Below are 144,179 nucleotides of genomic sequence, written 5' to 3'. Positions count from 1 at the left end.
GGATTGGACTAGAAGACCTCGAAGGTCCCTTCCAGCTCTATTCTATTCTAATTCTAATTCCTTCTTCAGCCTGCGACTCAGAGGATCCAGAAAGTTCATCAGACAGTGCAAGAGTAAATACAACATTTGTGTGTTCAATGAGTTAGCGAATATTGAAGACAAAGCTCAACCCTCACGCTCATTCGCCACCTTCATGAGTATATGAAGGAGGAGCAGAAAGACTACAAAGCAGAGCAGCAGATTTGATGTTGTGATAAATAGCATTTAGCTTTTAGACTTATATAAAACATAGTGCTTTTACTGCCCTCTCTAAGCGGTTTACAGAGCCAGCCTATTGCCCCCAACAATCTGGGTTCAATTTACCCACCTCAGAAGGATGGAAGGCTGAGTCAACCTTGAGGGAACAACAACAACAGGTCAAGGCGGTTACCCTATTTCAACTATGTGGAATATACTATACAGTTCATCTGTCTGGAACCCATACCACATCTCGGACATCAACACCCTTGAAAATGTCCAAAGATACTTCACCAAAAGAGCCCTTCACTCCTCCTCCACTTGAAACAGAATACCCTACGAAAGCAGACTATCAATCCTAGGTCTAGAAAGCTTAGAACTACGACGCCTAAAACACGATCTAAGTATTGCCCACAAGATCATATGCTGCAACGTTCTACCTGTCAATGACTATTTCAGCTTCAATCGCAACAACACTAGAGCACACAACAGATTCAAACTCAATATTAACCGCTCCAAACTTGACTGTAAAAAATATGACTTCAGCAACAGAGTTCTCGAAGCGTGGAACTCATTACCTGACTCAGTAGTGTCAACCCCTAACCCCCAACATTTTTCCCTTAGACTCTCCACGATTGACCTCTCCAGGTTCCTTAGAGGTCAGTAAGGGGCGTACATAAGTGCACCAGTGTGCCTTCCGTCCCCTGTCCAATTGTCTCTCCTTATCTCATTTATCTTTTCTTCCTTTCAAATATGTTCACCGATATTTTTATATCTTTTCTTCTATTCTTTTCTTTACTTATATTATTACATATCTGTCTCTTCAATGTGTATTATGTATTGGACAAAATAAATAAATAAATAAATAAAAATAAAATACTATCTTTAATAGTTGGATTAATAAAAGTGCGTGGTCAAAATAGTAAACGATATTAAGCATTATTTTCTACACAGCGAACCACTGGGTGCAAATTCAATCAGTTCTGTGATAGGTGTGATACAAAATCATGAGAATGGTGTTCTGCTTAACAGTAGGGCACTTAAAATCCTACTTGGGAAAAAATTGGTAGCAACCATGCATCTCCTCCACACAAGGGTCAGTTGGTTATTAAGAAGAAAAGTGTCCACAGGAATGTATGAACCAAAGAATTATAAACTTACTTTCTTTACTTCAGAAAAAAGAACATTGTGAATTATTACTATTACTTGACATTTGGCCTGTGACACAGTCAACGAAGTAGTGGAAGTGATATGCCGGTGCCTGGAGGCTGTTGGGGCCTGGATGGGTGTCAACAAACTCAAACTCAATCCAGACAAGAAGGAGTGGCTGTGGGTCTTGCCTCCCAAGGACAATTCTATCTGTCCGTCCATTACCCTGGGGGGGGGGAATTATTGACCCCCTCAGAGAGGGTCCGCAACTTGGGCGTCCTCCTCAATCCACAGCTCACATTAGAGAAACATCTTTCAGCTGTGGTGAAGGGGGCGTTTGCCCAGGTTCGCCTGGTGCACCAGTTGCAGCCCTATTTGGACCAGGAGTCATTGCTCGCAGTCACTCATGCCCTCATCACCTTGAGACTCGACTACTGTAACGCTCTCTACATGGGGCTACCTTTGAAAAGTGTTCGGAAACTTCAGATCGTGCAGAATGCAGCTGCGAGAGCAATTATGGGCTTCTCTAAGTACGCCCATATTACTCCAACACTCCGCAGTCTGCATTGGTTGCCAATCAATTTCCTGTCACAATTCAAAGTGTTGGTTATGACCTATAAAGCCCTTCATGGCACCGGACCAGAATACCTTCAGGACCGCCTTCTGCCGCACGAATCCCAGCGACCGGTTCGGTCCCACAGAGTTGGCCTTCTTCGGGTCCCGTCAACTAAACAATGTCGTCTGGCGGGACCCAGGGGAAGAGCCTTCTCTGTGGTGGCTCCGACCCTCTGGAACCAGCTCCCCCCTGAGATTAGGATTGCCCCCACCCTCCTTGCCTTTCACAAACTCCTTAAAACCCACCTCTGCCGTCAGGCATGGTGGAACTGAAACATCTCCCCCTTGCACATGTTGTTCTGGTGTTTGATTGATTGTGTGCTTGTTTTTATATATTCTGGGGTTGTTTTTATGAATTTTTTAGCTTAAAATTGTAATTGGATTGGTGGGTATTGGATTTGTCACTATGTACTGTTTTGCCATTGTTGTGAGCCGCCCCGAGTCTGCAGAGAGGAGCGGCATATAATCTAATCTAATCTATTTTGTGACTATCACGAAACAAGATAAACTTCAGAATGGGTGGGAAAGCTGAAAAATGTTTCAGCATTCTCATCCCCCCACCCCAGACAAAATTTATATTCAGAGAAACCATGCTTTCTCCATTCCATGGAAAAATGTCTCTCCTCAAAACCGGTCCGTAGTGCCCAAAAGGTTGAAGGCTGCAGAGCTAGAAAACCGTAAGATAAATCAACTCAAAAGACCACGCCCCGCTCCCAAAAAACCCCTAACGGATCAAAATTGAGTTTTATGTATTATGTTATATTATTGTTGGAATGTTTCTTCCTGTGCATGAGGAGATATAGACATAATCAATTCCTTTTAGAGTTTCAAGGTCATCCTTTGTCTAGCACCTGGCTGGAAGAAGTTGGAAGTGTATGGACCTGGTGGCAGAAGATTAGTGGTCCATGTGATTGTGAGTGTTGGACAGGGGGATGAACTTTAAACTGGAAGTAGAAACTCTGGGGTAACCAGATTCGGGTTTCCCTAGATGTACCAAGATGGCTCTAAAAATAAATTGGGACTTTGAAGAAGTCTTTGCCTCGGATCTGATTTAAACTTAGATGTTAATTGAAACCCTGACATCTCACGTGTAAAATCCAAACTTTTTTGTATTGACTTGTTTTGTAGTATGTCCATGCCCTTAACTAATTCATATGTATTTATAGTCTTCTGCTGCCTATGAATGCTTGCTTTAAGATAATGTGCAGTTTTACCGTGTCAAGCTGACAATGCCGGCTCCTTTTGCCGGTGAACAAAGGTTTCATTGTTCTGCCAGTTCTGAAGTCAATGATAAAAATATATATATAAACTAATTTGCATCACAGGAGATTAGAAAATTATCCCTTTATCCTTATTAATATATTTGCCCTTCCTAATTATAAAGATTCAAATCTTTCTTGAGGAACTTCATACAGAAATACTCCTCAGTATAAACTACGCATTAAGCTCACATTTGCATAATGGAACAAAAAAGATAAATTGCTTCTATTTAATAATAGCTAGTTTTAGAAACGTATCTTTCACTAAAACCGGAGTCACCGGGACGAAACATGCTTCCTGAACGTGATGAAGAAACTTCCATTAGGAGTCGTTGTTTAAAACGTACTAGTCCACATGAAGAAACAACCATGCATTCCAGGGTCCAGCCAGCGCCCATTTAGAAAAGGGATTGGAGTAGGGATAAGGCAGCACTTTTGAGTCTAGAGGTGGTGATTGAATGGGCTCCCAAGTTGCAATGAAGTATGTAGATCCACTACTTGAGAACACGCTAGGTGAACGATGTTATGATAAAAATGTAGAAATGACATTGAGGAATGAAGGAATGAAGCATTAAGGGAGGAAAAACAGCAATAAAATGCAAAAAAAAAATGTGGAGTGGGAAAATCAGAATAACCGACTAATTTTGGGACAGGCAGAACATCTGATGTGTTTTCAATATTCTGTTGTTATACTGTAGAACAATAAAATGACATTCTTCAAAACTCTGTCTTACCTGTTTCTTCACTTGGTCTATCTTAAATACAGAATATAGAATAAAAGAGTTGGAAGGGACCTTATAAGTCATCTACTCCAACTCCCCGTCTAAGCAAGACTCCCTATTCCATTTCTGACAAGCTTCCAATGATGAAGCACCCACAACCTCTGAAGGCAACTTCTGTTCCATGGTTTGGTTGTTCTCACTGTCAGTAAATTTATCCTTATTTCTAGGTTATCTGAGTCCTGGGAGGAAACAGGGTTAGAAAAGGCAGGGAGGAGCCTCCGTGGGGCCTCTCTAGGAATCTCCTGGAAGGAAACAGGGTTAGAAAAGGCAGGGAGGAGCCTCCGTGGGGCCTCTCTAGGAATCTTCTGGAAGGAAACAGGGTTAGAAAAGGCAGGGAGGAGCCTCCGTGGGGCCTCTCTAGGAATCTTCTGGGAGGAAACAGGGCTGGAAAAGACAGGAAGAAGCCTCCTTGGGGCCTCTCTAGGAATCTCCTGGGAGGAAACAGGGCTTCCACCCTCCTTGTGGTTTCCCCAATCGCACACATTGTTTGCTTTTACATTGATTCCTATGGGAAAAATTGCTTCTTCTTACAAACTTTTCTAACTAAGAACCTGGTCACGGAATGAATTAAGTCCGTAAGTAGAGGTACCATTGTACCACCTTTGGGCTGGACTCAGAGAGAGAGTGGAGTAGGGGTGGAATTGAACCTTTGGAAATGTTGGTCGGGAGGGAGTATAAATTTGAGGATTAAACAATGCCTACCTTGTGTGCATTGGCATTTCTGGCCAGTCATTGTAATGGCTGGGATATGGGCTGTGCTAAACAAATTACCTTAATATGTAGAATATGCAGAGTGGAAACACATTTCAGGATTTACAGCACACAACTCGTGTAAGGGCGTAAGCTTATGACAAATGGATATTGCTGTTCTGCCAAGAAAATGGCTTCATAAATATAAAGAGAAAGCAGAGTGTTTACATATAAATCCTCTTCATATTTGGAATTCAAGATGTTGCTTTAAATGACTAATGCATGAATAATTCCTTGCACTTGAGTATCAACTCAGGTACCAACTGAATTTGACAAATAGGCTGAGCTTTTCTCTCGCCCACTTCCCACTAAGTACAAAACAAGGTGGAAAGAAAGTTGATTTGATGCATCTTTGAGTAAAGATGTCGCGTGTGGAAATAACAATGCATTACCGCATGGATTTAATGCAATGCAATTTGCATCTGACAATCAGATAGCATCATTACTTACTTACGCCAAAGATAATGACTGGCCCACAATCTCATTTAATAACCAAGAATAATGCATCAAGAGTGGACAGAGATTACTTTTTCAGGATCTACTTTATATTGTAAATCACCCTGTATTCATCAGATAGTGCTGCAGCACAGGACGGTGCCTAAAGGGTTTTTAAAATTAAACTTTTTAACCCTGCTGTTCTGTTCGAAAAAAGTTCCTAATGTTATGTTCCCGGGTCACCCTGACCCGGACCGAAAACTCTTCATTTGCAGTGCTTATGTTTGGTCTTTTTGAAAGCTTTTTTCACCTGGAAACATGTTTGAACATTTCTGCACACAATGGAATGAAAATTGAACTGAAAAAATTAATCCTTATTGGTTTATTTTGCACATAAATGTGCCTCCCCCCCCCGTTTTTGTGAAAGTTTTTTCAATTTATGGATAGTTTTGCTTGCAAAATCCATTCTATTTTACTAAAGTTGGTGTGGGATTGGTAGCTTGAACATTTCTGCACACAATGATATGAAAATTGAACTGAGAAAATTAATCCTTATTGGTTTATTTTGCTCATAAATGGGCCCCCATGCTTATACTCAAATAGGCTTATACTCGAGTAGGCTTATACTCGAGTATAAAATGATATGGTCTTATATTCAAAAATAAACCAATAAGAATCATTTTTTTTCAGTTCATTTCTATTTTTCTTATGTTTAGGATTGTTCAATTTAGTATATCAAAACTTTTGAGTTTATTGATAATTTTGCCTGCAAAATGCATTCTATTTTACTATTCTATTTTGGTGTGGGATTGGTAGCTTGAACCTTTCTGAACATAATGATATGAAAATTAAACTGAAAAAATGATCCTTATTGGTTTATTTTGCTCATAAATGGGCCCCCATGCTTATACTCAAATAGGCTTATACTCGAGTAGGCTTATACTCGAGTATAAAACAATAAACCAATAAGAGTCATTTTTTTCAGTTCATTTATATTTTTCTTATGTTCAGGATTGTTCAATTTAGTATATCAAACCTTTTGGGGGAAAATTCCTTAGGGATTTGTAGCCTTAAAAAATATAAATTGACACGAAATTCAGAAAGGATGGGGGGAGGGGCTTTTTGATCAAAATAAAAATATAAGTCTCAATTTTTCCAGTTCAATTTTCATATCATTATGTTCATAAATGTTCAAACTAGTTTTCCAGTTGAAAAAGTTTTCAAAAAGATTAAATTCAAGTACCTAAAAAAAATATTTTTGGTCCTGTCATATACGAACAGAAACAGATTTGAAGTTATGATTTTTTTTTGCCCAGAAAACAATTAGCCACCACCCCAAAAATATTTTTTGATGACCAGCATTGTTAAATTGAGTAAATGAATGCCTAAGATTTTAAAGAATATTTCGGATTTGGAGCATAAAAAAATAAAAAGTGAAAATGATTGCAAGCAGCCGAGGGGGGGGGGAGGCCTTATTTCTGATGTTAAAAAACCAGTAAGAATCATTTTTTTCAGTTCCTTTATATTTTTCTTATATTCAGAAATGTTCAAGCTACCAATCCCACACCAACTCCAGTAAAATAGAATGGATTTTGCAAGCAAAACTATCCATAAATTGAAAAAAAATCACAAAAACGGGGGGGGCGGCACATTTATGTGCAAAATAAACCAATAAGGATTATTTTTTTCATTTCAATTTTCATATCATTGTGTGCAGAAATGTTCAGACTACTTTCCAAGTGAAAAAAGTTTTCAAATTGACCAAACATAAGCACTTCAAATGAAGTGTTTTCGGTCCGGGTCGTATGTGACCCGAACATAACATTAGGAACTTTTTTTGCTCAGCAAAAACTAAGCCCCCCACCCCCCAAAAAAAATTCTCATAGAGAGAACCCCTGAAATGATGAAAAGTCATGAAATTTCAAGTTTCAGATATGCAGGGAAAATTTTTTACAGGGACTCAAACTTGGCTTCGGGTCGCATACGACCCGAACAGAACAGCAGAGCAACATTACTTAGAATAAAAGTGGTAAGAATTTATTTTAGTTCCAGGATGAACAACTGAGAATCAGAACTATCTGTATCCAGGAGTATTATTATTATTATTATTATTATTATTATTATTATTATTATTGTTGTTGTTGTTGTTGTTATTATTATTATTATTATTATTATTATTATTATTATTATAGCCCTCGTGGGGCTTCCTAGATTTGCCCACGTTTCTGCAACACTCCGCGGCCTGCACTGGCTGCCGATCGGTTTCCAGTCACAATTCAAAGTGTTGGTAATGTCCTTTAAAGCCCTACATGGCATTGGGCCAGAATACATCTGGAACCGCCTTCTACTGCACGAATCCCAGCGGCTGATAAGGTCCCACAGAGTTGGCCTTCTCTGGGTCCCGTCGACCAAACAATGTCGTTTGGTGGGGCCCAGGGGAAGAGCCTTCTCTGTGGCGGCCCCGGCCCTCTGGAACCAACTCCCCCCAGAGATTAGAACGGTCCCCATCCTCCTTGTCTTTCGCAAATTACTTAAGACCCACCTTTGTCGCCAGGCATGGGCCAGTTAAGTTATCCTTTCCCCCTAGGCTATTACAAGTTATGCATGGTATGTTTGTGTGTATGTTTGGTTTTTTATAATAAGGGTTTTTTAGTTGTTTTTATTAATTGGATTGTTCATGCTGTTTTACCACTGTTGTTAGCTGCCCCGAGTCTGCGGAGAGGGGCGGCATATACAAATCCAATAAATAAATAAATAAACAAACAAACAAACAAACAAATAAATAAATAAATAAATAAATAAATAAACAAATAATAAATAAATAAATAAATAAATAATAATAATTATTATTATTATTATTAATTAGATTTGTATGCCGCCCCTCTCTGTAGACTCGGGGCGGCTCACAGCAATGATAAAAACAATATATAATGACAAATCTAATAGTTAGACTCTAAAATAACAATAATACATTTAAAAAGTCTAAAAAACAAGAAACCCCAATACATAAAAAACATACATACAGTCATATCATGCACAGAAAACTACATAGGCAGGGGGAGATGTTTCAGTTCCTCCACGCTTGACGACAGAGGTGGGTTTTAAGGAGTTTAAGAAAGGCAAGGAGGGTGGGGACAGTTCTAATCTCTGGAGGCAGTTGATTCCAGAGGGTCGGAGCCGCCACAGAGAAGGCTCTTCCTCTGGGTCCCGCCAAACGACATTGTTTAGTTGACGGGACCCGGAGGAGACCAACTCTGTGGGACCTAACCGGTCGCTGGGATTCGTGCGGCAGAAGGCGGTCTTGTAGATAAATTTGTGTACCTGTTGATCAATGTTCACTTTTTGACTGACTTGGATTAGTATTAGCTAAGAGATTACAAACAACCTAAAGATTGCATCAATCAATTTATCAATCAATCAGAATAGAGATGGAAGGGACCTTGGAGGTCTTCTAGTCCAACCCTTGGAGGTGGCTGTCCAGTCCTTTCTTAAAAACAATATTCTGTTGCGAGCAGAAGAGTGGATGACCCTTCTTGTGAAATATTTCTGGACTCTCTCAATTGTATTAATGCCTGATATGCAGTGCGGGTTCTAAACAGGTGAGCTGTATTCAAGGATTGGTCTGGCAAATATTTTGTATGCTCTGGTTAGCAGTTTACTCATATCCAATGACCTAAGTGCCAAAGCCCACTGCAACAACATCGCCAAAAAGGCTTCAAGAGTCGTTAACCTAATCTTACGTAGCTTTATCTCTGGCAATATCACACTACTAACCAAAGCATACAAAACTTTCGCCAGACCAATCCTTGAATACAGCTCATCTGTCTGGAACTTACACCGTATTTCAGACATAAATACATTAGAAAGCATCCAGAGATACTTTATGAGAAGAGCCCACCACTCCTCTAATCGAAACAGAATATGTTACACAACCAGACTTTAAATCCTAGGCCTAGAAAGCTTAGAACTACATTGCCTCAAACACGACCTAAGCATAGCCCGCAAAATCATCTGCTACAATGTCCTTCCTGTCAATGACTACTTCAGCTTCAACCGCAACAATACACGAGCATACAACAGATAGCAAAGTAAACCGCTCCAAACTTGACTGTAGAAAATACAACTTTAACAACTGAGTAGTTAATGCCTGGAACCCACTACCTGACTGTAGTTTTGTCTCTAACCCCCAAAACTTTACCCTTAGACTGTACACTGTTGACCTCACCCGATTCCTAAGAGGTCAGTAAAAGATGTGCATAATTGTACCAGCATGCTTACCATCCTTGTCCCAATGTTTCCCTCTTATTAATACCCATATCATATATATAAGCAGTGTTATATCTATCTATGCTACCAATACGTACTTGACAAATTAAAACAAAAACGATTGCTAAGTCTAGTACTGCTTATTACTAGCTGTTCGAGACCTAGATTATTTATTTATCTATCTATCTATCTATCTATCTATCTATCTATCTATCTATCTATCTATCTATCTATCTATCTATTTATTGTTAGAGTTGAAAGGGACCATGAAGGCCATCGAGTTCAACCCCCTGCCCAAGCAGGAACCCTATAGTACACCAGTCAAGTGGCAGTTCAATCTTCTCTTAAAAATGTCCAGAGTGTTGGAGTTCACAACGTCCGCTGGTAGGTTGTTCCATTGGTTGATCGCTTGGACCGTGAGGAAGCTCCTCCTTATCTCCATGTAGAATCTCTCCTTGGTCAGCTTCCAACCGTTGTTCCTCGTCCGCCCCTCTGGTGCCCTGAAGAATAAAGTGATCCCCTCCTCTCTGTGACATCCCCTCGTATACTTGTAGACTGCTATCATGTCCGCTCTGGCCCTCCTTTTCTCTAGGCTATCCATGCCCAGTTCCCTCAGTCTCTCTTCATAAGTCTTGGTTTCCAATCCCTTAATCATCTTGGTTGCTCTCTTTTGCACCTTCTCCAGAGTTTCAATGTCTCTTTTGAAGTGTGGTGACCAGAACTGAATACAGTAATAGTGTTGTAAACGTTTGAGTGTATGGGTTCATTTGGAACATTCATTTAGGGTCCAGTCAACTATCCAGTGTAGCTGAACCATTTCACAACCCACCAATTGTTAACATTATTATGACTATACTATTTGTTTACCGATAACCATCCTTCAAGCAGGATTGTATGGCATATTTGGAACAATAAATTTAAGTGTTAAAAATGTCCACAAGTCCTTGAATTGGTATGTAGAAATGCAATTTCAGTTGATGGTGGTGTCAGTATAAACTGGCTTTAAATGTGCAAACTAGGTGCCAGATTGCAGAAATGTTAATAACTTCCTGCAATATTGTGTTTATGTTACGATGCCGCTTGCTGTTTGGTGGAAACATCTAAAATGCTTCTGTACCATCTGTTACCAAATGTAAAAAAAACACTTTATCAACATGGGATGCAACTTTCAAGAAAATTAAATTTAATACAACTCCAATATAAAGTATGATTTGCAACTTTTCCTGTTTCTATAATTTTATTGTGTCACACTTTTGAATTACTACATAAATGAAATATTTTTGTCATTTAAATTACTGCCTTACAGGACTGAAATACACACATGTACACCCAAAGAATGCAAGGAATAAAACAAGGGGGGGGGACCTTTGCTAGAGCTGTGAATCAATACAATTCTTGATTGTATAAATGGAGGAATAGAATCAAAATCATGTGAAGTATTACTATAGCTTTATAAATCTTTAGTGCAAGAAAGATGTTGAGACTTTGGAAAAAGTGTAAAGAAGAGCAACTAAAACAATTAAAGGCCTGGAGACAAAAATAATGTGAAAAACATATAACACCTAAAATGTTCCCTTTGTTGAAAGTTGAGTGTTTCATTTTTACCTAAGCACACACACACACAAACAAACACACACAGCCATTTTGAGATGCTTCTCATACCTGTTGCTAGGAAACTGGAATGAAAGACTGTGATTGATTTTATGGGAAGCCAGGTGAAACGCTGGATGCTTCTTTTGATCTCATGAAAGGGTTATATTTACATCTTTAATGATTTCTGATTTGGAGAGCAACCATTACATTGTATTCTACCCTACCTCCGTTTCTTTCCTGCTCATGATCAATAATTTTCTGCCTATTTTTTTCATGGTCGAACTTGATTTTCAGATTTAACGTAGTGTCATCTTCATTCAACCAAGATGTTGGCTTGCTGATGATTGGGCCAGGGGAGAAATTTATTTTTTCCCATTACCTGTTCTGTAGATGTGGTTTAGTGGGCATGACAGGGGGAAGGATATTGCAAAATCCCCATTCCCTCCCCACTCCTGGGGGAAGGATATTGCAAAATCCCCATTTTCTCCCCACTCCTGGAGGAAGGATATTGCAAAATCCCCATTCCCTCCTCACTCCTGGGGGAAGGATATTGCAAAATCCCCATTCCCTCCTCACTCCTGGGGGAAGGATATTGCAAAATCCCCATTTTCTCCCCACTCCTGGGGGAAGGATATTGCAAAATCCCCATTCCCTCCCCACTCCTGGGGGAAGGATATTGCAAAATCCCCATTTTCTCCCCACTCCTGGAGGAAGGATATTGCAAAATCCCCATTCCCTCCCCACTCCTGGGGGAAGGATATTGCAAAATCCCCATTCCCTCCTCACTCCTGGGGGAAGGATATTGCAAAATCCCCATTCCCTCCTCACTCCTGGGGGAAGGATATTGCAAAATCCCCATTCCCTCCTCACTCCTGGGGGAAGGATATTGCAAAATCCCCATTCCCTCCCCATTTCTGGGGGAAGGATATTGCAAAATCCCCATTCCCTCCTCACTCCTGGGGGAAGGATATTGCAAAATCCCCATTCCCTCCCCATTTCTGGGGGAAGGATATTGCAAAATCCCCATTTTCTCCCCCCACTCCTGGAGGAAGGATACTGCAAAATCCCCATCCCCTCCCCACTTCTGGGGGAAGGATCTTGCAAAATGTCCATTCCCACCCCACTCTGGGGCCAGCCAGAGGTGTTTTTTGCTGATTCTCCGAAGTACTCAAAATGTACACTACTGGTTCTCCAGAACCTGTCAAAATCTGCTAAATTTCACCCCTGGATTGGGCACCTAATATCAAGATATCTCTTGATATTGACAGATACTGTAGGAAGAGACCTGTGTTAGTCTGTTGAAGCCAAAAATTGGAAGGATCTGAGTGACACAAGCTGTTCCTCACAAACATTTATGCCTTTGAATAAAAGAGTTAACACCTGAAAAGGTGCTAACACATTCCTTCTAATTTAATACTGACAGGTGCCAAAAAACCCAAACATACCTCTACTCAGCTGATTACTTCGACAAATATTGGCACATTTCTGTTTTTATTTGGAAACCTTTCATACAGTGCCACTGAGTAACCCAAAAGGAAGTACCAGCAATTTATTGTGTACACAATTACTTGTGTAAATTGTTGGCTAGGCTGGTTTCAGGTTGTTATTATTATTAATGTCACCCGGGGCAAGGTATCTTTGAATCTTACATCTGATCTTCAAGCTTACAAGAGTAATTAGCTTCTTATTTCACCGCTGTGGGTTGATGCTGCTGTCAGCAGTAGTAAGAGTGATAGAAATAATATTATTTAAAAAAAAATAACTATCACACAATACATCTCTATTTTCATGCTCCGGATAACGTTCCCCCTTGAGAATGAGGATTTTGGCTCTCGTATCTTCTTGAACCAGGTACCGTATTTTTCGGAGTATAAGATGCACCGGAGTATAAGAAGCACCTACATTTTTGGGGAGGAAAATAGGGGAAAGAATTTGCTTACCAGATACAGTATTCATCTGGCTAGCATCCTTAGTCTGGTCAGTTTCAGCACATTATTTTTTAAAAAAATACTGCCGCTGGAGTCAGTTTAAAGTAATGTTTATTCTCCGCATAGCAGGAACAGAGTTGCTATACGAGTTGTAACCCAGGCGCGAACTACAACGGTATCGGTTTTCCGGCTTTTTATACATTACTTCCCACTCAAAATAACTGACGCGTATTTGAATTTCCCGGGCATTTTAAACCAATCACCATTCAACAATCTATGACTCAACTATTTACATCATGCTAATGAATATTCAACAATTTTATCCCCTGGTTACAGCTTTAAAAAAAACCTTATTTGGAGAGAGTAACAACGAAACAGCTTGCAAGCCAGTAAGAGCTGGGAGCCTGGTTAGGGCTGGAAAGAAAAATTATGAGCAAGTAAAGCAATGAAAGAAAACTGCAGACTTAGGGGCTTGGAAAACATTCTTAGCGGGGAATAACAATAAAAGACCTTGCAAGCTGGTAAGAGCTGGGAACATTGTTAGCACCTGGTTAGGGCTGGAAAGAAACTTACTTGGAACAAGTTAGAGTAATGAAAAAGTCTGCAAAGACTTAGGGCTTGGAAAACATTCTTAGCAGAGAGTAACAACGAGAGGTTGCAAGAGGTAAGAGCACCTGGTTAGGGCTGGAAAGAAACTTACTTGGAACAAGTTAGAGTAATGAAAAAGTCTGCAAAGACTTAGAGCTTGGAAAACATTCTTTGGCAGACAGTAACAATGAAAGAACTTGCAAGATAAGAGCTGGGAAGATTGTTAGGATCTAGTTAAGGCTGGTGATTTGCATCCTTTTAGAGAGATGGGGTATAAATCCTTCCCTATCCCCACCATAAATATCTCCGGGACCGTCTTCTGCCACACGAATCCCAGCGACCAGTTAGGTCCCACAGAGTCGGTCTTCCCTGGGTCCCGTCAACTAAACAATGTCGTTTGGCGGGACCCAGGGGGAAGAGTCTTCTCTGTGGCGGTCCCGACCCTCTGGAACCAACTCCCCCCAGATATCAGAGTTGCCCCCACCCTCCTTGCCTTTCGTAAGCTCCTTAAAACCCACTTCTGTCATCAGGCTTGGGGGAACTGAGATATTCCCTTCCCCCTAGGCTTATAAAATTTATGCATGGTATGTCTGTATGTATGATTGGTTTCTTAAATTGGGGTTTTTTACATTACTTTTAATATTAGATTTGTTCATATTGTCTTTTTACTGTTGTTAGCCACCCCGAGTCTACGGAGAAGGGCGGCATACAAATCTAATAAATAGATAGATAGATAGATAGATAGATAGATAGATAGATAGATAGATAGATAGATAGATAGATAGATAGATAAGCAAGCAAGCAAGCAAGCAAGCAAGCAAGCAAGCAAGCAAGCAAGCAAGCAAGCAAGCAAGCAAGCAAGCAAGCAAGCAAGCAAGCAAGCAAGCAAGCAAGCAAGCAAGCAAGCAAGCTTCTTGGCTGAGAAGCAAAATCTCTTCAAAGATAAACAAGAAAGTCCAGTTTCTTCCTGAAAAAGTACCTTTGGGTTCCTGAATGTAGTAAGAACCCAATCATTACTTGAATGGAAATGTTCATATCTGATATGAAAAAGGAAGGGCCAAGGTTTCATTTGGCTTTTTTATACTTTATTTCCAACCAAATCTTAGTTTCTCTTCATCTAGCATCTTGTCTGAACTGGCTTTCCAAACCTTGGTACATTTGCCTAACTCACTTATCAGCAAATGTGTCTGACCACCTACATTTCTGACATGACCACACTTGACAAAAGCTGCAATGCCGACAGCAACAAATAAAACCAGAGGCAAATCTTATTTTCACTTCCTAAATTAATTTTATTGCTTTCCTCGGCTTAACCTGTCAAAACCTGTCTTAGCGCCTTGACAGATATTCAGCAATTACACTTAAAAACCGCATGTGGTAACTGTAGAAGAGATCTAAAATATTTCCCTAACACAGAGACACTGCCAAGCAACTAGATTATAAATATTGTTCTTTCATGCAATCTACGTGTGTATATAATTCAAGCAGGACTTTTATTTCATTTGTTGGCTGTGTTGCTCTTTGGAAAGTACTGTATCTGTTATAAATTAATTTCATTACTTGGTTAGAAAAGATTGTTAAACTTCAGGAATATTGTCAAAAGTCTGTAAAAAAGAAGAGACGGTGAGTTGGAATCCTGTCTTAAGAGATGAAGGTTGGCTGGCTGACTTTGGGCTAATCATACACTGTCAGCCCACCCCAAAAGGTTGTTTATTTTGGGGGGAAACGGGAGGAGAATTATGGATGTAAAAGGAATAAACGGATTTTAAAAACTTCTAAAATCTAACTTACTGTGTAACACATTAATAGGAAAAGTTGGAACTTGGTTTTTATTCAAACTTTAGAGTGCCTTGTCAAAGAATTATTGTCATATTTATAAAACCGTCAATTAGGTTAATTCAGGTGGAGAGATAATTAAAGAGATTGGGCAGAGGGCCACAAAAATACAAAATAGATTATAATACTGTATGCACATTTGGAAATAATGATTATGATTTTAGGTTTGACGAGCTCACCACCACCACCAAAGATAACCATTTTTCATCCAAACTAGCCTAAATCAATTAAGTCCCCAAATGATTCTGTATCTCACAGAGGCTGCCTCAAATAAATCAATCTTTTTCAATTACCATTAATTTGCAAAGACTACTGAGCCAAAAAAGTCTGTTTACCAATTGATTTGTTTTGGGGGGGAACTCTGTGTTAAAATGTGTCACAATTCACATTTTGCTTGTTACTTATACGTAAATGCTCTCTGACTCTGCCTTCCCTCCTCCTCTTCCTCTTTCCCGTCCTCCTCCTCATCTTCTTTCCCTTCCTGCTCCTTCCTTCTTCTTCTTCTCCACCTCCTCTCCTCTCCCTCCTTATTCATCTTCCTCCTCCTCCTCCTCCTCTCCTTCTCCTTCTTCCTTTTCTCCTCCTCCTCTTCTTTCCCTTCCTCCTCCTTCCTTCTTCTCCTCCACCTCCTCTCCCTCCTTATTCATCTTCTTCTTCCTCCTCCTCCTCTTCTCCTCCTCCTCCTCCTTCTTCTTCCTTTCCTCCTCCTCCTCCTCCTCCTCTTCTTTCCCTTCCTCCTCCTTCCTTCTTCTTATCCACCTCCTCTCCCTACTTATTCATCTTCTTCTTTCTCCTCCCCCTCCTTCTCCTTCTTCCTTTCCTCTTCCTCCTCTTCTTTCCCTTCCTCCTCCTTCCTTCTTCTTCTCCATCTCCTCCTTATTCATCTTCTTCTTCTTCCTCCTCCTCTTCTCCTTCTCCTTCTTCTTCCTCCTCCTCCTCCTCCTCTTCTTCTCCTTCTTCTCCCCTTCCTCCTCCTCCTCCTCCTCGCCCTTTTCTTAAGCAGAAAAGTTTGCTGGTTGAAAAAAAATCCTATTGGTAAGGGGAAGAAATGCAGAAAAAATTACAGTGTAGATCTAGAAGTGTGGAAGAATAAACGAAAAGACATTTTATGGAAAGTAATACCTGCCTACTTATTTCTGCCACGGCTTGTATCTCAGAATTTTAGAAAATGTCATTCAGTGACATCTTTTGAAGGTGAACAGACTTTTTAATAACACTCTAATGACAAAGGTTATTTGAGGGGAAAGAGAGACTATTTAATTTGGAGAAAATCCTGATAAGTAGATATCAGATTAAATTTTTTAAAAAGCTGAAATAAGAAAGAACTTTCAAACTTGTGCAGAAGTTGTTGATACATTAATGGCTTGCCACACTATCTACAGAAGGCCTGATGTTTATGGGAACTTGGGAGGGGTGATTTTCGTGAGGGAGTAGATGCAGCCACAAACCGTTCTTTCGAGTGGTTCAAGGCCATCCTATGTCCACCACCTGGGCGGAAGTAGAAGGAGGACTTGCCATGCTGCACAATCTGAGTGGGCAACGTGACAGGTTTGTGGATGGGGGGAACTTTCAACTGGGTGGGGAACTCAAATTCAGGTTTCCTAGTGTGGGTGCCAGGATGACTCTGGCAATAAATTGGAACTTTGAGGAGCACTTTGACTTGGACTCTGATTTAATTTGGATGCTACCGTACCTGGAACCTTGACAAGAATGCTATAGAGAATGCAAAAGTCTATGGAGATTCTCAGTCATCCAGGTCATGGTTGTCTTAAAGGTGCTTTTTTCAAGAGGCAACTGGACTTTTGGGTTGAAGGCAAACAGCCCCCCCCCCCAGTGGGACGACCTCTAGGGAGGCACAGGATGCCATAATTGCCACATCAAAATGAAGCAACGGAGAGAATTTTCTCAATGAGACGACCTCGATTGTATTGAGATCTCTCCTTTTATTGTATTTTACTTTTCCTGACATGTGGTACAGAATAACCAATTCGCGAACGCCAAATACATTAAGCCATCCCACAACTACCATTCACTCATGCGCTGTATAAGGCAACCTCCTCGTGACGTCCCTATAGATAATTAATGGAAGCTCCATTCTTTGCCTTTTCCTGGATTGTGTGTTTACTGGTGATTAGCAAAGGAATGAGAGTAAGGCATATACTGTATTTCCTTATATGGAAGTTAGCTATAGGTTTTCTTCATGCTGTATATCAAGTTAATTATTTTCCACCTGGTCATGGATCCTTTTTTTATTATTTATTATTTATTTATTCTTTGTCCAATATACAATACATATGAAAGGGAATAGACATTAAGTGATATATAAAAGATAGGAAGTGAAGAGGAAGAGAAGTAGGTGGGAAGGGAAGAATATATATGATAAAATGGAAAGGAAAGACAATTGGACAGGGGACGAAAGGCACATCAGTGCACTTATGTACGCCCCTTACTGGCCTCTTAGGAACCTGGAGAGGTCAATCGAGGAGAGTCTGAGGGAGAAATGTTGGGGGTTGGGGGTTGACACTATTGAGTCAGGTAATGAGTTCCACGCTTCGACAACTCGATTGTTAAAGTCATATTTTTTACAGTCAAGTTTGGAGCGATTAACATTGAGTTTGAAGCTGTTGCATGCTCTTGTGTTGTTGCGGTTGAAGCTGAAGTAGTCGTTGACCGGAAGGACATTACAGCGAATGATTTTGTGGGCAATACTTAAATCTTGTTTTAGGCGCCGCAGTTCTAAGCTTTCAAGATCCAGGATAGTTAGTCTGTTTTCGTAGGGTATTCTGTTTCGGGTGGAGGAGTGGAGGGCTCTTCTGGTGAAGTATCTTTGGACGTTTTCGAGAGTGTTGATGTCTGAGATGTGGTGAGGGTTCCAGACAGATGAGCTATATTCGAGGATGGGCCTGGCATAGGTTTTGGAGGCTGCAGCTTGCTTACTCAGCCTGGACTCTTGCTCCCTTTTCATAGAGGAAGAATAAGGTTAATACAGCACCCATTAGGCTAAAACATCACTCTTCAGCAATATTCCATCCCAAAGTTCGGGAAAACAGTGTTTCCCAACCTTGGCAACTTGAAGATATTTAGACTTCAACTCCCAGAATTCCCCAGCCAGTGAACACTGGCTGGGGAATTCTGGGAGTTGAAGTCCAGATATCTTCAAGTTGCCAAGGTTGGGAAACACTGGTCTAAAAAACCCAAAACCATAAAAACCACTCATTCCAATTCAAACAACTAACTCACAATACATTTGTCACCAGGGGACTAGAGTCTAGTGGCCCCAATCCTTGCAGCATAGATGAGTCTTGAGACTTTTTTTTATTATTATTATTATTTATTAGATTTGTATGCCGCCCCTCTCCGAAGACTCGGGGCGGCTAACAACAATGAAAAGACAATGTAAATAAATCTAATATTAAAAATAATCTAAAAAAAACCAATTTAAAGAACCACTCATACATACAAGCATACCTTGTATAAATTCTATAAGCCTAGGGGGAAGTGAAATTTCAATTCCCCCATGCCTGATGACAGAGGTGGGTTTTAAGGAGTTTGCGGAAGGCGAGGAGGGTAGGGGCAGTGCGAATCTCTGGAGGAGCTGATTCCAGAGAACTGGGGCCACCCCAGAGAAGACTCTTCCCCTAGGCCCCACAAAGCAATATTGTCTAGCTGACGGGACCTGGAGAAGGCCGACTCTGACCTGACCAGTCGCTGGGATACGTGAGGCAGAAGACGGTCCCGTAAGTAACCTGGCCCAATGCCATGTAGGGCTTTATAAGTCATTACCAACACTTTGAATTGTGTCCGGAAACCAACCGGCAGCCTCTTGAAAAAGTACCTTTGGGATGATAGAGAATTATTATTATTATTATTATTATTATTATTATTATTATTATTATTATTACTATTATTATTTATTAGATTTGTACGCCGCCCCTCTCTGTAGACTCGGGGCGGCTCACAACAGTGATAAAAACAATATATAATGACAAATCTAGTAGTTAGAATCTAAAATAACAATAGTGTACATTTAAAAGGTCTAAAAAACAAGGAACTCCAATATATAAAAACATACATACAGTCATATCATGCACAAAAACTACATAGGCAGGGGGAGATGTCTCAGTTCCCCCACGCTTGACGACAGAGGTGGGTCTTAAGGAGTTTACGAAAGGCAAGGAGGGTGAGGGCAGTTCTAATCTCTGGAGGGAGCTGATTCCAGAGGGTCGGAGCCGCCACAGAGAAGGCTCTTCCCCTGGGACCCGCCAAACGACATTGTTTAGTCAACGGGACCCGGAGAAGACCAACTCTGTGGGGCCTAACCGGTCGCTGGGATTCGTGCGGCAGAAGGCGGTCTCGTAGATAGATAGAATGCTGGCTTTTGTGATATTGGGCATGTTCTTTGCTTCATCTGGTATTTTTGGAATTTTTTAAAAAGAAAAAAAATCCTATGCATCATTATTATAATAGGCACAATCCCTTATTCTACTTAATATCAAAATTATTAACATAAATGACCCACTGCATGCAGTGTTCCCTCTAATTTTTTGGGGTGGGTGGGCGGAAAAGTATAGTGTCTGAGCGGCAGTCCCTTCGGGACTGGGCGGCACAGAAATATTAATTAATTAAATAAATAAACAAACAAACAAACAAACAAACAAACAAACAAACAAATAAAAAACCCACCCTGTTTTGCCTCAGAGAATTTCAAAATAAAATACTGTACTGTGTGTCTATAACAGTGAGCTCATAACAGGGCAACTCTATCAATATCAAAATGCCACTTAAATAGTTGAGCTAGTTTCAAACTAGATTTTGATTTTCTTTCTCTCTTCCTTACTCCCATTCTTTTTCTTTCTCTTTTCCTTCCTCTCTTTTTTCTATCTGTTTCTCTCTCTTCCTCTCTTCCTCTCTCTCTCCTTCCCTCTCACTCTTTCCCTCTCGGCTTCTGGGCAGGTTTGCAAAACTCTGAGTTGATGATGATTTTTAAGTGAGCGATTGCTCACTGCTCAGCTTAGAGGGAACTATGACTGCGTGCTAATTCTCTCTGCTCCGACTCATTGAGGCACACATTTCTATTAATATGCATTTGACATGTTTAATTAAAAATAAGACCTAAATAAGTAGAAGGATGGTTGTACACCCTGATGCCCTCCCAGTTTCAGCTTCTCCAATTTCCATTAAAAAAAAAAAATCAAAGAAAAAAAATCAGGTGAAAGATCTTTGCGATTTTACTCAAAATATGGGAGAGGCAGAAGCAGTACGAGCTTGGTATAATTCTGCTTATTAATTAGAAAACTGGAAAAACAATGCTTTTGAGAACAAACTTAAAAAAAGAAATTTATGAGTGACGTTTGCACATATGTATATATGTGTTAGGTATATAATATATAATTTCCCAATTTGTTTTAAAAAAAAACCCTGTTTATCTGCCCCAGTAAATAAAAATTGTAATTAAAGTTCTTTTTTAAAGAAATATTAGATTATCTTCGGGTTTGGAAAGATATAAGAAAATTTTGAGCTTTGGCTATATTTGTAAATACAGAGGCAAATAATTGATCCGTATATTGCAGATGTTTGAGGACAGATTCAATGCACCTCCCTTAGCCAGAGAAACTTAATTAGGAATTAGGAATAAATATCAAAGTAAAGTTCTCCGTACATGGAGATTCAGCAGTTCAAATACCGCAACAGTCAAAGAAACACCATAATTTTTTTTTTTTAAAAAAACATCCCCTAATGTCTCATAGGAAAATGGTGGAACACAGACTAAATAATATATCGGAGGCCTGATTGCCTGAGACTTGCGCAAAAAGGTTTTTCAAAAGCTGCAATTTGCAAAGCACAGTGGGAGTGAAGCAATCTCTCCTCAAAGTACTGAAGTGATGGTGTCTTTTTGGAAGGTCACCTATGGCTTCGAAAGGGGTTCTCGGCACGCCACCAGAGCAGAGCAAGGGAGCTCAGAGGGCTAATGCTTCGCTCACGGCTTATGCAACTGAATAAAAGTATCCAACTCCTTCCATTGACTTATTCGATTCATAGCTCTGTTTTTAACAGATTATTAATAGAGTTGGAAGGGACCTTTGTAGGACATCTAGTCCAGTGATGGGCTACCAAAGTTTTTACTACCACACTGTGGGCCTGGCTTATGCATTTTGTTTCAACATCTTTCAGTGCAAATTGGGGGCTCTGGGGTGGAGCCCCAAATTTTGCTACCGGAACTGCCTTACTGACCGCTCCCGTAGGAGACCATCACTGATCTAGTCCAACCCTCCCAGCCAAGCAGGTGACTCTACCTCATCACCTTATCACCTCGAGGTTCGATTACTGCAACACTCTCTACATGGGGCGACCTTTGAAAAGTGTTCGGAAACTTCAGATCGTGCAGAACGCAGCCGCGAGAGCCATCGTGGGGCTTCCCAGATTCGCCCACGTATCTACAACACTCCGTGGCCTGCACTGGCTGCCGATCAGTTTCCAGTCACAATTCAAAGTGTTGGTCATGACCTTTAAAGCCCTACATGGCATTGGACCAGAGTACCTCCGGAACCGCCTGCTACCGCATGAATCCCAGCGGCCGATAAGGTCCCACAGAGTTGGCCTTCTCCGGGTCCCGTCGATTAAACAATGTCGTCTGGCGGGCCCCAGGGGAAGAGCCTTCTCTGTGGCGGCCCCGGCCCTCTGGAATCAACTCCCCCCGGAGATTAGAACTGCTTCCACCCTCCTTGTCTTCCGCAAACTACTTAAGACCCACCTATACCACCAGGCATGGGGGATTTGAGACATCTTTCCCCCAGGCTTATTATAATTTATGTTTGGTACGTATGTGCTGTTTGGTTTTTAAATTATGATAGGGTTTTTAGTTTTTTAATATTAGATTTGTGCCATTATAATATACTTTTTATCATTGTTGTGAGCCGCCCCAAGTCTTCGGAGAGGGGCGGCATACAAATCTAATAAATTATTATTATTATTATTATTATTATTATTATTATTATTATTATTATTATTATTATCATCACACCAGTGGTTCTCAACCTTGGGGTCAGGACCCCTTTGGGAGTTGAACAACCGTTTCACAGGCATCGCCTAAGACCCTGGGAAAAGACAAATTTCCCCTGGTGTTAGAAATTAAAGCTTCTATTCTGGCGCCTTGGCACATATTCTTACTATCAAAAATGTCATCAAAAAAGCTCAACAAAGAATGTTTTTTTCTGCGTCATCTCAGGAAATTCAAAACTGGCCAAGGAACTGCTGATACAATTCCACAGAGTAATTATTGACTCTGTCATCTGCACCTCTATGTGTGGTTTGATTCTGCAACCCAAGAAGACTGACACAGACTTCAGGGGATAATCAGAACTGCAGAAAATTTTTTATTTATTTATTTATTCATTCATTCATTCATTCATTCATTCATTCATTTATTTTTATTTATTTATTTATTTTGTCCAATACACAATGAGAGTTTTAGTGGGTATATACATATATATACACATAGTAAAATACATTATGAAGGTTATAGAGGAGATACTCATAGTAAAATATATCTAAGAAAGAATAGAAGAGAAGATATAGGAATAGAACATATCAATGAAAGAATAGAAGAAGTGATATAGGAATAGAAGGAGATATAGGAGAGCAATAGGACAGGGGACGGAAGGCACTCTAATGTTTTTAAAGAATTTCAATAAAAATATTAAAATAAAAATAAATATTTTTTTTTTTTAAAAAAATTAAAAATTATTCGGTGATTCTGATAGCTTTCTCCACTTATTTTCTGCCTGCACGATTCTCTTACACGCTCTTCAAAGCTCCAAGACAGGCGCCGTTCCGCCAGGATCCGCCAGGGGCACCCGCGCTCAAGGAACAACCCCCCCCCCGCCCGCCGGAAGTGGAGACACTCTAGTTTCCGGGCGGAAGTCGGAAAAAGGATAAGGCGGCGCGCTCACGCGCAGGCTAGCGTCGAGCGCCTTGGACTTCCGGCTGCCCGAGCGAGGCCGAAGGGGGCAGGGTCTCCTCCCTCACCTTCCCCGCCTTTTTTTTTTTTATAAAAAATATAAATAACTTGCGGAGGAGGAGAGGAAACGCTTTCGGGATTGACCCTCTCCGGCCGCCGTGCCTCGGTTTCCCTGCGCGGGGAGGGAGGGGGAGCGGGAGGCGGCGGCGGCGCCATGGCTGACGCGGCGGTGGCCGCGACCCTCTCTGAGTCCGGCTGGTAAGTTTCCTGAGGCCGGGAAGATCTCCGTGCCCGGCTGGGGAGGTTGTTTATTCTCCAGCCGGCCGGTGTCGTGGCTCGGTGACCGCCAAGGCCGCTGCCTACGGGAGGGGGGGGGGTTGGCGCGAGCGGGAGGTCGGCGAAGCTAAGCAGGGTCGGCCCTGGCCCGTCCTTGGAAGGGCGACCACCCTGAAAGGCCGCCGCCTTCCTTGGCTGAGGATGAAAAGTCTGTTGTGTGTTTTTATGCAGACGCGCACAAAGGGTTGTGGTGCTGGGCCGTTTCTGGTTTCTCCCAGACTTGCATTCACACCCCCCCCCCCCAAAAAAAAAAAAAGCCTTGGAAGAGCCAAGATGCCATCAGTTGCATCCTGGGGATGGGAGACCACGGGGAGATGCCTTGGGGCAGGATTTATAAAAAAGGAGAAAAGGATTCTGGGAAGAAGGCAAGGCGGGAAAGTAAAACATAGTGGCAGAGCCAAATAGGTGTTAATGTGGGCCACACCCTTTCCAGTTGTGTTGCATTGTAATGTAATATAGTATAATATAATATGTATAATGTAGCCCAATGGGTGCTGATGGGGGTCGTACACTTTCCAGTTGTGTTGCATTTTAATGTATGATTAATGTGATATAATATGTATAACATAGCCAAATGCGTGTTAACGTGGGTCACACCCTTTCCACTCACCTTGCATTTTAATGTATTATAAAATAATATAATATATAATATGTATAATATAATATAGCCAAAAATGAGTGTTAACGTGAGTCATACACTTTCAAGTTGTGTTAATGTATAAATAATGTAATATAACAGTGCCAAAGTGCATATTAATGTGTGTTGCACCCTTTCAGGTTGCGTTGTGTTTTATATAACACAATAACTGAGCCAAAGGCATGTCGATGTGTGTGGCACTCTTTCCGTTTGTGTTGTGTTTCCAGTTTCAGAGCCTGGCGGTGCGCGTTTTTGACAAGGTTTTAAACATTAGCCTCCTTTTCCAAACGGCTTTTGATTTACGGGTGGAGATTTGCAATAATGGAGCCAATGGTGCACTCAGGCCTGCATCCAACTTCTGGGACTCAACAGATCGCTGAAAGCATTCGGCACGTACTTAAATGGCTACATAAACCGAAAGCTTTCAACCAAATGCATCTTTTCCTGAGATGGCAAGGAAGGGAGTGGCCCTCGTAGGAAAAAGAGACAGGACTTTCAACGATGGAGAAAACTGGGATGGGAGACCACGGGGAGATGCCGGAAGGCAGGATGGGATAACCAAATATAATACTAGAACCAAATGCAGGTTAATGTAGGTTGCACGCTTTCTAGTTGTGCTGTCTTTCATTTAATATATTAGAGTTATTGTCAAGTAGCCTATGCACTGATTATGTATGTGTTTATTTGTATGTGCGTATACAGTGTTTATTTATTTATTTATTAGATTTGTATGCCGCCCCTCTCCGCAGACTCGGGGCAGCTAACAACAGTAAAAGGACAACGTAAACAAATCTAATATTAAAAAATCTAAAAAACCTAATTTAAGAGATCAGTCATACATACAGTCATACCATACATAAATTTTATAAGCCTAGGGGAAGGGAATATCTCAATTCCCCCATGCCTGACGACAGAGGTGGGTTTTAAGGAGCTTACGAAAGGCAAGGAGGGTGGGGGCAAGTCTGATATCCTGGGGAAGCTGGTTCCATAGGGTCGGGGCCGCCACAGAGAAGGCTCTTCTCCTGGGTCCCGCCAAACGACATTGTTTAGTCGACGGGACCCGGAGAAGGCCGTCTCTGTGGGACGTAACTGGTCGCGTTCTGAGACCGCCTGCGAAAGTTGAATTTCCGCGAAGTAGAGATGCGGAAGTAAATACACTATTTTGGGCTATGAACAGTGTCACAAGCCTTCCCTTAACACTTTAAACCCCTAAATTACCATTTCCCATTCCCTTAAGAACCATTTAGATTATTACTCACCATGTTTATTTATTAAAGTTTATTAAAAAAAAATATTTATTAAAGGCGTATGAAAGTGTGGCGATGACATATGACATCATCAGGCAGGAAAAACCGTGATATAAGGGAAAAAGCCGCAAAGTATTTTTTAATTAATATATTTGAAAAACCGTGGTATAGGCTTTTCACGAAGTTCGAACCCGTGAAAATCGAGGGAACACTGTATATGTGTGTGTGTGTATATGTGTATACACATATACATATACACATACATGTATGCACACATATATACACACACAATCAGTGCATCAGTTGCTTGACAATAACCAGAATAAACCTCTGCTTGTGTGTGTGTGTGTGTGACCTCTGCTTGTGTGTGTGTGTGATATACAATAGACATCTCTTTCTTGATACCTGAAATCTCTCGCTTTTAATTTAATAAGTGCCAGAAGTAATGCTCACACTAATTATTTTATAAGCCGTTAAAAGTCAAAACTTTTCACAAAATTTAACTCTGGTGTACATCACTTGGAGAGGCCTTACTTTGAAGCCTGGTGTACATTTTTTTAAATAAAAAAAAAATAGATATATTGTTCTTTCAGGTTCTCCGATGAACTTGAAATCTTCACAATGGTTTTTATTTTCGTTGTCATCAGCGCTGCCAATATCGGTTTTTATTGGCTTTGGGGAAATTTTAAGTGTTAAATTTTGCAGGTTTCATTTCATTTTTCCCACTTTTTGGGCAGAGGTGGCCAAACCCTTCCTCATACACACAGTGAATCTGTTCAGTTTCGCTGAGTAGCTATAAAGGGGTGATACGTCAAAAAAAGCTGTGTAGCTTTTCTGGTTTAAACACCTTCCTCAGAAACAAAGACATAAGTGATTAGATTAGACATTAACAGAGTTAGAAGGGACTTTTAGGTCATCTAGTCCAACATCCCCTACCCAAGCAGGACACCTTACACCAGAGGTCTTCAAACTTGGCCACTTGAAGACTTGTGGACTTGAACTCCTAGAATTCTCCAGCTAGCATAGCTAGCTGGAGAATTCTGGGAATTGAAGTCCACAAGTCTTCAAGTGGCCAAGTTTGGGGATCCCTGTCTTACACCATTTCTGACAGATGGCAGTCCAATCTCTTCTCGATGAAGCTTACAGTGATGACACATAGAAGATTGGCGGCAGAAAAAGACCTCATGGTCCATCTAGTCTGCCCTTATACTATTTCCTATATTTTATCTTAGGATGGATATATGTTTATCCCAGGCATATTTAAATTCAGTTACTGTGGATTTATCTACCACGTCTGCTGGAAGTTTGTTCCAAGGATCTACTACTCTTTCAGTAAAATAATATTTTCTCATGTTGCTTCTGATCTTTCCCCCAACTAACCTCAGATTGTGTCCCCTTGTTCTTGTGTGTTCACTTTCTTATTAAAAACACTTCCCTCCTAAACCTTATTTAACCCTTGAACATATTTAAATGTTTCAGTCATGTCCCCCCTTTTCCTTCTGTCCTCCAGACTATACAGATTGAGTTCATGAAGTCTTTCCTGATATGTTTTATACTTAAGACCTTCCACCATTCTTGTAGCCCGTCTTTGGACCCGTTCAATTCTGTCAATATCTTTTTGTAGGTGAGGTCTCCAGAACTGGACACGGTATTCCAAATGTGGTTTCACCAGCGCTCTATATAGCGGGATCACAATCTCCCTCTTCCTGCTTGTTATAGATACTACAACCTCCGAAGGCAACTTCTGTTCCATTGGTTGATTGCTATTACTGTTGGAAAATTTATCCTATTCTCAGGTTGAATCTCTCCTTGATCAGTTTCCATCCGTTATTCCTTGTCTGGTCTTTAGGTTCTTTGGAAAATAGCTTGACCCCCGCCTCTCTGTGGCAGCCCCTCAAATATTGGAACACTGCTATCATGCCTCCCCTGGTCATTCTCTTCCCTTGACTAGCCATGTCCAGTTCCTCAAACCGTTCTTCGTATGTTTTAGCTTCCAGTCCTCCAATCATCTTGGATGCTTCTCTCTTCACTTTTTCCTAGAGTCTCAACATCTTTTTTTATAGTGTGGTGACAAAAACTGGATTCCATATCTAGCTGTGATCTTACTAAAGTTTTATAGAGTAGTACTAGTAGCTCACTTGATAATCAGTAGATATTATTATCTTCCATTTAGATCTTATATTTTATGCAGAACTTTAAAACCAGCAATGTAACTCCCATTTCATGTCATTAAATGTATACATATTATCCATAAATGGCTCAGAAATAGAAGAATAAATCAAATTTTTGTTTAAATAATATATAGCTCTTAATACTGAAACATAAACTAGTTTTTAAATATCTTCTTGGATTAAGAAGATTACTTTTTGAAAAAAATATTTATTCCACTGCTTCCATCTTTGCTGCATATAGTTCTTGTTATTTCCATATCCTTGCAATTTATATTCTATTAGGCATGACATAACTTTTAAGTGAATATAGATTTAAACTGCTTCTGCATATCGCCACAATATGTTATTTAGACAACATATGGCTGGATTTAATGCTCACCTGTTGACAATTCTGATTAGATGTATTTTAATTAGCTTTGTTTTTGATGTGGTCTTGTTGTAGATTACTTTGATGAGGAGCCACTGTTTGAAATAACTTTTGTGTGAAATCGTTGTAATTTCAGTCCTGAGTTCATGCTGACTCCAATCCTTTCTTGTAGGAAAGGCTCCAGATGTGCTTGTTAGATAGAGTTAATAAGGAGATTAGCCTCTAGGTCAGGGGTCCCCAAACTTTTTACACAGGGGGCCAGTTTACTGTCCCTCAGACTGTTGGAGGGCCGGACTATAAAAAAACCCTATGAACAAATCCCTGTGCACACTGCACAAATCTTATTTAAAGTAAAAAACAAAATGGGAACAAATACAATATTTAAAATAAAGAAGTAATTAAATAATTAACTAATAAAGTAATTTATACTTCTTTATTAACAAGTAAATTTAAACTTAAACCAACAAACTCCCTCCATTTCCTCTTCCTTCCTTCCCTCCTTCCTTTCCATTTCTCTCTTCCCTCCCTCTTTTCTTCCTTCTCTCTCATTTATTTAATTTTCCTCTCCCTCGTTTTCTCTCCATCATTTTCTCTCCATCATTTTCTCATTTTTCTCTTTTCTCTCTCTCACTCTTTCCATCTATCCCCCTTTCTCTCTTCCTCTCTATCTCTCTATCTCTCCCTCTTTCTCTCTCTCTTTCTTTCTCTGTCCCTCTCTCTCTTTCTCTCACTCATTCTCTTTCTCCCTTTTTGTATCTCTCACTCTTTCTCTCTCTTCCTCTCTCTCTATCTCGCTCCTATCCTCCCCGCCCCTTGCCTCTGTACCGCCTCCTCGCTCAGCAGCAGACCACGGTGAGTTGACAGGAGATTCGGGAGCTTATTATATCTATTGATAAAATCTCATGGGCTGCTGCGGGCCGGATAAATAGCCTCAGTGGGCCGCATCCGGCCCCCGGGCCGTAGTTTGGGGACCGCTGCTCTAGGTAGTAGTAGTTAAGAATACTAACAGCTGGCTGATGGCAGACTGTAAATCCCTTCCATTCCCTAGCAGTTACTTAGAACTGAAGAAGCTTCTTGGCTGAGAAGCAAAACACCTTAATGGGAAAAAAATCACAAAGCCCCAGTGGCCTTTAAAATGGAAGCACCTATGGGACAACCATGACCTGGATGAATATTGAATAATAACCTCGATAGATGTTATGTAAAACCATCTTTCATAGCAATGGATTAAAATGTAATTCATTTGATCAGGGATATATATCAGGGATATATATACGAGTCAAAAAGAGGGCTGTGAAAATATTGACTGACCCCTCGCATCCTGGACATAAACTGTTTCAACTCCTACCCTCAAAACGTCACTAGAGAGCACTGCACACCAAGACACAAGAACAGTTTTTCCCCAAACGCCATCACTCTGCTAAACAAATAATTCCCTCAACACTGTCAAACTATTTACTAAGTCTGCACTACTATTACTACTAATTTTTTCTCATCATTCCTATCAACCCATCTCCTTCCACTTATTACTGTATCCTTACGATTTATATTAATATTGGGGTCATTCTTTGTCAAGTGGACCAGGTGTCCCCACTCAACCACTTTCAGTTTCAATCAAACTTTGCACATATATTCCTTATAGTATAAAACTGAAGTGTGGAAACTTTTAGCCCTAAAATTTTGCACACCTCAGTTTTATACTATAAGGAATATATGTGCAAAGTTTGATTGAAATTGAAGGTGGTCAAGTGGGGAAGATTCTGAAAATTGGTCCACTTGACAAAGAATGACCCATTGATTGTTTTCTGATGGCTTATTTGACCTCTATGACAATCATTAAGTGTTGCACCTCAGGATTCTTGACACACATATCTTTTCTTTTATGTACACTGAGAGCAGTGCACCAAAGACAAATTCCTTGTGTGTCCAATCACACTTGGCCAATAAAGAATTCTATTCTGTATATACTAATGGGTGAGAATGAAGATGGAGTCGGTTTTAAGGGTTCTGCCACATTTGATTAGGACAGTGATGGTGAACTTATGGCACGCAGGCCACAGGTGGCACGCAGAGCCCTCTCTGCAGCCCTGCCAGCTGTTGCCCTAGCAGAGCTCCACTGCACAAGCACGGCCTTTGGGTTTTTTACTATGCATGGGGTGGGGGAGCATGCGGGGATGTGTGAGCGTATGCACGGGAGGTGGGGGTATTTTGGGGGTTCGCGTGTGTGCACATACTCGACTTTGGGCCTGGAAGACCTCCTGTACAAATCTGGAAGCCAAAAATGGGCAAAAGGGGCAGGACACACGTACATCAGTGGGTGTGCATGCACATGCTCAAAGGAGCTCATGCGCAGGGGGAGGATATTACATTATGTGTGTGGGCACACATTTTACTCCTTTTTTTCAGTAGTCTTTTAAGGATGCCTCCATTTTTTCTGAAGATATGAATCTGACCATAGATATAAATATTTTGTGATTTTCTTTTTGACGATGCAGTAAAGTGAACTCTACTGCTATTAATTTATTTTTTAAAGGTCTGATTTAAAACTTCTGAATATTTTTTTAAACATGCCACCTAGTTATTTGATAAAAAGAAGCCAGATATAAAAATTGGGGCAAGGGGAGGCTGGTAATAACTATGGAGTTAGGCACTTCAGTATAGAAGTGCCTAACAGTATAGGTTGCAATTCCTTGGATGATCATTAGGTGGCAGCAGAGTGATACCAACATACTAACTTTTTGCTGCCATCTGTTGATAGCTTAATATTTTTCAGCTCCCAAAATAGTCTTTTGTAGTATTTTTTTTAAAAGAAAAGTCAATTGCAGCTAATTAATATGCCATTGTTTTCCTTGCATTTATAATTTAGCTTGACAGAAGAATCATTAAGATATTGAACCCTTGAACATTGCCATTAGACTTATTGCTTTCCTGTAGAAAATGATTTTTGTTCCTTTTAAGTGCCCTTCACAGATACCCTCCTAATAGTGAATGCCAAGTAAAAACAGCAAACTGTAATGTAATTAAATTTCTCTCCCCCTCCCTTCCTCTTTGTCTTAAATGATATAGTGATGATTAAACTTTTCTTTGATTGTTTCCATTGTCCTTTTTAATTTTATGGAGTTCTCCCTCTTTCAACCTTCTTACCTTATTCTTAACAAGGAAAAGAGCTGAGCTTGTCTTAATTTCTCCCATACTTGACAGCATTTGGTTCTTATATTAGAAGTAACCAAACCCGCTTGGCCTTAGCTCAAATTTGGTAACTCGTGCCAAATCTTTTTCCTATGTAATCATCTCTTTGTGGTGTTGGCTAATATAATTTCTAGTTTCCTGTTAGGAGCACTTGGATAAGTCCTCCTAACAGGCATTTTCATGTTTATAGTTTTTCTGACAGTATGTTTGCAAGTATCGCCAAAAAAGCCTCTAGAGTTGTTAACCTGATCCTACTCAGCTTCTGCTCAGGCAATCCCACTCTACTCACAAGAGCCTACAAAACTTTTGCCAGACCCATCTTAGACTACTGCTCATCTGTCTGGAACCCATACCACATCTCAGACATCAACACCCTTGAAAATGTCCAAAGATATTTCACCAGAAGAGCCCTTCACTCCTCCACTCGAAACAGAATATCCTACGAAAATAGACTTACAATCCTGGGCCTAGAAAGCCTAGAACTATGGCATCTAAAACATGATTTGAGTATTGCCCACAAGATCATATGCTGCGTCCTACCAGTCAATGACTACTTCAGCTTCAACCGCAACAACACAAGAGCACGCAACAGATTCAAACTTAGTACGAACCACTCCAAACTTGACTGTAAAAAATTTGATTTCAACAATCGAGTTATCGAAGCGTGGAACTCATTACCGGACTCAATTGTGTCAACCCCTAACCCCCAACATTTCTCCCTTAGACTCTCCACGATTGACCTCTCCAGATTCCTAAGAGGCCAGTAAGGGGCGTACATAAGTGCACTGGTGTGCCTTTCGTCCCCAGTCCAATTGTCTCTCCTTTCTTTCACCTATCATATATATTCTCTTCCTGTCATAAATCCTCTCCTCTAAGCCCACTTTCACCCTTTTTATATTATCACATGTCTATCTTTCTTCCTATGTACTTGTGTATTGGACAAATGAATAAATAAAAATAAATAAAATAAAAGTAGATGCTTTTTTAGGAGATCACACAACTGACTACTCCCTTAGCATTTAAACGGTTACAGCTTAAATTATAGGTCATGCAATATGCTATTTATATGCCTGGAACCTTAATTTGAAGCTTCTTATATTTTCCCAGTACTGCTTGTCCTCATCAAAGGTTAAACAAATTGGCAAATGTCATTATTCCTATTGGAGCTATTACTGTTTTTCAGCTTTTACTAACATACTTGTATGTTATACAAACATATTTATGAAGTGCCACTTGTGTTAACAATAGCTCAGCATTGTTGGCCATTAATAATTGTATAAATCTTAACAGTAGTAGTGGCTTTACATTTAACAGCCTGGATGAATTGCTGCCTAAATTTACACCAGCCTGTTTCTGATTTAAAGCTGTATCTCATCTCTCATCTGCTCTAAACTTAAGTCAGTAAATTTAAATCAAATTGAAATTGAAACTTGTATGAGAGCAGAGAAAGCAGCCAGTGGTTAAAAACAAAGCATTTATTCTTGGATCTCACAAAGAAGCCACTTTGATGTAGTTGTTAAACTGGGGACTTAGAAACAAAGAGACCCTGAGTTCTACTCCTACCTTAGACATGAAAGCCATCTGGGTGACTTTGGGTCAGGCACCAGAGGATGGTGAGTTCTAGCTAGTCCTACCTTAAACATGAAAGCCATCTGGGTGACTTTGGGCCAATTACTAGGAGATGGTGAATTCTAGCCCTAATTTAGGCATGAAAGCCAGCTGGGTGACACTAGGAAACGGTGAGTTCTAGTCTCATCTCAAGCATGAAAACCAACTGGGTGTCTTTGTGCTAGTTACTCTCTCTCAGGTTAGGAAATTACAGTGGTACCTCTACCTAAGAACGCCTCTACTTACCAACTTTTTTAGATAAGAACCAGGTGTTCATTTTCTACTTACAACCCGAGCCTCTGAAACTATAACCGGAAAGGACAGGGAGAAGCCTCCGTAGGGCCTCTCTAGGAATCTCCTGGGAGGGAACAGGGCCAGAAAAGGCAGGGAGAAGCCTCTGTGGGGCCTCTCTAGGAATCTCCTGGGAGGAAACGGGGCCGGAAAAGACGGGGAGAAGCCTCTGTGGGGCCTCTATAGCAGAGGTCCCCAACCTTTTTTGCACCAGGGACCGGCTTTAAGCTAGACCAGTTTTCCATGGCCCGGTGGGGGGGGGAGAGATAGCTGTCAGCGGCGCCGTAAAAGGGGCGATCAAGAGAGGAATGGGTGAATGAATGGACGGAGGGTGGGAAGGAAGGAAGGAAAGAGGGAAGGGACAGGAACAGAAGAAGGGTGCAAAGGAAGCAAGGAAAGGTGTGAAAGGGGAGAGTAAGAGAGGAAGGAGTGAAAGAAGGGAATGAGGGAGGAAAGAAGGGAGGAAAAGGAAAGCAAGAAATGGAGGGAGGAAAGGAAGGAAGGAAAGAAAGAAAGAAAGAAGGGGGGAAGGGACAGGAACAGAGGAAGGAAGCAAGGAAACTTATGAAAGGGGAGAGTAAGGGAAGAAGGTAGGAAGGAGAAAGAAAAGAAGAAATAGAGGAAGGGAAGGTAAAAGAGAGAAAGAAAAAGCAAGAAAGAATGCAAGAAAGAGAAAGAAAGAAAGAAAGGCAACTTCAAAGAAAGGCTCACTGAGCATCTCTCACTCTCACTCTCTTTCTATCCCTCTTTCTTTCTTTCTCTTCCTTTCTCTCTCTCCTCTTCCTTTATCTCCTCTCTCTCTCCCTCTCTCTTTCTCTCCCCCCTCTCTCCCCTTTCCCTCTCTCTTTCTCTCTCTCCCTCTCTTGCTATCTCTCCCCCCTTTCCCTCTCTCTTTCTCTCTCTCCCTCTCTTGCTATCTCTCCCCCCTCTCCCTCTCTCTTTCTCCCTCTCCCTCTCTTTCTCTCTCTCTCCCCCTCTTTCTCTCTCTTCTTCTCACTTTCTCTCTCTTGTTTTCTTTCTGTCTCTTTTGCTTTCTCTCTCTCTCACTCTTTCTTGTTTTCTTTCTCACGCTCTTTCTCTCTCTTGTTCTCTCTCTTGCTATCTCTTTCTCCCCCCCTTTCTCTCACTCTCTTTCTCACTTTCTCTCTATCTTGCTGTCTGTTGCTATCACTCACTCTCGTTCTCCGTTCTTCTCAGCGGTGACGCGCGCACGCCCTGCCCGCCTCACCTTTGCGAGAGCACTTTCGCCCCGGGCTCTCAGCAAGGGGGTTTGCAGGAGAGGTGGGGCCGGCGAAGGTGATATTCAATGTTGGGGGCGCACAGGCGGTTGCACGCGCTCCCTATCTCCCTGCTAGCCCACTCGGAATATTCAAAATAAGAAAAGCCTTCGCCGGCAAAGGTTTTTCTTATTTTGAATACTCCGAGTGGGCTAGCAGGGAGATAGGGAGCGCGTGCAACCGCCCGTGCGCCCCCGACATTGAAGACCTCCGCTGAGAAAAGCCTTTGCCGGCATTTCCTCTCGGCGTCAAGGAGGCGCAGCGGCGGGCGGAGAGAGGGAAGGGGGGGGCAGCGGCGTCCCTCCTGGCCTTGGCGGGCCGCCCGACCCTCCCCACCTCCTGCAAACGCGGCGGGCGGCGGGGGGAGAGCGAGGAGCCGGTTCCGGAGGGCGCGAGGCTTGGCTGGCTGGCGGGGGGAGCGCCGCTGGTGGTGCGGAAAGGCCGAGGGGGCCCTGGTGCCGCGGACCGGCTGAAAACCCCCAACGGCCCGGTGCCGGTCCGTGGACCGGCGGTTGGGGACCTCTGCTCTATAGGAATCTTCTGGGAGGAAACAGGGCCAGAAAAGGCAGGGAGAAGCCTCCCTAGGGCCTCTCTAGGAATCTTCTGGGAGGAAACAGGGTCGGAAAAGACGGGGAGAAGCCTCTGTGGGGCCTCTATAGGAATCTTCTGGGAGGAAACAGGGTCGTAAAAGACGGGGAGAAGCCTCTGTGGGGCCTCTCTAAAAATCTCCTTGGTAGAAACAGGGCCGGAAAAGACAGGGAGAAGCCTCTGTGGGGCCTCTAGGAATTTTCTGGGAGGAAATAGGGCCGGAAAAGGCAGAGAGAAGCCTCCGTAGGGCCTCTCTAGGAATCTTCTGGGAGGAAACAGGGTCGGAAAAGACGGGGAGAAGCCTCTGTGGGGCCTCTCTAGGAATCTCCTGGGAGGAAACAGGGCCTCCACCCTCCCTGTGGTTTCCCCAATTGCACACATTATTTGCTTTTACATTGATTCCTATGGGAAAAATTGCTTCTTCTTAAAAGCTTTTCTACTTAAGAACCTGGTCACAGAACAAATTAAGTTCATAAGTATAGGTACCACTGTATTTTCCATTTTCATTCAGGCTTTGAGGTAACTTCATTTTCTGCCTTCCTGTTAATGATTGACATTCCCTGCGCCACGTGAGAAATCTACTGTTAACTTTGGTCTAAATTTATGGTTCATTCACCTGCTTTCTCCTTTCTGTGGTTAATTGCCAATAACTGGTTGTAGGGCATAATTTGAGTGAAATGGAACAAATTGATCCAGTTTAAAACTTTGGATGGAAAGCCACTTCTGAAGCTATGCACAATTAAAAACTCTTTAGTTTTATCCTGTTTCAGGAATTGATGGTTGTTTTAAACCTTTTATTTATTTATTTGATTTGATTTGATTTGTATGCCGCCCCTCTCCGAAGACTCGGGGCGGCTAACAACAATAAAAAAGACAATGTAAACAAATCTAATATTAAAAATAATCTAAAAAAACCCCAATTTAAAGAACCAATCATACATACAAGCATGCCATGTATAAATTCTATAAGCCTAGGGGGAAGGGAAATTTCAGTTCCCCCATGCCTGACGACAGAGGTGGGTTTTAAGGAGCTTGCGAAAGGCAAGGAGGGTGGGGGCAACTCTGATATCTGGGGGGAGCTGGTTCCAGAGGGTTGGGGCTGCCACAGAGAAGGCTCTTCTCCTGGGTCCCGCCAAACGACATTGTTTAGTCGACGGGATCCGGAGAAGACTCACTCTGTGGGACCTAACTGGTCGCTGGGATTCGTGCGGCAGAAGGTGGTCCCAGAGATAATCTGGTCTGGTGCCATGAAGGGCTTTATAGATCATAACCAACACTTTGAATTGTGACCGGAAGTTGATCGGCAACCGATGCAACCAAACCTTTAGGTCTGCGTCTCGCTCCATAAGAATGGTGGTTTATTCTGAAAGGTTTACAGCAATAATCTGCCATGCTTTTATATCCTGACTTCTCAAATATTGGTCCACCTAAAATCAGCTGCATACATAAAGAGTCCCTCTGGAAGGGATTCTGCAAGGTAGATTGGACTTAGCATCACTTGATTTCAGCTATACCTAAGGGGACGGAAATTCATCCTCACTAGCAACTTAACCTGTGCATCATTCACATACATTAGAACATAAGAGGAACCATGCTGAATCAGGCCAATCGAGTCCAGCATTCTGTGTCACACAGTGGCCCACCAATTGTCCATGGGGATCTTGAGCAGAAAGAGAAGGCAAGACCCTCCCTTTCCTTTGAATCCCAACAAATGGTCCTCAAGGGAATCCTGCCTGCCTCAACCAACATAGAGGCGGCACTTGGACATCCGTTTCAATAACCACCGATACACTTGGCATCCATGAATCTGTCTCATCCTGCCTTCAAGCTATCCAGGCTGACAGCTGTCATGACCTCTTCTGGAAGTGAATTCCATCAACCAATGACACTCTGGGTAAAGAAATATTTCCCTTGATTTGTCCTCACTTTCTTACCTGTGAGCTTTAGGGAGGGCCCCCTCATCCTGGTATTGTGTGATAGAGAAAATAATTTTTTCTCCATCCGCCTTTTCTATCCCATGCATGATTTTATACACTTCGATCAAGTCACCCCTCAAACGCCGTCTTTCAAGGCTGAAGAGACCAAGGCGTTGCAACCTGGTTTCATAAGGAAGGTGCTCCATTTCCTTCATCATACATGTACACTTTTATCCACAAGCTATGCCCAATAATATTGGTTTGGTCATTCATTCTCTCAGCTTAATGTACCTCACCTTTATGAACATAAAATTGCATATATTCAACACTCAACCATCTACACATTCACCCATTCACGTTTTAAGCTCCTGTGTATCTAAATAAGGTCAGAAGTAATTGAAAAAAAAATCCAAATATTGTTTTATTATTTTTTATTATTATTATTATTATTATTTATTAGATTTGTATGCCGCCCCTCTCCGCAGACTTTATGCTGTATCAATTAGCCTTTGCAGAACTCTATATTTTCTGCACCCTTAAAAGTGACTATTTTGAGTGGTGGGGTGGCCTAGAGGTAGAGCTCTTGCCTCAAAATCAGGAGGCTGTGAGTTGGATCCTAGATAGAGGCAGATATTTCTCTCTCTGGGCACAACGGCAATATATCTGCTGAAAATAACTCCACACTGGCGACAGGGAAGGGCAGCCGGCCAGTAAACACTCAGCTCCATTCAGTAACCCAGACTCCATCCCGCAAGGGATTATGGGGCCGTTAAAAGAAGATGATTAAAAATGACTATTTTCCTGTTAGCTGCAAGTCATCCTTGTATCGGCTCGTATGTGCACCTTCACCGCCATGGTTTTTCCTTTCTTGAACTGTAGCCATTATATGTACTATAACCATTCTGCCTCACATGTGCCAGCGACTGATTAGGTCACACAGAGTCGGCCTACTCCAGTTCCTGTCAGCCAAACAATGGCAGCTTGCAGGGCCACGGGGGAGAGCCTTCTCTGTTGTGGCCCCAGTCCTCTGGAACCAACTCCCCCCAGAGATTCGTACTGTCCCCATTCTCCTTGCCTTTCGAAAAGTGCTTAAAATACATCTACGTCGACAGGCCTGAGTGTTGATTGTGTGTTGTTTTACTTGGATAAGCTTTTCTTAGCGTTGCTATTATGTATTGGGGTATTTTTAAATTTTGTATTATGTTTTTATTGTTGTAAGCCGCCTTGAGTCGGCGAGGAGAAGGGCAGCCTATAAATCCAATAAATAAATAAATATTTTTTAAAAAGATCCATAATTTCAAAAGGTAATATTTACTAAAGCTGTAAAAACTGTATATACACAATTAGTTCTCTTTAAAAAATGGGTGTTTCAGTATTTATTGTTTTTGTATTACTGTTGTGAGCCGCCCCGAGTCTTCGGAGAGGGGTGGCATACAAATCTAATAAATAGTAATAATAATAATAATAATAATTTATAAGATACTGGTATGGAACCGAGAGATGTGTTAAAAAGAGGCACTTTGGGAAGTATTAACAACTTTAGAAATGGAAAATGAGGCTGTATCAGACAATTCCTGCTCTCCATTGTCTATTGAACGATTATTACCTAATGTACATTTCTGATTAAAACAGCATTTTGCAATTACTGGATTGTTTTCGGTCTGAATTTCTAATAAACTTAACTGAAGTTCTGGTTTTTCCCACGCTTTAAATAGGTACCTATCAGACGAAGGGATTGAGGCGTGCACAAGCTCACCTGAAAAAGTCAACCTCAATGATATTATCCTGATTGCACTTAATGTAGGTACAATTTGCGAACTTTTAAATTTTATACTTAACTTGGGTCCTGTGGTCATTTGTTAGTTGGGTTTTTAAATGCACTAAACGTGCTCTAAAAGTGAACATGGCTATTTTACATGGTTATTTTACTTTTCCAAATATTTATTAGTCTTCTGTTTTGTGCTGTTTCGATTTACATCTGGTCAGTCATGTATTTTATAATTAATAGCAATAGCATTTAGACTTATAGTGCTTTTGCAGCCCTCTCTAAGCGGTTTACAGAATCAACCTCTTGCCCCCAACAATCTGGGTCCCCATTTTACCCACCTTGGAAGGATGGAAGGTTGAATCGCCTTGAGCCGGTGGTGAGATTTGAACTGCTGAATTACAGATAGCAGTTAGCTGAAGTAGCCTGCAGTGCTGCACTCTAACCACTGCACCACCCCGCCTCTCTTAAATATAAAATTATATTAAGAGAAGAGGTATTTCTTAAAGAGGGAGGGAGGGAGGGGAGGGAAGGAGGGAAGGAAGGAAATAAATCAGAATAGAGCTTAAAAGGGACCTTGGAGGTCTTCTGGTCTAACCCTTTGCTCAAGCAGGAGACCCTATATCCGTGATGGTGAACCTATGCCATGACTGCCACAGCTGGCACGAGCCGCCACCCAGCTTAGCTTCAACGCGCATTGGTCCACACCTCCTGCCAGCCAGCTGGTTTTCGCGATGCGTGGGAGGGCAGGGCGCCTGCCCCATGGCCTATTTTTGGTCCCAGGAGGAAGCAGGAAGGTCAAAATGGGGCGCAGGGGGACACATGCACGGAGGGGCGGGAGAGCATGTGGGATGTGCACATGTGTATGAGAGGCGGGAGCCTGATGGGGTCATGTGCGCATGTGAAGGGAGGGGCTGCACTGCATTATGGGTCCTGGCACACATGTGCTGTTGCATATGCACATGCTCGCTTTTGGCACATGATGACAAAAAGATTAACCATCACTGCCCTTTTCAGACAAGTGACTGTTTAGTCCAGTGATGGCGAACCTATAGCACAGGTGGCCATATATGCCGGCACTCGAGCTGTTGCCATAGCTCAGCTTCATCTCACTGATTTTCAGCTCACACAGAGGCTCTGAGAGGGCATTTTCAGCCTTCAGAGGGCCTTCAGGGGCGTTTTTGTCCTCCCCAGGCTCCCAGGAAGCCTCTGGAACTTGGTGAGGGTTAAAAACAGGCCTACCAGGCCCACCAGAAGCTGGGAAATGGGCCATTTCTGGCCTCCAGAGGGCGGGGGAAGCCATTTTCGCATTGAATTATGGGTGTGAGCACTCGCGCATCCACAATAGCACACACACATGTGCTTTCGGCACCCGAGGGAAAAAAGGTTTGCCATCTTTGGTTTAGTCTCTTAAAAACCACCTGGAAGTTAGGAAGGAAAGAAGGAAACAAACATGGTCCAAATCTGTTTAGAATTTCTTTGGACGTCCATTTTGAAATTTTGCTTGGTCTTTGGAAAGGATAAAGGTCTAAGTATATGTCTGTGTACTTCATTTTCCTCCTGTGTTTAGTAGGATACAAATAATGGTCTGTTAGATTAACATAAGAACATAAGAAGAGCCCTGCTGAATCAGGCCAAAGCCCATCGGGTCCAGCATTCTATGTCACACAGTGGCCCACCAATTGTACATGGGGATCTTGAGCAGAAAGAGAAGGCAAAACCCTCCCTTTCCCTTGACTCCCAACAAATGGGACTCAAGGGAATCCTGCCTGCCTCAACCAACATACAGGCGGCTCATGAACATCCATGAGATTGCAAGGTGGTTTCTAGATTAGAGATTATAATTTGCCTAGAATGTCAATAATACAGTGGTACCTCTACTTACAAACTTAATTTGTTCCGTGACCAGGTTCTTAAGTAGAAAAGTTTGTAAGAAGAAGCAATTTTCCCTATAGGAATCAATGTAAAAGCAAATACCGTGTGCAATTGGGGAAACCACAGGGAGAGTGGAGGCCCTGTTTCTTCCCAGGAGATTCCTAGAGAGGCCTCAGGGAGGCTTCTCCCCGCCTTTTCTGGTCCTATTTCCTCCTGGGAGATTCCTAGAGAGGCCCCACGGGGGCTTCTCCCCACATTTTCTGGCCCTGTTTCCTCCCAGGAGATTCATAGAGAGGCTCCACGGAGGCTACTCCCCACATTTTCTGGCCCTGTTTCCTCCCAGGAGATTCCTAGAGAGGCTCCACGGAGGCTTCTTCCCACATTTTCTGACCCTGTTTCCTCCCAGGAGATTCCTAGAGAGGCCCCACGGAGGCTTCTCCCTGCCTTTTCTGGTTACAGTTTCGGAGGCTTGGTTTTGTGAGTGGAAAATGGTTCTTGAGAAGAGGCAAAAAAATCTTGAACACTCGGTTCTTGTCTAGAAAAGTTCCTAAGTAGAGGTGTTTGTAGGTACAAGTACCACTGTATTAGGATAAAACTGATTACACTTTAGTTTTGCCTAAATTGCTCACGTTAGTAGGGTGGGTGCCTATAGAATGAGGGCAGCGAAGGATAAGGCACACAGTCCCCACTTTCTCTCTACTTATTAAAATGTTTTGTGGAAGCCTTTTATTGCCCCAAACCATAAAAGACAGCGGAAGACAATATCTATCAGACTATTTGATGACAATCTCTCTGGCTGTAAGATTTGATAGTCAGCAGTATAAGAGGAGTCAATGATTTAAAAAAAATAGAATTAGCAAATGAAATGGAAAAGAGAAACGTAGAAACATTTTTGTAAAATCTCTGAATTTAAGAGAAACAGAACATATGTAATAGGGCATTGTAAAGATCTTCTGGAGTGAATTTTATTGAGACACGCATAGGAGTGAAAGTGGTGGTTTAATTATAATTAAATCCATTCTTACACTGAAGTGGCAGACGAATGAATATTCGTTTAGAAGCACGAGTGGTTTGATTGCTTACAAAGAATATAGGAATTACAAGGATAATAAGTTCAGAATATGAAGCAAACCATTCTTTGATAGTGTCAGGAGTGGGGGAAAATAGACTACGAAAGCAAAAAGAAGAAGCTTATTGTTTTAAACAAATGAAAATAAAAGCCTAGCCCAAAGTTGTATTATTGCAAGGAGAGAAAATGTAAACTATTTCAGGGACCGCCTTCTGCTGCACGAATCCCAGCGACCAGTTAGGTCCCACAGAGTGGGTCTTCTCCGGGTCCCGTCAACTAAACAATGTCGCTTGGCGGGACCCAGGGGAAGAGCCTTCTCTGTGGCAGCCCCAGCCCTCTGGAACCAACTCCCCCCAGAGATTAGAATTGCCCCCACCCTCCTCGCCTTTCGTAACCTGCTTAAAACCCACCTCTGCCGCCAGGCATGGGGGAATTGAGATACTCTTTCCTCCTAGGCCTTTACAATTTTATGCATAGTATATCTGTATGTATGTTTGGTTTTTATAATAATGGGTTTTTTACTGTTTTTAGTATTGGATTATTATTATATGCTGTTTTATTACTGTTGTTAGCCGCCCCGGGTCTGCGGAGAGGGGCGGCATACAAATCCAATAAGTAAGTAAGTAAGTAAGTAAGTAAGTAAGTAAGTAAGTAAGTAAGTAAGTAAGTAAGTAAGTAAATAAATAAATAAATAAATAAATTAATTAATTCCTATTTGGAAAAAAAAGTGATGATAGATTTCAAAACAGGATGATATAAAAGCTGACGGAACACCTTAAAATAAACTGATGGTAGATATGAAACAAATAAAATGTTAAAAAGTTGTGATATATATGTAGTGACTTACCAAGCACATATAAATTATAATAAAAGTAACCAAAATATCTTTAAAATCCCCAGCACATGTCACAACCTTTGAGCACCCTTCATGTTTGGAAATTGAAAGTTGAAAAATTTGACACGCCCTAATTAATTGTGTATGTAGTAAAAACTAAAGTTTTCTTGGTAAAAGAACCAGACCCTACTGGATATATTTTCTACTTTCATGTTACTAGCTATTGCACATCCTGAGTATTGTGTTCTCTTGTACTTTCTGAATGTTTTTCTTAAGAAAAAAAATGTTTAGCACTAAAACCTGAAGAATAAAAGTTCTGTAACAAAAAAAAGTTTGCTTTTTAAAAAAGGCATCTATATGCTCAAAATGTTTACAATTTTCTGTCCAGTATGATGTTTACATGGTTGAAAGTGATCTATTAGGAAAAAAATTAATTCATTAAACATTGGCCAAGTTTGAATCCATTTCTCCTTCATTACTGAGTTTTTCAAAACTCTTCATCGTCAACTTTTCAAACTAGAAGAATTTCCTAAATTCTTAAAAAACATGCATCTTATGAAAAATGTGCTCTTAATTGGGCACTGCTTTGCAATAGTACATTTGCAGCTAACGGGATGAGCTGAACCTATTTTTGATGTTGCACTGATTTATATGTCTTTAAAAATAAGGTAATAAACTATGGCCTTCCTGGTTTACAGATTCAAATTTGGTCTGTTAAGTTTAGCTGAAGATTTATTTTCATGTTTTTTTACTATTATTATTATTATTATGCAAGTTCCTTCAATACTTCTTGTTGCCTATTTTTGAAGGGCGCGGAGGAAATATCCATTATTCAAAGCATATTTCCAGCCAGAGACCCTTAAAACCTTCAAAATTGTTTACTGTCTTGTTTTGACAGAAGACAAGGAGAAATGAGGGGGAATATATATTTATTAACTTACTTGTCACTATGTGGAAAATTAAAAGAGGGGAAGAGCGGTATCCTTAGATCCTTTCAACTCCTTTAGCATTATTATTATTATATTCACAAAAAACAGTAATACACAGCAAACAAGATGGATATGCTGGATTATGATTTATGATTTTATTTATTTATTTATTGGATTTGTATGGCACCCCTCTCCAGAGACTCGGGGCGGCTAACAGCGACAATAAAACAGTGTACAATAGTAATTTGGTATTAGAAATGATTAAAAACCCATTAATATAAAAACCAAACATACATACATATATACCATGAATAGAATTGTAAAGGCCTAGGGGGAAAGAGGATCTCAATTCCCCCATGCCTGGCGGCAGAGGTGGGTTTTAAGTTGTTTACGAAAGGCAAGGAGGGTGGGGGCAGTTCTAATCTCTGGGGGGAGTTGGTTCCAGAGGGCCGGGGCCGCCAAGAGAAGGCTCTTCCCCTGGGTCCCGCCAGGCGACATTGCTTAGTTGACGGGACCCGGAGAAGATCCACTCTGTGGGACCTAACTGATTATATGATAATTATTCAATTCAGAATTTCCTGAGATGTTCTGTCCAATAGATTTCCTCCTCATTTTTTTGCTGACTGTCTGCCCTTGTTTTTCCTAAAATGTTCTGCCAGTTTGTCGCAGGATCTGGTTTCCTTTGCAGTGAGTTTGTTTTCTTCTAATGCTGAAATTAGAAGATATTAAAGAAAGATGTTGAGACTCTAGAAAAAGCACAAGATGATTAGGGGACTGGAGGCTAAAACACATGAAGAGCGGTTGCAGGAATTGACCATGACTAGTCCAAAGAAGAGAACGATCAAGGCAGACATAGAAACATAGAAGACTGACGGCAGAAAAAGACCTCATGGTCCATCTAGTCTGCCCTTATACTATTTCCTGTATTTTATCTTGCAATGGATATATGTTTATCCCAGGCATGTTTCAATTCAGTTACTGTGGATTTACCAACCACGTCTGCTGGAAGTTTGTTCCAAGGATCTGCTACTCTTTCAGTAAAATAATATTTTCTCACGTTGCTTTTGATCTTTTCCCCAACTAACTTCAGATGGTGTCCCTTGTTCTTGTGTTCACTTCCCTATTAAAAACACTTCCCTCCTGGACCTTATTTAACCCTTTAACATATTTAAATGTTTCGATCATGTCCCCCCTTTCCCTTCTGTCCTCCAGACTCTACAGATTGAGTTCATGAAGTCTTTCCTGATACGTTTTATACTTAAGACCTTCCACCATTCTTGTAGCCCGTCTTTGGACCCGTTCAATTTTGTCAATATCTTTTTGTAGGTGAGGTCTCCAGAACTGAACACAGTACTCCAAATGTGGTCTCACCAGCGCTCTATATAAAGGGATCACAATCTCCCTCTTCCTGCTTATTATACCTCTAGCTATGCAGCCAAGCATCCTACTTGCTTTCCCTACTGCCTGACTGCACTGCTCACCCATTTTGAGACATGATAGCAGTGCTCCAATATTTGAGGGGCTTCCACAGAGAGGGGGGGATGAGATTATTTCCAAAGCAGCCAAAGGCCAAACAAGGAATAATGGATGGAAACTGATCAAGGGAAAGATTCAACCTGGGGATAAGGAGAAATTTTCTGACAATGAGAACAATCAATCCATGGAATAGAAGTTGCTTCGGAAGTTGTGGGAGCTTCATCTCTGGAAGCTTTCAAAGAGAGAATGGGCGTCTATCTCTCGGAAATGGTGTAGGGCCTCCTGCTTGGGTGTGGGGAGGATGGACTAGATGATCTACAAGGTCCCTTCCAACTCTGTTAATCTGTTAAAATGGCCTGCTTTTACAATCATTGTGACTTATGGCTGTAATAAGTAAGGGGGCAGTGTGGTATGTGGGGAGGGAATGAGTGTGGGCACGTGTGCGCATACTATCACACTCACATACACCCTTTTAGCACGCGAGCCAAAAAAAGATTCTCCATCATTTTACATTTGGAAACTGCAGTTTAATGTTTCCAAATGTAAAATAATGCACTTGGGGAAAAGGAATCCTCAATCTGAGTATTGTATTGGCAGTTCTGTGTTAGCAAAAACTTCAGAAGAAAAGGGGGATTTAGGGGTAGTGATTTCAGACAGTCTCAAAATAGGTGAACAGTGCAGTCAGCGGTAGGGAAAGCAAGTAGGATGCTTCGCTGCATAGCTAGAGGTATAACAAGCAGGAAGAGGGAGATTATGATCCCGCTATATAGAGTGCTGGTGAGACCACATTTGGAATACTGTGTTCAGTTCTGGAGACCTCACCTACAAAAAGATATTGACAAAATTGAATGGGTCCAAACACGGGCTACAAGAATAAATTGGAATCACTCTATAATATGTAAACAGATATATTGCTCTTCGGTCAAGTGGACTATACAAGAAACACCCCCGATTTGGTGGTGGGGTATGTGTGTGTGTCTGGGTGGTGGGCACAATTCACTATGCACTGTTTTATGTCTGTGATATAAAATTTGTTAAAAATTAATTTTAAAAAATTTAAAAAAAAGAAGCAAAAGCAATTTGCTTTTGGTAGGTCCTCTGCTCATCAGGCGCTTACAAAGTTATATTTTAATTTTTGAAGAGGGCCTTAAGTTGTCCCCCAAAAAATGCAGTTTATAAGATGTGGAAAAAAAAATCCTAACTCTACATTCATCACCTTTATTGCAAAGGTTAACGATCCCCTTTCTTCCTGCTTTCTGCCTTTGAAAAGCAATGTTAACCTTTAATATTTCTTTCAACTTTAGACAGACTTGAGAGCCATCGGCAAGAAGTTCCTCCCAAGTGACATCAATGGCGGAAAAGTAGAAAAGGTAAAAAAATAAAAATAATTTTTAAAAATCCTCATTCTGTCTTTAGTAAGCCTGTGCAGAAGTTTTGGGGAAAATGTGCGTGTGTTTTATTGCTTATAAATTCAATTCAATTCAATTTATTAGATTTGTATGCCGCCCCTCTCCGTAGACTCAGGGTGGCTCACAGCAATAACAAAGAACAATATACAGTAACAAATCTAATATTTAAAAGTATCTAAAAAACCCTTATTTAAAAACAATACATACACACAAACATACCATACATAAATTATATAGGCCTGGGGGAGGTAACTCAATTCCCCCATGCCTGACGGCAGAGGTGGGTTTTAAGGAGTTTACAAAAGGCAAGGAGGGTGGGGGCAATCCTAATCTCTGGGGGGAGCTGGTTCCAGAGGGTCGGGGCCACCACAGAGAAGGCTTTTCCCCGGGTCCCATCAGACAACATTGTTTAGTCGACGGGATCCGGAGAAGGCCCACTCTGTGGGACCTAACCGGTCGCTGGGATTCATACGGCAGGAGGCGGTTCCTGAGATAATCTGGTCCGATGCCATGTGGGGCTTTATAGGTCATAACCAACACTTTGAATTGTGACCGGAAACTGATCGGCAACCAATGCAGACTGCAGAGTGTTGGTGTAACATGGGCATATTTAGGGAAGCCCATGATTGCTCTCGCAGCTGCATTCTGCACAAAAAGCACTGCTATTTTTTCTCCGAAGAACCAAAGTTGTAAAAGAGCAAATGTAGGAATTCTCCATAGACTGTAAAACCACGATTCAGCCACAAGATGGCTGTATTTGATTAAACTTGAAGAAAATAGTGTTAAACGTGCTCGGTGACAGTTTTTTCCTCCCTTTTTTATTCTAGAGTTAAAATATAGATCAGACCGGGGTGAAAAGCTATCGGTTTGGAGAACCGGTAGTGGCGGTAGAGTGAGGCTCCGCCCACACCACCCCGATGCCGCCATTTTCTTTTTTTAACCCTCTGCTCATGCGCAGACCTCCTGCGCACGAAGGGTGAAAAGTCACACATGATTGTGGTTCACACGCGAGTGAAGTGTGCATGTGCAAATCACACACTTCCGAACTGGTAGGGAACGTAAGTTCAGACTGGTCAGTCATGATCATCGGGCATTATAAAAGGCAGCTTGATTTTTTTCCCCCCGACATTGTCCTAGTTTATTTATTTCAACACTGTTTTTGTATAGGTTGTATCGATTTAAAGTTAAAACAGCGAAAACACTATTTGTCCCCTCCTCGTTCAATATTGTTGGATGATTTTGGACGTTCTAAGTTAGGAAGATGGGATGTTTTCTACAAACGTCTTTGAAAAAACTCTTAGTTATATGATGGAAATATGGGTACCTGGTGGTGGGGTTTTTTTTGCTTCTTGTTGTTGCTTGCATTATACAAGGCAAGACCTAAGATTTTTTTTTTAGCCTTAAGTATTAAGAGAATTCTCCCTCCCCCCAGAATGTAGAGTCCAGCCCATTTAACACGAAAAAGCTTCTTTAAATATGCCTTAATACGCAGCTGTTTCTATAGGTATACAGTGATACCTCGTCTTACAAACACCTTGTCATACAAACTTTTCGAGATACAAACCCGGGGTTTAAGATTTTTTTGTCTCTTCTTACAAACTATTTTCACCTTATAAACCCACCGCAGCCGCTGGGATGCCCCGCCTCTGGACTTCCATTGCCAGCGAAGCGCCCGTTTTTGCACTGCTGGGATTGCCCTGAGGCTCCCCTCCATGGGAAACCCCACCTCCGGACCTCCGTGTTTTTGTGATGCTGCAGGGGAATCCCAGCAGTGCAACAACGGGCGCTTCACTGGCAACGGAAGTCTGGAGGTGGGGTTTCCCAGCGAGGGGAGCCTCAGTGAAATCGCAGCATCGCAAAAACACCGGTCCGGAGGTGGGGTTTCGAGGACTTCGGTGTTTTTACGATGTTGCAATTTCACTGATGCTCCCTTCGCTGGGAAACCCCACCTCCGGACTTCCGTTGCCAGCGAAGCGCTCGTTTTTGCGATGCTGGGATTCCCCTGCTGGGATTCCCCTGCAGCATCGCAAAAACACAGAAGTCCAGAGGTGGGGTTTCCCATGGAGTGGAGCCTCAGGGGAATCCCAGCAGCACAAAAGCGGGTGCTTCGGCTGGTAAAAAGGGTGAATTTTGGGCTTGCACACATTAATTGCTTTTCCATTGCTTCCTATGGGAAACATTGTTTCGTCTTACAAACTTTTCACCTTAAGAACCTCGTCCCAGAACCAATTAAGTTTGTAAGACAAGGTATCACTGTACAAGGAATCCTTAACTTACAAACACAACTGAGCGTAAGATTACTCTTGTTTAAGCAAGACACGATTCCCAGCGACCGATTAGGTCCCACAGAGTGGGCCTTCTCCGGGTCCCGTCAACTAAACAATGTCGGTTGGCGGGCCCCAGGGGAAGAGCCTTCTCTGTGGCGGCACCGGCCCTCTGGAACCAACTCCCCCCGGAGATTAGAACTGCCCCTACTATTCCTGCCTTCCGTAAACTCCTTAAAACCCACCTTTGCCGTCAGGCATGAGGGAACTGAAACATCTCCCCCTGGGCATGTTTAATTTATACATGGTATGCTTGTGTGTGTGTCTGTTAGTATATGGGGTTTTTTAAATTTTCAAATATTTTAAATTTAGTCGGATTATTTATGATTTGTTTCACTTGTTGTGAGCTGCCCCGAGTCTTCGGAGAGGGGCGGCATACAAATCCAAATAATAAATAAATAAATAAATAAGTGTGTACCGGGACAATCATTAAGTGTAGTACCTTATGATTCTTGACAAACTTATCTTTTCTTTTATGAACACTGAAAGCATATGCATGAAGAAAAATTCCTTGTGTATCCAATTATACATAGCCAATAAAGAATTCTGATTCTGTTCTACAGTAGTCCCTCGCTATACCGCGCTTCATCTACTGCGGCTTCACTTCATCGCGGGTTTCTGAGGAAGTCGATCGGCAGATTTAAACAGCCCGCCAAACTCGATCGGCAGGTTTTTCAAACAAAAAAAAAATCTAAAATTGTAAATACTGTATTTAAATACTGTATCTAAAATAAATACTGTGTGGGAAGGGTTTATAAACACTTAAAACAATGAAAACTTACCAAACAATTACAATATAAATACTTAAATAAGTACTATCAGTCGATAAATTCCCCATCGCGGATTTCACCTATCGCGGCCGGGTCTGGAACGTAACACCAGCGATAGGTGAGGGACTACTGTATTCTATTCCATTCAATTCCATTCCCTTCTTCTACTCTACTCTATTCTATTCATTCTTCAAGGAAACGAAACAAAGAACGAGGGAACGAGTTAAACAAAAGCGTTTTCCGCATGCCTTCCAACATTTTTATGTACTTATCCCCCCCCCCCTTGTCATCACAGCTAGAAGGCCCCTGTGTCCTGCAGATTCAAAAAATCCGCAATGTGGCTGCTCCGAAGGACAATGAAGAATCTTCGGTGGCTCCCAGAATGCTGCGTTTGCAGATGACCGATGGGCACACAAGCTGCACGGCGATTGAATATACTTACATGTCAAAAATAAGGTAAATAAAGCTTGTTTGTGCTTTATGATGACTCTCGCAGCTTTTAACGCATCACATCTTTCCAGTGCTGAAGAGTTATCTCTAAGAAACAATTATTTGTCGGCAATATTTTTTCCCCCCTAGAAGGCAAAAAAAGCTGGGTTCCGAGTTAAGATGAAACATTTTGTAAGATGGCGCAATGGTTAGACTGCATAGCTGCGGGCTGACTCCTCCACTCCAGGAGTTCGATTCTGAGTGGCTCAAGATTTACTTTCCATCCTTCCCAGGTCGCTAAAATGAGGACCCAGATTGTTGGGGGCAAGATGCTGGCTCCTTACACTGCTTAGAGAAGGTTGCAGAGCACTGTGGAGCTGTATATATTGCTATTGCTGTTTCCATGTGGAGTATACTGCCAATGGCAATACAGTGATCCCTCGATTTTTGCAGGGGTTGTGTTCCCAGAGTGCCCGCGAAAGTCGAATTTCCGCGAAGTAGAGATGTGGAAGTAAAAACACCATTTTTGGCTATGGACAGCCAAAAACTACCCCCGCGCACCCTTTTCCAAGGCCGCGCAAGGAGCTGGGCTTGACGTTGGGGGCGGAGAGTGACGAAAGTGCAGAGGCCGGCAAAGATTGTTTTGAATGTCGGCCCCCCCCCGCCCCCCCAGCACCTCCGCCCCCCTCGCCGCTACTCTCCGCCCACCCGATCCGCCCCTCTCACCGCCTTTCTTGGGGCACGGGTCCTCCTGCAGCAGCGCTGGCGGCTACGGCTTCCCGTCCTCATTCGGACGCTAGCCGCTCTGAGCGCTTTGAGAATGCCCGCCCCGCCCCTCTCGCAGTCCCTTAGCTGATAGCGCTTTCGTCCCAGCTGTCAGCGAGTGGGTTGCAGGAGAGGCGGGGCAGGTGTTCTCACAGAGAGAGAGAGCAACAGACAGCGAGATAGAAAGGAGAGAGGGAGAGAGAGGGAGAAAGAGAGAGAGCAAGAGGGGGGGGAGAGTGGAAGGTAGAGAGAGAGAGAAATGATAGAAAAAAGGGAAGAAAAAAAGAGAAATGAGAAAATGATTGAAGCAGAGAATGACAGGAAAGAGAGAAAGAGAGAGAGAAGTGACTCTTGGTGATGACGTATGACGTCATCGGGTGGGAAAAACCGTGGTATAGGAAAAAAAACCGTGGAGTTCTTTTTAATTAATATTTTTTGAAAAACCCTGGTGTAGCCGTTTCGAGAAGTTTGAACCCGCAAAAATCGAGGGATCACTGTAGCACTTAGACCTCTATGCCACTTCACAGCCCTATCTAAGCAGTCTACAGAGCCATCCTATTGCCCTCAACAACCTGGGTCCTCATTTTACCCACTTCGGAAGGATGGATGGCAGAGTCAACCTATTGTATAAGTCTAGCTGCTATTGCTATCTCATTAGTAGGCTGGAATTTGGGCCACAGAAGGAAAACAACATTTATAGACCAGATTTCATTGACCTGTTTGTTCACTGAACTGAAGTTCTTTACTGATGTGCTATCAATTTTAATTATAAAGTCTGTCCAAGGGAAGTAGCATTACTAATATTTCATTTGCTTGCTTTTGAACAAAGGATTTTTCCCACCTTTATTCATAAGCTATTTTTAGGCAAAAGTAGCGACAGTTGCTGCTAGAGGCAAGTTGGTAGTTCTGTAGTTTTACTACCAGTAAAATTACAGTTCACATTATCTCAAGGAGGAGTTTGCACACTTTCCAATTTAATTTTGCCGATGCTCTGAAAATACTATTAACGTATTAAGCGCATAGATGAAATAGTTGTTTAAAAAAGATGGCTCACAAGCTTCCAACTCTATTGGGCTTAAAAGAAAAAATTAAAATATTCCTATTCACTTTACAAAAGAAGTCGGTATATTTCCCCTCCCCTTCGTGGGATACATCAGGGATTGTCATAATCATTTCAAGGACACAAATTGACTGAGCATCACTAGTAATAGCAGAAAAATAGCTTAGCCTACTTTGTCTTCCAAGTTTCTGGCACACATGTGCGCGTGACAATCAGCTGCCTGGCAGAGATGCTCACGTAGTTTAAGAGCACGTAAAAAGAGCAAGTGGAAAAATAGGGACCACTTTGGGAAGGTAACAGCGTTGTGTGCTCCTTTCGTGTAAGAAAAATTCCCCAGACCAAGAGAATAAAAGCTAAAAATCTTTATTAACAACATGATATATAACATAGAAACATATATCGAACATAACATAATTTAAACAAAGATTCCGGCATGATCATACAGTATCATACAGGGACCTAGAGAAGTCACAGGAAGAATACCCTTTAACCTCAGAAGGTAAAGTACCTAACTACAAGAATCATCTTATATAGAATTGTTATGTCTCGTTTACACCCACTTCTTCCTGTCCACTTATTTGTCCATATATGGGGTTGTCTTGCATCCAGTTTCATCATAGTTCCTCGGAACTCTAGATTAATCCATCAAGTTGTTTTTCCTTTATGAATGTTTCTTGGCCTAAAAAATAGGATTTCTTCATCTCTGATACAGGATGTAAACATGTTTTTTGTACTGTTTGCATTTTCTGGCAAAGTCCGCTGTCCAAAAGGTCGGAGGTTTAGTACTCTAATAAGAGTGTTTTGTATCTATCTAGGCCTTAGATGCCTAGATTCTATAGATAATTCTCACATTTGGTGTTGAGTCATGCTGGCCACATGATCATGGAGCCATCTTCAGATAGCACTGGCTCTTTGGCTTAGAAACAGAGATAGAAACATAGAAGTCTGACGGCAGAAAAAGACCTCCTGGTCCATCTAGTCTGCCCTTATACTATTTTCTGTATTTTATCTTAGGATGGATATATGTTTATCCCAGGCATGTTTAAATTCAGTTACTGTGGATTTATCTACCATGTCTGCTGGAAGTTTGTTCCAAGGATCTACTACTCTTTCAGTAAAATAATATTTTCTCATGTTGCTTTCGATCTTTCCCCCAACTAACTTCAGATTGTGTCCCCTTGTTCTTGTGTTCACTTTCCTATTAAAAACACTTCCCTCCTGGACCTTATTTAACCCTTTAATATATGTAAATGTTTCGATCATGCCCCCCCCCCCCTTTTCCTTCTGTCCTCCAGACTGTACAGATTGAGTTCATGAAGTCTTTCCTGATACGTTTTATGCTTAAGACCTTCCACCATTCTTGTAGCCCGTCTTTGGACCCGTTCAATTTTGTCAATATCTTTTTGTAGGTGAGGTCCCCAGAACTGAACACAGTATTCCAAATGTGGTCTCACCAGCATTCTATATAGCGGGATCATAATCTCCCTCTTCCTGCTTCCTGCTATACCTCTAGCTATGCAGCCAAACATCCTACTTGCTTTCCCTACCGCCTGACTGCACTGTTCACCCATTTTGAGACTGTCAGAAATCACTATCCCTAAATCCTTGAGCCCGATACAGTTGAGAAACTATAATAGCAATAGCATTTAGACTTATATACCGCTTCATAGTGCTTTCTAAGCCCTCTCTAAGCGGTTTATAGAGTCAGCTTATTGCCCCCAACAATCCGGGCGCTCATTTTACCCACCTCGGAAGGATGGAAGGCTGAGTCAGCCTTGAGCTGATTGTGAGATTTGAATTGCTGAACTACAGCTAGCAGTGCTGCACTCTAACCATAATCTCCTCTACTTTGTACTGTAGCTTTCTCCCTACATCTATAGAGCCAGGCAGTTTGGGGGTGTATCAAACTGGCATGAAATATTGGGTGTGTTTTCCCTAAAGCGTTTTCACTTGTGTCAGGGGGCACCTGTGGCTCGAGCGTTCTGCCAGTGAAAATGGGCTCCCAAACTCCATTTTTGGCTGCAATGGCCTCCTGCTACCCTCCACCAGTGAAAACGGCACTCTATTTTCCCTGGCGGAGGCACTATGGGCTGGTCCTTCGCTGTTTTCAGAGTGGCTCCGCGGGCCCAGATCAAAGCATCCCGCGTAGAGCAACGTAACTTGAACAAGGCCACCTTGTCCTAACACTTGTATTCTTAATCCTTTCTTCTTTTTCATGTAGTATGAACACACCGCCTGGAACAAAAATTAAGCTGCTGGGAATCGTGGAAGTGAAAAATGGCTTTCTCCTTCTGGATGACAGCAACACGGTGGTTCTTGGAGGTGAAGTGGAGCATCTGATAGAAAAATGGGAGTTGCAAAGGGTGAGGTGACACGGTGCATTTTCCCACCTCTAAGCCAAAAATGTTAAAACTCCAATGGACACATTGAAGGATGATGTGTTATCCGGATATTATTATTATTATTATTATTATTATTATTATTATTATTATTATTATTATTATTATTATTTTCATCATCATCGTCATCATCATCACCATTATTATTATTATTATTATTTTCCGGTCCTGTTTCCTCCCAGGAGATTCCTAGAAAGGCCCCACAGAGGCTTCTCCCCGCCTTTTCCAGCCCTGTTTCCTCCCAAGAGATTCCTAGAGAGGCCCCACAGAGGCTTCTCCCCGCCTTTTCCAGCCCTGTTTCCTCCCAAGAGATTCCTAGAGAGGCCCCACAGAGGCTTCTCCCCGCCGTTTCCGACCCTATTTCCCTCCAGGAGATTCCTAGAGAGGCCCCACAGAGGCTTCTTCCCGCCTTTTCTGACCATATTTCCTCCCAGGAGATTCCTAGAGAGGCCTCACAGAGGCTTCTCCCTGCCTTTTCCGGTTACAGTTTCGGAGGCTCGGGTTTGTAAGTGGAAAATGGTTCTTGAGAAGAGGCAAAAAAATCTTGAACACCCAGTTCTTATCTAGAAAAGTTCCTAAGTAGTGGTGATTGTAGATAGAGGTACCACTGTAGATGAAAATCTCACTTAACAATGGTCCTGCTTGGCAGTAGAAAGTTTTGGCCCAATTATGGTCGCAAGTCAAAGACTAAGCTTTATTGGATAGCCTTGAACTGTCAGATCCTCAATAGAATGGGCAGAATATATTCAATGCTTTTTCATGGTTTAAAGCAGTGGTCCCCAACGTTTTTTCCACCAGGGACCAGTTTCAGCAAGACAATTTTTCTATGGCCCAGTGGGGGCGGAAAGGGGCGTGGTTGGGGGCGGGATTAAGCATGGGGGTGCTGGTCCTCCCCGCCCCTCTTTCCCGCCATCATCCTGTGGCCGGCAGAACCTGCCTCCCAAGCCCTCTTGCCCAGCGGGAGCTAAGCGCTGGAGAGAGGGGGTCAGGCTGGCCCTCCTGCCTCCCCCCAGCCAACAACGCAAAAGCGCCCCGCGGCAGAAGCCAAAAGAGGCTTGAACCTCTCGGTCCTTCCCGCCCCTCTGTCCCATCCATCGTCCTGTGGCCGGCAGAACCTGCCTCCCGAGGCCTCTTGCCCGGCGGGAGGCGAAGCGCTGGAGAGAGGGGGTGGCGGCATGAGGGCCGGCAGCTGCTGACTCCACGGACCGGTGCAACATGCCCCGCGGCCCGGTACTGGTCCGCGGCCCGGTGGTTGGGGACCCCTGGTTTAAAGGACTCGAATGAACACACAAGGTGTTAAATCAGTGAACGAGAAAGGCGGGAATGGTATTTATCTTGAAGAAATGTATTATAACGCATTTGTGCATTAGCCTTGCACTGTTATTTTTCTCCCTAAACTGTTTCCCTTTCTGGTCACAATAAGACAGATTACATTCAATTCTCCTTTTATCAGGCAGCCTACCAAGTTATTTTCTTCGCCAGAAGCAATTGAGCAAATCAGGAAGAAAAGTTGAGCATTGCTCTGTGAACCTGATTTGAAGTAGCCAGAAACTAGGGACAAACTCCAGTTTCAGACACTAGGTTGCTTAAGGAAGTAATAGTTCATCCCCAAAGGATAGCCCTGACATTGTTGGGTTGTTCTTGCTTGCAGGAGAAATCAGATCGTAATTCCATGTGCAGGAACACATGGACTCAAACTTAACCCGGATAAGACGGAGTGGCTGTGGGTTTTGCCTCCCAAGGACAATTCCATCTGTCCGTCCATTACCCTGTGGGGGGGATTATTGACCCCCTCGGAGAGGGTCCGCAACTTGGGCGTCCTCCTCGATCCACAGCTCACATTAGAGAAACATCTTTCAGCTGTGGCGAGGGGGGCGTTTGCCCAGGTTCGCCTGGTGCACCAGTTGCGGCCCTATCTGGACTGGGACTCATTGCTCACAGTCACTCATGCCCTCATCACCTCGAGGTTCGACTACTGTAATGCTCTCTACATGGGGCTACCTTTGAAGAGTGTTCGGAAACTTCAGATCGTGCAGAATGCAGCTGCGAGAGCAGTCATGGGCTTACCTAGGTATGCCCATGTTTCACCATCACTCCGCAGTCTGCATTGGCTGCCGATCAATTTCCGGTCACAATTCAAAGTGTTGGTTATGACCTTTAAAGCCCTTCATGGCACTGGACCAGAATATCTCCGAGACCGCCTCCTGCCGCACGAATCCCAGCGAACGATTAGGTCCCACAGAGTGGGCCTTCTCCGGGTCCCGTCAACTAAACAATGTCGGTTGGCGGGCCCCAGGGGAAGAGCCTTCTCTGTGGCGGCACCGACTCTCTGGAACCAACTCTGTTTTCTGATTATTTATGATTTCTGATTATTTATGATTTGTTCTATCTTGTTGTGAGCCGCCCCGAGTCTTCGGAGAGGGGCGGCATACAAATCTAAATAATAAATAAATAAATAAATAAATAAATAAACACATCCTACTTGTCAACAAAACATAAATTTTAAAAAAGGGGGGAAGGAAGAAGGAGAGGTTCAAAGCGATGTCTGAACTATTGGCTAGTATGCTCTAGCCTCTCCCCACCACCCATCCCCAGAATTACATATTCAACTTCCTGTAGCCTTCCATAGCAAATCTAGATTATGCCTTTGTATTTAGGGTAAAACCGTCTGTCGATCCATCCATCCACCCATCCACCCATCTCTATTCCATCTGTCTATCCATCCATCCATTCATCCATCCATCAATCATTCTATCTACTATTCCATCCACCCACCCACATACCTACCTCCTATCTCTCTCTCTCTCTCTCTCCCCATCCATCATTATCTGTCTGTCTGTCTGTCTATCTACCTTCAGACCTACACCTAGACCTAGACTATCATCTAGATATCATACAGTTATCTACCTGCCTACCTACCTATATTATCTCTCTCTCTCTCTCTCTCTCTCTCTCTCTCTCTCTCTCTCTCTCTCTCTCTCTGTCTGTCTATCTATCTATCTATCTATCTATCTATCTATCTATCTATCTATCTATCTATCTATCTATCTATCTATCTATCATCTATCCTATCTATCTATCTATCTATCTATCTATCTATCTATCTATCTATCTATCTATCTATCCGTCTCTATCTTTCTCATCTATCTCTATCTTCCTATCCAATACCCATCGTCTACCTATTATACATCTACGGTACCTACATCCGTCCGTCTAGATTCTGGGTAGAATCTTCAGAACATCCATAGCCTTCAAGCAGCAAGAAGCTTTTGGGCAACAGCATTAAATGAGTCTACGGAAAGTCTACGGAAAGGGGCGGCATACAAATCTAATAAGTAAATAAAATAAATAAAATATAGTTATAGTTTATTAGATTTGTATGCCGCCCCTCTCCGAAGACTCGGGGCGGCTCAGTAATATACACATTACTCTGTGTTTTCCACCACTTTCCTCCCCTTATCGGTTAATGAAAACTGCTTAATTTTTCAGAGTTTATCAAAGCACAACAGAAGCAACATAGGAACAGAAGGAGGGCCTCCTCCCTTTCTCCCTTTTGGACAGGTATGTTATGCTTTCTGGCCTTGCATATCTTCATTGCCTTCTTCACACTATTGTCTTGGTTTGAAATACCTCTTCGCAATCGTCTTTTGCGAAAAAAGTAAACTTCTCTAGCATTTCAGCAGTTTTGCTTTTGATCTCCTGCCAATGTTAAATCACTGGAATATTTTCTGGAAACCGACATTTAAAAGTGTGTGATATTTGCAAATGCCTTGCTCAATAAATAGCGCAAGAGAATATTTGTAGCCGTAGGTTTATCTCTTGCTTAAGTGTGCTTTTTCGCCGCCAGAGATGCGTATCTCAACTTCAAGTGGACAGCAAGGAATTGGATTGCCGAAAAACCCTGCAGGTGACAAATGTGGTTAAGCCGATGGGCGACAATGACGAATTTGAAAAACAGCGGACGGCTGCTATTGCCGAAGTTGCAAAAAGCAAGGAGGTGAGAATGAATTCTTGTCTCTTTATTTTGAAACTATTATTATTATTATTATTATTATTATTATTATTATTATTATCATCATCATCATTATCATTATTATTATTATTATTAATTGGATTTGTATGCCGCCCCTCTCTGCAGACTTCGGGCGGCTAACAACAATGATAAAAAACAACATGTAACAATCCAATTTAATAAAACAACTAAAAACCCTTATTATAAAAACCAAACATACACACAAACATACCATGCATAACTTGTAATGGCCTAGGGGGAAAGAATATCCTAACTCCCCCATGCCTGGTGACAAAGGTGGGTCTTGAGTAATTTGCGAAAGACAAGGAGGGTGGGGGCCGTTCTAATCTCTGGGGGGAGTTGATTCCAGAGGGCCGGGGCCGCCACAGAGAAGGCTCTTCCCCTGGGGTCCGCCAAACGACATTGTTTGATCGATGGGACCCGGAGAAGGCCAACTCTGTGTGACCTTATCGGCCGCTGGGATTCGTGCGGTAGAAGGTGGTTCCGGATGTATTCTGGCCCAATGCCATGTAGGGCTTTAAAGGTCATTACCAACACTTTGAATTGTGACCGGAAACCGATCGGCAGCCAGTGCAGGCTGCGAAGTGTTGTAGAAACGTGGGCGAATCTAGGAAGCCCCACGATGGCTCTCGCGGCCGCATTCTGCACGATCTGAAGTTTCCGAACACTTTTCAAAGGCAGCCCCATGTAGAGAGCGTTGCAGTAATCGAACCTCGAGGTGATGAGGGCATGAGCGACTGTGAGCAATGATTCCCTGTCCAAATAGGGCCACAACTGGTGCACCAGGCGAACCTGGGCAAACGCCCTCCTTGCCACAGCCGAAAGCTGATGTTTCAATGTCAGCTGTGGATCGAGGAGGACGCCAAAATTGCGGACCCTCTCTGAGGGGGTCAATAGTTCTCCCCCCAGGGTAATGGATGGACAGATGGAATTGTCCTTCTTTGGAGGCAAGACCCACAGCCACTCCGTCTGGTCTGGGTTGAGTTTGAGTTTGTTGACACCCATCTAGGCCCCAACAGCCTCCAGGCAATGGCACATCACTTCCACTGGTTCGTTGACTGGACATGGGATGGAGATGTATAGCTGGGTATCATCGGCGTATTGATGATACCTCACCCCATGCCCTTGGATGATCTCACCCAGCGGTTTCATGTAGATATTAATGCAGGTACAGGTGTTTTCCCGAAAACAAGACCCTGTCTTATATTTTTTTGAACCCTGACATAAGTGCTTGGCCTTATTCCCATGCACTCAAAAGCCCCATTGAGCTTACTATCAGGGGGTGTCTTATTTTGGGGGAAACAGGATAGTCCTCGACTTAACATCAGTTTATTTAGTGACCTTCGAAGTTCGACTCTGGGACTTTGCAATTGTCATTAATTCATGCCAGCTGTTGGACTAGAAGACCTCCAAGGTCCTTTACAACTCTTATTCTGTTATATCAATCAATCAATTCCCCTTTTAGTGTTGAACCTACAGTGGGCCATACAGTTTATGGATTTTAATTGTAGCATAGTTAAGAGCATGCATAATTGACAGACTGGATTTTATTATAGATTCATTATTTTATACCATAATTTTTAATTGTATATTTACTGACCATTTTTTAAATTTGTTCTGGTGTCCGGCCTAAGACTGTAATAATAAATTGATTGATTGATTTGTTATATCAGGAATTATTTCCATTTTCAGTCAGTTTAATGAACCAAGAAGGCAGTCCATGACTTTTTGGCGAATGTGACCTTCTTACAAGCAACCTCAAGGGGGGGGGAATTGAGCTCACTTCACTCATTCAACAGCTGCAGTGATCTGCTTAACGGCAACGAGAAAAGTTGTAAAGTGGATCAAAACCCACCTAACAAAGGTCTCGCTTTAGCAAATCCTGGGCTCAATTGTGCTAGTGCAAAGTTTCAGTTTCGTCAGTGCCGCTGAACTGTCACTAAATGAAACTCTTGTTAAGTTAAGGACTGCATGTACCAGCTGTACTTTTAACTCTTGCAAATCAGGTGGTTGGTAGTCCTGTTTCTCACCCAAAATGTTGAAATGTTGATACTCTTCGACTTAAAAACATTTATTTGGAAGAGATAAATGTAGACTTACAACAGTCCATTTATTTACAACAGTCCATTTAGACTTACAACAGTACATTTACTGGCCATTCAAAGTTTCAACAACATTGAGAAAAGGGACTTTATGACCGTTTTCCTGCTTAACAACCGCTACAGCATCCCCTTAGGCACATGATCAAAATTGAGATGCGTGCATTCGTGTTAGGGTTATTATTATTATTATTATAATTATTATTATTATTACTATTATTATTTATTAGATTTGTATGCCGCCCCTCTCCGCAGACTCGGGGCGGCCCACAGCAGTGATAAAACAGTATACAATGGCAAATCTAATATTAAATCTAAAATAGCAATTTTACATTAAAAATCTAAAAAAAAACCTTATATAAAAAACCTACACCCAAACATTCCATACATAAAACCACATAGGCAAGGGGAGATATCTCAGTTCCCCCATGCCTGATGGCAGAGATGGGTTTTAAGAAGTTTGCGAAAGGCAAGGAGGGGGGGGGGGGAATCCTAATCTCTGGGGGGAGCTGGTTCCAGAGGGTTGGGGCCGCCACAGAGAAGGCTCTTCCCCTGGGTCCCACCAGACGACATTGCTTAGTCGACGGGACCTGGAGAAGGCCAACTCTGTGGGACCTAACCGGTCGCTGGGATTCGTGCGGCAGAAGGCGGTCTCGCAGATATTCTGGTTATGTGATCACTTCTTTTGTTTTTTTAAATTTTTAAAATTTATTTTAAACTTTTATGTTACAAACAACAATAAAACATGGCAAAGTGTCAAAACAATAATTAAACAGTTACATAATAAATCATTTTTGATTCACTGGTCATTGGATTCATAAGAAATTATATAGTTCCGTAGGTCCGTATGAAGTATTCCCTTCCTTATCAGAAATGAATATCCATATATTTCTGGCAAACATACAAAATATAACATATACTTGAACTGTAATCCTACCGTTTGAAGTGAACATATTATTTTTCTTTCCTTCGTCATCTGCTCTTTAAGTTATTTGGAGTTATCCCCAAGGAACCTTTTAACCTTTCTTGTAAATACCATTCTGTCAGAGTGAATGGACGTATCACTACGTCCAACTCTGTGTGTGTAAAGTATATACTCAGAAATCACCTCCCTTTTTTAAAGAATGGGACTGTGAACTTGCTTTTGGATTTTTCTGCTTCTAAGCGTTCTACGTGAAAGAGTTGTTTCATTTGTTCTACCACCATGCCCACCGTAGGGACTGCAGGTTCCAGCCATTATTTTAGTAAACATTTTTTTACTAACTAACCATAGACTATGCAGTACTTTTGGTTTACTCGAGGAAACAATGAAATAAAAGTAATTTAGAAGAAAGGTTATTTTCTTTGAGCCAAATCTTTTAAATAATTTCTTCTATTTGTTGCCAGAATTTTATGCTATATGGACATTCCCATAATCTAATGTGTGGTTATGAATTAGTTGGTTGACTGGTTTTAATTATATATGGGATTTTTAGTAGTAATTTTAATTATTAGATTTGTTGTCATGCTGTACCTTTTGTATCCTCTGAGCCGCCCCAAGTCTTCGGAGAAGGGGACATACAAATCTAAAGTGTGCAATAGGGTTGATATTCCTGGAGGCGTCGGCAATATGGTAAATGATTTAGCTTTACTAGATAAATGGTCAAAGCAATGGAAACTGCAGTTTAATGTTTCCAAATGTAAAATAATGCACTTGGGGAAAAGGAATCCTCAATCTGACTATTGTATTGGCAGTTCTGTGTTAGCAAATACTTCAAAAGAAAAGGATTTAGGCGTAGTGATTTCTGACAGTCTCAAAATGGGTGAACAGTGCAGTCAGGCAGTAGGGAAAGCAAGTAGGATGCTTGGCTGCATAGCTAGAGGTATAACAAGCAGGAAGAGGGAGATTATGATCCCGCTATATAGAATGCTGGTGAGACCACATTTGGAATACTGTGTTCAGTTCTGGAGACCTCACCTACAAAAAGATATTGACAAAATTGAACGGGTCCAAAGACGGGCTACAAGAATGGTGGAAGGTCTTAAGTATAAAACGTATCAGGAAAGACTTAATGAACTCAATCTGTCTAGTCTGGAGGACAGAAGGAAAAGGGGGGACATGATCGAAACATTTAAATATATTAAAGGGTTAAATAAGGTCCAGGAGGGAAGTGTTTTTAATAGGAAAGTGAACACAAGAACAAGGGGACACAATCTGAGGTTAGTTGGGGGAAAGATCAAAAGCAACATGAGAAAATATTATTTTACTGAAAGAGTAGTAGATCCTTGGAACAAACTTCCAGCAGACGTGGTAGATAAATCCACAGTAACTGAATTTAAACATGCCTGGGATAAACATATATCCATCCTAAGATAAAATACAGAAAATAGTATAAGGGCAGACTAGATGGACCATGGGGTCTTTTTCTGCCGTCAGACTTCTATGTTTCTATGTTTCTATGTTTCTAATAAATAATAATAATAATAATAATAATAATAATAATAATAATCGACATCGCAATCCCAGGGGACAGCAGAATTGAGGAGAAGCAGCTAGAGAAATTAGTAAAATACGAAGATCTAAAAATCGAGCTACAACGACTCTGGCATAAGCCAGTGAAAGTGGTCCCAGTGGTACTTGGCACGCTGGGCGCAGGGCCAAAGGATCTGAGCGGACATTTGAAAACCATCGGAATGGACAAAATCTCCATCTATCAATTGCAAAAGGCCGCTTTACTGGGATCAGCAAACATAATTTTCCATTACATCACACAGTCTTAGGTGCTTGGGAAGCGCCCAACTGGTGATGAAATGCGAAATCCAGCATAGTGATCTTGTTTGCTGAGTTGTATTGAAATAATAATAATAATAATAATAATAATAATAATAATAATAATAATAATAATAATAATAATATATTAGATTTGTATGCCGCCCCTCTTCGAAGACTCGGGGCGGCTCACAACAATAATAAAACAATATTACAATTAAATCAATCTAATATTAAAAACATATAAAACCCATCATTTAATATAATAATAATAATAATTATTAGTATTATTAATTAATAATAATTATTATTATTATTATTAATCAATCAGTGTGGGGTATACCACACTTTGGGCATGCTGTTAATCTGTCCAGTCTACTTGTTATTGGGAGATTGAATGCATATATAGCTCTATGTATAATTTTGAATTGGTGATCGCTTCTTAGGACCTTCTGACAACAGGGTGGTGGTAGGGAGCCAGATTTCCCTTAATCACCGTGTTAATGGCATTTATTTACTTAATTGTGGCAAGAAAAGTCTTAAAATTGGGCAGAATTCATCTAACACCCACTGCCTCACTTAGAAATGGAAATTTGGGATTCAATTTGTGGTCGTAAGTCGAGGAATGCCTGTGTTCAGCTTGTGCTTCTCAAGTCACTTCAGAAGTCCATGGCCGTGGTGTTGCTAAAGCCTGATTCTTCTTCCTTAAAGACCAAGACTTTTGGAGGCGGTGGGAGTAACACTAGAAGCAACCTCAGTTTGAATGCAGGAGGCAGTCGGAGCAGAGACGTATTCCAGAAGGAGAAGACAAAGCCCGAAGGAAAAAATGAAGGTGTCTATCGTGAACTGGTAAGATACATGTCTCTAAACACAATAATCGAATGGAATGGAATTAGGGTAGAATTAAATTAGAGTGGAGTAGAGTAGAGTATTGGAATAGAACATAAGAACATAAAAAGAGCCATGCTGAATCAGGCCAAAGCCCATCGAGTCCAGCATTCTGTGTCACACAGTGGCCCACCAATTGTCCATGGGGATCTTGAGCAGAAAGAGAAAGCAAGACCCTCCCTTTCCCCTGACCCCCAACCAATGGTACCCAAGGGAATCCTGCCTGCCTCAACCTACATAGAGGTGGCACATAGACATCCGTTTCAATAACCACCGATGCACTTGGCATCCATGAATCTGTCTAATCCTGCCTTGAAGCTATCAAAGCTGACAGCTGTCACAATCTCTTCTGGAAGAGAATTGCATAAACCAAGGACCCTCTGGGTGAAGAAATATTTCCCTTTTTTTGTCCTCGCTTTCTTACCTATGAGCTTTAGGGAGGGCCCCCTCGTCCTAGTATTGTGTGATAGAGAAAATGATTTTTCTCTATCCACCTTTTCTATCCCATGCATGATTATATACACTTCGATCAAGTCACCCCTTAAACGCCGTCTTTCAAGGCTGAAGGGACCTGAAGAGAATGAAGAATAAGAGTAGAGTAGACTAACTGGATTGAAGAATAGAATAGAATTAAAATACGGTAGAGTGGAGTAGAGTAATTAGAATGGAAAATATAATAGAACAGGTTATATCTGCCAAACAAAACTCTGCATTGGCGAGAGGTAGGATACCCAGCCAGTAAACATTTAGCTCCTTTCAGCTGCCAGACTCCGCCTTGTAAATGATTATGGGGTCGTTAAAAGAAGAAGGTGATGATAGAATTCTACACACACACACCCAACCCCAACCTCTCACAACAGAGTCTTACAGAAAGCAGCTATTCAGTAATACAGTGTTCCCTCAATTTTTGCGGGTTCGAACTTTGCGAAAAGTCTATACCACGGTTTTTCAAAAATATTAATTAAAAAATACTTTGCAGTTTTTTCCCCTATACCACGTTTTTCCCGCCCGATGACGTCATATGTCATCGCCAAACTTTCGTCCGCCTTTAATAAATATTTTTTTTAATAAACTTTAATAAATAAACACGGTGAGTAATAATCTAAATGGTTGCTAAGGGAATGGGAAATGGTAATTTAGGGGTTTAAAGTGTTAAGGGAAGGCTTGGGATACTGTTCATAGCCAAAAATAGTGCATTTACTTCCGCATCTCTACTTCACGGAAATTCAACTTTCGCGGGCGGTTTCGGAACGCATCCCCTGCGAAAATTGAGGGAACACTGTATTCAGGAAAAGAAAATCAATCATGTTAGGGCTCTGTCCATAAGGGTTGGGTTGGCAATATATTGGCTGCAGCTGTTGCAGGCTGCCACAAGAGGGAGCGAGAGTTCATAGCTTATTTCTCTGAGTCACCCTCTCTGTTTCTCTTTGTCTGGCTACTCACTGTTAGATTTGCTCTGCAATTCTCTGCATGCTCTGTATTGTAGTCATGTATCATAGCTAAAATGTGTTCAGGCTTGATATCTTTGATGATTATGACAAGGACAACTGGTAAGAAAGACCATACACTTGGTAATGATTGTTATTCTGACTTAGATGTTATTTTTATTATTCTGACTTTAGACTGTTTATAGGAATATGTTATTTCTCAAAGTAAATTCTAATTCAAGTTAGTGTGTGGCTGAGTAGTTTATTTTATTTATTTATTTATTTATTTATTTATTTATTTATTTATTCATTTTTATGCCGCCCTTCTCCTTAGACTCAGGGTGGCTTACAACATGTTAGCAATAGCACTTTTTAGCAGAGCCAGCCTATGGCCCCCACCATCCGGGCCCTCATTTGACCCACCTCGGAAGGATGGAAGGCTGAGTGAACCTTGAGCCGGTGATGAGATTTGAACCGCTGACCTGCAGATTTACAGTCAGCTTCAGTGGCCTGCAGTACAGCACTCTACCTGCTGCGCCACCCCGGCTCTTATTTCTTAGTTATTCACAACCAATCTCAATCTAAACGTTTCTGTTTGTGCACAACCTTGGTAAACAGGGATTACTCTGCTAATACATTAACAAATCACACCGAACAACAGTTTAAAAAAAAAATTCTATATTTGCGTTTTTAAAAGTAAGGGTTTTCTTTGTTTCCATCTTCAAATTGAGTTTTTTTCCACTCATTTGTCTGGCAGGTTGATGAAAAGGCTCTCAAACACATAACAGAGATGGGCTTTAGCAAGGAAGCTGCCCGGCAGGCACTCATGGATAATAGCAACAACCTTGAAGCTTCATTAAATTTCCTCCTCAACAGCAATAAACAAGCCACCACTCAAGGACCAGCCCCTAGAGGTATAATTTCATTTATTAGACAGAAAAAGGGTTTTGTAGCATCTGATTTTTTGGGTGGGTGGGTGGGGGAGTACAGATTTATTGACCTATGGTACAAATTTATTTACACCTTGACTTACTACGCAGTATTTTACACTTAAATTGATGGTTGATCAGAATTCAGACACTTGGCAACTGACTGTACTTATAGAATAGAATAGAATTTTATTGGCCAAGTATCAGGAAAGACTTAATGAACTCAATCTGTATAGTCTGGAGGACAGAAGGAAAAGGGGGGACATGACTGAAACATTTAAATATGTCAAAGGGTTAAATAAGGTCCAGGAGGGAAGTGTTTTTAATAGGAAAGTGAACACAAGAACAAGGGGACACAATCTGAGGTCAAGTTGGGGGAAAGATCAAAACCAACGTGAGAAAATATTATTTCATTGAAAGAGTAGTAGATCCTTGGAACAAACTTCCAGCAGACGTGGTTGGTAAATCCACAGTAACTGAATTTAAACATGCCTGGGATAAACATATATCCATTTAAAGATAAAATACAGGAAATAGTATAAGGGCAGACTAGATGGACCATGAGGTCTTTTTCTGCCGTCAGTCTTCTATGTTTCTATGTTTCTAAGTGTGATTGGACACACAAGGAATTTGTCTTGGTGCATATGCTCTCAGCGTACATAAAATAAAATATACATTTGTCAAGAATCATGTGGTACAACACTTAATGATTGTCATAGGGGTCAAATAAGCAATGAAGAAGCAATATTAATAAAAATCTTAGGATATAAGCAACAAGTTACAGCCATACAGTCAACATGGGAGGAAATGGGTGATAGGAATGATAAGAAAAACTAGAAGAACAGAAGTGCAGATTTAGTAGAAAGTCTGACAGTGTTGAGGGAATTATTTGTTTAGTAGAGTGATGGCGTTCGGGAAAAAAACTGTTCTTGTGTCTAGTTGTCTTGGTGTGTAGTGCTCTGTAGTGACGTTTTGAGGGTAGGAGTTGAAACAGTTTGTGTCCAGGATGTGAGGGGTCAGTAAATATTTTCCCCGCCCTCTTTTTGACTCGTGCAGTTGCAGTGCTTCAGAGGTCGCATGATCTACTTCTGCAGCCTCCTGAACAAGTCAGGTCAATGGGGGAGTCAGGTTTGCATCACAGCCACGTTACTAACTGGACGGCTGCAGCAATTCACTTAACAATTGTGGACTTTGTACAACGGGGCAAAACTCAATTAGGCAAAGTTTCACTTTAACAACAGAAAATTTTGGGCCTGATTGTGGTCATAAGTTGAGAACTACTGATATGCACTCATTCATTTTGCATGTACAGTGCTACCTCGTCTTACGAACTTAACTGGTTCCGGGACGAGGTTTGTAAGGTGAAAAGTTTGTAAGACGAAACAATGTTTCCCATAGGAATCAATGGAAAAGAGATTATTGCGTGCAAGCCCAAAACTCACTCCTTTTGCCAGCCGAAGCGCCCTTTTTTGCGCTGCTGGGATTCCCCTGAGGATCCCTTCCATGGGAAACCCTTCCGTGTTTTTGCGATGCTGCAGGGGAATCCCAGCAGCGCAAAAACGGGTGCTTCGCTGGCAAACCCCACCTCCAGACTTCTGTTGCCAGCGAAGCGCCCATTTTTCCGCTGCTGGGATTCCCCTGCAGCATCGCAAAAACACGGAAGTCCGGAGGTGGTGTTTCCCATGGAGGGGAGCCTCAGGGAAATCCCAGCAGCGCAAAAACGGGCGCATTGCTGGCAACAGAAGTCTGGAGGTGGGGCATCCCAGTGGCGGCAGCTTGGGTTTATAAGGTGAAAATAGTTTGGAAGAAGAGGCAAAAAAATCTTAAATCCCGGGTTTGTATCTCGAAGAGTTTGTATGACGAGGGGTTTGTAAGATGAGGTATCACTGTATTAAACTTGGATGCCAGTGGTTCTCAACCTTTCTAATGCCATGGCCCCTTAATATTTATTTTATTTTATTTTATTTTATTTTATTTTATTTTATTTATTTATTTATTTATTTATTTATTTATTTATTATTTAGATTTGTATGCCGCTCCTCTCCGCAGACTCGGGACACACATGTTGTGGTGACCCCCAACCATAAGTCTAGCGCCAATTCTCCCAACAGAGGGGAAAGATTAAAGATTAAAGGGGCTCTGTACTGTGTTCCGAGGTGTACTTTAATGGCATGGGTCTTGACTGTATTTCTTAAGGAAATGTAAAATAAATGATTTTTAAATGCTTTACAACATAGACTCGGTTTCTTTCCCCTGTCTAACTAGGCTATCTGGCTTATCTTTAGGAAAAGGAAAGGGGAGAGGCCGAATAAGACCTGAAGATGAGGAAGAACTTGGAAACGCCAGGCCATCTGCGCCAAGCACTTTGTTTGACTTTCTCGAGTCAAAAATGGGTACTCTCACAGTGGAAGGTAGGTGGGAAGATCAGGAGATGCCTGGTTTCATCTTTCATGAAACTCTGCTTATACAAATGTGAGTTGTTGCTCCTGAGAAAAGGTCTTTAAATAACACCGCTCTTCCGACCCAGCTCCCCAAACACGACAAACCCTCTGAAGTTAAGTCGAATATTCCTTTATTAGGAATGCCAGCAAAAGTTTCTCTCTCAACACAGGCTGACAGGTCTGGCTGGCGGGAAGATAAATAACTGTCTGCCACATCTATTCATCTCCGCCTCCTGCCTTTTATCCTCAGAGCTAGGGTGGGGCTGCTTTCATCCCCGTGGAAAGGCCCACAGATTTCCAGTGCTCTCCTCTCCTCTGCCTTTTGTGCATCTCTGTGTCAGGCACTGGACCCAGCTGTTCTTTCTCTTCCACATCAGCCACCTCCAGACCTGGGGGCTGTTGGCTCTTCAACTAAGAGCATAAGAACCTAAGAAGAGCCATGCTGAATCAGGCCAAAGCCCGTCAAGTCCAGCATTCTGTGTCACACAGTGGCCCACCAATTGTCCATGGGGATCTTGAGCAGAAAGAGAAGGCATGAACCCCCCCTTTCCCTTGACCCCCAACAAATGGTACCCGAGGGAATCCTGCCTGCCTCAACCAACATAGAGGTGACACAGAGACATCCGTTTCAATAACCACCTATGATACACTTGGCATCCATGAATCTGTCTAATCCTGCCTTGAAGCTATCCAGGCTGACAGCTGTCACGACCTCTTCTGGAAGTGAATTGCATAAACCCACGACCCTCTGGGTGAAGAAATATTTCCCTTGATTGGTCCTCACTTTCTTACCTATGAGCTTTAGGGAGGGCCCCCTCATTCTAGTATCTGAGGGCTGACGGATGGCACAGGCTTCACCTCTGTCGTTATCTCCACCAGCTCCATTCCCTCTTCCCGCGCAGAGCGTTCAGGTTGCCTTTATGCTGACCCTGATTCCATTTTGCCTCCTCCTCTGACTCGGCTGCTGGTGGGGGTGGTGGCCGATAGGCTTTGTAGTTGGGCAGATATTTAACCATGCAACAGAGTAGCACAGTGACCTGGAGGTGGAGATCTCGCCTCACAGTCAGGAGGCTGTGAGTTCGGTCCTAAGTAGTGACAGATACTTTTCTCTTTGGGTGCAATGATAATAATAATAATAATAAATAATAATAATTTATTAGATTTGTATGCCGCCTCTCTCTGAAGACTCGGGGCGGCTCACAACAATGATAAAAACAATATTATAGTGAAACAAATCTAATATTAAAAAGAAATATATAAAACCCTATCATATTAAAACCAGACAACACATACATACCAAACATAAAATATAAAGAGCCTGTCTCAAATCCCCCATGCCTGGCGGTATAGGTGGGTCTTGAGTAGTGAATGAGTTCATGTCTGTTGCAAACTCCACATAGGTGTCAGGAAGGGCTTTTGGCCAGTAAAGGCTGGAGCTCCCTTCAGTCGGGCCGACATTGCAAGAGGTTACAAGGTCGTTGAAAGAAAATAATAATAATCACACAACAAAAACCATTTGCAATCCATGGGGAGGAGAAGAAGGGGAGGAACCAACAAATGCAGAAATGTTTCTTCCTTTGTTGCTGGAGAAAGCGACTGCCTGTTTTTCCAAGCATCTGCCTTGAACCATCAAAGTGTTTCCCTATCTACCAATTGGAAAGAATGCTGAAAAGTAACAGTTTAAAGAACCCTTGATATATCAAAACCAGTAAGGAAAGATGGCTCTGGATAAATATTAGGAAAGGCGAACTTCCCAAGTCATTGTTAACTAGGGCAAAAATGATCTGTATACAATTGTATCTTTTCTGCACAAAAAGTGAGTTAAGGTGTGTTAAAAAGAACAGTGCTACAAGAGCACGCAAAAGTGTTACCAAAGAGCAAACCACAGATTAGCAGCTGATGATACCAACACTGGTCAAAGCTGTGAATTACACTCCACCCATTAAGCCAGGAGTGTCAAACTCAAGGCCCCCGGTCTGAATCCAGCCCAAGGGATGCTTAGATCTTGGTCCCCAGGGCCATCCGGGAAACAACAAAGGACCGGCCCGCGGTGCCTTTGCCAATGAAAAAAGAGCTTGGGAAGGGTGTGTCCAGGTCCTGTTTTCGCTGGTAGAGGGCTACAGGAGGCTATCATGCCTGAAAATGGGGCTCAGAAGTCCAGATGGGACACACACGCCTCCCAAGCTCCGTTTTTACTGGCAGAAGGCTATCAAAACAAACTAAAAATAGCAATAGTATTTATATACCGCTTCACAGTGTTTTTACTGCCCTCTCTAAGCGGTTTACAAGAATCAGCCTCTTGCCCCCAACAAACTGAGATACTCTTTCCCCCTAGGCCTTTACAATTTATGCATGGTATGTTTGGTATGATTCGTTTTAAAATAAGGGTTTTTCAGTTGTTGTAGTATTGGATTTACATGCTGTTTTTATTATTGTTGTTAGCCGCCCCGTGTCTACGGAGAGGGGTGGCATACAAATCAAATCAATCAATCAATCAATCTGGGTCCTGATTTTACCCACCTTGGAAAGATGGAAGGCTGAGTCAACCTTCAGCCGGTGGTAAGATTTGAACTGCTGAACTACAGCTAGCAATTAGCTGAAGTATTTATTTATTTTATATATTTATTAAATTTGTATGCCGCCCCTCTCCGTAGACTCGGGGCGGCTCACAGCAGTGACAGAAACAATGCACAATACAAATCTAATAATACGAAGTTAAAAACCCTGCAGTGAAGTAGCCAAAGACAAAGAAAAAGAAGGGAAGATGGAAAAGAGAGCAAGGAAGGAAAATAAGGAATGGGAGGAAGGAAGGAAGGAAGAAAAATAAGGAATGGGAGGAAGGAAGGAAGGAAGAAAAATAAGGAATGGGAGGAAGGAAGGAAAATAAGGAATGGGAGGAAGGAAGGAAGGAAAATAAGGAATGGGAGGGAGGGAGGAAGAAAGGAAGGAAGGAAAATAAGGAATGGGAGGAAGGAAGGAAAATAAGGAATGGGAGGAAGGAAGGAAGGAAAATAAGGAATGGGAGGAAGGAAGGAAGAAAGGAAGGAAGGAAGAAAAGAAGTAAGGAAGGAAGGAAAATAAGGAATGGGAGGAAGGAAGGAAAATAAGGAATGGGAGGAAGGAAGGAAGAAAGGAAGGAAGGAAGAAAAGGAGGAAGGAAGGAAGGAAGGAAAATAAGGAATGGGAGGAAGGAAGGAAGGAAAATAAGGAATGGGAGGAAGGAAGGAAGGAAGGAAAATAAGGAATGGGAGGAAGGAGGGAAGAAAGGAAGGAAGGAAAATAAGGAATGGAAGGAAGGAAGTTAGAATGAAAGTGAGGGAGGGTCTTAGGGAAGTCCTGCCTTAACATTTGGCCACTATAGTTGCCCTTTGAAATGAGTGATGTCGACCTGACCGTGCCCCGCCCCCCCAACCCCTCAAGGTCAAACACAAACCTGATACAGCCTCAACGAAATCGAGTTTGACTGCCCTGGCTTAAACTCTGCCAGAAATTTTTGAAGCATTAGAAAACTTATGCAGCCCCTAGGAGTTTGTCACAAAATGCCTTCTAAATGGGCATTGCATCTTGGGCTAATTCTTCTAGAAGGTGATACACAGTTTATTTTTAGAACAAGATAACATATTTCCCCTATTTTTCTTTCCATTATTCCTTTCCTAATGATCCATTAGCTGAAAATTTTCCGAAGACCAAATTTTTGCTGGACAGTTGTAACAAAATGAAGTTTGACATTTTAAAGCAAGACATCTTATTTTTATTTTTATTTTTTTTCCTACATAGCCCAGACAGTCCACTGGCTATTATGGCAAAAAGTGGAAGAAAATGGCTTGGAAAATGCTTTAGCATTTTGCCTTAATTGCAAGACAGGAAAGCTTTTCTCTTCCATTAGGTGGTTTGGAGTTGACAAGCCTTCTTTTCCTTTTAAACTGTCATTCAATCATTTTATTCATTTCATTGCCTGTGAATTTTGTGACCTTGAAATAATCATGCCAAACCAATTTTTCTCCCTTTAAAGGAAGCCTTAGAAATTCACTAGGAGGGATACATTAGGCAGAAATGATTAACACAATTGAAATTTATTTAATGGATGGCAGCTTTCAAAATCCAGAGTTATTGTCAGTCAAATTATCTGACGTAATAGAGCATCGGAATTGCACCAACATAATCGCAACAAATGCTTCTTTCTCTCTTCATTTTGTTCATAGGAAGGGTTATTATTAGAAATGTTAAAATACATTTCCTACTCAATTCATTTATTTCGCTTCTTTCATTTTTATTGACTTCTTATGTTAACTTCTGCTAACTCTCCTCTTTGAATAAAAATTAAGTTAATTGCTACCTTGGTAATTTGGCCACACAAAGAAAATCTGTTGGGAAGATTTGAATATGCCCAGCTAGCAAAAACAGATCTTCAAATCTACATTCTTCCATTTCTCTTTTATGTAATAAAAGTTATTTTTTCCCCTTTTCCCAAATGAAAAAAAAAGTAGCCTTTTGGTTTTCCCACATGATTGGAGGAGAGATTTATGACACCTCCCATTTTTTTGGAATAGCAATAGCACTTAGATTTATATACTACTTCACAGTGCTTTACAGCCCTCTCTCAGTGGTTTACAGGGTCAGTCAAACTGGTGGCAGTGGGCAGAGTTAGCCCGAAATATTGCACTGTAACCACTGCAACACCATGTACTTTGATTCTTTAGTGCCCCTGCATTCTAATAGACAGGTGTGGGAATGCTGTAGATATATATCCTGATTTCAGGAAGTTAGTGATGCTAGCTATCCTTGTGACAAATTGAGTTGGGTTGACTAGCTGTTGAGTTGGGTTGACTAGCTGTTTTTAAACTGCAACATGGGTATATCGTGTGTCCCTTGTATTAAAGGAGATATTTGAAGAGGGCTGCTATTCTGTCCTCAGTTTATTAATTTAAACCTACACCCTTAATGGTTCTGGACAAAGTAGAAAAGTACAATGCAATGTCAGTCAAAGCATGTCTATGACCTATAAAGCCCTTCATGGCATCGGACCAGAATATCTCCGGGACCGTCTTCTGCCGCACGAATCCCAGCGACCAGTTAGGTCCCACAGAGTTGGCCTTCTCCGGGTCCCGTCGACTAAACAATGTCGTTTGGCGGGACCCAGGGGAAGAACCTTCTCTGTGGCGGCCCCCACCCTCCTTGCCTTTCGTAAGCTACTTAAAACCCACCTCTGTCGTCAGGCATGGGGGAACTGAGATATTCCCTTCCCCCTAGGCTTATAAAATTTATGCATGGCATGTCTGTATGTATGATTGGTTTCTTAAATTGGGGTTTTTACGTTACTTTTAATATTAGATTTGTTCATATTGTCTTTTTACTGTTGTTAGCCGCCCCGAGTCTACGGAGAGGGGCAGCATACAAATCAAATAAATAAATAAACAAACAAACAAACAAACAAACAAATGTGGGATATAAAACTGGAATCTTAATAGTGGTTTCATGAAGTCAGGATAAGTACTGTATCTATTTTCGATTGCCCCTATCAAATTGTAATGAAGTCAGGAGTTAACTTTAAATTAAGTGGTGCATTTTCCACAATATGTTCCTCCATCCATGAAGGAAACCAAATTGAAGTCGGGCACGTTAATAACGTGTTTTGATATATAGAATAATAAAGTTGGAAGAAACCCCGGAGGTCTTTCTATTCCAACCCCCTGCTCGAGCAGGAGGTCCTATGCCATTTCAGACAAATGGTTACTCAGTCTCTTTTTGAAAGCCTTGAGTGATGGAGCACCTTACAACTTCTGAAGATAAGCTTTTTCATTGGTTGGTTGCTCTCACAGTTGGGATATTTCTCCTTAGTGCTAGATTTCTTCTCTTGGGTTAATTTCCTTCTATTTTTTCTCATCTTGCCTTCTGGTGCTTTGGAAAAAGAGTTTGACCCCCCCCATCTTTGTAGGAGCCCCTCAAACATTGGAGCACTGCTTTAATCCTTCTTTTCATTAAGACTAGATAAGCTCAATTCCTGTAATCGTTCTTCATACGTTTTAGTTTCCAGCTGCCTCCAATCATTCTTGTTGCTCTACTTTGCACTCTTTACTAAGTCTCAACATCTTTTTTATGTCATGGTAAGCAGAACTAGTTGCAGTATTCCATGTGTGGTCTTACTAAGGCTTTGCAAAGCAGTACTAGAGCTTCACATGGGGTCTTGACTCAATCCCTCTATTTAATGCAGCCTGGGATTGGTGCAGCCTGTTTATGACCTGTAGGAATGACTCATTGACGAACTAATGGTATAAGACTAAGCGATCCCAAAATAACTTCGGTCACAGTTGTAGGAAGCGTTATAATCCTGGTGAGCATCTTGAACCTAGTAAAGCACTCTTAATCGGTGATGTTTAAAAAGTATTCAGGGAGGCTCATTCAATATGAATGAGATGGGCGGCATACAAATTTGGTAGGTAGGTAGGTAGGTAGGTAGATAGATAGATAGATAGATACTGTAGGTAGGTAGGTAGGTAGGTAGATAGATACTGTAGGTAGGTAGGTAGGTAGGTAGGTGGGTAGGTAGGTAGATAGATGATAGATAGATAGATAGATAGATAGATAGATAGATAGATAGATAGATACTGTAGGTAGGTAGGTAGGTAGATAGATAGATAGATAGATAGATAGATAGATACTGTAGGTAGGTAGGTAGGTAGGTGGGTAGATAGATAGATAGATGATAGATAGATAGATAGATAGATAGATAGATAGATAGATGATAGATAGATAGATAGATAGATAGATTAGATAGATAGATGATAGATAGACATGATAGATAGATAGATAGATAGATAGATAAAAAGATAGATAGATAGATAAAAAGATAGATAGATAGATAGATAGATAAAAAGATAGATAGATAGATAGATAGATAGATACTGTAGGTAGGTTAGGTAGGTAGGTACGTACGTACGTACATACATACATACATACATACATACATACATACATACATACATACATACATACATTCTGGATATCCAGACCACATTTAGTGATCTCCCCACAAATAATATAGTAGTCCAGTCCAGAATAGATAGATCTTCTTAATCCTGAAGTTCAGCCTCAGGAATTAGCAGCACTTCTATTGTTTCGAATTGTATTTTGACTTGCAATTCCACTAGCCTGGACACTGGTGCTTGTTTAACCTCTTGGCTACAGAAAATAATGAGAGGGATAGGTAATAGCTAATTATGAGGATGATATGTCTCAGATATTAAATATTCCTCCAAGAAAAGGTTACACAGCTGTGCCATATATCTTTGGATACTTTTAAATCAACCAACTCAGGAATTTATGTTCAGAGCTAATTTTATTGTGCTCCATTTCACTTTATTATTAGTTTTACATTTGTTTATTTGGTCCCTTTGGATTTTGGCAGATTCTTATCTGGTGGATATTACTTGGAAAGAAATCTGCTCACTCTTAACTTCCCCGAAGGCACATGCTAGCTAGAACCAATTCTCCCAGTCCATTGTATGGTTCACCTGCACGATTAACCACTTTACTGTGTGAAAAACAAAGTATGACGAGTCTGCGTTTCTTCTCTAACCCTGCTAAGATTAGAGGGACAAATTGGCAGAAAAACATTTTTTTCTTGGAAAAGGTAGAAGAAAAATAGAAGGGAGGGAATTGAGGTGAAGTTACTGATTATGGGTTGAGAGAGAAGAACTAGGAAGATAGAAAAAGATTTGGACAGTTTCAGAAAGCTGAACTAGAAAATAACGAGAGAAGAAAAGAGAATGGAGTTGGAGGCAAAGTGGTCTATAGATGAGGGGGGGGGGAAAGAAAGTGTTTAATGCAGACTTATGGTGGAGTGGTGAGAACATCCAGTAGGGAATGAAGAACAGGAAGAAGCATGAAAAGACATACACATTTAAATGTACCTGTCATGGTGCAGACCTGGTATCTTCTGTTCTAGCCCATGATTTATCCCAGTTCAGAGACAATTCTTCCTTGTGTTCATATTGAACAGGTTCCTAACTCCCTGGGTGTGTGGAAAACAGGGAAAGCAGGAAATTATCAGGGAAATCAGCGGTTCGGGAGATATCAGGGAATTTGTGAAATAAATAAATAAATAAATCAGGAAAAAACAAATTATTAAAATGTTTAAAAGTCAGGGAAAATCATGTAAAAAAAATGGATCACGCTGCCTGGCAGAGTCAAGTCAAAATGAGCATAACTGTGGCAACAACTTGCTTCCTCAGCTACTGATATTTCTCCACGGCTTAGCCGTTTGGTAGGACGTCATCTACGACCGTGCCTTAACTAGATCGCAAGTTACAGGGAATTGTCAGGGAAATATCGGGGAATTTTGAAATGCTTTCCTCCTGGACATTCTGAAGATAATATTGCAAAAACTTGGGTTTATAAGTTTCAAAATTATAATGTACATATAATTATATGCATACCATGCATATTTTTGTAAGGGGGTGAGAATATATTGGAAGTGTTCTAAGGGTGCGCGCAGGGATGGAGTGCTACTGTTTAGGCTGGTTCTCCTGAACTGGTAGTAAAAAATGCTACCAGTTCGGGTGAAGAGGTATTTCCAATGATCAGCTGGGTGGCAATCAGCTGTGACACGTGATTTATATTAGGTAGAATCATCGGATTTCCTGCTTCCTAGCTAATCTAAATCATGTGGCACAACTGATTGATTGATTGATTGGACTTGTATAATAATAATAATAATAATAATAATAATAATAATAATAATTATAATTATAATTATAATTATAATTATAATTATAATTATTATTTATTAGATTTGTATGCCGCCCCTCTCCGCGCACTTGGGGCGGCTCACAACATATCAATGACCAAACAGAATGCAATAATACAGCTAAATCCAATTAATATAAATAGTTAATTTAAAACATTATTAATAAGCTAAACATTAAAATCATTCATACAATTACAACCGTAAACATACAATGGCCAGAGGCTGGGATCTAATGCCCCCAAGCCTGGTGGCATACATAAGTTTTCAGGTTCTTATGAAAGGCAAGGAGGATGGGGATTCCCCACCTCCTCTACTTACCTTTGCAGACTTACCTTTGCTGTTCTACTTACCTTTGCAGACTCAAGGCTTCAAAATGACTCACAGAACCAGTAACAGACGTCAGAGGGTTTCACCACTGGGTGCGGGGCATAGAAAATGTTGGGATCCCTGCTATTGAACAATGGCAGTACAGTGGTACCTCTACTTAAGAACTTAATTCATTCCCTGACCAGGTTCTTAAGTGGAAAAGTTTGTAAGAAGAAGCAATTTTTCCCATAGGAATCAATGTAAAAGCAAATAATGCATGCAAACCCATTAGGAAAGAAATAAAAGCTCGGAATTTGGGTGGGAGAAGGAGGAAGAAGAAGAGGAGGTCTCTCTGAGCTTGGTTATTTTCTTGCAGATGTTTCATTAGCCACATTGTGTAATATTATTAGCATTGATGATGTTAACTAATTTTGAAATGAAAGGCGAAGGGAGCAGTTCTTTTCTCTGGGCTCTGGCAGAGGTTTATTCCCTCTCCAAACGCCCAGAGAAAGGAAATTGCTTTGTTCACTCTGGACTGCCAAAGCCTCCTTAAACGCCACCGAAAGGCTCCTTTGGCAGCCCAGAAAAGCCCGAGATGGCCGGGATTAAAGGGGGAATGGCAGGAAACTGGCCGGGCTTTTGTGCCACTCTCAAATTTCCTGGGAAATTTTTCTGGGCTCAGGTTCTCTATTAGAAAATGGTTGTTAATAAGAGGCAAAAAAATCTTGAACACCCGGTTCTTATTTAGAAAAGTTCTTAAGTAGAGATACCACTGTATTTTGAAACCTTGCCCTCTGCTTGTGAAATAAATGTCAAAAATTCGTTGTGTCAGAAGTTGCGTCTTCTTTTGCAGAACCAAAGCCACGGGTGGCATTGCAGCATCATGGACACCAGAGGGTGCCCAACGTTGAGCAGAACGGCGTAAAGCTACACAACCATCCAAGATACCAGTCTCGAAACGAACCCCGGCAGCCAAGGAACGAGAAGCCGCCACGCTTTCAAAGAGATAGTCAGAACTCAAGACACAACACGGACGGAAGCGGATTGCCGAGAACCAGGCCTTCCGAAAGGCAGAATTCCCTGGGCCCCGATCAGTGGACTGAAGAGAAAAATAAGTGTGATAGGCTTTACCCTCGGAAGGATTATGGATACCCTACGGCTGGTCATTCAGGGGACCTTCCTTTCAAGAGGAGGGAGCCCCCCGTGCAAAACAGGCCGGGGAAAATGGGGTCACTCATGGAAATGAAAGAGAACTCTGCGGGCCCCGAGCCAAGCGACAACAACAACCCGAAACAAGGAAGTCAGATACATCACCCCAACAATTTCTGTGATAGGAAAGCGTTGATCCTAGCGAATGATTCTTTTACCGGCTTGAAAAACGAGCAGCCGTTCGGTATGGCGGTAGACTACCCGAACCCAGTTAGAACTGATCCCTTTTGTTCTGCGCCGAATGGCGATTTGGAACATTTCCCAAAAGGGAGACGGGTTGGACCTATTAAAATGCCTCCCCAAAATATGGCCATGCCCTTTGATGTCAAAATGTACTATGATTCCGGTCCCAAAAAGCGATCTGGACCCATCAAGCCGGAAAAAACGTTGGAGCCACCAGGAGAATACGAGAAAAGTTGGAAACCGGGGGACGAGTGTTTCGCTCTTTATTGGGAGGATAATAAGGTAGGTTTTTGTTCTGAGCCAAATCTAATGTCGTTGAGGTTTCGTTTGAAGTGGCTGTCATTTTTTTGTAAGGTTATTGTTGGCTTGACTCGGTTACCTAGGCTATTAAATCTTCGACAATACCGAGCAGAGAATTTTAACAGAGTGTGGATGTGTGATAAAGCCAAGACACAGACTAAGTTAAATAAGTATTATTTATATATAAACAAAATATAAACAATCCAGAATAAGCACGAAGCAAATACAGAATAATACGCACTGAGCAATTATAAGATTAGCACAAAGCAAAATACAATATAGATAATAAGCACAAAGCTAATACAAGAAGATACACATGAAGCTTAAACACAATATAGATAAAAGCACAAAGCTTATACAAGCACGAAGCTTAAACACAACTCCCCCATCTCTCAGGCGAAAGTAAAGGAAGTGACTGAACAAAATAATGAGCTTTTATAGCTTCAATGAGGAAGTGACGAAATAGCCTTGAATATTAACTCTTCAAGTACAAGTTAACTCTTTGAGTGCACATTAACCCTTTAAGTACAGGTTTGGTACAGTTTACAATATGCAGTTTACAATGGCAATCCCTAACAACCATGTACCCTGTACTAACAGTTATAAAATTGAACTGGAGGAAAAGGGAACCCTGGAAATGTGAGAAGGTCACAAAAGGGGCTTATGTGACCCTGGGATACTGCAAATATCACAAGTACATGCCAGTTGCCGAGCGTTTGAGTTTTTGATCACGTAACCATGGATCACATGACTTCAACGGTCGTATGTGTGAAAACTGGTCGCTTTTTTCAGTGCCGTTGGAACCTCAAAACGGTCACTGAGCAGATGCTTGCAAGTTGAAAGGACTATCTGCACAGAATTTTATTTTATTTTTTAAGTCAGTGCGATCTATTTACAGGCTAAAGTTTGAAACATAGCTGTGTGCCTAAAGGCTCTTTAGATTGCCGGTCAAGTGATCTGCCATCCACAGATGTTTGATTGAAGTCACAGATATAAAAAATAAGCTTGTATATCAGGGGTGTCAAACTGGATTTCTTTGAGGGCTGGATCAGAATTATAATTCTCCGCCATGGACTGGCTTGGGGAGAGGGGGATGAGACGGAAATCTCCTGCAGCACCCTGCCAGTCAAAATGGGGTGTGGAGGCCAGATGAGTCCACCTACACCCCATTTTTGGCTTGGAGGGACTCCTGCACTACCCTGCCAGCCAAAATGGGGTGTGCAAGAACTTCCCTCTGCCTCATTTTTGGCTTGACAGCCTCCTGCACTACCCTGCTGGCCAAAACAGAGTGTGGAGGATCTCATGAGCCCTGTTTTTACTGGCAGAGTGTTGCAGGAGACCATCCAAATTGGATGGTTCTCCCCAGTGCCCCATTGTGGCTGCCAGAGGCATTATGGGCTGGTCCTTTGGTATTTCCAGGATGACCCATGGACCAGATTTAAGCAACCTTGTTGTATATCATTTTTTGTAAGTTATAATATAATATATCAGGGAAAAGGGACAGGACAATAGCTTTGTAGTAAAACCCGTCTTATCCTCTTCTGCCCTTTAAAAACAAATCAGTTTGTTGAGCCGAGGTGACGCAGTGGTTAGAGTGCAGTACTGCAGGCTACTTCAGCTGACTGCTAGCTGCAGTTTGGCGGTTCAAATCTCACCAGGCTCAAAGTTGATTCAGCCTTCCATCTTTCCCAGGTCAGTAAAATGAGGACCCAGATTGTTGGGGGCAATAGGCTGATTCTGTAAACCGCTTACAGAGGGCTGTAAAAGCACTGTGAAGCAATATATAAGTGCTATTGTGGAATCCAGCATATGTAGAAGCATTTTTCTGAGCCGCAGTATTGATAGCTGCAGACAATCTTTCTTAAAAGAGGTGGGGTTCCGGGGATGACAAATTGATTAGTGATTGTTGTGATTCAGTCTGAGGCTCCTCAGGGAACGGCTAGAACTCTGCCGGCTCCATGCTCAGAGGGGGAGAACGAGGAACAGGAGGAGGAGGAGGACCAGGCAGACGGGGAAGAGGAATGTCAGGACGAGGAGGAGGGAGAACTGACTGAGACCCCCAGGGGGGAGCTCTCCCCAGCGAGTAGCCTGGAGTCATTAGATGAGAACGCACAAGCCATCATAGATATGAGGCAGAGAAGGGCAGCACAAAGAAGGGGACAATTAGCCAGGTATTTCCATCCCTAATAGGCAACAGCTGGGTTTGGGTGTGGTTCTCCTCAGAAAGGTTGAAAAGGCAGGCCCACCCTTCCTGTATTGTGGAGAGTTATCTTTTGGGAGTCCTGTGACCTTGCTTCGATCCTTGGTGTCTCTGATTCTGGCTTGTGGCCTCGAAGGCTGAAAACTTGGGGGAGGTGTGGGTTTTATTATCTACAGTGGTGTGTGTGCCAGCAAGAAGCCTGTTGTATTGTCTGGCCGTTGTGACTCTTCTGTGAAGCTTCATAGCATTCCAGTTTGTAAGAACAGTTTTTGTTATCTGTGTTTGTTTTCAAAGATATAAAATGACTTTGCTTTTTACCAGCGTGTCTGGCTACTCTTTTTAGTTGGTGTTGACGTCTGGGGGAACCCAGACAGAACAGTGATTGTCACTTCTCAGGACTTTATGGCACCCGGTATTCTTAAGAGAGTGAGATGAAACCTTAAGCAAGATAGAAACATAGAAACATAGAAGACTGACGGCAGAAAAAGACCTCATGGTCCATCTAGTCTGCCCTTATACTATTTCCTTTATTTTATCTTACAGTGGATATACAGTATGTTTTAGTTCATCTTTTAAAAAAATAAACAAGCCGTGATTCCTGGAACAGATTTCATGACTTCTAAGAAAGTGATTTGATACTAAAACAGATCAGAATTTATGTCAGCGACAGCTGCAATAGCAAAGGACCTGTAAACTTATTAAAGGTCTTGGTTCTCTCATGCTGGAACCTACGTTTCTTTAATTTTTTGACAAAGGGCAGGTTGAGCTTAAAAAACAAGGCTAAGAATCATGCTAAGGCATATGCAACAAAGATATACAGTGGTACCTCTACTTACAAACTTAATTCATGCCATGACTAGGTTCTTAAGTAGAAATGTTTGTAAGAAGAAGCAATTTTCCCCATAGGAATCAATGTAAAAGCAAATAATATGTGTGATTGGGGAAACCACAGGGAGAGTGGAGGCCGTTTCCTCTCAGGAGATTCCTAGAGAGGCTGAATGGAGGCTTCTCCCCACTTTTTCCGGCCCTGTTTCCTCACAGAAGATTCCTAGAGAGGCTCCATGGAAGCTTCTCCCTGCTTTTTCCAGCCTTGTTTCCTCCCAGGAGATTCCTAGAGAGGCCCCACAGAGGCTTCTCTCTGCCTTTTCCGGCCTAGTTTCCTCCCAGGAGATTCCTAGAGAGGCCTCACAGAGGCTTCTCCCTGCCTTTTCAGGCCCTGTTTCCTCCCAGGAGATTCCTAGAAAGGCCCTACGGAGGCTTCTCCCTGCCTTTTCCGAGTGCAGTTTCGGAGGCTCGAGTTTGTAAGTGGAAAAGGGTTCTTGAGAAGAGGCAAAAAGTTCTCGAACACCTGATTCTTATCTAGAAAGGTTCGTAAGTAGAGGCATTCTTAGGTAGAGGTACCACTGTATAACTGTGATGGCGAACCTATGGTACGCATGCCAGAAGTGGCACGCAGAGCTATCTTGCCGGGCACACAAACTGTCGCCCGTTGCTCTTCCGGGTTCTGGCGCATCAGCCAGCTGGTGTTCACGTGCATGAAAGCACTGGAAACGAGAAGAGCAGTCACCCAATGTGCAGGTGCGCACCTGGAACATGATATTCCAGTTACTGGAGCATGCAATGTGCATTGTCCAGCTAGTCTTCATGCCTGCATATGTGCCAGAAACCGGAAGACCAGGTGAAAATTGGAATTTTTTTTGGCACATGCACAAAACAGCTGATCTTCATGTGTGCATATGTGCCAGAAACCAAAAGAGCAGGTGGCTGATGTGCATGCGCATACTCGAAACTGGAATATCATATTCCTTTGCGCATATTCCTGGCTGCTCTTGCAGTTTACGGCTCATGCATGTGTACCAACCAGCTGTTCTTGGTGCGTGCATGCGTGCCATAAGTCAGAAGACCAGGTGGGCGATGCACACACGCGAGCCTCCCACCAAAGATCATCAGCGCTGCGAAGGTTCGCCAATCCTGCTATACAATGATACCTCGTCTTACAAACCCCTCATCATACAAACTTTTCGAGATGCAAATTCGGGGTTTAAGATTTTTTTGCCTCTTTTTACAAACTATTTTCACCTTACAAACCCACCGCCGCCGCTGGGATGCCCCGCCTCTGGACTTCCGTTGCCAGCGAAGCGCCCGTTTTTGCACTGCTGGGATTGCCCTGAGGCTCCCCTCCATGGGAAACCCCACCTCCGGACCTCCGTGTTTTTGTGATGCTGCAGGGGAATCCCAGCAGCGCAAAAACGGGTGCTTTGCTGGCAACTGAAGTCCAGAGGTGGGGTTTCCCAGCGAGGGGAGCCTCAGTGAAATCGCAGCATCGCAAAAACACAGAAGTCCGGAGGTGGGGTTTCGAGGACTTTGGTGTTTTTGCGATGCTGCGATTTCACTGATGCTCCCTTCGCTCGGAAACCCCACCTCCGGGCTTCCATTGCCAGTGAAGCACTCATTTTTGCGATGCTGGGAAACACAGAAATGCAGAGGTGGGGTTTCCCATGGAGGAGAGCCTCAGGGGAATCCCAGCAGCGGAAAAATGTGCGCTTCAGCTGGCAAAAGGGGTGAATTTTGGGCTTGCAGGCATTAATCGCTTTTCCATTGTTTCCTATGGGAAACATTGTTTCGTCTTACAAACTTTTCACCTTAAGAACCTCGTCCCAGAACCAATTAAGTTTGTAAGACAAGGTATCACTGTATAACAAAACTATGTAACAAAGCAACAAAGATGATTAGGTGACTGGAGGACAAAACATATGAAGAATGGTTGAAGGAATTGGGTATGTCTAGTTTGATGAAAAGAAGGGGTGACATGATAGCAGTGTTATTATTTCAGTTGTGTTTTCTGCATGCTTAGAAGCACACATTATTGTTCTTCTTGGGAAAGTTTTTAAGCTTAAGTTTTATTAGATTTGTATGCCGCCCCTCTCCGAAGACTCGGGGTGGCTCACAACAACAGCAATACAATATACAAAGTACAAATCCAATATAAGTTAAAAACAATTTTAAACCCATAAATATTAAAAAAATGATCATTACTGCACAATCATACCATTCTCATATATTACAGTCAGAAAAAAGATGGTGCTGGGGGGGACAAGACTGTTATTCCTTCCAGGCCTGGCGACATAGATAGGTCTTCAACATCTTGCGGAAGGCGGGAAGAGTAGAGGCAATTTGAATCTCCGGGTGGAGTTGATTCCAGAGGGCCGGAGCCGCCACAGAGAAGGCTCTTCCCCTGGTTCCTGCCAAACGGCATTGTTTAGTCAAGGGGACCCGGAGAAGGTCAACTCTGTGGGACCTAATTGGCCGCTGGGATTCGAGCGGCAGAAGACGGTCCCGGAGGTATTCTGGTCCGATGCCATGTAGGGCTTTATAGGTCATTACCAGCACTTTGAATTGTGACCGGAAACTGATCGGCAACCAATGCAGACTGCGGAGTGTTGGCGAAACGTGGGCAGATCTTGGAAGCCCCACGATAGCTCTCGCGGCTGCATTCTGCACGATCTGAAGTTTCCGAACACTTTTCAAAGTGAGATGCCTCGAGAACTGAAGAAGCTTCTTGGATGAGAAGCGAAACCTCTTCATAGAAAAAGCCAAGTTTTCAAGTTGTCTCTTGAAAATGCACCTTTGGGACAACCGCGAGTGAGAATCTCCGTAGCCAAGTAATCTTCGACTTACAACAGTTCATTTTAGTGACTGTTGAAACACCACTGAAAAAAGTTGAGTTAGTGGTTAGAGTCCAGCACTGCAGGCTACTTCAGCTGATGGCTAGGTGTAGTTCAGCAGTTCAAATCTCTCCGCCGGCTCAAGGTTGACTCAGCCTTCCGAGGTGCGTGAAATGGGGGCAATATGCTGATTCTATAAACTGCTTGGAGAGGACTGTAAAGGGCTGTGAAGCGGTATATAAGTCTAAATGCTATTGCTATTGCTATTTTTTTGCGCTTAATGACTGTCGTAGGGTCATCCCAGCATCCCTTGATCAGAATTCAGATACTTAGCTTAATGTAGGAGTCTCACCAAATCCATAGTGCAATATCAATCAATATCAACTTTATTTGATTAGTCAATCGACCGTATCAAAGCGAGGAAAAGGACCACATCGGTCGTCATAAAACTGTGACTGGTTAAAATACAATAAAATTGGCTAAAATAGAGGGAATTTGAATAAATAATAAGTTAAAATGCAGTATAATATGCTAAAATTGAGTAGTAAAACATGAGAATATAACTCGTGCAAAGGATTATATTAAACAAATCTAAGATACTGATATAAAATATTCTTAAGTGAGTTCATCTCCTTTGCATGCCACCCCAATATGTTCTATAAAACATATTCTCATCTGAACAGCCCTGACTATAAACTTAGCGGTTCTAGAAACTACATATATATTTGTACCCTGAAGAAAATATGATAATTGTTTATTACAGTCCCAGTGTATGATTTTGTCAAGTATGGGCTGTAAATACTGAGGTTTCCAAATGTAAAATAATGCACTTGGGGAAAAGGAATCCTCAATCTGAGTATTGTATTGGCAGTTCTGTGTTAGCAAATACTTCAAAAGAAAAGGCTTTAGGGGTAGTGATTTCTGACAGTCTCAAAATGGGTGAACAGTGCAGTCAGGCGGTAGGGAAAGCAAGTAGGATGCTTGGCTGCATAGCTAGAGGTATAACAAGCAGGAAGAGGGAGATTGTGATCCCCTTATATAGAGCGCTGGTGAGACCACATTTGGAGTACTGTGTTCAGTTCTGGAGACCTCACCTACAAAAAGATATGGATAAAATTGAACGGGTCCAAAGACGGGCTACAAGAATGGTGGAAGGTCTTAAGCATAAAACGTATCAGGAAAGACTTAATGAACTCAATCTGTATAGTCTGGAGCAGTGATTTTCAACCTTTTTTGAGCCGTGGCACATTTTTTACATTTACAAAACCTTGGGGCACATTGAGGGGGGGGGGGGGGGGGCTAAAAAAAGTTTGGACAAAAATTATCTCTTCCTTTCGCTCTATTTCTCCCTCCCTCTTTCTCGCCCTTCCTCTTTTTTTCTCTCTCTCTCTCTCCATTCCTCTTTCTTTCTCTCTTCCTTCTTTCCTCTTTTTTGCTCTATTTCTCTCTCCCTCCCTACCTCCCTCTATGTCTTTCTCTCTCCCACCTTCCCTCCCTCTCTTTCTCTCTCTCTCTTTCTTGCTCTCTCTTGCTTTCTTTCTCTCTTATTCTCTTTCTCTCTCTCTTGCTTTCTCTCTCTTGCTTTCTTTCTCTTATTCTCTTTCTCTCTCTTTCTTTCTTTCTTGCTCTCTCTTGCTTTCTTTCTCTCTTATTCTCTCTCTCTCTCTTGCTTTCTCTCTTGCTTTCTTTCTCTGTCTTTCTCTCTTGTTTTCTTTCTCTCTCTTGCTTTCTTTCTCTGTCTTTCTTTCTCTCTTGTTTTCTTTCTCTCTCTTGCTTGCTTTCTCTCTCTCTCTTTCTCTCTCTTTTTTTCTTTCTTTCTTTCTCTCTCTCTTGTTTTATTTCTCTGAGCTTCGCGGCACACCTGACCATGTCTCGCGGCACACTAGTGTGCCACGGCACACTGGTTGAAAAACACTGGTCTGGAGGACAGAAGGAAAAGGGGGGACATGATCGAAACATTTAAATATGTTAAAGGGTTAAATAAGGTCCAGGAGGGAAGTGTTTTTAATAGGAAAGTATACACAAGAACAAGGGGACACAATCTGAAGTTAGTTGGGGGAAAGATCAAGAGCAACATGAGAAAATATTATTTTACTGAAAGAGTAGTAGATCCTTGGAACAAACTTCCAGCAGACGTGGTAGATAAATCCACAGTAACTGAATTTAAACATGCCTGGGATAAACATATATCCATCCTAAGATAAAATACAGAAAATAGTATAAGGGCAGACTCGATGGGCCATGAGGTCTTTTTCTGCCGTCAGACTTCTATGTTTCTATGTTTCTTACTGAGGAGTATAGTTTACAATTGAGTAGCACATGTGCAATGTCTTCTATTTCTGGTGCACCGCAAATGCATGTTCTCTCAAAATATGGTACTTGGTGGAATCGTCCATATTTGACCATAGAATCCATAGTGAAGCATGCGATAAGGGAACAACTTTCTGGAAACTGTGCAAAGTCCTTTGTAACCTTGTACTGTGTTACAGGTGGTCCTTGTCTTTCGACCACAATCGAGGCCAAAATGTATGTTGTTAAGTGCGACGTTTCTTAAATGGGCTTTGACCCATTTTGCAACCTGTCTTGCCTCCATTGTGTTTTTTTGGGGGTATAATTTTTTTATTGTTTTTCACACCTTACAGAGATTCCAATTTACATACCTGAAATTAAAATATAATACAATACAATATCAAATGCCAATTTCTTAGTCAAACTAAGCAATTTTTTCTATTTATTTATTTATTTATTTATTTATTTATTTATTTATTTATCTATTTATCTATCTATCTATCTATCTATCTATCTATCTATCTATCTATCTATCTATCTATCTATCTATCTATCTATCTATCTATCTATCTATCTATCTATCTATCTATCTATCTAATCTATCAATCTATCTATCTATCTATCTATCTATCTATCTATCTATCTATCTATCTATCTATCTATCTATCTATCTATCTATCTATCTATCTATCTATCTATCTATCTATCTAATTTATTGGATTTGTATGCCGCCCCTCTCCAGAGACTCGGGGCGGCTAACAGCGACAATAAAACAGTGTACAATAGTAATTTGGTATTGATGATTAAAAATCAATTAATATAAAAACCAAACATACATACATACATACATACATACATACATACATACCATGCATAGAATTGTAAAGGCCTAGGGGGAAAGAGGATCTCAATTCCCCCATGCCTGGCGGCAGAGGTGGGTTTTAAGTTGTTTACGAAAGGCAAGGAGGGTGGGGGCAGTTCTAATCTCTGGGGGGAGTTGGTTCCAGAGGGCTGGGGCCGCCACAGAGAAGGCTCTTCCCCTGGGTCCCGCCAGGCGACATTGCTTAGTTGACGGGACCCGGAGAAGATCCACTCTGTGAGACCTAACTGGTCGCTGGGATTCATGCAGCAGAAGGCGGTCCCTGAGGTAATCTGGTCCGGTGCCATGAAGGGCTTTATAGGTGATGACCAACACTTTGAATTGTGACTGGAAACTGATCGGCAACCAATGCAGACTGCGGAGTGTTGGTGTAACATGGGCATATTTGGGAAAGCCCATGATAGCTCTCGCAGCTGCATTCTGCACGATCTGAAGTTTCCGAACACTTTTCAAAGGTAGCCCCATGTAGAGAGCATTACAGTAGTCAAGCCTCGAGGTGATGAGGGCATGAGTGACTGTGAGCAACGACTCCCGGTCCAAGTAGGGTCGCAACTGGTGCACAAGGCGAACCTGGGCAAACGTCCCCCTCGCCACAGCTGAAAGATGTTTCTCTAATTTCAGCTGTGGATCGAGGAGGACGCCCAAGTTGCGAACCTTCTCTGAGGGGGCCAGTGATTCTCCCCCCAGGGTAATGGATGGACAGATTTCTGGTATATATCATTCATCCTGTGCTACCTCCTTTCCAAATGCTATCATTCGGATTTATCTCTCAATTCCCCCATGCCTGACGACAGAGGTGGGTTTTAAGGAGCTTACGAAAGGTGAGGAGGGTGGGGGCAATTCTGATCTCTGGGGGGAGCTGCTTCCAGAGGGTCGGGGCCGCCACAGAGAAGGCTCTTCCCCTGGGTCCCGCCAGACGACATTGTTTAGTCGACGGGACCCGGAGAAGGCCAACTCTGTGGGACCTAACTGGTCGCTGATGGGGATGCTGTTGTAACTTTGGTGCCGTTGTAACTTTGAACCTGTATTGGCTCGGTTTCTTAAAACTGATGATTGGAAATGGGAATAATTCCTGATAGAACAGAATAACAGAATTGGAAGGGACCTTGAAGGGCTTCTAGTCCATGGCATGCATTTATGACGCTTGCAATGTCCCAGAGTCATCCCAAAGATGTGATTTTTTTTTTCCTTCCCAAGAGGCAGTTGGACTTTCTGGTTTTTCTTTGGAAGACATTTCGCTTCTCATCCAAGAAGCTACTTCAGCTCTGACTGGATGGTGGGGAAGGGAAGGGTTTATATTCCTAGCAGACAGCTGGTCTGTCAAGCCGGTGCAGAGGTTGGGCGATAAATTAACAGCTTGCCACACTATCTATAGAAGGCCTGATGTTTATGGGAACTTGGGAGGGGTGATTTTCATGAGGAAACAGATGCCACAAAACATTCTGCTGAATGGTTCAAGGACATCCTATGTCCACCCCCCTGGGCGGAAGCGGAAGGAGGGCTGGTCACACTGGCACAATCTGAATGGGCAACATGACAAGTTTGAGGGTGGGGGACAAGGGATGTGAACTTTCAAACGAGTGGGAAACCCATATTCAGGTTTCCTAGCGTAGGTGTCAGGAAGGCTCTGGCAATAAATTGGAATTTTGAGGGGGACTTTGACTTGGATTCTGATTCAGCTTGGATGATGCCTGGAAGCTTGGCAAGCTGGTCATTTGCATTCTTTGAGAGACTCATTGAGCCCACCTGGAGGTTTATCTGTATCCTCAGAGTCAAATGGGTGCGGAGCCCTCTTGGAACTGTTGAAAGGACTGTGTTGTGGATTGGAGATAGATGATGTTCTATCCCTGCTGAGAGAAGGCTGTTCAGTTTTGACATAGAGGCTGTTGGGGCCTGGATGGGTGTCAACAGACTCAAACTCAACCCTGATAAGACGGGTGGGTTTTGCCTCCCAGGGACAATTCCATCTGTCCGTCCATCACCCTGGGGGGGGATTATTGACCCCCTCGGAGAGGGTCAGCAACTTGGGCATCCTCCTCGATCCACAGCTCACATTAGAGAAACATCTTTCAGCTGTGGTGAGGGGGGCGTTTGCCCAGGTTCGCCTGGTGCACCAGTTGCAGCCCTATCTGGACCGGGAGTCATTGCTCACAGTCACTCATGCCCTCATCACCTCGAGGTTCAACTACTGTAACGCTCTCTACATGGGGCTACGTTTGAAAAGTGTTCGGAAACTTCAGGTCGTGCAGAATGCAGCTGCGAGAGCAATCATGGGCTTTCCCCAAAATGCCCATGTAACACCAACACTCCGCAGTCTGCATTGGTTGCCGATCAGCTTCCGGTCACAATTCAAAGTATTGGTAATGACCTATAAAGCCCTTCATGGCACCGGACCAGGGTATCTACGAGACCGCCTTCTGCCGCACGAATCCCAGCGACCGGTTAGGTCCCACAGAGTGGGCCTTCTCCGGGTCCCATCAACAAAACAATGTCATTTGACGCGTCCCAGGGGAAAAGCCTTCCCTGTAGCAGCCCTGGCCCTCTGGAACCAACTCCCCCCGGAGATTAGAATTGCCCCCACCTTCCTCGCCTTTCGTAAGGTCCTTAAAACCCACTTCTGCCGTCAGGCATGGGGGAACTGAGATATTCTTTCCCCCTAGGCCTTTACAATTTATGCATGGTATGTTTGTTTGTAGGGATGTTTGGTTTTACAATAAGGGTTTCTTAGTTGTTTTAGTATTGCATTTACATGCTGTTTTTTATTACTGTTGTTAGCCGCCCCGAGTCTACGGAGAGGGGCGGCATACAAATCCAATAAATAAATGGATGGATGGATGGATGGATAGATGATAGATAGATAGATAGATAGATAGATAAATAGAAGAGATAGATAGATAGATAGATAGATAGATAGATAGATAGATAGATAAATGGTAGATAGATAGATAGATAGATAGATAGATAGATAAATGATAGATAGATAAATGATAGATAGATAGATAGATAGATAGATAGATAGATAGATAGATAGATAGATGACCCTGGGGACACAGATAAACCTCCAATTGGCTCAGCGACCCTCTAAAAAATGCAAATGACCAGCTGCCTGCTAGGAGTATAAATCCTTCCCTTCCCCACCATCCAGTCAGAGCTGAAGATTCTTGGCTGAGTAGCGAAATGTCTTCAAAAGAAAAAAAACCAAGAAAGTCCAGTTACCTCTTGAAAAAAAGCACCCTTGGGACAACCATGACCCAACCGTGATTCAACTTAACCACAGTGGATGGAAAGATCGCACCAAAGTGGGGCAAAATTCACTCGACCAACATCTCATTCAGCAACAATAATTTTTGGTTTCATTGTAAGTCGACAACTACCTGTATCGCTGCAGAAAAACGGCACGCTGCTGCCTAAATTATAATTTGGTCGTTGAAATATGCAATTGCTTGCTTTGCAAAATGTCATTTTAAAATATATATTTTTCTTTTCTTTTCTCCCAGTTCTACCGGGCAGAAATCGAAGCTCTCCATTCTTCTGGGACAACTGCTGTTGTTAAATTTTGTGACTATGGCAACTACGAAGAAGTTTTATTATGCAACATCAGGCCCATTCAAGCTGACACCTGGGTACGTGATAATAAATTGTATACAAAGAGATAAAAGTACAGTATTTCTTATGAACATGGAAGCCATAAAGCGATGACTGATTGCAGAGGGTTTTCGAATAAAAACCTGAAGACAAGAATTCTAAAACCGGTTAAGGTGTTGTTGTTTTTTAACTGCATCTCCATCTATAACTATGCCTTAAGAAGCATGTAGCCTTAACTTTACCTAATAGCGTTTGTAAATTGAGCAATATATTCTTGGCTTTTCAAACAAATAATGATTGACAATGAAGAAGAAGAATTAATGGTTTTGAAATGCATTTTGCCAGGCTGTAGATTCTGATGGTGGTTTGCTTTAGTTTAGAAAGCAGAGGAGTTTGCAGAATTTAAACTTAAGTTTAAATGTTTTTTTCTCCTCCTTTTAAATGTCTCCCCTGTTCACTGTATGTATGCCTGAGCTTACCATTGTTTTTCTAATTGTATTGTGTTCTTTGGACAAACATTAAAGATATTTGAGGGCTGGTCTAGCCATAAGGGTTTAAAAGGCTTTGCGAAACATCCAACATCTCAACACAATGATAGATATGGTTTATTTTTCTGAAGTGTGGTTAAAAACAAACAAACAGAAAGATGATCATTACAGAAACAAATTATTTCAGTCATTACACTTCCCCCCCCCTCCCTCCCACTTGTCTTTAGGGGTTATTGTGTGGCAAGAACAAGAAATTATGTTCTTCTCCAAATGTATTTGTGTTTAGCCATTTTTGTTTAGTTTCCTTCCCTGTCACCTAATTAGCTGCCATCATTATTCATTATTTCATATTAACGATACACGGAAGATTGAGTATACCAAGTTAGCTTCTAGAATTTTTAAAAAAGTTTGAAAAGGCTGAAAAATTGGAAAAGTTTGCATCCCACATTTTTGACCCTTAAAATGTTTGCTTGTGTGTTTACTTCAGAGTCCCAATTTTAATTTTATATATATATATATAGCTTTTAAACGTACTTTGACATTTACTCGAGATTCTGCATCTCTAGGTACCAATTTTCATGGAATGATGGGAGAAATACCCTGATTTCAAGATTAGGGCTGGGCAAGGATAGATACTAAACGTCTAGTAGGTTTCTTGAAGAATAGAAGCAAATCAGCCACCTAGTTGAAGGCAATATCAGTTCATCTTCAGAAATTTCAGGGTTATCCATTGATAGTTTTGCAATCATCACCACAGCTATTGCTTCCATCTATTGGCGGTAAATTATGTGCAATACAAATAGGCAAAGTACATGCACTCAGGCTTGAAATAAACAGAGCCTGGATTAATATGGAAAGTTCTAATTGGATTTAATGGGTTTGGGTAGGACAGTGAGGTTTTAATTCCTGTATATCTCCAGAACTTTTCTATGGTGGCCTGTCTAATTCAATATTTTCTTTCCCTGAAGTTGAACTTCTTTTTGGAAAGGCACCATTCTGATTTCTTGCGACCCTCTTAAATTCAGTCATTTTTGTTAGCTAACCAGCAAAAAAAATATAAATAAATAAATTAGATTTCTGGAATTATCACTGAACGGTCTTCTCCATGACTTCTTGTGTCGTGGCGGATAAATAGCATTCATTTTAATAACATGGTGTAGAAGGCAGGAATGAATTAAGCGAATACATTTTAGTTTGATTAAGCCTTAAACGAACGGCTACACGAAATTCTGTATGTCTTTTTTTCATAGAGCAATAAATATGGAATGTTGAATTAGCTTTTCCTATGTAGGCATTACGGAGTTTTCATTAGAACATGTGGACAAGAAAGCAGCTTGTATTTCTATTGTTGAAGGATTGTTTAACCTTTTACACTTGACTAGAGAATGTAATTATATATATATATATATATAATTATATAATTATATATATATATCTCCACTGTTATGCTAAATGTGGCAGTGATCACAGAATAAAGTTTTATGTTTGCAATATATCAGCCCAGGCTTAAAGGCCATCACCGTAATAAACATTTTTTTTTCTTCCTTTTGCAATATTTAAAATAAATATCAAAAAGCATGCATTGTTCAGACAAAATTAAGTCTGTGCTGTAGAAATATAAAATAAACACAAATAACTTAAACCCTAAAGTGTTCTATGTTATTTCTCAGATGTAGAAGTGTCACCAACGAGTACATATTTATCAGGAGCTCATTTTAGTCTCCGTTTACATTTTCCTTCTTACTTGCAGATACCTTTGTACTTGGCAGTAGTTTGACTTGATTTGACAAAGGTAGATCTTCAGCATCTGGTTACAATAGACCCCGTGATGGCGAACCTATGACACGCATGCCGGAAGTGGCACGCACAGCCATGTCTTTGGGCACGCGAGACATTGCCCATTCCTCTTCCAGGTTCCAGCCCACTGGCTAGCTGGTTTTCATGCGCGTGGGAGTGATGGAAACCGGAAGACCAGGTGGCCCGGGGCGCATGCGCGCGCCGAAAACTAGAAGATCACCTTCCAAACACTCTCATATTAGCTCCTCTTCCAGTTTCCTGCATGCTCACCCCTGCCCATTTTGGCAGTCGGTGCCAAAAGGTTTCGCCTACACTGCAATAGACTGTTGTGGCTTCCCTTGTTCCTGAAAGATATTGAGATAAATCTGGAGAGAAACATCTAAAAACCAGATGCCATTTTCCAATTGGCTAGGTGATTTTAGCTTCCTTTCATAGAACGTTTGTCGAATTGACATTCTTCGTAAGGGTCTTATTTATTATTTTGTACTTACAGGCCACCCAATTCCTTTTGGACTCTGGGTGGCGTACAACATAAAAAAATATAAAATCAATCTAAAACAGTATAAACCCATTAAATACATTCATCCTTAAATGGCCGGAACACAGCGGTGTCAACTATCCATGGCCCCAGGGCTGCCGGCAAAGCCAGGTTTTAACAACCCTGCAGAAGTCCAGTAATATGGGGAAAACACAAACCTCAGGGGTCAGCTGGTTTCAGACGACTGGAGCCTCCACAGAGAAGGCCCCCTCGCGCGGTTCCGCCAACCGACACTATCTGGCTGACGGGACACAGAGAAGGCCCACCCTTACCGGTTACTGGGAGCTATGCGGCTGGCGGCGGGCCTGAAGATAGTCTGGCTCTAAGCCATGTATGTTTTTATAGGTGATAACCAACACCTTGATTTGCACCCGGAGACCGATTGGTGGCCATGCAGCTCGCGGAGTGTTGGTGTGTTATGGGTGTACCTTTGTGCACCCACAACAGCTCACGCGGCTGCATTCTGGATCAATTGTAGTCTCCGAATGTTTTTGAAAGGTAGGCCCACGTAGAGCGCGTTACAATAATCGAATTATTAATACTATTCTATGTACAGGTAAATCTTGACCTACAAAAGGTGGTTTAGTGACTCTTCAAAATTGCAACGGCTCTGAGAGAAGTGAACTATGAGTGTTTTTCACGCTTACGACCATTGTCCCATCCCCATAGTCATGCGATCAAAATTCAAACTTCTGACAAGCCCAAGTCGATGGGGGAAGCCAGATTCACAAAACAACCATGTTCCTGACTTAACAACTGTGGGGATTGCCTTAACAACGGTGGCAGGAAATGTCGTAAAAATGGGGCAAAACTCGCTTAAGAAATGCGTTGCATAAATTTTGGGCTCAATTGTCGTCATATGTCAAGGGCTATCAATATTGTAGAAATTACCTTGATGTAATTCTAGAGGTGGCCTACTGGTGGAGCTCTTGCCTCACAATCAGGAAGGCTGTGAGTTTGATCCTAGTTGGAGGTACACTGAGAATATATCTGCTGAATATAACTCCGCATTGGTGACAGGTAGAGCATCCGGCCATTAAACACTTAGCTCCATTCAGACTCTACCCCGCAAGGGATTATTGGGTCATTAAAAGGAGATGACTTGAGAGGCATTTTCCAACTTCAGCATATCACTGCCTCTCCCTACGTTGAATTTAACATTTCTCCTGCTTAAAGTTGATTATAGACTGATTTATGTGTTCAATGTTGACTTGGTTTCTTAAAATCCAATGCTAAATATTTCTCTCACCAGGGCTACTTCCAAAACACTTAACTTTTACAGTAAGGTAACATTTCCAGAAACCTAAAGGTGAATTGATTTCATTCCTAGGAGGAAGGTCACCCACTGTGAATCCGGTTCTGTCCTAGGGGTACAACATTATTTCAGAATGACTAGACCTGTCTGTGCGATACTTACATGCTGGGTTTTGCTTCCTGGAAGCTTGTATGTGCGATAAACATTACAGCTTCGGTGGAAGGAAGAATAACAGAAAACAATTTATATGCAATTTCTGTCTGGTGATTACCAGCTTTTTTCCCCCACTGGAATATCTTTCTCTCTGACCAAGTACAGTAAGAAATGTAGAATCCTGAAATTGCTGACTTCTCAAAGTTTCTGTGCAAATTTTTAAGGTAGGGTTTGAAAGATCCAAGGATCATGAGAACTTTATATCTTAACATGAATGAACAGAAAAAAGTTATCGTTAGCAGCCCAATTAACATCCGAGAAAAAAAAAATCAAAGTCCAAATCTTGGCCTTCTTCTAATTTATTAACAAAGCCATGTTGGTTACGAACTGTAGTTAGCCTGATACTAACTTTTCCTATAGTTCTCCACCCAGGTTATGGTTCATCCCCATCCCCACACCCACAAGTTCATCACATGGACCACTCTGGTTCTCTCAATGTCCACGATCCTCCCCTGTACTTCTGGCTGGTGCTGAACAAAAGATGACCTTGAATTTCTGGAAGGAATTTGTTGTGGCTAGTATTTTTCCTTCTCATGCAACCATCTGTCCTAAATTCCCACAGTACTTTTCTACTTGTGGCAGGCCAAAGTCTCCAACTCAAAATGATGACAGTTACTTCATTTAAATTTGACTTCAGTAAATCCTGTCTTCCTTTTTCCCGTGTGATTTATGATTCATTTCCCACTAGACGTAACAGCTGTCAGATTTTATTACAAGGGAAGTAAGGGGGGTGTTTGAGGGGGGCAGCTAAAACTAAAATAAAATTAGGTTTTAAAAAGAGTTTGGGTAGAAACTAGGCTAAATGACAAAAGGACATATAGATTTTGAATTTTGATCATGTGCTCATGTAGATGCTTTAGTGGTCTTAATATGTGAAAATTGGTCATAAGTCACTTTTTCCAGTGCCCTTGGCTGTAAATCAAGTACTATCTGTACAAAATATATTTTAAAAAGATATAGTGGTATATAAACGCCTCTACTTATGAAATTTTCTAGATAAGAACCAGGTTTGTAAGTGAAACCATTTTTTGCTTGCAAACCCAAGCCTCCGAAACTGTAACCAGAAAAGGCAGGGAGAAGCCTCTGTGGGCCTCTCTTAAAATCTCCTGGGAGGAAACAGGGCCGGAAAAGGTGGGGAGAAGCCTCCGTGGGGTCTCTAGGAATCTCCTGGGAGGAAACAGGGCCGGAAAAGGCAGGGAGAAGCCTCCGTGGGGCCTCTAGGAATCTCCTGGGAGGAAACATGGCTGGAAAAGATGGAGAGAAGCCTCTGTGGGGCTTCTCTAGGAATCTCCTGGGAGGAAATAGGGCTGGTAAAGGTAGGGAGAAGCCTCCATGGGGCCTCTGTAGGAATCTCCTGGGAGGAAACAGGGCCGGAAAAGGCGGGGAGAAACCTCCGTGGGGCCTCTCTAGGAATCTCCTGGGAGGAAACATGGCTGGAAAAGATGGGGAGAAACCTCCGTGGGGCCTCTCTAGGAATCTCCTGGGAGGAAACAGGGCCAGAAAAGGCGGGGAGAAACCTCCGTGGGGCCTCTGTAGGAATCTCCTGGGAGGAAACAGGGCCGGAAAAGGCGGGGAGAAGCCTCCGTGGGGCCTCTGTAGGAATCTCCTGGGAGGAAACAGGGCCGGAAAAGGCGGGGAGAAGCCTCCGTGGGGCCTCTCTAGGAATCTCCTGGGAGGAAACAGGGCCAGAAAAGGCGGGGAGAAACCTCCGTGGGGCCTCTGTAGGAATCTCCTGGGAGGAAACAGGGCCGGAAAAGGCGGGGAGAAACCTCCGTGGGGCCTCTGTAGGAATCTCCTGGGAGGAAACAGGGCCGGAAAAGGCGGGGAGAAGCCTCCGTGGGGCCTCTCTAGGAATCTCCTGGGAGGAAACGGCTTCCACACTCCAATCGTACACATTATTTGCTTTTACATTGATTCCTATGGGAAAAATTGCTTCTTCTTACAAACTTTTCTACTTAAGAACCTGGTCACGGAACGAATTAAGTTCGTAAGTAGAGGTACCACTGTAATGTGGTCTATTCACCAGCTAAATTTGAAATACACGTGTACCTAAAGTCTCTTTGGGCTCTGATCAACTGATCTGCCAACCACAGACATTTGCCTGAAATCGCAGATATACAAATGAGCATCATTTTGCAGGTGGTCCTCGACTTACGACTGCAACTCAACCCAAAATTGCTATGGTTGTTGCGTTAGTAACACATTCATTAAGTGAATCCAACTTCCCTTTGCTTACTGGACCCCAGGACACTGCAGCCCACAAAAGTATGAATCAGTGGCCAAGCAACTAAATTTTGATCACGTATAGTTTGTCGACTATAAAAAAAAAATGTCTTGGATATGGTCCCTGCGTGGGGCCGAAAGGCAAAAGAAAGCAAATTGCTTCCTCCCATATTCGGGAATACCAGGGTGATTCTACAGAAAACAAACATATAGCCCTTCCCTGGTAAAAGCTTATTCGGAGGTGAGCCTGTAGCTTAGAGGTTAATATCCTGCCTTGTACGCAGAAGCCTACAGGTTCAAATCCTGGTAAGGGTATGCCTAGCTGACGAAAGCATAACAAGCTAGAAATAGATCTATACTAGGTTCCCTTCCTTTTCATTTAATAATAAAAATAATAACAGTTGAAATTGACCTTGGAGGTCTTCTAGTCTTCTGCTTAGGTAGGAAACCCTTCCCTACTTCAAACGGATGGTTATTCAACATCTGCTTTAAAACTTCCAGTGTTGAGGCATTCACAACTTCTGGGGGCAAGCTGTTCCACTGATCAACCGTTCTGACTGTCAGGAAATGTCTCCTTACTTCTAAGTTACTTCTCTCCTTGTTTAGTTTCCACCCATTGCTTCTTCTACCCTCAGGTGCTTTGGAGAATAGGTTGTCCGCAAAAATATATAAAGTGTGTATATGTATATATATACATACATATATATGTTTTTGTAGATTTTCACGGGTACAGGTATGACGGTCTTGGCATATTCGGGTTTCTTCCCGTGTAGGATTCAGAAATTTCTGGCGAAATTCCGAAATTTCTGAATCCTACACGGGAAGAAACCCGAATATGCCAAGACCGACATACATACATACATACATACATACATACATACATACATACATACACACACACACACACACACACACACACACATACATACATACATACATACGTAGATTATTCTGAGTTCGGGTTTTGCCCCGTGTAATATTTTGCATGTCTATGCGACGTTTCGGTGAAATCACATTCACCATCATCAGGCTGAAGTTGTAAGCTTCGTGCTGCTGTAAATCTAGTTTATCTATATCTACAGCAGCACGAAGCTTACAACTTCAGCCTGATGATGGTGAATGTGATTTCACCGAAACGTCGCATAGACATGCAAAATATTACATGGGGCAAAACCCAAACTCAGGACAATCTACATACATATACCCGTGAAAATCTACGAAAACAAATATATATATATATATATATATATATATATATATATATATATATATATATATATATATATATATATATATATATATATATATATATACACAGACATATATTCTTGAAGGGCAGAGATTCCCAAATTGATCACATGTGAAAAAAGTTTCAGGAGTTGAACAACGATAGCACAGCTCCTTCAAAACAGGTAGAATTCAGTGCTGCTAAAAATTCATCATTTAGTTATTTGAAAACGGAGAGGGATTGAGAAGCACAGCATGATACAAAAATTATGTTTTTCCTTGTCTGAAAGTATGTCAATTGCTTGCCAAAAAAAAAAAAAAAAGAGCCTATCTTTTCTGGAATATTCCCCACCCAGAGATATAATACTAGTCTTGTACGAAATATTCTGAATTTATTCACCGACATGTTTCGCATGTAACTCTTAAAAGAGGTTAGCCATAGCTCTAATGTGATTTTTCCCAGTTCTGTCAAGGTGTTATCAGTTTCAGTTTTTCAGTCAATACCAGCGCAAAAATCCCCATTTGTGCCAATTTGTCTGAAATTTGGCAAGCATTGTCTTTGCATAAGAGGTTACTACTCCCACAAAGTTCAGCTTGGCAGAAGTCAATTTTTTTCATGGAAAGAGAAGTTGGACCAGATAATAAACTCAACATTTTCCTTGCTCATTTCAGCAAAAAGGGTAAAATATAGAACATAGAATATAGAGTAAAATATAGTTTCTTAACACTATTTTATACAATTTTGTAATTGAGACTTTTATCAACTTTATACGAAGGAGGGGAAAAAGAAACCAGAGACTTTATTCCAAATAGGCGTTGAGCAGAACATCTTCAGAAATTTTATTACATCAATTATATTTATTATATTACCATGTTTCCCTGTGTATTTTTTTTGAACCCTTATTGCCATGCACTAAAACCTACTCAAGGCAAACAATGCAGCACACCGCAAATTCTCAGTCAAAACTCCACAACAAACCTAACTTTTTTAAAAGATTCATGAACCTTCCTTCCTTCCTTCCTTACTTCCTTCATTTTTTCCTCTTCCTTATTGCTCTTTTTATCCGTCCCTCCTTCCTTCCTATTTTCTTTTCCTTATTACTCTATTTCTCCCTTCCTTCCTTCCTTCCTTCCTTCCTTCCTTCCTTCCTTCCTTCCTTTTCTCCTCTTCCTTATTGCTCTTTTTATCCCTCCCTCCCTCCTTCCTTCCTATTTTCTTTTCCTTATTACTCTATTTCTCCTTCCTTCCTTCCTTCCTTCCTTCCTGTTTTCCTTTTCCTTATTGCTCTCTTTCTACTTCTCCTCTCTCCTTCCCTCCATCCCTCCAACAAAGTACTGACTGGAGAACCCTTCCATTTCTTTCCAAATGTTATGTGGGCATGACTTGATGGGCATGACAGGGGAAGGATACTATAAAATCTCAATTCCCTCCCCACGCCAGGGGAAGTTTACTGCAAAATCCCCATTTCCTGCTGAGGCAGAGAATAGATGGAGGTGGAGCAAGTTGTATTTACAGGTTCTCTGAACTACTCAAAATGTCCCACTACCGGTTCTCCAGAACTGCTCAGAACATGCTGAGTCTCACCTCTACTTCAACTAAACCAAAAGGAGCCTTTTATTTCCAACTCAGTTAGTGTTTCTATTTAAAACTATTGAAATAATTAAAACTATTGAAATAATAGTTGTGCAGTAGATAGTTGGAGAAAAGATCAGATTCAATGAGAAAAAGGATAAGATTAAAAGTGTTGACTTTCCGTTTGTTGATCCTATTAAAATTAAGTCCCCCGAAAGAGGATTAATTCTCAGGAATCGGTGCCTGGTACTGCTATATATATATAATAGATAACACAATTGGAAGGGACCTTGTAGGTCATCTAGTCCAACCCCCTGCCTAAGCAGCAAGACCCTACACCTGGAATTGAACTCACAACCCCCTTATTGTGAGGCAAGAGCTCCACCTCTAGGACACAGGAGCTGAACATGTTTCTCACTTCTCATTCCCTCCCAAGTTTCTTTACTTTTAATCCTTTCTAACTAAAGTTTGAATTACAATTGCAAAAAAAAAAAAAAGTGGAAGAAACAGAGTGGATGGTTGAAATTTCAACCTAAATATTAAAACCTTAAGGTAGCAGCTGTTGGAATGGTGTATGTAATTTCTGGGGGAATTATGTGTGTTTGTTTTGTTTTGTTTTGTTTATTATTAGATTTGTATGCTGTTAATTTGTTTCTCAGAAGGTATCAGGAAATTAAAGGGGAAGAGTTGGTATGGTTTCTAGGATGCCAAGTGAGAGGAAAATGAGAAATGGTGTGGAGTGTGAAAATAGATTTTTTTTAAAAAAATTAATCCTTACCCTTAATTAGCTCAGCTGGATTCCCCCACTCTTCTACAAATTTTGTGAATGAAAATAACAATAGCATATAAAGCCCTTCATGGCATCAGACCACAATATCTCCAGGACCGCCTTCTGCCGCACGAATCCCAGCAACCGGTTAAGTCCCACAGAGTTGGCCTTCTCCGGGTCCCGTCGACCCAACAATGTCGTTTGGCGGGCCCCAGGGGAAGAGCATGGGGGAATTGAAACATCTCCCCTGGGCCTATACAGTTTACGTATGGTATGTTTGTGTGTATGTTTGCTTTTAATAATGGGTTTTTTAGTGTTTCGCTTAAATTATTAGATTTGTTATATATTGTTTATTATTGCTGTGAGCCGCCCTGAGTCTACGGAGAGGGGCGGCATACAAATCTAATGAATAAATTAATAAATAAATTTATAGCATTTAGACTGCCAGTGGTACTTCTACTTAAGAACGCCTCTACTTAAGAACTTTTCTAGATAAGAACCGGGTGTTCAAGATTTTTTTGCCTCTTTTCAAGAACCATTTTCTATTTAAGAACCCGAGCCTGGAAAAATTTCCCAGGAAATTTGAGAGTGGCACGAAGGCCCGGCCAGTTTCCTGCCGTTTTCCCTTTAATCCCGGCCATCTCGGGCTTTTCTGAACCGCCAGAGGAGCCTTTCGGTGGCGCTTAAAGAGGGTCTGGCAGTCCAGAGCGAATGGAGCATTTTCCTTTCTCTGGGCACTTGGAGAGGGAATAAACCACTTCACTGGGGTGACTTCTTCGCGCTGGCTCCCATACACCCAGCACGAGCGTCCCGCAGCGTCTGGGCGCGGAAAGGCAAAAGGGGGCACGTCACCCTGGCCGAATCAATTCCCACCCAAATTTCGAGCTTTTATATCTTTCCTATTGGGTTTGCACGCATTATTTGCTTTTACATTGATTCCTACGGGAAAAATTGCTTCTACTTACAATAATTATAATAATAATAATTTCCCTCATCACCTCGAGGCTCGACTATTGTAATGCTCTCTACATGGGGCTACCTTTGAAAAGTGTTCGGAAACTTCAGATCGTGCAGAATGCAGCTGCGAGAGCTATTATGGGCTTCCCTAAATATGCCCATGTTACACCAACACTCCGCAGTCTGCATTGGTTGCCCATCAGTTTCCGGTCACAATTCAAAGAGTTGGTTATGACCTATAAAGCCCTTCATGGCATCGGACCAGAATATCTCCGAGACCGCCTTCTGCCACACGAATTCCAGCGACCGGTTAGGTCCCACAGAGTTTGGCCTTCTCCGGGTCCCGTTGACTAAACAATGTCGTTTGGTGAGACCCAGGAGAAGAGCCTTCTCTGTGACGGCCCCGATCCTCTGGAACCAGCTTCCCCCGGAGATTAGAACTGCCCCTACCCTCCATGCCTTTCGTAAAGTTCTTAAGACCCATCTCTGCCATCAGACATGGGGGAACTGACACATCTCCCCCGGACCTATACAGTTTATACATGGTAGGTTTGTGTGTATGTTTGCTTTTAATAATGGGGTTTTTAGCGGTTTTTAAATTATTAGATTTGTTCTTACATTGTTCTTGTTATTGTTGTGAGCCGCCCCGAGTCTTCGGAGAGGGGCGGCATACAAATCTAATTAATAATAATAATAATAATAATAATAATAACAACAACAACAACTACTACTACTACTACTACTACTATTACTATTATTATTATTATTATTATTATTATTATTATTATTATTATTATTATTATTTATTGGATTTGTATGCCGCCCCTCTCCGTAGACTCAGGGCGGCTGACAACAATGATAAAAACAGCATGCGACAATCCAATAATAAAACAACTAAAAACCCCTATAAAACCAAACATACACACAGACATACTATGCATAACTTGTAATGGCCTAGGGGGAAGGAATATCTCAACTCCCCCATGCCTGGCGGTATAAATGAGTCTTGAGTAGTTTACGAAAGACAGGGAGAGTGGGGGCAATTCTAATCTCCGGGGGGAGTTTGTTCCAGAGGGCCGGAGCCGCCACAGAAAAGGCTCTTCCCCTGGGGCCCGCCAAATGACATTGTTTAGTCGACGGGACCCGGAGAAGGCCAACTCTGTGGGACCTTATCGGTCGCTGGGATTCGTGCGGTAGCAGGCGGTTCTGGAGGTAGTCTGGTCCAAAGCCATGTAGGGCTTTAAAGGTCATGACCAACACTTACAAACTTTTCTACCTGGTCACGGAACGAATTAAGTTCGTAAGTAGAGGTACCACTGTATATATCCCTTCACCGTGCTTTACAGACCTCTCTAAAGCAGTTTGCAGAGTCAGCGTATTGCTTCCAACAAACTGGATCCTCATTTTATCCACCTCGGAAGGATGGAAGGCAGTGTCAACCTTGAGCCTGGTGAGATTCGATCTGCCCAGTTTTAACAAACTCATTGAAATGAATTTGTGCAATAGATCTCCATCTCTGGAAATGTTTGCTTCTTGTGGTGTAAATTATTATTATTATTATTATTATTATTATTATTATTATTATTAATTGGATTTGTATGCCGCCCCTCTCCGCAGACTCGGGGTGGCTAACAACAGCAGTAAAACAGTACAACAAAATCCAACACTAAAAAACCAGTTAAAAACCCATTATATAAAAACCAATCATACATACAAACATACCATACATAAAATTGTGAAGGCCTAGGGGGAAAGTGTATCTTAGTTCCCCCATGCCTGGCGGCAGAGGTGGGTTTTAAGCAGCTTACGAAAGGCAAGGAGGGTGGGGGCAATTATAATCTCTGCGGGAAGTTGGTTCCAGAGGGTCGGGGCCGCCACAGAGAAGGCTCTTCCTCTGGGTCCCGCCAAGCGACATTGTTTGGTTGATGGGACCCGGAGAAGACCCACTCTGTGGGACCTAACTGGTCGCTGGGATTCATGTGGCAGAAGGCGGTCCCTGAGATATTCTGGTCCGGTGCCATGAAGGGCTTTATAGGTCATAACCAACACTTTGAATTGTGACCGGAAACTGATCGGCAACCAATGCAGACTGTGGAGTGTTGGAGTAACATGGGCATATTTGGGAAAGCCCATGATTGCTCTCGCAGCTGCATTCTACACAATCTGAAGTTTCCGAACACTTTTCAAAGGTAGCCCCATGTAGGATATGTGGGATACCTTAAATTCCCACATATTTATGATGGGTTATAATTGGACAGTTAAAAGAATAGATGTATTTCAACTTCAATTTATCTTGCACTGTCTCAAATGTTCTTGGAAATGATGTGTTTCGGTTGCTCTTTATGTACCATGCTGTGCATAACATCAAGCTATTACGTGGCTGGCTTGTCTTTTAGCAAACCATGGGGACGGCTGGTGGAAAATTATAATAATCAACCGTTCACTCTGATGTGTCATTGATGTATGACAAAATCTTGTGTCTGTGCTCTACCTGTTGCATTTAGGTACTGAGAGAAAAAATTGGAAAAATACAAGAGTGGCTTACTCTTTTTAAAAAAAATATATTTTCTTTTAATAAACATAAAACAATTCAATGTTTACATGAACAGTGTGTTGTCTGAGTACAGTTCATTTTGAAAATTATTAATGTCAATAATAACAATGATAATATTCATAAGATTAATAATGTTCCTATAATCATGAGTCTCCGGAGAAGGGCAGCCTACAAACCGAAGTAATAAACAAATAATAATATTTGCTTATCCATTTTAATAAGCCTTCCTTATACAGTGGTACCTCATGATACGAACCCCTCGTGATACGAACTCCTCGTGATACGAACCCCTCGTGATACGAACTCCTCGTGATACGAACCCCTCGTAATATGAACCTGGGGTTTGGAAATTTTTTGCCTCTTCTTACAAACTAGAGAAATGGTCAAAGCAATGGAAACTGCAGTTTAATGTTTCCAAATGTAAAATAATGCACTTGGGGAAAAGGAATCCTCAATCTGAGTATTGTATCGGCAGTTCTGTGTTAGCAAATACTTCAGAAGAAAAGGATTTAGGGGAAGTGATTTCTGACAGTCTCAAAATGGGTGAACAGTGCAGTCAGGCGGTAGGGAAAGCAAGTAGGATGCTTGGCTGCATAGCTAGAGGTATAACAAGCAGGAAGAGGGAGATTATGATCCCGCTATATAGAATGCTGGTGAGACCACATTTGGAATACTGTGTTCAGTTCTGGAGACCTCACCTACAAAAAGATATTGACAAAATTGAACGGGTCCAAAGACGGGCTACAAGAATGGTGGAAGGTCTTAAGCATAAAACGTATCAGGAAAGACTTAATGAACTCAATCTGTCTAGTCTGGAGGACAGAAGGAAAAGGGGGGACATGATCGAAACATTTAAATATATTAAAGGGTTAAATAAGGTCCCGGAAGGAAGTGTTTTTAATAGGAAAGTGAACACAAGGACAAGGGGACACAATCTGAAGTTAGTTGGGGGAAAGATCAAAAGCAACATGAGAAAATATTATTTTACTGAAAGAGTAGTAGATCCTTGGAACAAACTTCCAGCAGACGTGGTAGATAAATCCACAGTAACTGAATTTAAACATGCCTGGGATAAACATCCATCCATCCTAAGATAAAATACAGAAAATAGTATAAGGGCAGACTAGATGGACCAGGAGGTCTTTTTCTGCCGTCAGACTTCTATGTTTCTATGTTTCTAACTTTTTTCGGCTTACGAACCCAACGCAGATCGCAAAATGGCGCTCCGCTGGGCGCCGCCGCCCAGCTGTCACCTTTTAAAACAGCCGGGGGGCTTCTCGGCATTTTCCAGAACGCAGAACCCGGAAGTTCAGGTTCGGGTTCAGGTTCCGGAGGCCACCAAGAAGCGCTCGGCTGTTTCAGAAGGTTACAGCCGGCCGCCGCTGCTCAGCGGAGCGCCATTTTTGTGATTGGCGGTGGCGTTTTCGGCCGATCTGGAGGCTAGAAAGGAGGTGGGGAATCCCAATACGGAATTCCATGGGCGGAGCTTTGATGTCACGAAGACGTCCACTCTTCCTGAGCTGAAGAAGCTTTGTGGAGGAGAAGCAAAATGTGTTTGAAGAAAAACCAGGCACATTTAAAATACAATGTTCCCTCGATTTTCGCAGGTTCGAACTTCGCGAATAGCCTATACCACGGTTTTTCAAAAAATATTAATTAAAAAATACTTCGCGCTTTTTTTCCTATACCACGGTTTTTCCCACCCGATGACATCATATGTCATCGCCAAATTAATAATTTTTGCAAATAAATAACCAAAAAAAAAAATTATTGTTCATAAATAATTATGTTTATAAATATCAGGATTTCTAAGTGTCTTATTCAAAGGCGAGTACCAGTAATAATGGTGAGTCAATGGTTGTTAAGGGAATGGGAAATGGTAATTTAGGGGTTTAAAGTGTTAAGGGAAGGCTTGTGATACTGTCCATAGCCAAAAATGGTGTATTTACTTCCGCATCTCTACTTCGCGGAAATTTGACTTTCGCGGGCGGTCTCGGAACCCATCCCCAGCGGAAATCGAGGGAACACTGTATTTGATCTGTGGGAAAACAACAACAACCCTAAGTTGTAAACCATTTCTCTGTTTTTTTTAATTATTTTTTTCCAAAAACGAAGATAATTCTGCATAGATAGAAGGATGTTCTTATGGTCATGTGCCTTTCTAAATCATGTTGTCTACTTGTAGGAGGAGGAAGAAATGACGTATGAGCAAACTTTAGAATTTCGCAGAGGGGGGGATGGGCAACCCAGGCGCTCAACACGACCGACTCAACAGTTTTACCAACCTCCAAGAGCTAGAAACTGATCAAAGGTAAACCATTACTTCTTACAATTTTTTTAAAAAAACACCCTACTGTATTTTTCAGAGTTTAAGATGCACCTTAGTTTTGGGGAAGGAAAATAGGAAAAAAAATCTACCTACCAGCAATGTCCCCTCTAATTTTTTTCTGGTATGGGCGGAAAAGTATAGTGTCTGGGCAGCATAGAACTCTAAATAAATAAATAAATGAATGAATGAATAAATAAATAAGTGTGGGTGCGTGCTATCACGCATGCGTGAGTTCTGACATCCATAATTTGCTCCCCCTCTTTCCTCTCTTTCTGTCTCCTCCTTCCTCTCTCATCTATCTTTCCTTCCTCTCCCTCCCTTTCTTTCCTTTCTCTCCCTTTCTGTCTATCCTTTCTGTCTCTCACCCCTTCTCCCTCCTTCATTCCCTTTCTCTCCCTCCCTTTCTCTCTTTCCTTTCTCTCCCTCGTTCTATCCTTTCTATCCCTCACTCTTTCTTTTTCTCCCTCCTTCATATCTTCTTTCTCTCCCCCCTTCCTCCCTCTTTCCTTTCTCCCCCTCCCTTTCTCTTCCTTTTTCTCTATCCTTCCTACCTCTTACACTTTCTTTCTCTCCCTCCTTCATTCAACTTTCTCTCCCTCGTTCTCCCCTGGGGCTGCCTGTGCCTGCCCTGCACCACCCAACACGGACGGACAGCCCCCGGAAAAGGGTGCGCGGGGGGGCGTTTTGGGGTGCGCTGGCGCAGGCATGCACAGCCGACAGGGAACGGTGCCTACCAGGTATTCATCTGGCTAGCATCTTTAGTCTGGTCAGTTTAAGCACATTATTTTACCCCCCTGGTTAGAGCTGGAAAAAAAAAAACTTCGGAGGGAGTAGCAATGAAAACAAGCCTGCAAAGACTTAGGGCTTGGAAAAAGCTTCTTCGGAGTAGCATTGAAACATCCTGCAAGCTAGGAAGATCGTTAGGACTGGGCGGAAAAAGGCTTAGAAAAAGCTGCATTCGCAGTATAAGATGCACCCAAATTTTCAGCCTCTTTTAGGGGGGAAAAGAGTGCGTCTTACACTCTGAAAAATACAATAATTTTTATTCATCTGGATTTCCCTTGACATTTCAAATAACTCTGAAAAAGGAATGCAAAATGCCTTTCGATACATTTCATATCAAGTATTTTTGGTACTTTTGTCCAGCCTGGTTCATAATTGGGTGATAAATACAATGAATTGTATGATAAATACAATGACGCGTACCTTCCGTCCCCTGTCCTCATGTCTATCTTATGTTTCTACTAGCTCCATGTATATGAACTCTATTATTCCCAATGATTATTTCTTCCATATTATTCCCAATGTCTTATCTCCTATTCTTTTATTGATGTATTTTACTATGATTATATCCTCTGAAACCTACATTATGTATAGACAAAATATAAGTAAGTAAGTAAGTAAGTAAGTAAGTAAGTAAGTAAGTAAGTAAGTAAGTAGAGAGAGAGAGAGAAAGAAAAGGAAGAAAGAAAGAAAGAAAGAAAGAAAGAAAGAAAGAAAGAAAGAAAGATAGAAAACATCCGGGACCGCCTTCTGCCGCACGAATCCCAGCGACCGGTTAGGTCCCACAGAGTCGGTCTTCTCCGGGTCCCGTCAACTAAACAATGTCGTCTGGCAGGACCCAGGGGAAGAGCCTTCTCTGTGGCGGCCCCGACCCTCTGGAACCAGCTCTCCCCGGAGATCAGAATTGCCCCCACCCTCCTTGCCTTTCGTAAGCTCCTTAAAACCCACCTCTGTCGTCAGGCTTGGGGGAACTGAACTACCCTTTTCCCCCCCTAGGCCTATACAATTTATGCATGGTATGTTTGTGTGTATCTTTGGTTTTAAATAAGGGTTTTTAATTATTTTAAACATTAGATTTGTTATATGCTGTTTACTACTGTTGTTAGCCGCCCTGAGTCTATGGAGAGGGGCGGCATACAAATCTAATGAATGAATGAATGAATGAATGAATGAATGAATGAATGAAAGAAAGAAAGAAAGAAAGAATGAATGAATGAATGAATGAATAAATATTGTATCAACCATGCCTTCGGCGTGTCCATTTTTACATTTTAATTACCAAGAGTAAAACTTTACTGATATATCTATGTGTGCATGTGTGTATGTAAACATTGTATATCTTATTCAGTCTCTTTTCCCCCCCAAATGGTCTCTATATGCTCATAATATGTGCAAATTATCCCAATGAATGTCTGTAAATATTCTCAGTTATCTGGGTCATGGTTGTCCCAAAGGTGCTTTTCCAGGAGGCAACTGGACTTCCTTGTTGTTGTTTTTCCCCCTTTGAAGACATTTTGCTTCTCCTCCAATAAGCTTCATCAGTTCTGATAGGGTGGTGGGGAATGGAAGGATTTATATTCCTTGCAGACATCTGGTCATTTGTATCCTTTTAGAGGGTCGTTGAAACACTTGGAGGTTTATCTGTGTCTTCAGGGTCACTCGAGTAATGCAAATGGTTCCTGAAGTCCTGCAATTTTTTCTTTGGAAATCCATTTCTACTCCCACACCCGTTGTTCCGCCCAAATTGTATAGCTGAAAGTCTTTGAATTTGGGAAAAAATTGCAGACTATAGGAACCATCTACATTACTCGGGTGACCCTAAGAACACATATAAACCTCCAAGTGTTTCAGTGACCCTCTAAAAGGATGCAAAAGTCCATCTGTCCATTTCCCCACCATCCTCTCAGAAATGAAGAAGCTTCTTGGATGAAAAATGAAGCTTCTTCAAAGAAAAAAAACAGAAACTCCAATTGCCTCCTGAAAACAAAGCACCTATGGAACATCCTGAAGAACAGAGAGAGTAATGCAGTCTGCATTGGTTGCCGATCAGTTTCCGGTCACTATTCAAAGTGTTGGTTATGACCTATAAAGCCCATCATGGCACCGGACCAGATTATCTCCAGGACCGCCTTCTGCTGCACGAATCCCAGTGACCAGTTAAGTCCCACAGAGTGGGTCTTCTCTGGGTCCCATCAACTAAACAATGCCGCTTGGCAGGACCCAGGGGAAGAGCCTTCTCTGTGGCGGCCCCGGCCCTCTGGAACCAACTCCCCCCAGAGATTAGAATTGCCCCCACCCTCCTTGCTTTTCGTAAGCTACTTAAAACCCACCTCTGCTGCCAGGCATGGGGGAACTGAGATACTCTTTCCCCCTAGGCCGTTACAATTTTATGCATGGTATGTCTGTATGTCTGTTTGTTTTTTATTATAGTGGGTTTTTAATTGTTTTTAGTATTGGATTATTATTATATGCTGTCTTATTATTGTTGTTAGCCGCCCCGAGTCTTCGGAGAGGGGTGGCATACAAATCCAATAAATAAATAAAATAAATAAAACCGATAACATTTTGCCCAGGTTTGCCTGGTGCACCAGTTGCGGCCCTATTTGGACACGGAGTCATTGTTCATGGTCGCTCATGCCCTCATCACCTCAAGGTTTGATTACTGCAACGCTCTCTACATGGGTCTGCCTTTGAAAAGTATTCGGAAACTTCAGATCGTGCAGAATGCGGCCGCGAGAGCCATTGTGGGGCTTCCTAAATTCACGCACGTTTCTACAACACTCCGTCGCCTGCACTGGCTGCCAATCAGTTTCCGGTCACAATTCAAAGTGTTGGTTATGACCTTTAAAGCCCTACATGGCAATGGACCAGAGTACCTCCGGAACCGCCTGCTACCGCACGAATCCCAGCGACCGATAAGTTCCCACAGAGTTGGCCTTCTTCACGTCCCGTCGACTAAACAATGCCGTTTGGCAGGCCCCAGGAGAAGAGCCTTCTCTGTGGCGGCCCCGGCCCTCTGGAACCAACTCCCCCCAGAGATTAGAACAGCCCCCACCCTCCTTGTCTTTTGCAAATTACTCAAGAGCCACCTATATCGCCAGGCATGGGGGAACTGAGACATCTCCCCAGGCTTTTATATTTTATGTTTGGTATGTATATGTTGTATGGTTTTAATTGTTGGGGTTTTATATATTTTTCCTATATATCTAATATTAGATTTGTTTACCATTATATTGTTTTTATTATTGTTGTGAGCCGCCCCGAGTCTTCGGAGAGGGGCGGCATACAAATCTAATAAATTGAATTGAATTGAATTATCCCACTTTCTCCTTTTTTTCTCCACTTCAGATATTTATTGTGGCGAGATCCTTTCTGCATTTTTTCTGGAAGAAGAACGTTTTTGAAAATATCCAGATGGGGAGTATACAAATCTACCCACCAATGACTGTTGGGTTGTTGTTTTTTTAAGTTAATGCTGTGAAGCTAAAATTTTTACATATACATATATATATATATGTATATAAATTTTAAAAAAGAATCTTGTTAATACTGACATCAATAAAAGCCACCATGCTCTCAGCATTGTCCTTGCTTTGCGTTTTTCTGCCCACGTGAACGGATCTCTTTCATGCCGTACGAATCCCAGTGACTGATAAGGTCACGTCGACTAAACAATGTTGTCTGGCAGGCCCCAGGGGAAGAGCCTTCTCTGTGGCGGCCCCAGCCCTCTGGAATCAACTTCCCCCAGAGATTAGAACTGCCCCCACCCTCCCTGTCTTTCGTAAACTACTCAATTCACTTATACCGCCAGGCATGGGGGAGTTGAGACACATTTCCCCCAGGCTTTTCTATACTTTGTTTTATGTTTGGTATGAATGTGTTGTTTGGGTTTTTAAATAATGATAGGGTTTTATACGTTTTTAATATTAGATTTGTTCCACTGCTATATTGTTTTTATTGCTGTTGTGAGCCGCCCCAAGTCTTCGGAGAGGGGCGGCATACAAATCAAATCAAATCAATAAATAAATCTCTTTCATGCCGCACGAATCCCAGTGACCGATAAGGTCCCACAGAGTAGGCCTTCTCCGGGTCCTGTCGACTAAACAATGTCGTCAGGGGAAGAGCCTTCTCTGTGGCGGACCCAGCCCTCCGGAATCAACTCCCCCCAGAGATCAGAACTGCCCCCACCCTCCTTGCCTTTCGTAAGTTATTGAAGACCCACCTATGTCACCAGGCATGGGGAAATTAAATTACTCCTGGGCTTATATTGTTTGTTTATTATTATTATTATTATTATTATTATTATCATCATCATCATCATCATCATCATCATCATTATTATCATCATTATTATTATTTATTAGATTTGTATGCCACCCCTCTCTGCAGACTCGGGGCGGCTCACAACAACAATAAAACAGTATACAATAAACAAATCTAATATTTAAAAAATATCTAAAAACCCATTATTTTAAACAACATGCAACACAAGCATACCATATGTATGATATGATTGGGTCGCATGGTTTTAATAATGGGTTTTTAGATGTCTTTTAATATATTGGATTTGTCACGTTGTTTTTGTTGCGAGCCGCTCCGAGTCTGTGGAGAGGGGCGGCATACAAATCTAATAAATAATAAATAAATATTTTAAAAAATGGATGGGCTCTCAAAGTTGGATGGACTTGAAAAGTTGAGAACGGAGTAGGACCTGGTTTTTTGCAGCATCTAACTCACAGGGCGTCAGACTTGATTTCATTGAGGGCCGCATAGGGGTTGTGTTTGACTTGAGGGGGGCAGGGGGCAGGGCAGGGCTGGGAGGGCGTGGCCAGCTCAATGTCAATCCTGTCAGGGCGCCTGTTCTGCCAGCGAAAACGGGCTCCTGAGGGTCCTCCTAAGGTCCGTTTTCACTGGCAGACACACTGCACTGCCAGTCATTGAGGGCCGCATAGGGGTTGTGTTTGACTTGAGGGGGGCAGGGGGCAGGGCTGGGCCAGGGGGGCATGGCCAGATTTATGTCAATCCTGTCAGGGTGCCTGTTCTGCCAGCAAAAATGGGCCCCTGAGGGTCCTCCTAAGCTTTGCTTTCACTGGCAGACGCACTGTACTGCTGGTCATTGAGGGCCGCATAGGGGTTGTGTTTGACTTGAGAGGGGCAGCTTGATGTCAATGGCCAGCTTGGCGTCAATCCTATCAGGCCTGGACGCTGTGCCAGCAAAAACATGCTCCTGAGGGTCCTCCACTTTCACTGACAGAAGAACTGCACTGCCGATCCTTCACCGTTTCTTAGATCGTGGGCCAGATCTAAGTACCTCATGGGCTGGATCCGGTCTCCAGGCCTTGAGTTTGACGCCCCTGATCTTGGCTAATCTTCAGATGCTAAGAAGATGAAATCTGATTAGTCCCTGAATGAGAGAAGTGTCAGGCCGAAACCATTGTTTGAGTTAGAGATTTTCGCCTGCCACAATTAGAGTAGTACCAGGGGGATTGGGAGGGGTGGTTGCATGAGGGAGGAAGACACGAGCCACAACAAATTCCTTTCTTGAAGTTCCAAGGTCATCCTTTGTTCAGCACAAGCTGGAAGTACAGGGGAGGATCGTGGACATGCAGACAAACGAACTGGTCCACTTGATGAATTTATTTTATTTTATTTTAAATTTATTTTATTTTATTTTACATTTATTTTATTTTACATTTATTTTATTTTATTTTACATTTATTTTATTTCATTTTACATTTATTTTATTTTATTTTACATTTATTTTATTTCATTTTACATTTATTTTATTTTATTTTACATTTATTTTATTTTATTTTACATTTATTTTAAATGGATTAATTGGTTGATTGATTGATTGATTGATTGGCTGCCCTTTTCTAAAAGGCTCAGGGTGGCTTACACCATAAAGTCAATGGAAAATATAAGAAATATAAAAGCAAATCTAAGACTGCAACAATTAAAAGTGTTTAACTAAAAACCAATCACAATTATTCATTCATACCATCGGCCGGAGCAAGAAGATAAAGGTCAACGGCCCCAGGCCTGTCGGCAAAGATGTGTTTTACAGCCTTACAAAAGGCCAGGAGGGTGGCGGGCAGCACAAATCTTTGGGAGGAGTTGATTCCAAAGGGCTGGAGCCGCCACAAAGAAGGCCCTTCCCCTGGGTCCTGCCAGGTGATATTGCTTGGCTGACGAGATCCAGAGAAGGCTGACGATTGGGACACATGAGGCAATAGACGGTCCCGTAAGTAATCTGTTCCTAAGCCATGTAGGGCTTTAAACCTGTGGGTGTGGGGATGGGGGATGAACCTCAACATGGGCGGGGAACTGTAGGAAAACTTTAGTACCGGTATGCCTAAAGTTCGTAACCAACATGACTTTGACAATAAATTGGAGCTTGGAAGAAAGTCAAGGTTTGGACTCTGTAAGAAAAATTCCCCAGACCAAGAGAATAAAAGCTAAAAAGCTTTATTAACAACATGATATACAGTGATACCTTGTCTTACAAACTTAATTGGTTCTGGGATGAGGTTCTTAAGGTGAAAAGTTTGTAAGACGAAACAATGTTTCCCATAGGAATCAATGGAAAAGCAATTAATGCGTGCAAGCCCAAAATTCACCCCTTTTGCCAGCCGAAGCACCCGTTTTTACACTGCTGAGGCTCCCCTCCATGAGAAACACCACCGACGGGCTTCTGTGTTTTTGTGATGCTGCGATTTCACTGAGGCTTCCCTAACTGGGAAACCTCACCTCCGGACTTCCGTTGCCAGCTAAGCGCCCGTTTTTGCGCTGCTGGGATTCCCCCAGCATCACAAAAACACAGAAGTCCGGAGGTGGTGTTTCCCATGGAGGGGAGCTCAGGGGAATCCCAGCAGCGCAAAAATGGGTGTTTCGCTGGCAATGGAAGTCCGGAGGCGGTGCATCACAGTGGTGGCGGTGGGTTTGTAAGGTGAAAATAGTTTGTAAGAAGAGGCAAAAAAATCTTAAACCCCGGGTTTGTATCTCAAAAAGTTTGTATGACGAGGCGTTTGTAAGACGAGGTATCACTGTATATCAAACATAACATAAAGATAACATAACACAAACATAAGATAAAGATTCCAGCATGATCATACAGTATCATACAGGGACCTAGAGAAGTCACGGGAAGAATACCCGTGAACCTCAGAAGGTAAGGTACCTATCTACAAGAATCATCTTATATAGAATTTTTATGTCTCGTTTACACCCACTTCTTCCTGTCCACTTATTTGTCCATATATGGGGTTGTCTTGCATCCAATTTCATCATAGTTCCTCGGAACTCTCTAGATTAATCCATCAAGTTGTTTTTCCTTTATGAATGTTTCTTGGCCTAAAAAATAGGATTTCTTCATCTCTGATACAGGATGTAAACATGTTTTTGTACTTTTTGCATTTTCTGGCAAAGTCCGCTGTCCAAAAGGTCGGAAGTTTAGTACTCTAATAAGAGTGTTTTGTATCTATCTAGGCCTTAGATGCCTAGATTCTATAGATAATTCTCACAGACTCGGATTTATTTCTCGGGTGTTATTTGGAACGCTGAGAAGAAGCTTGACAATACCAGAGCTGATATTTTTATTTTTTAGTTCTTGCTTTTCATAACCCTGTAATTCTTGCATCGGGGTGGGAGTTGGGGCAATGGAATGGAGATGAGTGTTTACTGGCCTGATGCCCTCCCTGACGCCAGTACAGCGTTTGCAGCAGATATTTTCTCATTGGGCCCAGAGAAAGAAATATCAAAACTTATGAAAGCAACACAAAAACCCCCCCCAGCTTATTTGATCCTGTAGCCAAGAAAGCCTCCGTGATGTGCCCAGCAGGAATTGAACTAAACCGAATTATTTCCAATTCAGTTAGTGTTTCTATTTAGATGAAATAATAGTTGTGCAGTAGATAATTTATTTGAGAAAAGATCAGTGCCACAGATTCAATGAGAAAAAGGATAAGATTAAAAGTGTTGACTTTCCGTTTGTTGATCCTATTAAAATTAAGTCTCCCCAAAGAGGATTAATTCTCAGGAATCGGTGCCTGATATTTTAGTCCCTGGGTTGTATGCTTCTAACTTCCCATTCCTTCCCAAATTTTCTTGGCTTTTAGCCGTTTCTAACTGGAGTTTGAATTACAATTGCTCTTTTAATATTGCCCAAAATATTTCATTTTCTTGGCAAAGTCAAGGGAGACTTCCTACTCTCCCTTCAATTCCATGCTCAAAGCTACTTGGATTGCGTAGAAGGAGATCTTTGGTCTCGGTACAGTTTCATTTTTACACAAATCTGAACACAGCTCAAGGCTTGAAAAGGGTGAGGAATCATGCATTTCTGACTGATATCTGAGAAAGGCATTTGTGTAAACATTGACACAAATGGGAGAGGCCCTCAAGGCGAGGAGAACAGCAGATACATCATGGTTGACTTGAAGACCACAATTTAAACGGACACGGAAGGTTTCAAAACGCTCTTAGAAGGAAGATTTATTTGCATTTCTAAAATAGGATTTTTGGGGGAGGCGGAGAGACTGGATTCCGCTGCTATGGAAATATAAGCAGTTTTGTTAAAAGAAAATCAAACACCATTTATTCACCATGTCATTTGCCTACTTTCTCCTTGTTGTTTGATATTGCAACATTGCAAAATACTTCCTCAATATAATAAATCTATAAGCTTAAGAACTTGTGCTTTACTATTACATAACTTTATAATTCTTGCATTGCTCTGTTAACTTAATTGGGCTATTATGCCTTCCTTATTTATTTTATTTATTATTTAGATTTGTATGCCGCCCCTCTCCGAAGACTTCCTTCCTTCCTTCCTTCCTTCCTTCCTTCCTTCCTTCCTTCCTTCCTTCCTTCCTTCCTTCCTTCCTTCCTTCCTTCCTTCTACTTTTCCTATTCCTTATTGTGCCCCTCCTATTCCTTTCTTCCTTCCTTTCTTCCATCCTTCCTTCTTCTTTCCTTTCACCTTTTTCTTTTCTGCTCTTTCTCCTCCCTCCCTCACTTCCTTCTAGTTTTCATATTCGTTACTGTGCCCCTCCTCTTCCTTTCTTCCTTTCTTCCATCCTTCCTTTTTCCTTCCTTACTTTTTGCCTTCCATCCTTTCCTTTCATCTTTTCTCTTCCTTTTCTGCTCTTTCCCCCCTCCCTTCCTTCCTTCTAGTTTTCCTATTCCTTATTCTGCCCTTCCTATTCCTCCCTTCCTTCCTTCCTTCCTTCCTTCCTTCCTTCCCTCCCTCCCTTTCTCCCTTCCTCCTTTTTCCTTTTAAGCTGTCTCAAATCTTAAACTTGCAATAAGTGCGAACAGAGGGGGAGAAAGAGGAAGAGAAGGAGGAGGAAGAAGAAGAGAAACTAGAGAATTACTAAACTATTTTTAAATTTTGCTTCTGCCCTATTCGCCAAAACAGTGCATTGATTTCTTTTCCTCAGCCTTGGAGTGGTTACATAATGTGAAGGGCAGTGGCATAATGAAAAATAATGTTCTTTGACATCCCAATTAGTAAGATGAATGCCACTGGCTTTTCGGGGATATGCAGTGAAATGAATTAGAAGTCTGTTTTTATATTGCTTTGTTTACCTCAAAGACATTTTGGGTGGTGAATGAAATTTTAAAAAAAATGAACAGCCAGTCATGTTACTTATCAACACCTGCTCTGCAAAGCAGAGCCTTCATTACATTAAAAATGTGTCTTAGATGTGACCATCACTTCTACTACAGAATATTGTCTATCATTGATTGGAGTGATAGCGAAGACCAAGGTGACAAACTTTGTTGGAGGCAGTTAGAACACAAGAACATAAGAAGAGCCATGTTGAATCAGGCCAAAGCCCTTTGAGTCCAGCATTCTGTGTCACGCAGTGGCCCACCAATTGTCCATGGGGATCTTGAGCAGAAAGAGAAGTCAAGACCCTCCCTTTCCCTTGACCCCCAACAAATGGTACTCAAGGGAATCCTGCCTACCTAAAGCAACATAGAGGCAGCACTTAGACATCCGTTTCAATAACCATCTATATGCTTGGCATCCATGAATCTGTCTCATCCTGCCTTGAAGCTATCAAGGCTGACAGCTGTCACGACCTCTTCTGCAAGTGAATTCCATAAACCAACAACCCTCTGGGTGAAGAAATATTTCCCTTGATTTGTCCTCTCTTTCTTACCTATGAGCTTTAGGGAGGGCCCCCTCGTCCTAGTATTGTGTGATAGAGAAAAGAATTTTTCTCTATCCACCTTTTCTATCCCATGCATGATTTTATACACTTCGATCAAGTCACCCCTTAAATGCCGTCTTCCAAGACTGAATAGACCAAGGCGTTGCAATCTGGTTTCATAAGGGAGGTGCTCCATTTCCAGTTATGAAGCAACCTGTTCTGACCAGGCAGGGGTTGCAACGTACCTCATGTACCTCTGATATGCGTGCAGCTCTGGGTGATTGGCGGGTACGTGGATGCTTGGGCTCTTACTGGCTTGCAAGCTCTTTCATTGTTACTCTCTCCGAATAAAGTTTTCTTAAAGCCCTAACCAGGGATAAAATATGTGCTGAAGCTGACCAGGCTAAGGATGCTACCAGATGAATACCTGGTCAGCATATTTTCCCCCTATTTTCATCCCTAAAAACTAAGGTGCATCTTATACTCTGGTGCGTCTTATACTCCGAAAAATATGGTAATTAGGTAATTAGAAATTAGGGTTTGTGTTGGCTGTGCCAAATTGGGTTGAGTGGTCAGGGACTTTTCGAAAAAGTAGCATGGGTATCCATTTAGTTGGAATGTGTTGTGTAGAAATGTTTTTCCCCCTCTGTAATTATGAATAAAATTATAGCGGTGGCTGAAAATCTTCCTAGGTCTTGGTTTTTACACTAGAGTTTTTGTAACAAAATACAGCGGTACCTCTACCTAAGAACGCCTCTAGTTAAGAACTTTTCTAGATAAGAACCGGGTGTTCAAGATTTTTTTACCTCTTCTTAAGAACCGTTTTCTACTTGAGAACCCGAGTCCGGAACAATTTCCCAGGAAATTTGAGAGCGGCACAAAGGCCTGGCTGGTTTCCTGCCATTCCCCCTTTAATCCTGGCCATCTTGGGCTTTTATGGGCTGCCAGCGGAGCCTTTCGGTGGTGGCTTTGGCAGTCCAGAGCGAACGAAGCATTTTCTTTTCTCTGGGCACTTGGAGAGGGAATAAACCTCTGCCAGTACATAGAGAAAAGAAACGCTTCCTTCGCTCTGGGCAGCCCAGAGTGAACAAAGAGTTTTCCTTTCTCTGGGCGGCACTTCAGAGTCCCTCTTTTTTTTTTTAAAGCCTTAAAGTTTTGGATTTTTTTGATTCCCCTCCCCTTCTTCCTTCAGCAACAACTGTCCTCCTCCTCTTCTTCCTCCTCCCACCCAAATTCCGAGCTTTTATTTCTTTCCTAATGGGTTTGCACACATTATTTGCTTTTATATTGATTCCTATGGGAAAAATTGCTTCTACTTAAAAACTTTTCTACTTAAGAACCTGGTCACAGAATTAAGTTCTTAGGTAGAGGTACCATTGTACTGTTCATCATCACAAAAAAGAGGTATGCCCATGTTACACCAACACACTGCAGTCTGCAATGGTTGCCGATCAATTTCCGGTCACAATTCAAAGTGTTGGTTATGACCTATAAAGCCCTTCATGGCATTGGACCAGAATATCTCCGGGACCCCCTTCTGCCACACGAATCCCAGCGACCAGTTAGGTCCCACAGAGTTGGCCTTCTCCGGGTCCCATCGACTAAGCAATGTCATTTGGCGGGACCCAGGAGAAGAGCCTTCTCTGTGGCGGCCCCGACCCTCTGGAACCAGCTCCCCCCAGATATCAGAGTTGCCCCCACCCTCCTTGCCTTTCGCAAGCTCCTTAAAACCCACCTCTGTCGTCAGGCATGGGGGAATTGAAATTTCCCTTCCCCCTAAGCTTATAGAATTTATACATGGTATGCTTGTATGTATGAGTGGTTCTTTAAATTGGGGTTTTTTAGATTATTTTTAATATTAGATTTGTTTACATTGCCTTTTTATATTGTTGTTAGCCGCCCCGAGTCTTCGGAGAGGGGCAGCATACAACTCTAATAAATACAAATACAAATACAAGTGTGTCTATATGAGAAAAAAAAAGAGGCTCAATGGCAAGATTTGAGTTGGGGGCAGAGAAGGAAGACTTTGTCAGCGAATCGTCTCAACCTGAGCTCGCTGTTTTTCCAGGCGGTAGACTTTCATTGATTCTTTGCAGTAAAAATAAAGGCAACCTTGTCTCTAAATTACAACCTTCCTATGTGATTGTTTTCCAAAGAGTGACTCTATCGTGGTAGAGAAGATGTCCAGTTCTAATAAGGCCAAAGGTGGCATCTTAATTCACTTCCACACGAAGAATAAACAGGTCCGGTATAGGAGTAGCAGCAAAAATCATCGCATTAATATATAGCACAGCGTGAACTCCACTCAGAAAGCCAATTTTAACAGGTTAGTCAACTGTATCCATTCTGCCCTTGCACGTCCTACCAGGTCTAAAATTCAGCATTTCCTTTGCTGGTGGGGTGTAATTGTCTTGCTAAGGGGGCCAATTATGCTAGCACCTTGCAACTTGTAATTACCACCGAGACAATAAAAATGCTAGTTGGATGACCGGCCTCGGTTATGGAGAGTAGGGCAGGATTACCAGCCCATCCCCCCCCCATGACCCACAAAATTGAGAACTGGAGAACTGGAGAAGTGCTGGCAGCTGAGTTTCTGAACAGTCAAAGTAATCACATCTATTTTGGAAAGGCAAGGCCCATAACTTCAGTTTTGAGGAGTTGGTTTAAAAAAGGTACTGTGTTTTCTGTGGCAGATGTTACTAACAAATATTTGGTGAGTTGAAGCAAGTTCTAATAATATTAGACAGCTTGGTATAGCCATTAAAGGCATTGGCTAGTAACTGGGAGATGGTGAGTTTTACTCCCACCTTAGGTGCAAAACTTCAAAACCTGGTGGGTTTGTTTGTTTGTTTGTTTGTTTGTTTGTTTGTTTGTTTACTTACTTACTTACTTACTTACTTACTTACTTACTTACTTACTTACTTACTTACTTACTTACTTACTTACTTACTTATTGGATTTGTATGCCGCCCCTCTCTGGAGACTCGGGATGGCTAACAGCAGCAATAAAACAGTGTACAATAGTAATCTAATACTAAAAACAATTAAAAAACCCCATTAATATAAAAAACCAAACATACATACATACATACATACCATGCATAGAATTGTAAAGGCCTAGGGGGAAAGAGGATCTCAATTCCCCCATGCCTGACGACAGAGGTGGGTTTTAAGGATCTCACGAAAGGCAAGGAGGGTGGGGGCAATTCTAATCTTCGGGGAGAGTTGGTTCCAGGGGGCCGGGGCTGCCACAGAGAAGGCTCTTCCCCTGGGTCCCGCCAAGCGACATTGTTTAGTTGACGGGACCCGGAGAAGATCCACTCTGTGGGACCTAACTGGTCGCTGGGATTTGTGCGGCAGAAGGCGGTCCCTGAGATAATCTGGTCCGGTGCAATGAAGGGCTTTATAGGTCATAACCAACACTTTGAATTGTGACCGGAAACTGATCGGCAACCAATGCAGACTGCGGAGTGTTGGTGTAACCTTGGGTTACCTTGAGCCAGTCCAGTGAAGGGCTGCAATTTTTTAAACTACCACAATGTGGGTGTGGCTAATTTTGTGCGTGCGGCTTTCTGGCCATGTGACCAGGTGGGAGTGGCTTTTATTTATTTTTATTTTATTTATTAGATTTGTATGCCGCCCCTCTCCGAAGACTCGGGGCGGCTCACAACAGTAATAAAAACAATATAGCAGTGGAACAAATCTAATATTAAAAAACATATAAAACCCTATCATTATTGAAAAAAACCAAACAGCAGCCATCTCGATCACCGGAACATAAAAACTTTAATAAAACCACTTAGCTTTCGTTAGCGTGCTGCTAACTTCGTCAGAGTTTTTTTTTTTTTTTTAAATGCCGTGGGAGACAAACATCTTTATAAAGCATTACTCAGTCTGCTCATTGCCCACATCACGGGGCCACACCCTTCCCTCCCCCCTGCGGTAAGCCTAATTGTGGGCTTAATCCTGCTGGCTGAAGGGAGATCTACCTCTTTTGCTCGTGTTTGTTGCCTTTTTCCCTCCCCAAGGGAGGGGGTGGAATTGTGAGGCTTAATCCTGCTGGCTGTAGGGAGACCTGCCGCTTTTACTCGTGTCTGTTGCCTTTTTCCCTCCCCAAGGGAGGGGGTGGAGTTGTGAGGCAATGCTTCGGAGGTGTTTGGTATTCCTTTCTTCCCCCCATTGTCGTTGTTACTTTTTATAATGGTACATGTCTGCTCTTGCAATTTTTTTACCCATGTCCTCGTCCTAGGTCTACACTGTTCTAATCCCCCCTTGTCCTCTATGTTAGACTTAAATTGTGCCCCTCCACCTCTACCTCCGTATTGCTCCAGTATGTTCCCTTGTTTCTCGTGGGGGGTTATCCCACCCTCATTTGGCTGGTTTCTATGTCTGGCCTGGGGAATTCTGCTGGGGGCTGTGTCCAATCTTAATGACCCATCTCCTTTAAGTCGTTGTTGGTGCCTTAAAGCCTGGTATGCCGATGGCATATCGATGTGTCTATTTAAAGAATTTTCATTGGAGAACCAGGCTTCTTTTAGGAGGCGACCTCCCTTGGTTTCATCCCGTGCCAGAATCTCAGTTCCCTGGATCGAGATGGCTGCTGCCTCATCATTCACACACACACACACACACACACACACACACACACACACACACACACACATATATATATATATATATATATATATATATATATATATGTAGATTGTTCTGAGTTCGGGTTGTGCCCTGTGTAATATTTTGCATGTTTATGCGACGTTTCGGTGAAATCACATTCACCATCATCAGGCTGAAGTTTCCAAGCTTCGTGCTGTTGTTTTACAACAGCACGAAGCTTGGAAACTTGGAAACTTGGAAACTTCAGCCTGATGATGGTGAATGTGATATATATAAATGTGACCAGGGTGGCTTAAAGGTCATGCGACTGACTGAAAGGTGGCCATTTTAGGTCTTGAAATATGATAGACCCTAGAAATTTGAAGTCTCTACTGTTGATACGTTGTTCTATCATATTGCAAGATCTAAAATGGACACCTAATATCAAAAACGTCATCCAAAAAGCACAATAGAGAATATGTTTTTTGCACCAATTTAGAAAGCTCAAACTGCCCAAGGAGCTGCTGATACAGTTCTACAGAGGAATTATTGAGTGTGTCATCTGCACCTCTATAACTGTCTGCCGTAACCCAATCCCACCCATTTTCTACCACTGTCTATCATTCCTCCTCTTTTCTATAATGTTATCTGTGTCTGTAACTCAGGGGCTACCAGCTGTTCTTCACCCAGTCAATGCAGGTGGCACTCAAGCTTGCATTGATATAATAAACTGAGACAAACACACGGCAAGGCTCGAGAGGAGGCAAACTGTCACTCTAACCGATTCTTTCTCCCTGCAGAAAAGATAATTGGCAATGATAAATTTCTCCCCATTACAAGCTGTTCTCTCTCCCAATTAGTTTGTGTTAAAAGCTCGAGATGCATTTTTTTGGTGGGGGTGGATTGCAACATTTAGTTGCTGATTTCCCTGGCCCCCACCACCCATAGCTTTTCTTGGGGGTACTTAATAAATCACAAACAAAATTCCGTTCAAATTGTCAGCGCAGGCAACTTCCCCAAGGCTCCAAAGAGACCATAGTTGGAGGCTACTGGATTGTTTAGTAGTAGTCAGCTACTAAATGCCTCCAATGGCTTTAAAGGACATCCTAGAAGAGAGCTTTGGTATAGTACTTTGTGTTCTGCTGGGCTCTCTGGTAGGAGCCTCCCGAAAATTCAAGGGTACAAATTTCAGACTCACACATGTTTGAAAAGTCAAAACAATGTTCTTTATCCCAAAATTCAAAATAAACTAAGCACTCTTTTTGTATTGGAAAGAGCACTCGTCCCAAAACAACCGGGTAGTCTGTACAATTTCCCTTAAGCAGTCATTAAGTACTTAGCTCGCAGCTGTGAAGAAACTTCACACCCCTTCTTCTTCCAATGAAGTGAGATACACGCACACACATTGCTGTGCTTTGCTTTCAAAGGCGTGAAAAATCAACAAACAACAGGATTCCTGAAGAACTGCGATCAGATACTCTTCCACAATGGCCAAACCCACACGCTGCTATTTATAGCAGCAGCCCTAATTACTGGAGCCCCACCCAAACACAGGTGGCCGCTCTTATCTCCTGTAATATGTCCTTACTTGGTCTCTTCTACGCATAATTCTGCGCTTGCGTGGGGCCAAAACGTCTTCATCCGAATCAATGGAAGATAAAGGAGATTGACTGCCTGGGCTGTGTGCCAACCCCCCCTCTTCTGAGTCACTCCCACCTTCTTCTTCGTCCGAGGAAACTAAACTCTGAACTGATTCTGTCGGCAATAACACAGGCCTGTGGCATGTTGAAGTTTTCCCTGCATCCACCTCCCCATTCCCTGGGGCAGGAGCTGGGCCAGAGCCAACCACAACAACCTTGTATGACTGATCCCGGAAATACCTTGTCCTCCAAAGTGACTCTTTTTTTATGTTTGCCCTCCCCCAGATCCACTCTGTGATAACAGCTTGGAAGGGAAGGACATGTGATTGGAAAGAAGAAACTCAAAGGAAAAAAAATGGAACTACAGCTCATAAATCAAAGACCAGGATAAACAAATGGGGAATGGAATAGAGTAGAGTAGAGTAGAGTAGAGTAGAGTAGAGTAGAGTAGAGTAGAGTAGAATAGAATAGAATAGGAGTTGGAAAAGACCCTGGAGGTTTTCAGACCAATTGTTATCCAACATCTTCTTAAAAATCTCCAGTGTTGGAGCAGTCATGACTTCTGGAGGCAAGTTGTTCCACAGATTAATTGTTCTCAGTGTCAGGAAGTTTCTCCTTAGTCCTAGGTTGGTTCTCTCCTTATTTAGTTTCCACCCATTGCTTCTTGTTATAACCTCAGGTGCTTTGGAAAATAGCTTCACTCCCTCTTCTTTGTGGCAACCCTGAGATATCGGAACACTGCTACCATGTCACCTCTCATCCTCCCCCCCCCATCAAACTAGACATTTTGGCTGTTGGCATTTTGGGAGTTGGCTGGTTTTTTGTTTTTATTTTATTTTTTTGGTCAACGCAAGGTTTTTTAATTTTAATCAGCTTAGAGCTTGGCCCATATTGCTATATTGGGCCCACTGCAACAATATCGCCAAAAAAGCCTCTACAGTTGTTAACCTGATCCTACGCAGCTTCTGCTCAGTCACACTACTCACCAGAGCCTACAAAACTTTTGCCAGGCCCATCCTAGACTACTGCTCATCTGTCTGGAACCCATATCACATCTCTGACATCAATACCCTTGAAAACGTCCAAAGATATTTCACCAGAAGAGCCCTTCACTCCTCCACTCGAAACAGAATATCCTATGAAAATAGACTAACAATCCTGGGCCTAGAAAGCCTAGAACTACGGCGCCGAAAACACGATTTGAGTATTGCCCACAAGATCATATGCTGCAACGTCCTACCGGTCAATGACTACTTCAGCTTCAACCGCAGTAACACAAGAGCACGCAACAGATTCAAACTTAATACGAACCGCTCCAAACTTGACTGTAAAAAATACGATTTCAACAATCGAGTTATCGAAGCGTGGAACTTATTACCGGACTCAATTGTGTCAACTCCTAACCCCCGACACTTCTCCCTTAGACTCTCCACGATTGACCTCTCCAGGTTCCTAAGAGGCCAGTAAGGGGCGTACATAAGTGCACTGGTGTGCCTTTCGTCCGCTGTCCAATTGTCTTTCCTTTCTTTCACCTATCATATATATTGTCTTTCTTTCATATATCCTCTCCTCTAAGTTCACTTTTACCCTTATATATATTACTACATGTCTATTTTTCTTCCTATGTATTTGTGTATTGGATGAATGAATGAATGAATGAATGAACGAACAAACAAACAAACAAACAAACAAACAAACAAACAAACAAATAAATAAATAAATAAATAAATTTCTGACCTCTTAACGTTCGTAAATAAGAAGGAAACCACAATTCTATCCATTGACACCCAGCCTGCAAAAGGAGGAAGAGACAGTCTGTTTTATTTGCCAAGTCTTGTTTGTTTTCATCCTTGTCTACTTTCTCACCTTTTATTCCACCTCTCCCCTGCTGATGGAATCACAGCACTCGGCTTCATTAGAATTCACTGCTGCAGCGATCAGATTTGTTGCCAGAGACTGGCACCGATAACCACAGGAGCCCTTGTAGAGTATGCTAATTCCGAACCCGTTAATTAAACCTGGCAACTTCGACAATCGCCTCTGTATAATTTAAGCCCACATTAATCAAGCTCTTGTAATCTAGGCCCCCTTATTAATAAAACAAAAACAGGTGCGGTATGTGCATTGCTTCTTACGTCGCTGTGCAAATATTTTGATTTTAACTGTGTGCAAAGAACTCATCTATTTCCAGGCTCTTGGTTAGGGGTGTCAAAACTTGAGTTCATTGAGAGCCGCATCAAGGTTGGGTTTGACATCAGAGGGTGGGATTTGCAGGGTGTGGTCAGGGTGGCCAGCTCAACATCATTTGGTCAGTGTGGTTGGGCAGTAGGAAAAGCAAGTAGGATGCTTGGCTGCATAGCTAGAGGTATAACAAGCAGGAAGAGGGAGATTGTGATCCCCTTATATAGAGCGCTGGTGAGACCACATTTGGAATACTGTGTTCAGTTCTGGAGAGCTTACCTACAAAAAGATATTGACAAAATTGAACGGGTCCAAAGACGGGCTACAAGAATGGTGGAAGGTCTTAAGCATAAAACGTATCAGGAAAGACTTCATGAACTCAATCTGTATAGTCTGGAGGACAGAAGGAAAAGGGGGAACATGATCGAAACATTGAAATATGTTAAAGGGTTAAATAAGGTTCAGGAGGGAAGTGTTTTTAATAGGAAAGTGAACACAAGAACAAGGGGACACAATCTGAAGTTAGTTGGGGGAAAGATCAAAAGCAACATGAGAAAATATTATTTTACTGAACGAGTAGTAGATCCTTGGAACAAACTTCCAGCAGACGTGGTAGATAAATCCACAGTAACTGAATTTAAACATGCCTGGGATAAACATATATCCATCCTAAGATAAAATACAGGAAATAGTATAAGGGCAAACTAGATGGACCAGGAGGTCTTTTTCTGCCCTTAGTCTTCTATGTTTCTATTTGTGTGCAGTTGTGGTGCAGCTGTGGTGCAGTAGTAGCATTCAACATTTTTTACTACCAGTTATGTGGGCATTGCTTGATGGGCATGGTGTGGCTTGGTGGGTATGGCAGGAGAAGGATACTGTAAAATCCCCATTCCCTCCCTACTCCAGGATACTGTAAGACCAATAAGATCACACAGGGTTGGCCTCCTCCTGGTTCTGTCGACTAAGTAATGCAGGTTGGCAGGGAAGAGCCTTCTCTGTGGCTGCCCCGGCTCTATGGAACCAACTTCTCCTCAATGTCCATGCTGCTCCCACCCTACTGAAAGGCTATGAAGACCCGGTTTTTCCCGAGGCCTGGGGCCCATGAAATTGACATGTCATGGCCAAATTGTACTGAACTGTATGCGTGTATGTTGATTGGATTGTTTGATTTGTGGGTTTTCTCCACTGGGGTTAATAGTTTTAGATATTTATATTTGACTTCTTTTTATTGTATTTGTATCTTTTTAATATTGTTGTAAGCTGCCCTGAGTCCTTTGGGATTGGACGGCATAGATGTCCAAATAAGTAAGTAATTAAGTAATTAAGTAATTAATTAAGTAAGTAAGTAAGTAAGTAAGTAAGTAAGTAAGTAAGTAAGTAAGTAAGTAAGTAAGTAAATAAGTAAGTAAGTGAATAAGTAAGTAAGTAAGTAAGTAAATAAGTTAAGTAAGTAAGTAAGTAAGTAAATAAGTAAATAAGTAAATAAGTAAATAAGTAAGTAAGTAAGTAAATAAGTAAGTAAATAAGTAAGTAAATAAGTAAATAAATAAGTAAGTAAGTAAGTAAATATGTAAGTAAGTAAGCAAGCAAGTAAGTAAATAAGTAAATAAGTAAGTAAGTAAGTAAATAAGTTAAGTAAGTAAGTAAGTAAATAAGTAAATAAGTAAATAAGTAAATAAGTAAATAAGTAAATAAGTAAATAAGTAAATAAGTAAATAAGTAAATAAGTAAATAAGTAAATAAGTAAATAAGTAAATAAGTAAATAAGTAAATAAGTAAATAAGTAAATACGTAAATAAGTAAATAAGTAAATAAGTAAATAAGTAAATAAGATCTCAATTTCCTGCCTACTCCAGGGGAAGGATATTGCAAAATCCCCATTTCCTCCCAATCGGCTGGGACTTGGGTGAGAATCTGCTGAATACCACCACTGCTGTGGTAGTCTGAGCACACTGTCAGCGAAAATAGGTTCCTGAGTTCTGTTTTCGGCTGTGACGGCCTCCTGTAACCCTTTGCCAGCAAAAACGGAGCTGGAGAGGGCTATGTGTAGCCCTTCCTAGCTCCATTTTCACTGGTAGAGGCACCACAGGCTGGTCCTTCACTGTTTACAGGGCAGCCCACAGGTCAGATCTAAGCACCCCACAGGCCGGATCTGGGCCCCAGGCCTTGAGTTTGACACTCCTGATCAAGGTGGAAAGCTTGCAAAAAAGAAAAAAGTATCAGGCACACTAATTATACGAGCATCTTGCCCTTTCCAAGCACTTGGTTGATCAAGAAAGGCCAACTGAGGGGGCGGAGCCAACTGAGGGGGCGGAGCCAACTGAGGGGGCGGAGCCAACTGAGGAACAGAACGGATGGTGTGGAGCCGAGCTCCTCCTAACATCACCGTTTTTCAGGCTCTCTTTGATCTCACGGGGATCCCAGACTCTGCGGAAAAGGGTCTGGCGTTAAGGGGATACCGCTAGCACGATTTGAGGCGGCAGCCCGATCGGCGGAGCGGATCTTTCCCCCCACGACTGAGTGCCTGCAAGCTAGGAGCGACATGGCGGCCTAGAGTGTTCCCAGCTGGAGGTGACTAAACTAATGCTAGCAACGGCGATCGGGGCAGAGGAGTTGACTATTAACATACCGGAGCTGGACTGAGACTGAGATTTACGAACTTAGCTTTTTTTTCCTCAAATACGGGCTGGCGTCACTTGAGTTAAAAATCTGACAAGCAGTGACAAGGGAAGGAAGAGGGAGGAATTGACAGCTTCCTCCTTCCGGCTGGCGGCGAGCGTTTGTTTGAAAGTCATATTATTTACCCAAGAAAGCCATTAATAACATCCTTCAAAGCGTAGAAGAAACACCAAGAAGATCTGACGTCCCGCGAGGAAATGCAATTCTCCGAATGAACTTGTAAATGGTTAAATCTGGAATTTTCTAAAGAGGACTCAACGGGACGGCGTGATTCGTCCACTTCCTGGTTCCTGTTCCCTCTCTGGCTCTTCGATCTTTGATTTTGTTGCTGCGTCACAGTAGAGCGAGCTGAGAGAACGTCGGCTTTTTCAAGCTTCAAGTTTGGTGGTCTAGGAGGATCAGCGATCGGAGGCATCTTTTTCATTCGATATCAGGAGCGGTAGATCGCAGAAGAGTTTAAAAGCGGCAGGAGAGCACTCCAGAGACCACCAGAGAGATCGGCCCTACTGACCCTACTGACTAACTTACCCAGCGAAATAACGAACCTAACGAACCTAAAATAACATCAGCACGAGATAGCATTGAAACCTACCCGAACTTCATGAATTAAAGGTTGAAGGTTGAAGAATTAAAAGGGTTTGATATTTCATTTAATTGTTTAACTGCACAATAAGTAACTCCTATAATCTACTGTCTCGCAAATTCCTAATCTTTATTATTAGTGGATGATCTACATAAAGTTTTTGTAAATTACCAAGTTTATATCCCTCTACTATATATTGTCACCATCTATATCAAATATTTAACACTATAATCAACTCTAATTTAATGAATTTATATGAATGATCGTATTGACTTTATAATTTAATATAATATATTTAATATAACAAGATATTAACTGCTATTATTAATTTTCTGTATATATCAATTGATAATTACTGTCTCTCCGTAAAAATAACTTAGCTGTAGGATATTTGAATATACTATTAATTTTGCAAGTGCTAACTATAAACTATAAAACTTGTACTGGGTAATTAATAATAATAGAACAATTGAAATAGAAATAGTAGATAAGATATACCTGCAACAATATTTTGAATCAATCTATATATATTACTTAGTCATTGTTAATTTGTTACCGGTCAATAGTAAACGACACTTTAATTAGAAGCTTATTATAATTAAGATAAGGTAGTATCCTCTTTGTAACTGTTATATACTTTGCTTAACATATATACATTTACTTAATAATTAATTAGTATTTATCCTGTCTGTACATATTCCTTCTATCTTCCCCTACGTAATTTCACTCTCTAGAGGGAAGAAATATCTCTAAACTTTTATCTGTTAAGGTTTACTATTGAGTCCAACAGGAATTGATATCCCAACTACACATTATTGAAAATACTCTGTTTTACTGTATCGATACTAAACTCTGGATCAGACCATCAAACAACTGTACCAGTGGGCAAATTGGTGGTCGACTATAAAAATGACAAGCCTTTCCAATTTGTCTAGGCTAGGATCAGGGAAAAAATCAATCACCCATTCTACATCAGCCATACCAAGTCCCTCTACCCAGAGATCCCTTGACGATATGATACCTAGAGAGAGGTCTAATTCTTATAAAGATCTCCAAGCTACGCTGCTTCAAATGCAGGAGCTAATGTTGAAAAACCATCAGGATATTAAAAAAGAATTAGGTGAGGTGAGGAGCGATACATCCGAACTAAAAGAGTGGATGCAGAACATGGACAAAAAACACGAGGCTTTTCAACAACAAATGACTAAACAAGAACAGAGGATACAGGTCTTAGAAGACAAAATAGACCATGAACACAAACAAATGGAAGACCTGACAGATAAATTAATACACGCCAATAAAGATCTAGAGAACACTGTAATTCAATTAGAGAGCGAAAAAGCTAACCAATATCTCAGATTTCAAAATCTCAGGGAGGAAAAAAGCGAAGACCTACCTGATATTATGGCCGATATCCTTTCAAAGGCCCTGGGCATTGAAAAAGATACAATGCTAAACGAAATCGATGAAGCCTATCGTATAAATACTAACTACGCTAGACGCCATAACCTCCCCAAAGAAGTTCATATCAAATTTATCAAAAAATCAGTCAGGGATGAAATCCTTCATAGAGCCCGGGAAGATCCTATAGAACACAAGGGGAGACAACTGGTAGTATTAAAACAGGTCCCAAAACATGTCAGAGACCTTCGCAGGCCATACACCTTTCTGTCAGCAAAACTAACCAGACACAATATAAATTTTAGATGGCTGGTCCCAGAAGGTATGCTTGTGACCTGGCAAGATAGGAAATTAAAAATAGACTCTGTCGAAAAAGCCGAAGAATTTTTCGAAAAAAATTTCTCTACTGATCGAACTTCTGAAACACAAGATGATACCGGAACAGCGACCCTCCCTTCCACTAGTGTACAACTTATAGAACAGAGCCCTACAAGTTTAGAAAGAACTCAGGCTACTGATAAACTAACGTTAGGCAATAATGGTTATACAGGATATCCAAAAGAAACTAGAAGTACAAGGGCAACAAGACCCAAGTACAGATAACTTAAATCTGGCACAAGAAAAGTTAAACAAAGGAATTGAACTATATTCAATTAATATAAATGGTCTAAATGCGCCAAAAAAGAGAAGCCAAACTTTAAATAAAATTGCTAAATTAAACTTCGACATTATTGCAATGCAAGAAGTCCACATTAAAAATAAATTTGAGTATCTACTCAAAAGAAATAAACTTGGGAATCTGTTTACATCACTTGCCGGGGAAAAAAAGAGAGGTGTAATATGTTATATTAATCCTAATATTCAAGCTGAATTGAAATATAAAGATAGAGAAGGTAGAATCTTAATTATAGAACTTACTATAGAAAAGGACAAAATAACTTTAATAAATATTTATGCCCCGAATGTAGGTCAAGAAAATTTTTATAAAAAACTATTAATCACCATCCGAGAACATTGCACTGATAATATCTGCTTATTAGGCGACTTTAATGGCATAACCAATAATGATATGGACTATAAGAATGATAAAAAGACCAAACAAAAGAAAAGAATATTACCTAAAACCTTTTTTGATCTAATCAAAGAACTAAAATTGAAAGACAGCTGGAGGGAGAGAAACCCCAAACTTAAAAAATTTACCTTTTATTCTGATAGGCATCAATCGTGGTCAAGATTGGATATGATCTGGACAACAACAAAAATTAACACCAAAATTCATTCGATAGATATAGAATCTAATTACATTTCAGACCATAGTGCGCTTAAAGTTTGTTGGAAAGGAAATAAACAGAGTTATAGATGGTCGCTTCAGAAATCTATTTTAAATCAGGAAGATTTTAAGCAAAAACTTAAAACTGAAATGAATTATTTCTTCCAAGAAAACCTAAAAGACGACACTAGCCTTCAAAATGTCTGGGACACTGCCAAAGCTGTTATTAGAGGGATAGCTATTTCATTCATGACTAGAGAATTTAATCAAAAAAAACAGAAGTTAGCTAATCTAGAAGAAGAGTACAGGGCCTTAGAAGAAGAACTTCAGAACTTCCCCACTAAAAAAGAAATCAAACAAAGTATGCTACAAATTAAACACCAACTAAACATAATTGACCAACAAAACTGGGCACAACAAATAAAAAGAACTAACCAATATAATTTTGTGAATGCCAACAAACCTAGCAAATGGCTAGCCAATAAACTCAGGAAGCAAAATGAAAAGAAACTTATAAACTGTCTAAAAGACAAAAATGGGGAACCATGCCATGACCTGGAAAGGAAAAAAACGATTGCTAGCGATTTTTTTAGTAAACTCTATGAATATTCTGAAACTATACTAAATAATACGCATGATACAAAAATTCAAGAAATCCTAGAGCAGGCTAAACTCCCTAAAGTACCGCAAGAAATGGTCAATATAATCAATAAACCGATCACAGAAATAGAATTAAAAGAGGCAATAAAAAGTCAAAAAAACAACAAAGCACCAGGTCCGGATGGACTCCCCACAGAACTTTATAAAGATCTTCCCAAAGAAATGGAAAAAGTCTTTTTAGAGACGTTAAATGATGCTCTAGATAGTGGCAAAATCCCAAATTCATGGACAGAAGCAAACCTAGCGTTAATCTCAAAAAATGACACAGATCAGACTGATATAGCTAATTACCGCCCGATTTCTCTTTTAAATGCCGATTACAAAATTTTCACCTCTATCTTAGCGAACAGAATTAAAGGTTTTTTAAATCATTTTATACATCCAGATCAGAACGGTTTTCTCCCCGGGAGACAGCTAAAGAATAATATTAGAATCGTGCTTGACACGCTCGAATATTACGAAGCCCATAATGAGAAACAAGTGGCGTTAATATTTCTTGACGCCCAGAAGGCCTTCGACAATGTGTCTTGGAAATTTATGTTAAAACAGCTTGAATATATGGAATTTGGCTCCAAATTTATCAACGCAATAAAAGCAATTTACTCTACTCAATCGGCATATATAATTCTCAATGGGGATACATCAACTAAAATCTCTTTATACAAAGGCACAAGGCAAGGTTGTCCATTGTCCCCTTTACTATTTATATTAACACTTGAAGTACTAACAAGAATAATTAGAGACAAAGAAGACATATGGGGTCTAAACTGTAAGAAAGAAATTTATAAACTCCAAGCTTTCGCAGACGACCTGGTATTCATCTTAGAAGATCCTTTAAATTCAGGTCCTAAACTATTAGAAGTTCTAGAAGAATACGGTACAGTGGCAGGTCTCAAAATAAACAAAACCAAAACCCAAATTTTAACAAAAAACATGCGACAAACACAAAAAGATATCTTATCTGCCAAAATGGACATGCAAATTGTCACAAAAATTAAATATCTTGGTATCAATCTGACAAATAGAGTGTCAAGCTTAAAAGCAAACAACTATGATACATTATTGGACAAGATAAAAAAAGACTTGTCAAAATGGAGGAATTTACAACTATCTTTTCTGGGGAGAATCGCAGCCATTAAAATGAACACTTTGCCCAAAATATTGTTTTTATTTCAAACTATCCCTATACATGTAAAACAGGATTTTTTTACTAATTTGACTAAAATAACCAACAATTTTATCTGGCAAAACAAGCGGCCCCGAATTCGACTAAAATACCTACAAGGAAAAAAAGATGAGGGCGGTTTGGCACTTCCAAACTGGAAGGACTACTACACTGCTGCATTGCTAGATTGGACAAGAGACTGGATGAGTCTAACAAACACTAGACTTCTTAAATTAGAAGGCCACGACCTCCATGCAGGATGGCATTACTATCTCTGGGACGAAAAGTCGTCAACCCACAAATACTTCTCCAACCACCTGATTAGAAAATCGTTAATTGGCACCTGGAAAAAAACTAAAACGAAATTATACAAAGGAATTCCCATGTGGTATGCTCCTTTAGAAGCCTATGTACATCCCAATTTACATAAGAGAAATAATATATTAAGATATAAAGACATCTTAAACCCAAACGGGACAATCAAAACAAGATTAGAACTTGAAAATTTGGGCCAAAAAGTGGAATGGTGGGAATACCTCCAGATCCAGTCTAAATTTAACAAAGACAAAAAAAATTTCGGGATTACCAAAAATGCTTTGTTAGATAAGCTATGTATAGGCCCTCAAGATAAGATAATCAAAAATTTTTATGGCTATTTAAACTACAATGACTTGGACACCTTTAACCAAAAACCCAATGTTAAGAAATGGAACCGCGATCTTAAAAAAGAGATAACAGAGGAGGAATGGCAAATAATTTGGACAAAGAACTATAAACTGACTATTGCCACCTCTTATAAAGAAAACCTGGTCAAAATGTTTTACCGTTGGCATATTACCCCAGTTAAATTAACCAAAGTGAACAACAAACTTTCACCAATCTGTTGGAAATGTCAACAAGAATTGGGTACCTACTTTCATCTATGGTGGGAATGTAATAAAGCCAAAACCTATTGGGAAATGATTGGAAATTGGATTGAAGAAATATTAAACTTGACGCTTGACAAGACCCCTGAATGTTTTCTACTAGGTATAGTTAGGCAAAAATTGTCGAAACCCCAAGCTCATCTAATCATCCACTTAACTACCGCAGCAAGACTAACTTACGCGCAGTGGTGGAAAAATGAAGACCTTCCCCCAAATGAAGCAATATTAAGGAAAATAATGTACTGCGCAGAAATGTCAAAACTGACCCTATTAGTCAGGAACGAACCGTTAGATACGTTTAACAACTGTTGGGACCCTCTCTATAAATGGATAGGTAGCAACAGAGAGACCAATAGGCTTTAAGGGAAAAAAAAAATGAACTGACACAATTCCGGTATAAAGGACTTTATTATCTAATATTATTACACGAGACTGTATATGTATTTAATTATGTAAACTTACCACTATTACTGATAACTTCTTAACAAGATTTGTAAACGCAACACTGGTATTTATCATTTTTGATAATCTAGCCGAAATATGTTACTGAGCAATAATATCTTGACCTAATTTTCGTTTTCAACTCAACCCCCCTGCTTATTCGCCGATATTGTTACTAGTTTTGTTTTTGTTTGTATGTTTTGTTTTTTGTTTTTTGTCTTCTTTCATTGTACCATATGTTGTATATATGATGTATATGTTTACATTTTAATAATAAAATTTATTAAAAAAAAAGAAAAAAAAGAAAAAAAAGAAAGGCCATCACCCTTATTTTCGTTCACAAACTATAACACCTAATTCTCCTGCTGCAGGTTATTACACCGTAATGTTTATTGAGGCATGAATTGTTAATGTAGATAAAGCAGAGATGAGCACAGTCTCAGCTATTTCTTTCTCCTTTAGTTTTGCACTCGTGAGATAGTCCTCGGGTCCTGATTGCTGAAAAAAGGTGGGCTGCTTTCTGCTTAACTGGATAAGTAGTGCCATAAAACCTGTGAACTCCGACATACATCGATCAGTTGGAAAGGAAAGCTCAAGGAAACACAACAAAAGCATTGATCCTACCCATTTATATTAAAAGCGTGTATAGTGGCCCTTGGACCTTTCCCCAAATGTTAAATGAATCCTGCAGGCATCATACTTTTTCTCACCTAGTATAAAAAGGGATTTCTTTTAAAGAAGGAAGTTTTTAAGAAGGTGGTTTTCTCTTCTCCCCTCCCCTCCCCTCCTCTCCCCTCTCCTCCCGTCTTCCCTTCCTTTCCCTTCCTTTCTGTTCCCTTTCTCTCTCCTCTCCTCTCTCCTCTCCGCCTGTCTTCCCTTCCTTTGTCTTCCTTTCTGTTCCCTTTCTCTCTCCTCTCCTCTCCTCCTGTCTTCCCTTCCTTTGTCTTCCTTTCTGTTCCCTTTCTCTCTGCTCTCCTCTCTCCTCTCCTCCTGTCTTCCCTTCCTTTGTCTTCCTTTCTGTTCCCTTTCTCTCTCCTCTCCTCTCTCCTCTCCTCCTCTCTTCCCTTCCTTTGTCTTCCTTTCTGTTCCCTTTCTCTCTCCTCTCCTCTCTCCTCTCCTCCTGTCTTCCCTTCCTTTGTCTTCCTTTCTGTTCCCTTTCTCTCTCCTCTCCTCTCTCCTCTCCTCCTGTCTTCCCATCCTTTGTCTTCCTTTCTGTTCCCTTTCTCTCTCCTCTCCTCTCTCCTCTCCTCCTGTCTTCCCATCCTTTGTCTTCCTTTCTGTTCCCTTTCTCTCTCCTCTCCTCTCTCCTCTCCGCCTGTCTTCCCTTCCTTTGTCTTCCTTTCTGTTCCCTTTCTCTCTCCTCTCCTCTCCTCCTGTCTTCCCTTCCTTTGTCTTCCTTTCTGTTCCCTTTCTCTCTCCTCTCCTCTCTCCTCTCCTCCTGTCTTCCCATCCTTTGTCTTCCTTTCTGTTCCCTTTCTCTCTCCTCTCCTCTCTCCTCTCCTCCCGTCTTCCCTTCCTTTGTCTTCCTTTCTGTTCCCTTTCTCTCTCCTCTCCTCTCTCCTCTCCTCCTGTCTTCCCATCCTTTGTCTTCCTTTCTGTTCCCTTTCTCTCTCCTCTCCTCTCTCCTCTCCGCCTGTCTTCCCTTCCTTTGTCTTCCTTTCTGTTCCCTTTCTCTCTCCTCTCCTCTCCTCCTGTCTTCCCTTCCTTTGTCTTCCTTTCTGTTCCCTTTCTCTCTCCTCTCCTCTCTCCTCTCCTCCTGTCTTCCCTTCCTTTGTCTTCCTTTCTGTTCCCTTTCTCTCTCCTCTCCTCTCTCCTCTCCTCCTGTCTTCCCTTCCTTTGTCTTCCTTTCTGTTCCCTTTCTCTCTCCTCTCCTCTCTCCTCTCCTCCCATCTTCCCTTCCTTTGTCTTCCTTTCTGTTCCCTTTCTCTCTCCTCTCCTCTCTCCTCTCCTCCTGTCTTCCCATCCTTTGTCTTCCTTTCTGTTCCCTTTCTCTCTCCTCTCCTCTCTTCTCCTCTCCTCTCCTCTCCTCTCCTCTACTCTACTCTACTCTACTCTACTCTATCACATATATCACTGATATGTTCCATTCAATCTTTTGGTTCACATCATCATGAAAAAGCACGAGAATCCAATGAATTTTTTAAAATTAGTTAACCAGCTTTAAGGCTAGTGGGCAATCCCTATCGTCGCAAAAATTCTGTATCTCAGGTTTTTCCAGGTTTTTTTGTAGCTCACATCTAGCAGCTTTAACAAATATGAATGAACCATGCAATAGTTAGAGTGCAGTACTGCAGGCTGCTTCTGCTGCCTGCCAGCTGCCTGAAATTTGGCAGTTCAAATTTCATCGGACTCAGCCTTCCATCCTTCAACTCAAGTTGGTTGGAGAATTCTGGGAGGCAGCTGAAATTCACAAGTCTTAAAGTTGGCAAGATTGGACATCCCTGGTCTAGACCCACCTTCCCTACAGAAGGCTGTACATCTGCCTATGTTACAATGTCCATAGTTTACAATCAGGGAAGATGGAAATTGTCTCAGAATAATTTTAAGATTAGACAAGATTATTTATATGCAGAAGAAGGAAAGATTTGACACCACTCGCCCAGGAAGGAAGAAAAGTCAAACTGACTGGTCTTGGTGAAATGGATAAACTAACTTCTTTGATTAGTGAGGTGGGTAAAATGAGGACCCAAATTGTTGGGGGCAATAAGTTGACTCTGTAAACCATTTAGAGAGGGCTGTAAGGCACTGTGAAGTGGTATATAAGTCTAAGTGCTATTGCTTTTCCTTCCTTGCTTCCTTCCTTCCTTGCTTCCTTCCTCCCTTGCTTCCTTGCTTCCTTCCTCCCTTGCTTCCTTGCTTCCTTGCTTCCTTGCTTCCTTCCTTGCTTTCTTCCTTCCTCCCTTGCTTCCTTGCTTCCTTGCTTCCTTCCTCCCTTGCTCCCTTGCTTCCTTCCTTGCTTCCTTCCTTCCTCCCTTGCTTCCTTCCTTGCTTCCTTCCTTCCTCCCTTGCTTGCTTGCTTCCTTCCTTTTCCTTCCTTCCTTCCTTCTTTCCTTCCTCCCTCCCTTCCTCCCTTGCTTGCTTCCTTCCTTTTCCTTCCTTCCTTCCTTCCTTCCTTCCTCCCTTCCTTCCTTGCTTCCTTCCTTCCTTCCTTGCTTCCTTCCTTCCTCCCTTGCTTCCTTGCTTCCTTGCTTCCTTCCTCCCTTGCTCCCTTGCTCCCTTGCTCCCTTGCTCCCTTGCTCCCTTGCTCCCTTGCTCCCTTGCTCCCTTGCTCCCTTGCTCCCTTGCTTCCTTGCTTCCTTGCTTCCTTGCTCCCTTCCTCCCTTGCTTCCTTCCTTCCTTCCTTGCTCCCTTGCTTGCTTGCTTCCTTCCTTTTCCTTCCTTCCTTCTTTCCTTCCTTGCTTCCTTCCTCCCTCCCTTCCTCCCTTGCTTGCTTCCTTCCTTTTCCTTCCTTCCTTCCTTCCTTCCTTCCTTCCTTCCTTCCTTCCTTCCTTCCTTCCTTCCTTCCTATGCAGTATTGCAGGCTAACTCTGCCCAGTTAGGAATTTGATGCTGAGGAACTGAAGATTGACTCAACCTTCCATCCTCCTGAGTTGGTAAAATGTGGACCCAGAATGTTGGGGGCAATATGTTGACTCTGTAAACTGCTTAGAGAAAACTGTAAAGGACTGTAAAGTGGTATATCAGTTTAAATGCTATTGCTATTAACCAAGCATCACAGGTTTGCATTTATTTAATTTCATCTAGGTGAACTCTGAGTGAAAAATATTTCCCCTTAAATTCACTGATTTGATTTTCATTCTAATTGATTTCACTCAGCTCAATGACGCCACCGAATTTTCTATTATACAGCTGTAACCGTTTTTCTTTTTGTAAAAAAAATCTTAACTTTCCTATTACTAATGCAAGGTAAAGGATGATATAAATATCTCTTTTTTTTTTGCTTATAAGGATAAATGCCACCTTATTTGCATTCTGCTAAATTGATGCGATGCCCCAAATACGGGTTATATGTACTGTATACAGCTATTGGAAGGAGGTTAAGCCAATATCAAGCAAATACCAGCCTGATTTAATGAGATATGTGTCCACTGCAAGAGATGTAATTGTGGTGGATTGATTTACAATAAGAGTCAGAGACAGTTATGGGATGTGGAGATGGGGGTGAAGAAATTCTGCCAAGGAAATTATTAGATAAGATACTGCATAGCCCACAGCTGGATAATAGATGGGGTAATAGGCTTAGATGTGTTGGAAGAAACATAGAAACATAGAAGATTGACACCAGAAAAAGGCCTCCTGGTCCATCTAGTCTGCTCTTATACTATTTCCTGTATTTTATCTTAGGATGGATATACAGTGATACCTTGTCTTACAAACTTAATTGGTTCCAGGACAAGGTTTGTAAGGTGAAAAGTTTGTAAGACGAAACAATGTTTCCCATAGGAATCAATGTAAAAGCGAATAATGCGTGCAAATCCTTCAGGAAAATCCCAAACTTTAGAAGGGAGGTGAACAGAGGGCAGGGAGGAGCAGCTAAAGGGGGCGGGTGGAAGAAGCAAGGCTAGGCTAAAGGGTGAATGGGAAGGAAGAAAGGCAAGGGGGGTGCCCCTCCCTTTTCTTTCTTCAGAAGACACCCTTTCAGTGCCTGTGCAAGCACTCCGTTCTCCTAGTTTTGTTAATGCAAACTCATTCCGTCTCCGTCGCCCCTCCCTTTTTTTTCTTCAAAAAAGAAAAAAAAAGAAACCCCTTCATCCCAGCAGCAGCGGCTTGTGTTCGTAAGGTGAAAATAGTTCAGAAGAAGAGGCAAAAAAATCTTAAACACTGGGTTTGTATCTCGAAAAGTTTGTTAGACGAAGCATTCGTAAGATGAGGTACCACTGTATATTTATCCCAGACATGCTTAAATTCAGTTACTGTGGATTTACAAACCATGTCTGCTGGATGTTTGTTCCAAACCTCTACTACTCTTTCAGTAAAATAATATTTTCTCATGTTGCTTCTGATTTTTTCCCCAACTCACCTCAGATTGGGTCCCCTTGTTCTTGTATTCATTCTCCTGTTAAAAACACTTCCCTCCTGAACCTGATTTAACCCTTTAAATGTTTCGATCATGTCCCCCCCTTTCCCTCCAGACTATACAGATTGAGTTCATTGAGTCTTTGCTGATAAGTTTTATTCTTAAGACTTTCCACCAAGAGATATCAATATGATTCAGTTCCAAGCCAGGAGAAAGACACTAGAAATATGGAGGCTGATTGGAAGTCCTTGAGTCTTCGGAGAGGGTCCTGGACTTACAACCTTACCAGTGTTGTTCACTGGGGTGGCAATTTGCTTCACGTTTCCCGCGCTCTCCTTCATGGGTCACTTCCCGCCTCAGGCTGGGTAGCTAGGGTACTGTCAGAAGCATAAATGCTGCCAGTGCCACTTCCACCCACGCCTTCTGCTTGCACTTCAGGTGGGAAGTGGCCGTGTGAGGCTGGAGGAGAGCCAGGCAGGAGAGAGGGAAGCTCATCCGAGGCCAGGAAGGAGGAAAGAGTAAAAAAGCAAGGAGTGCAGATGCAGCAGCAGCAGGGGAAAAATGGAGAGCCTAGCTGAGACCTGTAATCCAGGAAGTGACAGCCGACGATCAGCTGGAACTGCGCAAGCATCTTCATTTCCACCAGTGGAACTGCGTTCCACCCTGTCCTGCCTGCCTCTTCTCCCCCCGAGTTCTCAGTTTGCCCTGATTTTGACCCTGACTCCCATGCTTCCTCCTTATTTGATTCGGCTGCTGGAGAGTCCAGCAGCCAACAGGCCACAACAAGACATTTCATTATCCAAACTAGTGAACTGATGATATTACATTGTTCTGTCGGGCTCTCTGGTAGAATCCGCCCCAAAATTCACAGGTACAAATTTCAGACACACACACGTTTGAAAATTCAAAACAATGTTCTTTATAATGAAAAGTCACTTAAACCAAGCCCTCTTTTGGTACAGCAAAGAGCACTCATCTCCAAACAAACTGGTAATTTGTACAAGTCCCTTATCAGTTCTGTGATACTTAGCTTGCAGCTGTGAGGCAATTCACAGTCCTTCTTTCACAAAGTGAAACACACTTTGCTCTGGTTTAGTTTCAAAGCAGGGAAAAATCAGCACACAAAAGGTCAAAGTCAGTAAAGCAGTCACGAAACACAACGATCAGATAATCCTCCACAATGGCCAAACCCACAGGCTGCTATTTATAGCAGCCTCACTAATTACCACAGCCCCACCCAACCACAGGTGGCCTCATTTTCTTTGATAATAATCTCTCAGTTGTTGTTGCCTATGTATCACTCTCCGCATGCGTGGCTGTATCATTAACTCTTGTTCTGAATCCAAGGAGGAGCTAGAGAATTGATCTCCTTCTGAGCTGTATGCCACACTCTCCTCCTCTCTGTCACTCATGTCTTCTTGGTCAGAGGAGCCTTCATCAGCAGATTCCACCGGGGGCAAAACAGGCCTGCAGCATGTGGATGTCTCCCCCACATCCACAGTCCTTGGGGCAGGAGCTGGGCCAGAGCTAACCACAACATTACATAATTTGGGCAAAAAATAAATAAAACCTCAAAAAACTCAGAGAGCATCAAATACACCCCAGAAACCACTTTGGAGCCTCTATAGAGTTGACTATGTACAATGTTATCAGACCAATGCTAAAACTTTTTTTATATACAGTATATAATTCCACTGATTTATATGATAGCTGAATAAATCCTTATTCCCAATGCAAACAAAATGTGGGCTGAGAGCTACAGTATATAGGCTATTAATATTGTTTTAAAGCTTCTGGTTTGTTCTACATTGCCTCTTTACTGCATTGAATGTCCTTTTGGAGATAGGATAATATGCAGTAATTAGAATACCCAGTCCTTGGGCAGGCACTTCATAATGGACAGAATTCCAAATTTTGAACATTGACAGTAATTTGTTTAGTTTCCAAGTTTTCTTAATCAACCAACTTCAGTGAAATTGACCTAAACATTAAATTGTTGGAGAGCTTCAACAGTCCATGAATTCCTCTAATTAGGAGTCATTGCTTCATTACAAAGGCTCATCGGAGAGTCCCTGTTTATCATGCAACTTAACTATAGTGTACAATCCGCCAGGCAAATTCTGCACAGTCTTTTCAAGATTTTCATGCCAAGGATTGGAGTCCGATTGCAGAATCTTGACTATTAAAATAGGATGCCTCCAACTTTTCTTTAGGAATGTCTACATCTAATGCATTTGCTTTTTGTTTCATCTGGACCAGGGATGGGTTCTGGATTATCCTGCTCCTGGTTCACTCAGGGATGTGCCTTTCACATTTAAAAAAATCTTCTGCACATGCGCAGAAGCAAAAAATAAATGGTGCTGCTTATGGCACTGCCGAGATAGTGTGTGAAGTGTGACAGGCCTGGGTTGCTGCCAGTTCCAGAGACCCAGGTTGTTGTTGATGATGATGATGATGATGATGATGATGATAATAATAATAATAATAATAATAATAATAATAATAATAATTATTATTATTATTATTATTATTATTATTATTTATTGGATTTGTATGCCGCCCCTCTCCGTAGACTCGGGGCGGCTAACAACAATGATAAAAACAACATGTAACAATCCAATAATAAAAACAACTAAAAACCCTTATTATAAAACCAAACATACACACAAACATACCATGCATCACTTGTAATGGCCTAGGG

General features: G+C 41.8%; 1 protein-coding gene across 1 annotated transcript; it reads left to right on the top strand.

Moving 5' to 3' along the window:
• The first annotated feature begins 23,356 nt into the window (after positions 1-23,356).
• Positions 23,357-112,341, top strand: TDRD3 (tudor domain containing 3). Its single transcript, XM_070751368.1, has 14 exons — positions 23,357-23,653; positions 38,738-38,822; positions 46,276-46,341; positions 49,770-49,930; positions 53,950-54,091; positions 57,617-57,688; positions 57,975-58,124; positions 63,720-63,857; positions 66,081-66,237; positions 68,538-68,663; positions 78,599-79,419; positions 91,969-92,094; positions 107,836-107,961; positions 112,111-112,341. Exons 1-13 carry the CDS (start codon positions 23,610-23,612, stop codon positions 107,953-107,955), a joined length of 2,208 nt encoding a protein of 735 aa, XP_070607469.1. The 5' UTR covers positions 23,357-23,609; the 3' UTR covers positions 107,956-107,961; positions 112,111-112,341.
• Positions 112,342-144,179: the final 31,838 nt, after the last annotated feature.

This window comes from Erythrolamprus reginae, chromosome 4 (assembly GCF_031021105.1).
Source record: "Erythrolamprus reginae isolate rEryReg1 chromosome 4, rEryReg1.hap1, whole genome shotgun sequence".
Lineage (NCBI taxonomy): Eukaryota > Metazoa > Chordata > Lepidosauria > Squamata > Dipsadidae > Erythrolamprus > Erythrolamprus reginae.
This window is presented reverse-complemented; position numbering and strand designations above follow the sequence as displayed.

Bases quoted from the DNA above. Each gene is read 5' to 3' on its own strand.
- TDRD3 (XM_070751368.1), top strand. From the start codon at position 23,610: ATGGCTGACGCGGCGGTGGCCGCGACCCTCTCTGAGTCCGGCTG. The intron at 66,238-68,537 runs GTATAATTTCAT...GCTTATCTTTAG, and splicing joins TCAAGGACCAGCCCCTAGAG to GAAAAGGAAAGGGGAGAGGC. The intron at 68,664-78,598 runs GTAGGTGGGAAG...CTTCTTTTGCAG, and splicing joins GGGTACTCTCACAGTGGAAG to AACCAAAGCCACGGGTGGCA.